Source organism: Theropithecus gelada, chromosome 8 (genome assembly GCF_003255815.1).
Source record: "Theropithecus gelada isolate Dixy chromosome 8, Tgel_1.0, whole genome shotgun sequence".
NCBI lineage: Eukaryota > Metazoa > Chordata > Mammalia > Primates > Cercopithecidae > Theropithecus > Theropithecus gelada.
The window spans coordinates 69,097,080-69,218,975 of NC_037676.1; the positions used below are offsets into that span (position 1 = coordinate 69,097,080).

Below are 121,896 nucleotides of genomic sequence, written 5' to 3' on the forward strand. Positions count from 1 at the left end.
GTAGTCATTAAGTCCAACCCCCATTCAGGAGAGAAGAATTAGTTCTACCTGTTTATTGGAGGGAAATAAAAGAATTTATAGACATTATGAGAGAGTGATTTCATAGCTTTACTATTTTTTTTAAAGACATTACCATTTAGAAATACTGATTTATTCCCCCCTCCACCAAAACAAAACAAAACAAAAAACTGCCTGAGAATTGCTTTAAAATACTCCAGAAAAAAAATAAAAAGTGAGGAATGAGGATAAATGAATGAAATTGGAATAGCAGAATGTTGATAAATTTTAAAGTAGGCGAATAAGGTTCTCATCTTTTGTGTACTTGTGAAATTTTTCATAATAAAAAGTTAAAAATAAAGTTGGCTGGGCACAGTGGCTCACACCTGTAATCCCAGCACTTTGGGAGGCCGAGGTGGGTGGATCACCTGAGGTCAGGAGTTCTAGACCAGCCTGGCCAACATGGTGAAACCTCATCTCTACTGAAAATACAAAAATTAGCCGGGCGTGGTGGCACGCGCCTGTAATCCCAGCTACTCTGGAGGCTGAGTCAGGAGAATTGCTTGAACCTGGGAGGCGGAGGTTGCCGTAAGCCGGAATCACGCCATTGCACTCTAGCCTGGGCAACAAGAGCAAAACTCCGTTTCAACAACAAAAATAAATAAATAAATAAAATAATACCTAAGAAAAACATTCTGAAATTCCCTTTTTAACTTATCTCATGGTTGGTAGCCATTTTATGGGATTTTTGCTTATCTTTTTGAGTTCTTATCCTGCAGCTTAAGCCTATGTCTTCTTTTTCTTTTTTCTACTTCTTTATTCTAGTGTTTGTCAACCTCTATAAGATACATCTTACATATTTGAAGGCTGATTTTAAGAATGATCTCTGCCTGTACTTTTTGTTAACATTTTATTATGAATTTAAAGATTTTTTAATAGGATACACCCAGAGGAAACCATATAAGATATATTGAAGAAACCAATATATCTTCAGTAAGCATCCACAGAACAATTTAAAGCTGCTTCCATATAGTTATTAGGTTTTCTCTGAATATCCTATATGTAGTCATTCATTTTAGTTCTTCATGTGTTACTAAGTTCAGTTCTCAAGAAATATCTGTGTTTCAATTATAGTTTTTAATGTAAACCTCACATATGCTTTGCTACCTGGTAACATTATGAATGTCCTTGAAAGAGTTTAATAAGATACCTACCTGAAATTCTTCAAGGAATTCTTAGACGAATAAGAAAAAAGTACCAAGAACATGCATCTGGCTCCCAAAGACCAGACCTGATTTTATATTTGTTTATATTTGTATGAAGCCATACCTTCCATTTAAGAAATGGAAATAAACCTGAAAATGACCCATCATTTTGGTGACAAACACTATATATTATACCTTTATTCAGTAGAAATCAGTTTACTAAACCAAAACTCATTATCAAGTGGAATATTTTTTATGGGTTTTTATCCAGAGATTCACCATTTAGGAGACAGTTTCTCAAATGACATGTGTTTAATTTTTAGAGCATATTTCTTCAGAATTGGCTGGGTGCTGTGGCTCATGCCTATAATCCCAGCACTTTGGGAGGCCGAGGCAGACGGATCACGAGGTCAGGAGTTCGAGACCAGCCTGGCCAACATGGTGAAACCCCGTCTCTACTAAAAATACAAAAATTAGCCAGGTGTGGTGGTGCGGACCTGTAATCCCAGCTACTTTGGAGGCTGAGGCAGGAGAATCGCTTGAACTCAGGAGGTGAAGATTGCAGTGAGCCAAGATCACGCCACCGCACTCCAGCCTGGGTGACAGAGCAAGACTTTGTCTTGAATAAAAAAAAGTTTAGGATAATGGCTTTTAGACCCCACAACCACTAATAATAATAACAACAAAAGTAACAGTATCTAATAATTATTAGCTATAAGTAATGCTCTTACCATCTGCCAGACATCCTACTATAAACTTATATGCATTATCTCATTTAATCCTATAACAGCATTATGAGTTATAAATATTGTTACTATCCACATTTTACAAGTAAAAATTTAAATCTTGGAAAAGTTCAAGGTTAGGAAATGGGAGAGACAAAGATATTTGAATAAAGTTTTCTAATTCCAAGAAAAGTGTAAGTGTGTATTTCAAAGTAAAGAAAGGTTTGTGCTTAATATTTATTCCTAAACTGCTATTGCATGAGCTTCAATTATCAACAAACAAAACACTTCAAAAATACTGGACAGGCTGGGCACAATGGCTCATGCCTGTAATCCCAGCACTTTGGGAGGCTGAGGACGGTGGATTGCTTGAGCCCAGGAGTTCAAGATCAGCCTGGGCAACATAGTGAGACCCTGTCTCCACAAAAAATACAAAAATTAGCCAGGCATGGTGGTGTATGCTTATAGTCCCAGCTACTCAGCAGGCTGAGACGGGACGGTTGCTTGAGCCCAGGATGCAGCGGTTGCAGTGAGCCTAGATCACACTACTGCACTTCAGCCTGGGCAACAGAACAAGACCCTGTCTCAACCAAAAAAGAAAAATTTAAAAAAAGAAAATACTGGACAATTACTTGTTGGGAAAGTATGCCTGTGCATTTTTTTTTTTTTTTTTTTTTTTTGAGACGGAGTCTCGCTGTGTCTCCCAGGCTGGAGTGCAGTGGCCTGATCTCCTCACTGCAAGCTCCGCCTCCCGGGTTCACGCCATTCTCCCGCCTCAGCCTCCCAAGTAGCTGAGACTACAGGCGCCCGCCACCACGCCCGGCTAGTTTTTTGTATTTTTAGTAGAGACGGGGTTTCACCATGTTAGCCAGGATAGTCTCGATCTCCTGACCTCGTGATCCACCCGCCTCGGCCTCCCAAAGTGCTGGGATTACAGGCTTGAGCCACCGCGCCCGGCCATGCCTGTGCATTTTTTTAAGTTTTTTGTTTGTTTGTTTTTCACAGTGGAAGTTAAACTAGAGTTTTGGTGATATTCAGTTAACCAATTAATCATTATTTCCCAGTTGCAAAGGATTTCCAGAAATCTTTATTTTTTTTAATTTGTGTGATTTTCAGTCATCAGTGTCATAGTGTTAGTTTTTATTCCTTGTCTGGTAGTACATGAGGAGTTGGACAAATCTATGTGCTTCTCCAATTTTTGTAATTAGTCTATTTAGAGTCCATAATAGGCAGTTTTTGAGAACTTTCTTTTTGGAGATAAATTGTCCGCTTAGTTTTAATTTTAGTATATAATTACATATATGTAATATGTAATATATAATTATATATTATATAAATACAATGATTCATATAATATATAATTTCTAAGTATGTATTCTTTGTGTGACAAGTAGCATGTATTTAAAAATAGCTTCTTAATCAAAATTTACTATCTTGTGCTTGTCTGTTATATAACTGTTGATGATAATTGCATAGTCTGATACAAATAATCCTAATAGTTTATATTTCTCTTCCAGATTTTATTAAACAAAGAAGAGCAGGACTAAATGAATTCATTCAGAACCTTGTTAGGCATCCAGAACTTTATAACCAGTAAGTAATTTTTGTTGTGTTCTAAAGGGACACTCACACCAAACCTAAGAATACCGAATAATCCTTACATAAATTTTGTTTGTTCTATGAAACATTACTGTGCTATATATGTTTGTAAAATCTTCCTTGAGCATTTTCTCCCTGATACTCTTTCTCCCCTTTTCTCTTCATCTTATTTTCTTTTTTCCTTTTGCACTTGCATTAGTTTTATAGATTAAACTTGAAATGAATTAGCATAATAAAGCATCTTGCTAATTATTTGGTATTATATTTTATCTATACCTTCAAAAAGCATTTAAGTACCTGCTACTTGCATTGGGAATATAAAGCTAAGTGTCATCCCTACCTTCCAGAGGCACAGGCTCCCAGTGTAGTGGGAGAGACAGGCATATATTAATAAACAAGAAATTGAAGCTGGATAATTTTTATGATACAGGTGCTAGAAGATAGCAGAGAAAGGTGTAGGCGTCTCTTCTTGAGGAGGTCAAGGAAGGCTTCTTGCAACTTAAAGGATGTGTAATCATTCGAGAAAGAAAGAGAATGCATTCCAGGCGTAAAAGGATACAGAAAGCCTGAACCGTCAGGACACTTAACATTTCATGGTGACTGGAGCTGAGTAGATTTTGGGAAAGAAGACGAAGTTGAAGGAGTTGTCTGGGGTTGGGCACACGTGCCACCATTTCTGTTCCACTTGGGGCAGTGTTCTGTTGACCCACATGAGGCCTCCATTCTTTCTCAACACAGTATTCCAGCAGCCATTAAGATAAAGGCGCTTTTCCAGCCCTGAGGGTGTCTCATGCTGACAGGTTTAAACTTCTTTCTGTAGGCCAGTAGCTGCCAGCTGGGAAGGTGGAGGGTTGTATCAGAAATACCTACAAAAACACTGGTAGATCTGTGGTTTGGCTTGTGTTTTCATTTTTGAGTCTGGTAGTTGTTTTATGAGTATTCATTACATTTATTGTGTTTTGTAATTTATGTTATAATACTTGTGTGTATAAAGTTCTCTAAGAGGAAATGAAGAGGATAAATATTTGGAGAGCTTTTCTGCAGCTCACCTATCTGTAAACTAAATGTTGCCTATGGGCAATGGTGTAAATATGACACACTTTAACAGTCTTTTCAGAACCACAACACTGAAGAACTGTATTTTTGAATAATTGTTCTAAAAATGATTATCATTTATATGGTTCTTTATAGCTCACAGAGGCCTTATACTATTCTGAACAGGCCCTCTGACCTGCTTTTTAAATTTACTTAATTGAATTTACTAAATTACTAAAATGCTAAAACTGGATTTCCTCTGACAAGGTCTTCTGGTCAGGGATTTCCCCTGATGCTCCCAGGTAGGGCAAGGGTCAAGCAGGTCTCACAGCTGTGGTCACACCAGCATTAGGCAGTGCAGTAAGAACAGGTATCCTCTGGCAGGTGGCAGAAGGGCATGAAATTTGGTAGGATACCTGAACTCACAGTTCCCTTGTCTAGTCTGTTCCTCAGTAAAAAGTCTTTTTATTTGGCTCTTTGTTTAATTATTTTCTTAAACGTTACGCCTTTTCCTGGGGATATGCGCTATGCTACCTTCACCTTAGACCCACCCTTCTAATCTCTAATTATTGCTATATACACTGGAGATTACTTTGAATTGGCATATTACTGGCTTGTGTGAAATGTAAGTCATGCATTCAAAGCTTGAATTTGTCTCTTCCTTTGACAGAGCTGGCATGGAATAAGTATGCAATAAATGGTAGTGGTTATTACTTCTCCTAGTATTTTAAGTTATTCAGAACCCCTAAGACTATATAATAAATACTAAGTATTCATTCTGAATCTTGACGTGCAGTATTATAAGTATGTTATATTTTGCATTAAAATTCAACTAAAAGCAATTGGATTATTTTAAATTGCCAGTTTCCAAAACCTTATACTGTGAAATACACAATTCTTAAGTATACAATTCAATGGAGTTTGAAATATATATACACCCTGTAACCATCACCATTCCATTCATGATAAAAGATATTTCCAGCACCCCAAAAATAGCCAAAAGTCTTTTAAACTGTTTTTTTTTTTTTTTTTTTTAAAGGAGTCTCACTCCGTCACCCAGGCTGGAATGCAGTGGTGTGATCTCAGCTCACTGCAAGCTCCGCCTCCTGGGTTCACACCATTCTTCTGCCTCAGCCTCCCCAGTAGCTGGGACTACAGGGTGTGCTACCATGCCCGGCTAATTTTGTTTTGTTTTGTTTTTTTAGTAGAAACGGGGTTTCACAGTGTTAGGATGGTCTCAATCTCCTGACCTCGTGATCTGCCCACCTCAGCCTCCCAAAGTGGTGGGATTACAGGTGTGATAAGCTTAATTTTTTAACTGACATTATCTNTTTTTTTTTTTTTTGTTTTTTTTTTTTTTTGAGACAGAGTCTTGCTCTGTCACCCAGGCTGCAGTGCAGTGGCAGAATCTCAGCTCACTGCAATCTCTGCCTCCCAGGTTCAAGCGATTCTCCTGCCTCACCCTCCCAAGTAGCTGGGATTACAGGTGTGTGCCACCACACCCAGCTAATTTTTGTATTTTTAATAGAGACGGTATTTCACCATGTTGGTCAGGTTGGTCTCAATCTCCTGACTTCGTGATCTGCCTGCCTCAGCCTCCCAATGTGCTGGGATTACAGGCGTGAGCCACTGCACCTGGCCCACATTTCCTGTTTTCTAGATCTTTTCTGTTGTTAACAGAACTTTTAATTTTCATGCTCTTCATTTGAACATCAAGCTGTTCTTTTTTTTTTTTTTTTTGAGGCGGAGTCTCGCTCTGTCACCCAGGTTGGAGTGCAGTGGCCAGATCTCAGCTCACTGCAAGCTCCGCCTCCCGGATTTACGCCATTCTCCTGCCTCAGCCTCCCGAGTAGCTGGGACTACAGGCGCCCGCCACCTCGCCCGGCTAGTTTTTGTATTTTTTAGTAGAGACGGGGTTTCACTGTGTTAGCCAGGATGGTCTCGATCTCCTGACCTCGTGATCCGCCCGTCTCGGCCTCCCAAAGTGCTGGGATTACAGGCTTGAGCCACCGCGCCCGGCCAAGCTGTTCTTAAAATAGTAGAAATTTAAGAGAGCAAGAAGAGAAGCCAGTCAGCAAGTGTATCTTGAGCCCCTCCTGTGTACCTGTTATTACTGTTAAGGAAATGTACTTTATTTTTTATTTTTATTTTTTACGTTTTTGAGAGAGCGTCTTGCTCTGTCACCAAGGCTGGAGTGCAGTGGTGTGATCTCAGCTCACTGCAACCTCCACTCCCCGGGCTGAAGCAATTCTCTCACCTCAGCCTCCTGAGTAGCTGGAATTACAGGTGTGCGCCCCCACACCCAGCTAATTTTTGTATTTTTGGTAGAGATGGGGTTTCATCAACAGGCCAGGCTGGGTTGGAACTCCTAACCTCAGATGATCTGCCTCCCAAAGTGCTGGGATTACAGGCATGAGCCACTGTGCCCAGCAGGAAATACACTTTAAAAATAGCTTTTCTTCTGGCCAGGCACAGTGGCTCATGCCTGTAACCTCAACACTTTGGGAGGCCAAGGCAGGTGGATCATGAGTTTAAGAGATTGAGACCATCCTGGCTAATGTGGTGAAACCCCATCTCTACTAAAAGTACAAAAATTAGCCGGGTGTGGTGGCGCGTGCCTGTGGTCCCAGCTACTTGGGAGGCTGAGGCTGGAGAATCGCCTGAACCTGGGAGGCAGAGGTTGCAGTGAGCCGAGATCATGCCACTGTACTCTAGCCTGGCGACAGAGCAAGACTCATCTCAAAAAAAAAAAAAAAAAAAAACTTTTGTTCAGTAGAGAGAAAAGCTTTTTTTTTTTTTTTTTTAAATGGAATTTCACTCTGTCGCCCAGGCTGGTGTAGAGTGGCATGATCTCTGCTTACTACAGCCTCTGCCTCCCAGGTTCAGGCAGTTCTCCTGCCTCAGCCTCCAAAGTAGCTAGGACCACAGTGTGTGCCAGCACACCCGCTAATTTTTGTATTTTTAATGGAGACGGGGTTTCCCCATGTTAGCCAGGCTGGTTTCGACCTCCTGACCTCAAGTTATCTCCCGTCTCGGCCTCCTGAAGTGCTGGGATTGTAGGTGTGAGCCACCACGCCCGGCCTGAAAAGCTGATTTTTAAGATGACTTTATTAAAAACATTTTAAAATCATTTTCAAACTAGAATAAAATGTTAGTATTTCTCTCATCTCTGGATGAAAAAGGGTTTTCTGAGCATATTGTCAGTGCATGACATTATCACCGAGTAAAACAATGAAAAATTTGACTAATAAAAACTTTGCGCACGGTGGCTCATGCCTATACTCCCAGCACTTTGGGAGGCCAAGGCAGGCAGATCACTTGAGTCCAGGAGTTCAAGACCAACCCATGCAGCATGCCAAACCCTCTCTACAGAAAAGATGCAAAAAATCAGCCTGTCATGGTGGCATGTGCTGGTAGTCTCAACTGCTCAGGAGGCTGAGGTAGTAAGGTAGGAGGATCACCCGCGCCCAGGAGATCCAGGCTGCAGTGAGCCGTGATTATCCCACTGCAGTCCAACCTGGGTGGCAGAGTGAGACCCATCTCTAAAACAGCAAAAGCAAAAAAACAAAGCAAAACTTTTGAACCTGCAAATCATAAGTAAGTAAAATTGAAAACCAAAAATACAGAAAAAGCTTTCCATGATAAAGGACGATAGATAAATACATTTAACATAGAAAGAGCCCATGCAAACACTTAAGACACCAAAAAAAAAAAAAAAAGAAACCAGGACAAAGCACATTGAATGGTTCACAAAGAAGGACACAGAAATGGCTTATTGTCAGAGAAACTAAACATTTCCTTATGTATTTAAGAAATGAAATGGAAGCAGAAATACCTTATTTTAATTTTATTGAGTATAACAAAGAGAAAAGTGCCCAGATCAGGACTGTATAGCTCAATAAATTATGAGAAATAAACATAACTGAATTATATCATCCCCCCAAGGCCAAAAAAGAAAATATTATGAACACCCCTGAGATCTCTTACACATCCTCTTTCAGTCTCTCTTTCTTTCTTCCTTCCCAAAGGTAACTATCAGCCTAACTTTTAACAAAATAGATTAGTGTGTTCCCTGTTTTTGAACTTTATATAAATGGAATCATACGATATGTGTTCTCTGTCTGGCTTATTTCCCAGCAATGTGAGAGTCATCCATGTTGTTGCATGTAGCTATAGTTTGTTCATTTCCATTGTTGTATAATGTTCCATTGTATGAGTATACCACAGTTGATTCATTCTACTGTTGATGGGCATTTAAGATACTAATATTCCTATTTTCTGACTATTATAAATAATACTGCCATTAACATACCTTTTGGTGCACATGTGCCAACATTTCTGATGTATCTTGGAGTAGAACTTGTGGGTTGTAGAGTATGTATATGTTTAACTTTAGTGGATAATGCAAAATAGTTTTGCAAAGTGATTTACCCGTTGTACATTTTCCATGAGCATATGAAATCATGTTGCTTACCTCATTAACACTCAGTATTGTTAGTCTTCCATTTTAGCCATTCTGGTGAATGGGTAATGGTATCTTACTGTTGCTTTAATTTTGCATTTCACTTTTTACTGAAAGTGATACTGAGTAGTTCCTCTTTAAAATACAGTTTTGCACATCAAATTATCCAAGATGTTAATATAAAATGTAACATTTAATGCAAATCAAGCCTGAGAGTCTTCAGGATGTTCATATACTGCTAGAAGAGTATAAATTGGTACAACTGCTCTGGAAATCAGTCTTACAAACTGTATTTGTTTAATACTGTAAAATGGTTTATAATTCAGATGAGTAATTTTATTTTTAAAAATCTATTCTGAAAGTCGTAGAGTTCTGATACTATGCACAAAGATTGTCAACTGCAGCATTGTTTATGGTAATGAAAAGTTGGAAGTCATACGCTCAAGTGGAAGAATCATTGAGTAATTTTTAGTACATTCATGTTATATATCACGCATCTATCAAAAGTGATTGTTTATAAAGTTTTTAACAAAACAGGGAAATGTTTATGATGTAATTTTAAAGTGAAATTTTAAATATATTGTGATCTTAAATGTGCAGAGAAAAAGACTGAAATAAAATATGCCAAAATGTTAACAGTGGTTGCTTCTATGTGGTAAGACTGAAAATCCCCACCCCTACATTTTATAAACCTTTTTTATTAAGTTAAAAATTCACCATTTAAATTATTCTAAAGTGTATAATTCATTAGTTTTTTGTTTTTTGAGACAGAGTTTTGCTCTGTCACCCAGGCTGGAGTGCAATGGTGCCATCTCGGCTCACTGCAACCTCCACCTCCCGGGTTCAAGAGATTCTCCTGCCTCAGCCTCCTGAGTAGCTGGGACTACAGGTGCATGCCACCACACCCGGCAATTTTTTGTATTTTCAGTAGACACAGGATTTCCCTATGTTGGCCAGGCTGGTCTTGAACTCGTTACCTCTTGATCCACCCGCCTCGGCCTCCCAAAGTGCTGGAATTACAGGTGTGAGCCACTGCACCCGGCCCAGTAGTTTTTAGTATATTCACGATGCTTTACAACCGTCATCACTAATTCTATCACCTCAAAGCTAATCTAACATTTTCATCCCCCTTAAAAAGAAACTTTACCTCCAAATTCTCTCCTCCCCCAACCCTTGGCAACCACTATTCTACTTTCTGTCTGTACAGATTTGCCTATTAAAATGAAAGTATATAGTAGGTGACTTTTTTTTTCCTTTGTTCATTTAGCATAATATTTGTGAGATTCATTCATGTTACAGCATATGTTAGTGCTCTCCATTCCTTTTTATGGCTGTATAATATCCCATTGTATGGATAACACCACATTTTGTTTATTCGTTCATCTATTGGTGGACATTTGGGATATTTCCACTTTTTGGCTATTATGAATAATGCTGCTGTGAGAAATCATGTATGAGTTTTTATGTGAACATATGTTTTTATTTCTCTTGGGTCTTTGCCTAGGTTTGAAATTGCTGAGTCATAAGGTAACTCTGTGTTTAACTTTTCAAGCAACTGCCAAACTGTTTTCCACAGTGGCTGTACCATTTTACATTTACACCAGCCCAATTCTTTTTCTTTCTATTTTTTTCCTATTTTGTTTATTTATTTTTAGAGCCAAGTTCTTGCTTTGTCACCCATGCTGGAATGGGGTGGTGCAATCTTGGTTCACTGCAGCCTCAGCCTCCAGGGCTCGAGTAATCCTCCTGCCTTAGCCTTCTGAGTAGCTAGGATGACAAGTGCACACCATCATGCCTGGGTTTTTTTGTTTTTATTTTTTGTGGAGACAGAGTCTTGCCATGTTGCCCAGGCTGGTATCCAACTCCTGGCCTCAAATTATCCTTCTGCTTCAGCCTCACAGAGCATTGGGATTACACGCATGAGCCACCACTCCTGGCTAAGGCCTCCTCTTTTTAAAAATAATTTTTCAAATTTCGAGTTTCCTACAAATAATATGTATTACTTGATTAAATAATTAAGGACAGACTGGGGAGAAGGTGCCAGGTATGGAGATTTAATTATTCCCCACAGTCGTCATGAGTCCATCTGTGGGCCATCTCTAATTTTAGTCCATTTTTTTCTCTTCATCCTTCATCTTCATAGCCATTTCCTCATCCCCCCGTTGACACCCACTTTAATGTGTTTGATATTTGTCCTTATATATCTGTGTATCTTCAGTAAACAGATTGATGTTTTGTGTCTGTGAGTATTTAAAATATATATATATATATATAAATGGTACTGTGCTATAGTTTCTTGCTTCTGACTGTTGACTGTTACTCCCTGTAGGCAGTTACCATAGTTGACTTACTCATTTGCCTGGTGATAAATGCCTATTTTGCTTCTAACTTCCTGTTACAGAAAATGCTGCAATGAACATTATAATTACATGCCTTTCACTGGACCTGCACATAATTTTTTCTATGGTTTACCACAAAAATTAGAATTTCTGGGGCCCAGGGAAAATGCATATACAGTTTTACCAAGTGTTGCCAGATTGCTTTTTCAGAAAAGTTGCTTCATTCTGCATTGTCACCAACAATATTTGAGCATTTCTCTTAACCCTATTTTTTTTTTTTTTTTACCAACTTTTGGTATTATCTGTCTTTCTAACCTTTGCCAGATAATGGACATAACATGATATCTCATTATCATTTTAACTTATATTTCTCTGATTACTAGTGAAGTTAGCCATCTTCACAAATTTGCTTGTCATTTGGGTTTTCTTTTCCATATACTTCCTGTTTATATATTTGCCCATTTGTCTGTTTCTCTATTTTTAAAAAATTAATTTGCTTATTATATTTATAATAATGAATATTAATGGATTCTGTTTGACTTTCTTACTGTAAATGCTAATGTAGTTATTTCTATTTTGATTTTCCTTTTAAAAGGGAGAAACGCTGTAGAAATGCTTTTGAAGTTATAATAAAGTTAATTTTTGTTTTTAGTCCAGATGTCAGAGCATTCCTTCAAATGGACAGTCCAAAACACCAGTCAGATCCATCTGAAGATGAGGATGAAAGAAGTTCTCAGAAGGTATTAAGAGGAATTTTCTTTCTTAATAGAAAAAGTACCATTCCCCAAAGATGAAATTAGTGGCTTTAGGACACTTACTTCAAATGAAGTAATTTCATCCATAGTAGAGTTTCTACTATGTAGAACGCATAAAAACAAATGCACATATCTCTTACAGATGAGTATTTCTTTTTTCTTTTGAGATGGAGTCTCACTCTGTCACCCAGGCTGTAGTGCCGTGGCGCAATCTCAGCTCACTGCAACCTCCACCTCCCGGGTTCAAGTGATTCTCCTGCCTCAGATTCCCCAGTAGCTGGGATTACAGGTGCCTGCCACCATGCCTAGCTAATTTTTGCATTTAGTAGAGATGGGATTTCACCATATTGGTCAGGCTGGTTTCGAACTCCTGACCTCAAATGATCCACCTGCCTCGGCCTCTCAAAATGCTGGGATTATAGGCATGAGCCACTGCACCCAGGCCACAGATCACTATTTCTTACAAAACATATAGAATGAGTACTTTTTATACTAAAAAGTAATATAGGTTAATCAGACAAATTTGAAAATAGTAGGTAAAAAGAAAAGTATTACCCATATTATTGCACCCACACCTAGAAATTTTTAACATTCTGGTAATTTTCTTTCCAATCTTCTCTAATGTATAGGGTTTTAAAATTACCTGATTTTAATTATGCAGTGTATACAATTTTATATTCTACTTTCTTCACTTTATGTCTTATTTTATCGTTATTGCCACACTTGAAACTATTTTGAATTTTGGCCAACAGAAAAGGCCTTCTCAACCACATTACATCCGACTTCCTCTGCATTGTCAGGATTTTCTATACAGAACAGTCAGTACACACATACCAGTTGGCATCAACTAACTTTTATTTCTGTGATGTATGTACATAATCAATATGTGTTCCTAACAGAATAGGGTAGCTTTGTTTTGTTTTTTGTTTGTTTGTTTGTTTGAGATGGGGTCTCGCACTGTTGCCCAGGCCAGAGTCATTGGCACGATCTTGTCTCACTGCAACTTCCGCCTCCCAGGTTCAAGCGATTCTCCTGCCTCAGCCTCCCTAGTAGCTGGGACTACAGGTGCCTGCCACCACACCCGGCTAATTTTTGTATTTTTAGTAGAGACGGGGTTTCACCATATTGGCCAGGCTGCTCGAACTCCTGACCTCCTGATCCCCCTGCCTTGGCCTCTCAAAGTGCTGGGATTGCAGGCATGAGCCACCACGCCTGACCAGTGTTGTTTTTAAAACTAAATCATGATGGTAATAAGTAAAATAGGCTTGTGCCTTATTACGAAGATGTTTTCAACATTTACCTTAGTTGTGTGGGAGAGGTAAATTGTAATAATTTAACTCAAAGTATTACTCTGTAGCAATTAAATTATTATAAATGTTATATAAATATATCTACATAATTCAAACTTTTAAACAACTATTATTAAATATGTACATGAAAATCAGAGATGATGGGTTGAAACACAGTTTTTCTTTATAATGCCTGTTAATTCTGTTATGGCTCTGTTTTTGTGATTTAAAAGATAACATGGTGCATTGGAATATTAGTGTCCTAGGGCTGAAATCTTCATTTTGAAAAAAGACATACTCCTTTTTTGTGACTGCTGGAAAGTAGTAATTTTCCTTCTCAGATACCCCAAGATTTTCAGTTAAGAGAACAAATCTAACTTTTACATCTGTGACATGGTTGTTCCTAGGACAATGTAAAAAACTTAAAAAAAAAAAATCTCTGTAGCTGGTCAAAAGAGAAACAACAAACCGGGAAAACATTCGTAATAAATAAGGCATAACAAGAAATAACGTCTGTATGAAAAGCTCATACAAATGGGTTTTTTAAAAGAATGATACTTAACACTATAGTAGATAAAAGGAAATGGGGCGTGAAGGAATACTCTTAGTAAAAAAACATAGAGGAAAATGTTCAACATTGATGCTATTAGCAAATGAAAATCTTAGAGAGATTTTTATTGCTCTCTCAAATCAATAAAAATGTAAATAAAATATTGCAGAACTGATAACAGTAAGGTAAAACGAGCACCCTTGGTCATCATTGCTGTCATAATTTTCTGCAACTCCTTTGGAAAACAATTCACATCAGGAATTGATGCAAATGAAATAATCCACACAGAAAAAAGCAAAAGATGTTCATTTCTGTATGATCTACTAAAAACAGTATTAGAATCAACCTAAATATTTACCAGTCACTTAGTGTTTGTCCATATATGTTATGCATTTTATTTTTGAAGATCAGATTTTAAGCTTCGATATATTAAGCGAAATCAGTATTTAAAATGTATATGCATATTCACACAGTATCATTTATAGTCAGTTTTTTAAAAATATGCAAATACTATATGAAAGTAGTGTAAATATTTGCAAAATTATATATTGATAATATATGGATTTTTATGGATTTTTAAAAATGCTTTTCCTAATATTTTTGACACTTTCCAGCTATTAGTATTTTTAATTGAAAAATGAATGTATTCAAGTAATGTTTTAAAGATTAAAATCTATGTAATCATGATTTTTCGTGTTTTGCTTGCTACTCATGTGAGACTGGGTAGGTTTAGGTTATTTGAAGACTATCTTGCCTTGCAGTGGAAGACAACTGCAGACAACTTGAAGACAGAACCAAGCTGAGAGATTTCTGGGTTCTGCCACTGTTGGCTTTAAATCTGAGTTTTGTTCCTTTTTTTCTTTTTCCATCCATAATGTCTGAAACTTCCACTAGAATCCCTTGAGATTTTAAAATACTGATAAAAAGAATCTCTTTTAAAAAAAGGAAAAAGCCATACTTTGTCATATAATTGTAACTATTTATTAAGGATTTTTTTTTTTTTTTTTTTTTTTTTTTTTTTGAGACGGAGTCTCGCCCTGTCGCCCAGGCTGGAGGGCAGTGGCAGGATCTCGGCTCACTGCAAGCTCCGCCTCCCGGGTTCACGCCATTCTCCTGCCTCAGCCTCTCGAGTAGCTGGGATTACAGGCGCCCACCTCCACGCCCAGCTAATTTTTTGTATTTTTAGTAGAGACAGGGTTTCACCGTGTTAGCCAGGATGATCTCAATCTCCTGACCTTGTGATCTGCCGGCCTTGGCCTCCCAAAGTGCTGGGATTACAGGCGTGAGCCACCGTGCCTGGCCTATTAAGGACTTTTAAGTGAATAATTAAGTGAAGCTCCTAGCTGGAATATTTTAGAGGGCATCTGGACCTACCCCCTTATTGATACAGAGAAAAATAGAGGCCAAGGGAAGTCAAGAAACTTAAATGATCTCAATTAGTATTCATTCTGTTAAGAAATTATACCTCACCCTCAATTTAGTGACTGGATATTGTCTTCAGAAATAGTAAGTACAGTTGTCTAATTATATATTCTAATAATTTTCATCATTTCAGAAATGTGCTCCATTAGGGAAATCCTTGCCTAAATAATAAAATCTAATTACATATTAACATATTAACATACTTCAGGGGACAAGTTGTTCATGTTGTTTAATCTGCACTATATTTAATCCTCTTCCTTCTTTTTTTTTTTGAGATGGAGTCTCTCTGTTGCCCATGCTGAGTACAGTGGTGCAATCTTGGCTCACTGCAACCTCCTCCTCCTGGGTTCAAGCGATTCTCCTGCCTCAGCCTCCCAAGTAGCTGGGTCTACAGGTGTGCACCACCATGCCCAGCTAATTTTTGTATTTTTAGTAGAGATGGGGTTTCACCGTGTTAGCCAGGCTGGTCTTGAACTCCTGACCTTGTGATCTGCCTGCCTCGGCCTCCCAAATTGCTGGGATTACAGGCGTGAGCCACTGCACCCAGCCTTCCTTCATCTTTATGAGAAAAATGTATTGAATGGAAAATTAAACCAGTTATCTGCACATTCATTAAAAGAATAAGTGTATTAAAGTTACAACTCAGTTTGAATTACATTGTAAGAGTCAAAGGAACACTGAAGTATTTATTTTTTTCTTCCGTTTTTAGTATTTATTTGTTTGATTATTTTATAGCAGTTTCTTAGTAGAAAGGAACACTGTAATATTTAAACATTAAAGACTACTCTTATGTTAAAACTATGCCACAACAGGACTAATCTCATTTAATGAATTTTTTATGTATAGGTGTAGCAATAGGAAATAAATTTGAATTGTAACTACAATGCTGGTGCCAATGTTGTTTTTTCATAAGAAACTTATTTATTTTATTTATTTATTTTTTTGAGACAGAATCTCACTCTGTCGCCCACGGTGGAGTGCAGTGCTGCTATCTCAGCTCACTGCAACCTCCACCTCATGGGTTCAAGGGATTCTCCTGCCTCAGCCTTCCTAGTAGCTGGGATTCCAGGTGCTCATCACCACGCCCAGCTAATTTTTGTATTTTTGGTAGAGACAGGGTTTCACCATGTTGGCCAGGCTGATCTCGAACTCCTGACCTCAGATGATCCACTTGCCTCGGCTTCCCAAAGTGCTGGGATTACAGGCATGAGCCACCGCTCCCACTCAGAAACTTAAGAACTTTTGAAGGATGAGATTATTTGCCCTTTATTTGAAAAAATAGTTTATATTCTAGAGATTATAAATTTGGAATGAATTGAAGTACAAATATATATTACATGTGTCTAAAATAAGAGGTTTGATAAGATAAAATTTTCTTGGCCGGGTGCAGTGGCTCATGCCTGTAATCCCAGTACTTTGGGAAGCTGAGGTGGGTGAATCACCTGAGGTCAGGAGTTCGAGACCAGCCTGGTCAACATGGCGAAACCCTATATGTACTAAAAATACAAAAATTAGCCAGGCGTGGTGGCGTGTGCCTATAATCCCAGCTACTTGGGAGGCTGAGGCAGGAGAATCGTTTGAACCCACGAGGTGGAGGTTGCAGTGAGTGAAGATGGGGCCGCTACACTCCGGCCTGGGCAACAAGAGTGAAACTCCGTCTCAAAAAAAAAAAAAAAAAAAAAGAGTGGTTCTGATTAGAGAAGTTTTTAAAAGCTTTTTTATATTTATAGCTTATATGAAGTATAATTACATAGAACACTCATAAACGTATACATTTTTGAAACATTTATAACTGATTTAATTATCTGAATGTATAAAGAGTTTTAAAGTTTATTTATGTGAAGCAGAATTTACTTACACTTGGCTTTTATAAAAAATGCTCACTCTGATGAGATCACTAGATTAATCTTCTGGGATTTTTGAGTTAAAATTTTAGCTAATTATTAGTGAACTAGAATCTTTTATTACTTACATTTCTTTATAGCATACTAGGTAAATAAAGATTTGCTTCTAAATTAATACCAGGGCTTAAGCTTACTGTGTTAACTGTTGCAAAGAGAAAAGCCTATATAAAATGTTGGCGCTACCACAGTGCTAGAATTAGAAAGAAAAGGCCGGGTGCGGTGGCTCACGCCTGTAATCCCAGCACTTTAGGAGGCTGAGGTGGGCGGATCACAAGGTTAGGAGATGGAGACCATCCTGGCTAACACAGTAAAACACTATCTCTACTAAAAATACAAAAAAATTAGCTGGGCATGGTTACCTGCAGTCCCAGCTATTCGGGAGGCTGAGGCAGGAGAATGGCATGAACCCGGGAGGCAGAGCTTGCAGTGAGCCGAGATTGCACCACTGCACTCCAGCCTGGGCGACAGAGTGAGACTCTGTCTCAAAAAAAGAAAAGAAAAGCACTGCTTTCTATGTTTGTTTTGTCTGTATTTACCTGCCATCAAATTAAAACTGAAAACGCGGCATTTGCGATCATCATTGTCATCATCCTGTCATTTCTTTGACAAACTATTTGAAAACTTGAAAAACAAGCCATTTTTAACCAGTTTTTAAAAAAGTGATCCCTCTTAAATTGCGGTTTCAATACCCACCTCCTCCAAGGAGCTTTCCTCAGTTTATTTCTTTCATTTGCCAACTTAGAGCTTGATTTCTGGCTTACGTTTTTTCTTACAACAGTTCTTGAAAATTACCGTGAGCAAAATGATTATGTTTTTGTCAATTATGTGTATTTCCAAGTTAAGTCTATACCCTTACTGAGAATGAGGACCTTGGGTTTCTTTAACATGGCAACAAACCAAATATTTGTGGTACAGTTATAAATATTTTATTTCAAAACATTAATTAATTTTTGATGCTCCAATAAGAATGTTGTTTTTTTCCCCCCATCTTAACAGCTACACTCTACCTCACAGAACATCAACCTGGGACCATCTGGAAATCCTCAGTATGTTTAATTTGTTCCAAACAATTTTTTAACTGAATTTTAGGAAGATCTTTTTTGAGAGTATGCAGATATGTATAATTACACTAATTTAACTGGAGGCCTTTGAAATATAACCATAGTTACAGTGAATACAGTGCTATCATATGCTTGACTGATTTACTGCTCCAGCTTTTCATTGCTTTAGGAGAGCCCTAAGGAACTTTTAATCCACAGATTGTTAATTGGGTTCTGCTGTTTTATCATCAGTTTTCTGGGTGTGTGTGTGTGTGTGTGTGTGTGTAAAATCAGTAGACCATATTTCCCAAGGGACCATAAGGACCATAAGTCCTATGAGGTCCCCTGAGAAAAAGCACCCTTGCAGGCCTAATTGACATTCTGCTGGTGTTTGGTGTAATTGGTGCACTCCTGTTGTTAGCCAGCTTGTTCCAGAGGAGTCATAATGGACATTAGAATATTAAAGGCTATTAAACTTTGTTTACCCAATTTCTCCCCATATTCCCAGACTTAATTGATTAGTAGTGTCTGCCATGGGTTGGAAGAGGAATGTGGTCTTGCCGCCCTTACTTACTTAATTATCCTTACAGGCATATTACATTTATTCTGAAGTGTTTTTTCATTGTAGGCTTTTCCTACCCTTTCTCTACCCTTTTGCTCTACTTGGAGAATGATTATAGGCAGATGGGAGAAGTGGTCCAAGGACTGTGTCCTGGGACACTTCAACATTATGAGGTCAGGAAAGTACTGCTTACAGAGACTGAGAAAGAGCAGTCAGTAAGATGAGAGAAAAACCAGGAATATGGTTGCCTGAGGTCAGGGGAAGAGTGCCTGAAAGAGGAGGGAGTAATTAACTCTGTTAATGTTGCTGATAGGGCAAGTAATACGAAGATTGAAAATTGACCACTGGATTTCATAAAGTCATTGGTGACTTTTAATGAGCAGTTTCAGTGATATGGTAGTTGGTATAAGACTGTGATCAGAAAGGGTTCACTAGAGAACTAGAGGAGAGGACAGCAGGTAGAGACAAGGAGTTTTCAAAACTTAGCTTGAAGAGTTTTTGCTTCAAAGGAAAGCAGATAAATAGGATGCTAACTGGAAGTTTGGTTTTAAGCATTCTTTTCTGTTGTTCATAGCATTGAACAAAAATGGCAGCACAAAAAGTGGAAATTTTTTTTTTCTTTTTTTTTTTGAGACGGAGTCTTGCTCTGTCGCCTAGACTGGAGTGCAATGGTGCGATCTCCGCTCACTGCAGCCTCTGCCTCCCAGGTTCTCCTGCCTCAGCCTCCTGAATACCTGGGATTACAGGCACCCACTGTCATGCCTGGCTAATTTTTGTATTTTTGTAGAGACAGGGTTTCACCATGTTGGGCAGGCTGGTCTTGAACTCCTGATCTCAGGTGATCCGCTCACCTCAACCCCCCGAAGTGCTGGGATTACAGGCGTGAGCCACTGTGCCTGGCCAAAAATGGAAATTGGCTTTCAGTTAAGGTTAATCCCTAGCAGTTAACAGCGGGGCTTGGAGTATGGACTCAGCTCACCTATTTATTATGTTTGAGGGATCTGCATGTTTTTCACTGTTAGATTTGTTTACAAAGTTATTTCGGTACCTCTGCATATCTTTAAAGAAGAAAATAGTCCAGAGAGCAGGTTTTTGAAGAAGAAAAACATCTAAATATAGTTAAGTGTTTATCTCACTAATCTTTACCTGTCATTATTTAACCTAGTTCTGGTTTTACTCTCATATTTGAATTAACTATTTTTCTTTTTTTGATAATTAAGCAAATTTCAAATCCAAATGGATTTATTCCCCTCTTCCCATACAACTTACGAATTCAGACCGGGTTGGAGGAAACGGCTCTTTTGGCTGCTTAAGCTCCCCTTTCTGCTTCCGTGTGTTTTTGTCTAACAGCCAATGCTATTTTTACTTGATAGGTTAAGTTAACATAAATAAAAGGGCAGTCTTAGTATTCCCTCTTGCTTTTCTGTTCCTGGCTTTCCTGTATTGCCATCCATGAGAATAAGCTAAGAAGTCTTTTATCTTTAATGTACAATACGTGGTTTATATGTGAAACACTGTAATGACTTTTTTCTCCATCAGAAATTATTCTTAGCGTCTTTAGGTGTTCCAACTAACAGCTTCATTTTCAGAAGAATTACCACATGCTATATAGTCCTTAGAATGTATCACTAATTTATATAGTTACTCAGTTTCCTCAACAACATTGGGCCATGGTTAATAAAATAGGTTTAGATAGAAGCTATTTCGAGTTCAAAACTCTACATATAGGATATGCATATATCCTTTTCTCTCAAAGAGAGTATTATTGAAGTTCCTCTTAAGCAGAACTTAATGAGGCTTAAAGTTATGAAATGCCTTATCTAATCAGAGAGTAGATATTATTACTATTCATATTACCTACTATATATGAAAGATGAAATGCTCAGCAGGAAAGCTGGAGTTACTAGGCTGAAGTGTTTTGTGCCTAACATTTATTTTATTAAAGAGGGAAGTGCTAAGAAATGTTTAAAAGTTAATCTTTCCAATTTCTAGGAGGCTAATTCTTATTGTTAATTTATTTCAGTGCCAAACCAACTGACTTTGATTTCTTAAAAGTTATTGGAAAAGGCAGCTTTGGCAAGGTAAGAGTGTTTTGTGAGGTTTTTATTTGGTTTTTGTTTTTGTTTTTTTTCTAGAGACAGCGTCTCACTCTGCTGTCCAGGCTGGACTGTAGTGGTGCAATCATAGCACACATGAACTCTTGGGCTCAAGCCATCCTCACTCCTCAGCCTCCCGAGTGGCTGGGACTATACTCATACACCACCACGCCCAGCTAATTTTTTCACTCTTTTGTAGACAGGGCCTTGTTCTCTTGCCCAGGCTGGTCTCAAATTTCTTTCCTTAAGTGATCCTCCCATCCTTGACCTCCCAAAGTACTGGGATTACAGATGTGAGCTACCATCCCCAGCCTAAAGTGTTTTTATTTTCTCATTCAGTAAGTAAGTACTTAAGGAATTCATGCTTTATGGGTGGGAGCCACAGGACTTTTTGGCTTGCAGGAAATGGAATTAAGATACTTTCCTCACCCTCAAAATACTAACAATAATTAGGGAGAAAAGGCATCTACTCAAATTCTATAATAAAATTCACTTATTCAGAAGGTATTTACCCTTCTGGACCCTGGTTAGAAAATTACAGAATTTCTAACCAGGTAGTGACATGGTTACTACCTTTGTGGTGCTTACAATCTAGGGTTGGGAGAATAGTCAATTAAAAATATTCAGTCAAGTAAATAAGTACAAATAATAATAGCAGTGCAGGAAATGAAGAATAGGGTGAAATGACAAAGGACAATAGGCAGCTGAGGGAAGATTCCCACTTACATAGCTTTTCAGAAGATATGCTATTTAAGCCAAAGTTGGAAAGACCAAAATGAGCAGCTGTGTAAATAACAGTTTGAGAAGGAAATGAATGTGTAAAGACCCTGCTTATTTTCTTATGGTGTCAGATGAATCATGTAATTTGGCAGTATAGCCATACCAAGGAAGGATAATCACTTAAGGCCAGGGTTAACAGGAAAGCATCATAGATGAAGTTATCAGAATCATCAAATATATTTAAGTGCTTTTTTGCACTGTACTTCAGTCTTTAGTAAAAATGGAATATGTAAGTATTTAATCATATTTTGCTGTATTTTTTGTAGCTTTTGGTAACTCCAGTTTGTTTTCTGAGTTTCCTTAAGACTAGCAACTGTGGCTATGCAATTAAACCCATGTATGTTTATTCACTCAGTAAATACATATTATCTGCTACATGCTGAGTATTGTGCTAGTATAAGCAATAGAAAGTTAGAAATGAATCCTGCTCTCTTTTTTTTTTTTTTTTTTTTTGAGACGGAGTCTCACTGTGTCTCCCAGGCTGGAGTGCAGTGGCGCAATCTCGGCTCACTGCAAGCTCCGCCCCCCGGGTTCACGCCATTCTCCCGCCTCAGCCTCCCAAGTAGCTGGGACTACAGGCGCCCGCTACCGCGCCCGGCTAGTTTTTTGGATTTTTAGTAGAGACGGGGTTTCACCATGTTAGCCAGGATAGTCTCGATCTCCTGACCTTGTGATCCACCCGCCTCGGCCTCCCAAAGTGCTGGGATTACAGGCTTGAGCCACCGCGCCCGGCCGAATCCTGCTCTCTAAATCCCCAAAATTCTGTTGGAATGCTAGAGATAGTTCTCATTAAGAAAAAAAATTATCTGTCTTTAAAAACAGAATTCTGTCATTAAAAACAAAAGCATTGTGGCATATACCTGTAATCCCAGCTACTCAGGAGCCTGAGGCAGGAAGATCACTTGAGTTCGGGAGTCCAAGACCAGCCTGGGCAACATAGAAAGACCCCATCTCAAAAAAAAAAAAAGAGGCATTATCTTTTGGAAACTTAATGTTTAGATCTAGAGTCTTACCAGGATTTGGTTCTTGCATATAATGGGAGGCATAGCATCACAGTTCATTTTTGTCCATGTGGATAACCAGCTGATCCTATAAAGTTTATAAAAACTTTTTTCGCCGTTTGATGGGCCACCTGATCTCCAGGGCCACCTTATATATCCACTATTTATACCTTCACAGACCTGTTTTTAGAATTTTTTTTTTTTTTTTTTTTTTTTTTGGAGACAGAGTATCACTTCGTCGCCCAGCCTGGAGTGCAGAGTGCAATGGTGCTATCTCCACTCACTGCAGCCTCTGCCTCCCAGCTTCACGCGATTCTCCTGCCTCAGCCTTCCGAGTAGCTGGGATTTCAGGCACACACCACCATGTCTGGCTAATTTTTGTAGTTTTAGTGGGGACGGGGTTTTACCACATTGGCCAAGCTGGTCTTGAACTTCTGACCTCAAGTGATCTGCCTGACTCAGTCTTCCAAAGTGCTGGGATTAGAGGCATGAGCCACTGAGCCCACCCTCTTTTTAGATTTTAAGTTTTGTATTTCTGTTTCTAGATTGCATTTCTTTTTATTTTCTGTTCATTGGCCTATCTGTTTATCCTGACACCAGTACCACATTGTTGTGACACCTGTAGCTTGATATGCAACAGAATTAAGTCCTCCCTTCTTGTTCTTCAAGAGACTATCCTTAGCCCTTTGCATATCAATATAAATTTCAGAATCAGCATATCAATTTCTGCAAAAATTCTATTTGAATTTTATTGGGATGGCAATGACTCTGTAGATCAATTTGGGAAGAATTATCATCTTTACAATATGGTGGTGTCAAATCCGTGACCGTGCTATATTACTTTGTTAATGTAACTCATCTTTAATTTTTCCCAATAATATTTTATGGCATTCTGTTTAGAATTTTTGCATATCTCTAATTAGATTTATTCCTAGGTGGGGTTTTTTTTTTTTTTTTTTTGGAGACAGAGTTCTGCTCTTGTTGCGCAGGCTGGAGTGCAGTAGCACAGTCTCGGCTCACTGGAACCTCCACCTCCTGGGTTCAAGTCATTCTACTGCTCCCGAGTAGCTGGGATTACAGGCACGTGCCACCACGCCCTGCTAATTTTGTATTTTTAGTAGAGACAGGGTTTTCTCCATATTGGTCAGGCTGGTCTGGAACTCCCAACCTCAGGTGATCTGCCCACCTCGGCCTCCCGAAGTGCTGGGATTACAGGCATGAGCCACCATGCCTGGTCAGGTGTTTTGTTTTTTTTTGCTGTTGAAAATTGGTGTTAAGGCTGGGTGCGGTGGCTCAAGCCATGGTGCGGTGGCTCAAGCCTGTAATCCCAGCAGTTTGGGAGGCCGAGACGGGCGGATCACAAGGTCAGGAGATCGAGACCATCCTGTCTAACCTGGTGAAACCCCGTCTCTACTAAAAAATACAAAAAACTAGCCAGGCAAGGTGGCGGGCGCCTGTAGTCCCAGCTACTGGGGAGGCTGAGGCAGGAGAATGGCGTGAACCCGAAAGGCAGAGCTTGCAGTGAGCTGAGATCCGGCCACTGTACTCCAGCCTGGGCAACAGAGCGAGACTCCGTCTCAAAAAAAAAAAAAAGAAAAAGAAAATTGGTGTTAATTCTTGAAGCTGAGTATATGCGTTACCTAAGACACATTGGTTCTACTCCCTAGTTACATATCCAACCGAAATGAATATCCACTAGGAAAGGTATATACAGGAATGCTTATAGCATCATTATTCATAAATAATCTATCAGCAAGAGAGTAGATACATTGTAGTGTGTCATTTAATGGAATATTCTGCATAACACAGAAAATATGAGAACTATGCTATATGCCACGATGTTAATGAGTATTTCATATAATTTAGAGTAAAAGAATTAAGACAGACAACTTTCCATATGATTCTAATTACATGAAATTCAAAAAAGGGCAAAAGTTATCTGTGTTATTTCAAGTTGACATGGTAGTAGTTAGTTACCTTTGAGAAGGAGAAGGGTGAGTCGTGACTGGGATTTAGCAAAAGAGAGGCTTTAGGCTACTGGCAGGGGTTTTTTTTTCTTTGAACTGCATACTGGTTACATAGCTGTATTCACTTTGTAACAATTTATTGAGCTGTAGTGATGAGTTTTTCTATATGTATGCTATGTTTAATAAAAAAATTAAAATCTTGCAAAATGATTAGAAACCAACAAAGTGCAATAAAACAAAAGAAGGCCAGGTGCGGTGGCTCACGTCTGTTATCCCAGCACTTTGTAAGGCTGAGGCAGGTGGATCGCTTGAGCCCAGGAGTTTGAGACCAGCCTGGATAACATGACAAAACCCCATCTCTACAAAAAATTGAAAAATTAGCCAGGTATGGTGGCACACGCCTGTAGTCCCAACTATTTGGGAGGCTGAGACGGGATGATCACCTGAGCCTTGGGAAGGTCGAGGCTGCAGTGAGTCAAAATTGTACCACTTCAAGATACTCTAGATTTCTTCAGATTCTTTAAAGCCTTCAGATTCTTTATAGTGGCTGCGACCCAGCCCACTATAGAAATCCATGGCACTTTTTCCTCTGAACTCTTCTGAATTTAAAACCTGTTAAGAAAAATCTCAGTATGAAAGAGTACATTTTGATTACCTAAAAAACATTTCCTTATCCTTGTTAATATAGCCATGAAGTTTATAATAGTATTTTCTACGGTCAGTATTCTCTCCTCAAAGTACAGGAGACTTCAGGATTCAGGGCTGGAGCACATGCGTGCACACACACACAAAGTTCTCAAGCAGTGTAGATTTGGGCACTTAAATTTAGTTTAAAAATCTCAAATATCAACACATTAAGTGACTAAGAAATGGTGCCTGACTACTTGATTTTTAAAACAAAAACATGATCTAGGTCCCTTATGGACTTCTTCTTTTTACAAAATTTAAGAAGTATTGATGTATTGACAAGTGAATTATTTCTATCAAAATTTGAAATTTCTAATAGTGTACACTAATGTTTAACTATAACAGGTTCTTCTTGCAAAACGGAAACTGGATGGAAAATTTTATGCTGTCAAAGTGTTACAGAAAAAAATAGTTCTCAACAGAAAAGAGGTAAAATAAAATAGCTGTTGCTTCTCCCAAGCCCATTTTCTCAATTAAGAGAGTTGTTTTCTAGTGTATAATACAATTGATCTTTTGCCTTTTTTCCAGCAAAAACATATTATGGCTGAACGTAATGTGCTCTTGAAAAATGTGAAACATCCATTTTTGGTTGGATTGCATTATTCCTTCCAAACAACTGAAAAGCTTTATTTTGTTCTGGATTTTGTTAATGGAGGGGAGGTGAGTTTTATAATGAGTTTTCTAATATTAATAGTTTAGAAAAATAGCATAAAGTCAAAGTTTTTCTTGTAAGTGTTAGAAGGACAGTATAAAATCAGTAGCTTTTTATAGCAATAATATTCAAGGTACTGGCTGAATACAATGCAGGATGTGGAGAATAGTAACACAGAGCTTTTAAGCATATGGTATAGTTGAAAAGGTTCATAAAAGAACCTTGATATGAAGCTGCTGGCTTCATGGACAGGTTTGTCACTAAACTATACAGCAAGAATAACATATTGAAATATTAGAATAAAACGTGATTTGTAATTTAGGCAATTATCTCAACAGTTGCATACAAATATTACTCCAGGTTCTCATTTTCCAAGATATGCAAATTATCAATCAGATGCTATAGTCCTCTAATAAGGGGCTCTGTGGTGGTAGCTTGGCTCAGTGGTTTGCACCTTTAGTCTCAGCTGCTCAGGAGACTGAGGCAGGAGGATCACTTGAGCCCAGGAGTTTGAGGCTACAGTAAGCTATGATTGCACTGCAGCCTGGGTAACAGAATGAGACCCCGTATCTTTAAAAACACACACACACACAAACAAAACAAGCTTTATGATAAAGTCTGTTTTGGAAATGTTTCATGTTATATCATTTCTTGGTGTTTCACAGTATGCCTCAGCGTGTTAAAGACTTTGAGAAATTCTGTCTTATACAAAGTCAGGATATCTTTTTTTTTTTTTTTTTTTTTTTTTTTGAGACAGTCTCGCTCTGTCACCAGGCTGGAGTGCGGTGGTGTGATCACAGCTCACTGCAGCCTCAACCTCCTCAAATCCAAGAGAATTTTTTAAAACCATGCAGTCAGCCGGGTGCGGTGGCTCACGCCTGTAATCCCAGCACTTTGGGAGGCTGAGGCGGGTGGATAATGAGGTCAGGAGATTGAGACCATCCTGGCTAACATGGTGAAAACCTGTCTCTACTAAAAATACAAAAAGTTAGCAGGGCGTGGTGGCGGGCGCCTGTAGTCCCAGCTACTCGGGAGGCTGAGGCAGGAGAAAGGCGTGAACCCCGGGAGGTGGAACTTGCAGTGAGCCGAGATCGCACCAGTGCCCTCCAGCCTGGGCGACAGAGCGAGGCTCCGCCTCAAAAACAAACAAAAAAACCATGCAGTCCCCTTTTTTGTTTCAACCAATCTCTTAAGTATTATGCAAAACTCTGATTCAGATGGATATTGAAATACACTTTGGGAAATGCTGCTATTATAATAATTACAATAATAACTTCCATTGAGTATTACTTAGTATCCATCACTCTGGCTCTTTGTACATATAATTTTACCTTCACAACAACTATAATAAGACTGACTGAGGCACAGAGAAACTAGGTAGCTTGTAGAAGTAATGTGGTAACTATCAGAGGCAGGGATTGAACTCAGGCAGCCTGATTCCAGGATCTAGGCAGCTGACTTCTCAACCCTCACACCTTTCTAATTTGTTTGGTCTTTGACCTGTGAATGTCTTAAAAATCATTGTAACTAATAGGTATTGTCATATCTTTACAAAGGGATCTTTCATCCCCCAATCTCAGAGCAGAAAATCACTGTTTCAAGATTACTGTAGTACATTTAACTGTAGAATAAAGGGAACTATAAGGAAAATGAGTTAATATTCTGCAAAACCAAAAGATGGTCAGACACACCTAGATCATTTTAGGGGAAGATTGTATAAAGAATGATTATTCACCTTTATACATCTATGACAAAAGTCCCTTAAGGCCAGGTGTGGTGGCTCAACACCTATAATCTCAGCACTCTAGGAGGCCAAGATGGGTGGATCGCTGGAGCCCAGGAGTTCAAGACCAGCCTGGGCAACATGGCGAAACCCTGTCTCTACAAAAAAATAACAAACATTAGCCGAGCATGGTGGCATGCCTCTGTAGTCCTCAGGAGGCTGAGGTGGGAGGATTGTTTGAGCCCAGGATGTCACAGCTGCAGTGAGTCATGATCACACGACTGCACTCCAGCCTGGGTGACAGAACAAGACACTCTGTCAAAAAAAAAAAAAAATCCCTTAAGACTCTTCAGTGTGGAGGCAAGATTATGCATCTCTCAAGCATCCTGATTCGCTGATGCAGGTGACCCCGTATTGTTTTCATCTTGAAGGTTTTCATTTAATTTTGTGTGTGCCCAAGTGCTGACAGGTAAAGAGAATTTATTGAGGCTTGGCACTTTGCAATTATTTTACATGCATTATGTCAGCAAATCACAACTCCTTCAGAAAACACTATTATGCCCATTTAATGAAATTTTCTTTCTTATTTATTTATTTATTGAGATGGAGTCTCTCTGTCACCAGGCTGGAGTGCAGTGGTGCAATCTCAGCTCACTGCAAGCTCCGACATCCTGGTTCAAGCGATTCTCCTGCCTCAGCCTCCTGAGTAGCTGGGATTACAGGCATGTGCCATGACGCCGAGCTAATTTTTGTATTTTTAGTAGAGACAGGGTTTCGCCATGTTGGCCAGGATGGTGTCGAACTCCTGACCTCATGATCCGCCCGCCTTGGCCTCCCAAAGTGCAGGGATTACAGGCGTGAGAGACCATACCTGGCCAAAATTTTCTTATTTATAAATAAGAAAGGTTAAATAACAGTCTCAATGTTACAGTGTTCTAGTAAGTGTCAGGCCCTGGATTTAACCTAGATATCTCAACTGCAGAGCCCATTCTTTTTTTTTTTTTTTCTTCTGTGGTTTTTTGTTTGTTTGTTTGTTTTTTTAATTATACTTTAAGTTCTCGGGTACATGTGCATAACGTGCAGGTTTGTTACATATGTATACTTGTGCCATGTTGGTGTGCTGCACCCATCAACTCGTCAGCACCCATCAACTCGTCATTTACATCAGGTATATCTCCCAATGCAATCCTTCCCCCTCCCCCCTTCCCCCTCCCCAAACAGAGCCCATTCTTCAGTGCCACCTTGTGTCTTTGAAATGTTCATGAGAAGCATCTAGTGCAGGTGAGATCCCACTGCAAGCTCCCTGCTTTATGTGTGGTTTCTTCGTGCTCTTTTAGGGCTCTGCTTCTGAGACCTTTTTGTACAGTGACCGCTCACTGGCAAAGATTGAAAGAGGTAGCCTTGTCATCTGAAAGATGCAAGATAATGAAAAAAGGAGAATAAAATACAATAGAATGCCAGGGTGGGTGGAGGAGAAATTGAGTGGGTAATAGGTAAACAAGGGTTAAAGATGAAGAGAAAAGTTAGAGGCAGGAGGAGTGTGGTTTCCATACATTAATACTCTTATTTTCTCCCAGTGTTCATACTTAGAAATTTTAACCTTGACATATGAATACTTAGCTTTGTATACTACCTCGTATCTTTTTCAGAGCAAAGTAGAATAAAAACAAGTAGGTGGTATGATACTTGGCAGATAAGCAAGCCTCTCTGAGCCTCAGCTTCCTCATTGATTTTCTGCATCAAAGTCATTGGGTAAAGTCCACATAGGAGACATCAACATTGAGGTGGTGGTTAAAATCAACAGAATGGATCAAGTTACCTGGGAAGGGTATTTGGAGAAAAAATAACAGTGGACCGAGGGCAGAAACGCTGTCGTCCCTGCATTTTCCGAGGCCAGGAAGGAGCAGAGATGGAATTCACCAAGACTTAAGGAGAGATTTTTGTCTTAGTAGCCAAGGGACCCAGTGGAAACTTCCCCCAGGCAGTAACCTTAGTTAAAGGCCAGGTTATAAGAAATAAATTAAAAATTAGGAAGTATAAGAAATGAACTAGAGAGTCCGACTGCAGTTTAGCTGCAGCCAGTTGCTGCTGCTGTGAAGAGTAGGCCTAATGGTCCAGAGCTTACCTTTTTTTAAAAAAGAAACTAAAACCGTGAATTTTTACCCCTAAATTCCCAGTTTTTAATGTTACCAACTAATTCAGAGTTTCTGAAAAACAGTATTTGGCTCAAGTAAATTATATCTATGGAGATATATATTCATATGGTTATATTTGTTCTGCTGGGCACTAGTTTTTAATCTCTGAATAGTGTTTGTATTTTCAAATGGAAAACAGTCCAGAAAGGCCCTGTAAGATAATTACATGGCAATATCAAGATCATTGATCTTTATTGATAATCTTTTCCAGAGCAGTTGCCTGGTAGGGTGAGGACATTATTGCGTTGAGTAGTAAATGGGAGATGAGTGACATTAGCAAGGGTAAACAAAGACACATGGTTAAAGAGAGAGAATGATTGTTAGGTGGGGACATGGATGAAGGGGAGTCACAGTTCTGTGCCTTGTTATATTTTTAGCTCACGTTCAAAGTAACAAAGAACAATTTCTACCTTGTATTTACCAAATATATTTGTCTAATGCTATGTGTGAATGATCCTAACATTCTCTCTCTCCCACCCCTCAACCAATTTTACAGCTTTTTTTCCACTTACAAAGAGAACGGTCCTTTCCTGAGCACAGAGCTAGGTTTTATGCTGCTGAAATTGCTAGTGCATTGGGTTACTTACACTCCATCAAAATAGTATACAGGTACAATTTTTAAATATACTTGTAAAAATTATATATAACAGTATTTTATTTCGGTTTGTATTCAGTTTTGCTTTTCCTTCCTTTTAATTTGGTAGAGACTTGAAACCAGAAAATATTCTTTTGGATTCAGTAGTAAGTATTCTCTTTTAAAAATCTACTAGTTCTCAATTTTTGTTGTTGCTTTTATGCTTAGTGCAAAAAAAAGTCTCAGAGATTCTGTACTGTGTTATTTTATTTATATAACATTCTCAAAATGACAAAACTGTAGAGATGGAGAACAAATTAGTGGTTGACAGGGTCCAAGGGGATAGAGAGTGCAAAGATAAACGAGTAGCATTAGGGAAGTTCCTTTGCAATGGAACAATTGTGTCTTGATTGTGGTGGTGGTTACGTGAATCTATACATCTGTGTTGCGTAGAGCTAAGCACACACACAAAGCATGCATGTAAAAAGTGAAAACTGAATAAGGTTGACAGTCTGGTTAATAGTATTGTACCGATGACAATTTCCTCTGTATACTATTTTGCAATTTCATGTGGATCTATAATTATGTGAAAATAAAAGGATTTTTAAAACTGTTAATTTATTGGCTGGGTGTGGTGGCTCACACCTGTAATCTCAGAACTTTGAGAAGCCGAGGTGGGCGGATCACTTGAGGTCAGGAGTTCAAAATCAGCCTGGGCAACGTGGCGAAATTAGCCAGGTGGCATGCACCTGTGGTCCCAGCGTCTCGGGAGACTGAGGCATGAGAATTGCTTGAACTCAGGTGGCAGAGGTTGCAGTGAGCCAAGATCACACCGCTGCACTCCAGCCTGGGCGACAGAGTAAGACTCTGTTTCAAAAAAAAAGAAAAACTTGCTGAAAAATTGTCAGTTCCTATTTATGCACTGTTTTATCTTACCGCCCCTGTATTTGTCAGGGACATGTTGTCTTAACAGATTTTGGGCTTTGTAAAGAAGGAATTGCTATTTCTGACACCACTACCACATTTTGTGGGACACCAGAGGTAAGAAATATATCTCATTGTCATTCATATAATCATGTATAAAATGCAAATATGAATTACAGATTGCATATATAAATTTAAAATAAGAAAAGTAGAATAAAAACTGTCATTTCAGCTTCCAGCCAGCTGGAAATATCTGATAATCATGCCTTGATAGTTGGGTATTTTTAACTGTGATTGTTAGATACCACAAGACCCTTTTGAATAATCCAACAAATATAAATTATGTTTATTTGTTTTTAATGTCAGAAGTTTACCTTAAACTTCTTTACACATTTAATTATATTTCCTTTTTTGTTTTTGTTCTAAAATAAATATTGTAAAAAATTATATTTCTAATCCTTTAAAAATCACAAATTAGTGATGAAAGTGTTCTTTTTGTGAATATGTTAACAACATTGAATCACACACTTTAAATGGGTGAATTGTGTGGTATGCGACTATTTTAATAAAGCTGTTTTTCTTTTACAAAATGAGCTAAAGCAAATATGGCAAAATATTAACACTTGACTATATCTCAGTTGCAGTTTATTGTTTTTTCTCATTTTTTTGTATGCTTGAAATCTTTTGTAATAAAATTAAGTGTTTACTTACCAGAAGAAAATAAAGCAGTGGATATGGAAAAAAAAAATCACAAATCAGAATTTATTTACCAGACCATCCCATTTTCTAATCATGTTAGCTAGCAAAAAAAGTATCTATTTGTGGCAATAATAATAATCCTTACAAATCATGTAAAACCTTTATTATTCATACTTCACACACAGAAACAAGTTTGATTTATTTTAAACTGTCCAAATTCCAAGGTATTTATAATGATTGTAGGTACCATGTAATATTTCATCTTTTTCGTGGAGTACTTGCAAATACAATGTTGAAAATGTGTGAGAAAATGGCTTCTAATTGAGTTCAGAAACTTAACTAAAAGTATCTCTAAGTAACAAGTATTTACCTTGAAATGAGTTTTTCCTTCTTTTTTCTGTCTAACCCTGGTGCTTGTATATATTTATAACCATTCTGTTTTGGTTTATATATGAAGAAACATTTTTTGTTATTGTATATTAATTTCATAGTTAAAATATTTTGCCATTTCTTTAGATCACATAAAAAAGCTTAAGAGGAAATTACTTTCTTACATGTATTTCATATGGGAAGAGGTAATATATTTTGGAATGTAAAATTCAAGTTCACTGTCTTAGATGTGTTAAGTTGTGATGAGTCTAAATTTCCTGCAAATTAAAATGTAAATAGATATCTACAACTTACACAAGTTTTCTAAATAATATGTTAGAGAATTGCTGTTATAATTCTCAAATGATAATACAGTTCATTGTTTTTTTACTGAAAAAGAAAAAAAAAAGGATTATAATTGCTACATTAACAATTCTTGCCAGGTGCTGTGGCTCATGCCTGTAATCCCAGCACTTTGGGAGACCAAAGTGGGCAGATTGTTTGAGCCCAGAAGTTCCAGACCAGCCTGGGCAACATGGCTAAACCCCCATCTCTATGAAAAATACAAAAAACTAACCAGTTGTGGTGGTGCATGCCTGTAGTCCCAGCTCCTCGGGAGGCTAAGGTGGGAGTATCACCTGAGCCCAGGAGGTCGAGGCTGCAGTGAGCTGTGATTGTGCCACTGCATTCCAGCTTGGGCGACAGAGTAAGATCCTGTCTCAAAAAAAAAAAAAAAAAAAGTATTTAAGAGGAAAACATGAGTAATGACCAAATGAACTTCTAAAATAACCTTTGAAAGACTTTTCCCACAAATACCTACTTCACCTATTGAGAATTATAGATTCTACCTTCACTATACTCTTTTATTTATTTTAACTGTTTCACAGTTTCCGAGGAGAAATGCAGAATACATGTATTTTGAAGTGTCCTATGTGACGTTACCTAAGAACCACTGGTGTAGACTGAGAATACCCAACCCACTGGAAATACAGATAATTTGGTTTTAGTATGATAGCAACAGCTAAAATTTGTTAAATTTCTCAATTATTTATAAATTTTGTCTTGATTTGTTTACCAAGTTGCTCTAATATTTTATTCTTTTCTATAGTATCTTGCACCTGAAGTAATTAGAAAACAGCCCTATGACAATACTGTGGATTGGTGGTGCCTTGGGGCTGTTCTGTATGAAATGCTGTATGGATTGGTATGTATTTCTATATCTCTTTATTCCAATGTATTCTCATTGATTTGATTGTCTGTCTGTCTCTCTCTCCCGCCTTTAGAATCTCATGGACACTTAGATAACACTAACAGAGCAGTAATAGCCGGTTTAATGAACTCAAAACCACATTAGGAAAAAGTACAAAAAGAGGCTGGGCATGGTGCCTCACCCTGTAATCTGAGCACTGTGGGAGGCTGAGGCGGGCAGATCACTTGAGGCCAGGAGTTTGAGACCAGCCTGGGGAATATGGCGAAATCCCATCTCTACTAAAAATACAAAAAATTATCTGGCTATGGTGGTGCATCCTGTAGTCTCAGCTGCTTGGGAGGCGGAGGCCCAAGAATCGCTTGAATCCAGGAGGTAGAGTTTGCAGTGAGCTAAGATTGTACCAGTACACTCCAGCCTAGGTGACAGAGGGAGATTCTGTCTCAAAAAAGAAAAAAAAAAGGACAAAAAAACCCTTTTTATTTTGTTACCAGTTTTTTAAAATTAATATAATTGTTTCTCTGTTATGCTAATAACTATTTCAGATGTTCTCACCCCCCTGGCATTTTTAGAAATAGACACCTGGTTGTAATATTAAAATTATCTGCTTCCATTCAGTTTACTCAAATATCACTCTAATTTTAAGATAATGAACAGAAAATGATTTTTGCATTTATCAATAAATTACTGTATTTCAGAAGATAAGGTCTTTTGGTTTTTGCCTTTTATTTTGTTTAATAGATTTAATTAATACACAGGTGCTCAGCTTTTCCCATCATTGAAGATCACTCTATTCCCATCCCTGAAAACACCATGTCTTAAAATTTTTCTTGAAAAAAAGTGATGTTTATGCAGTCAGTTTGCCCAGTTCTTATTTAGTTAAAGACACGTAGGCTGGCCAGAACTTCTGATTAACAAGAATAAAGTTTTTTCACTACATTGAGTTAATATTATTCCAACCCAAAGCAAACAGTGTAGGCATTTTAGTTAGCTCAAATAGCTTTATAAGAGTACATGTATGTTTTTCTGTAGGCTTTATGCCATGTTTAGAACAGTTTCTAGACTCCCTTTGTGGTCCCCTAAGTGTCCAGCAGCCTTGTGCTGGGAATGATGTGCAAATCCTTGAAGCTGCTGCTACGTGTAGCACTAATGTTAAATGCTGCTGTCAGCCAAGACCTGAGCTGAGTGTCTATTTGCTTTTCATTGAAAACTGTGGAGCTTACAGTGAAATTCAGAACATGAAGTACATTTCAGAGCATTTGTTTTATCTTGCTAGTTTCGAATGATAGATTCCTGTGAAAGCCAACATCATCTCTTCTTTGCCCTTGACTGTGACCTGCATGTCAAAAGATCTAGTTGTCTGGTTATGCTGCTGACTTAGAACATTGGAAAACCACTTTATACCTGATTTCCCTTTAAGCACTGTTTATTTGCCATCTTCATATTTCAGAATCCTTCTAATTTATTTAGAGGACTTTGAAAACATATCATTGCACATAAAATGCAGTTGATTCAAAAGAGGACATTTGAAACACATTTTATTAATCAAACTTTTACTGATTGCTTTAAAATGAAGTTTTATTTTGGCCAGCCGCAGTGGCTCATGCCTGAAATCCCAGCACTTTGGGAGGCCAAGGCAGGTGGATCACCTTAGGTCAGGAGTTCAAGACCACCCTGGCCAACATGGCAAAACCTCATCTCTACTAAAAATACAAAAATTAAGCTGGCACAGTGGTGTGCCCCTGTAATCCCAGATACTTGGGAGGCTGAGTCAGGGGAATCACTTGAACCCGGGAGGTGGAGGTTGCAGTGAGTGGTGATCATGCCACTGCATTCCAGCGTGGGCAACAAAGCGAGACTCCATCTCAAAAGAGACCAAAAAACAAAACAAAAAAAAGTTATATTTTAAAAGATAAGCTTTTTCTTTCTTACACAAAGGAAAAATGACAAGCCTATAAAACTACCTTAACTTTAAAAACTGTGTATACTTTATTATTTTTACTTTTTTTTGAGACAGAGTCTCACTGTGTTGCTCAGGTTGGAATGCAGCGGAACGATCATGACTCACTGCAACCTTGACTTCCCAGGCTCTGATGCTTCTCCCACCTCAGCCTGCTGAGTAGCTAGGACTACAGGTGTGCACCACCCCGCCTAGCTAATTTATTTATTTATTTATTTGCATTTTTAGTAGAGACAGGGTGTTGCCATGTTGCCCAGGCTGGTCTCAAACTCCTGAGCTCTGGTGATCTGCCCACCTCAGCCTCCCAAAGTGCTGGGATTTCCAGTGTGAGCCACTGTGCCTGGCCTCACTTTTTATTTTGTAAACTTCTGTATTGTCTAGATTTGTTACAACAAGCATATATTACCTTTCTAATTTTCACAAAAGGAGACTAAAAAGAAAAAAATGTCATTTTAATGTTTTAGGTCATATTCATCTTATTTTATAAAAATACTAGTAACTAATATTTAAGAGGTTAAAAACAAACCCACAAGGGTAAAATATTAGAGGCCAGTCCTCTGGTGAATAAATTGGGAGTTTTTTTGGGAAAAAAAAAATAAACAGTAACATTTTACATGGTAATTCCCCCTTTGGAAAAATGTTTCTGGTGCTCTGGATACATTAATTCAAAAGGAAGTAGTTTTGTAGGTTACATATCATGCTACTCAGGTTACCTTGCAGATAGAACCTGAGTAGCATGATAATCTTCCTTCCTCTTATTCCCAGAGTACAGAAACCTGTACAGCTCTTTTTTTTTCCTCAAAAGTTGTTTGTTTATTTATTTATTTATTTTATTTGAGATGGGGTCTCGCTCTGTGACCCAGGCTGGAGTGCAGTGGCACAATCTCAGCTCACTGCATCCTCCGCCTCCCAGGTTCAACCGATTCTCGTGCCTCAGTCTCCTGAGTAGATGGGACTACGGGCGTACACCACCATGCCTGGCTGGTTTTTTATATTTTCGGTAGAGACAGGGTTTCACCATGTTGCCCAGGCTGGTCTTGAACTCCTGGCCTCAAGTGATCTGCCCACCTCAGCCTCCCAAAGTGCTGGGATTACAGGTGTGAGCCACCATGCCTGGCCTTTATTTTTACTTTAAATCTTTATAATTAGATGATTAGCTAATGCTTGTGTTGAAGCCATACCCCAAGTCTTTTGGCTGTCACGGTGGCATTTTTAATTCTGCAAAGTATAGTCATAATATTATCTCTGTCGTAAGTACCTAAGGAACATTATCTACAGGCCTCCATCTCTACTAGAAATTCCTTTGTTTTAGTGAGTTTATTCCCAAGTCTGAAATTAATGTTTGATCTGTCTTGAACTTCCATTTCCAATGATTCTGTCATTATACGTACGATAAGGTTGGTCATTTTCTCTAAAACAGATACTACTACAAGTTGTATATAATTTAACAGCTGTCTACAAGGTGGTATTGAACAAACTGGCCCTAATTCATTCAGTAAACACTTATTAAGCTCTGTGATGTGCTGGATTTTAGAATCTCTTTGCTTCAAGAAGCCACGCTGCAGGTAGCTACACGACCTAAGAGGTCCGTACATTTTTTCAACTGACTGCTCCCTCAAGATCAAAGCCATTTTAACCCCATTTTCGCATAATTTGTTTACCACTAAGTTTTATTTTGCTTTTTTTTTTCCCCAGCCTCCTTTTTATTGCCGAGATGTTGCTGAAATGTATGACAATATCCTTCACAAACCCCTAAGTTTGAGGCCAGGAGTGAGCCTTACAGCCTGGTCCATTCTGGAAGAACTCCTAGAAAAAGACAGGCAAAATCGACTTGGTGCCAAGGAAGACTTTGTATGTAACAGCTTTCCCAGCTCCAGCTTTATTTAAGCTTATTTAAAATTTGGAAATAAAGCTTTATTTTATATGGTGTTTAATTGAATGAATACAACACGAGGAGAATAGCAACATGGGAAAAAAGCATACTCGTCCCCATAGTTTTCACCTGTATTTATATAAAACTATATAGTATTTAAAGCATTTTCTCTTGCATGCACTTTCGCCCTGTCCACCACATACACTTTCGCACCCTGTTATTTACTTGATTTTCATTTATTACAAATTCCCCTCCCCTTCTTTTTAAAAAGTGTTGTGTGGCATATTTTCACTACCTAAACTTACTTTTGCTGTTTTTATTGCTAAATAATACTGACATTTTCATGAACTAATAACACAGAGACTAACCAACTAGTAAGCTTTTTGTTGAGGGTTTGGGACTATCTAAACATCTAAATCATTTCCTTTGGCAGGAATTTGTTAAGTGCCTCTTGTCTGCATGAGGTAATGTCTTTTGCCTTGAACGCTGAATCACTTTTTTTTTTTTTTTTTTTGAATTTGGTGAGACCTCCTTGATATAATTAGGGAATCTGCATGTTTGTTTCAAATCAGAGTAATTAAATTTGTAGTGTAGTTACTGGCATTATGTTAGTGTGTCAGTAAATGCACAAAATATTAAGGAATATGAACTTCTAAATTGCTTTCTCAGATATTCTTGGAGGCTGCTTATCGGTCTTGAACCTGAGCTGTGAATAAAAGACTTTGCTGCTACTGCTCTACCCCCCGCTCCCCAGTTCAGCTGGTAGCTCTGCCAACAACTTCCTTTCCGTTGTTCCAGACAGTCTTGCTAATGTTTCACACCTCCTTGTCCCTTGGTCCATTTATTGAATTCATTGACGGAGATTGCAGCTCTAGATGAATCCAACTATCATCTCGTGGGCTGCTGAACAGTGCTAAAGAAAGTAACAAACTGGGCATATTGGAAGCACTGTGAACCTCGTCTGTGCTTCCCCACTGTCTGGTAATACTCTTTGTTTCTCTGTGTAGCTTACTCTCCTCCTCTCTGTATTAACTATTTCACACCTTCTCTCCAGACTTCCCAGATTCCCTTTCTTCTTCTTCACTTTTAACAGATGATCTTGCCTTCTGTTTTGTAAGGAAAATAGAATCATCAGAGTGGAGCTAACTTAGCTTCCTGTTATCAAATCCACAGGCCTATATAAACCTGCAGGATCCTGTCATTTCCTTCCTCCTGTTGTAGTGGAAAAGGTCTGTTTGCACCTGTGCACTAGATCCTGTCCATTTGTAAGGAACCCTGTTCTTGCTTGTTTGTTTGTTTTGCACAAATAATTGCTCCCTTTTTTCTGGTTCCTTCCAGTCAGTAATTAAATGTTATCAAATCTGTTGCTTCTTAAGCCAAAAAAACCCCTCAGTCTTACAAATCTCCTGAGAGGTACTACTCTATCTTCTTCCCTTCTTAGCCAAACTTGTTGAAAGTTTCCTTTGTTCAGTCTCCCTTTCCCAAGCTCTTTCATTTCTCAGTCTACCACAAAATAGCCAGGAGAATTGCTGGATACTTTTCCTCAACTTACGCCGCCCTCAGCAGCTTTTAAACTTGGCAACACTCTCCTGTTCCCTAGGCTTCTGCAAGAGCACACATACGTCTCATCTCAGGCTTTTCTTTCTGTATTTCTGGACCATTCTCCATTACCTCCTGTGTAAGCTCCTTTTCAACCTTCAAGTGTTGCGGTCCCCTGTTGTCCTAAACCCTCTTTTCTTCTGTGCTGTCTTCCTGGGCAATCTCAATTGATCCCATGGCTTTAGTTATCTATGTATTTTCATCTCACACATTTATGTCTTTTCTTTACTCTTCAGCCCTCTCTTCTAAACTCTAGACTTACATAGTATCTGCCTGCTCACCACCACCACTTGGAGTTCTTGAGAGTACCTCAAATGCCGCTATTGTCCCCCTGTGCTCCCTTTCGTATTAAAGGACATCACTGTCCATGTGGCTGTTCAGGCCAGAAATCTGAGAGGCATTCTTGAGTCTTCTCTCTTCCTTACTTCCATATTCAGCAAACAGCCAGGTCCTGTTCCGTTTGCTGCCTGAATCTTTCCCATATCCAGACATTTCTTTCTAGCCCCACTGCTGCTACTCTTTTCCTACTATTTGTCTTCTTTAGTCTGGTTACAGTGGTAGCTGCTTTTCCTTTATCTGGTCCTGACTCTTCAATCTAATTCTCCCTGTAGCCAGGGTGGTGTTTTGAGGGATTTTTTTTTTTTTTTTTTTTTTTGAGGCAGGGTTTTGCTTTGTCGCCGACGCTAGAGTGTAGTGGTGTTATCGCGGCTCACTGCAGCCTCAACTTCCCAGGTTCAAATGATCCTCCCACCTCAGCCCCCAAATAGCTGGATTACAGGTGCGTGCCACCACACTATTTTGTAGAGATGGGGGAGTCTCATTGTATTGCCCAGGTTGGGTTTGAACTCCTGGGTTCAAGTGATCCTCCCACTTCGGCCTTCCGCAGTACTGGGATTATAGGTGTGAGCCACTGCACCTGGCCCAGGGTGGTGGTTTAAAAAACATTTCTCACCAACCTGATGCTTTAAAAAACAAACAAAAAAAAACAGTTATGACATTCTCATGACTAAATCCCCTTGATGGCTTCTTGCGACCTTAGAGCAAAATCCAAAATGTTTAACATAGACCTGATATGATACAGCTGGTTTAGCTCTTGAGCTTCACCTTATGTGACAGTCCCATCCTTCCCTACACTGCAGCCATATTGGACTCTCATTTTCTTGACCATACTAACCTTTTTGCCACCTCAGAGCCTTTCTGGAACATGCTCTCCCCATTCTTTTGTCTGGCTGAATTCTTACTCATTTTTCAGACCTCTCATGAGATACCATTTTCTCCAAGAAGTCTTTTTTAGCCCACCAAATTACATTGGATCCTGCTTTATACACTCCCGTGGCACCTTGAAGGAAAAAAAGCTAGAGTCAATACTGTGCTGTTGTTTGGTAATACCAACCCTGAGTGGGATATTTTTTTATTAGTAGAACTCATGACAGATTTTATTTCTACTCTACTGTATAAAGCTCTCTGCCCAACTTCTTTACCCCATCTACTCCAGTAATAACACTAATTCTTTGTACCTCTGTAGTGCTTTATTCTTTTCATAGCACTTTACATCCATACTTTACACTGATCCTTAAAACCTACTTCCCCTGAAGTATTTAGGGCAGAAATGTTATCCCCATTTTACCAGTGAGGAAACTGACTGTGAAGAGAAGACAACTTAAGTTTAAGTAGATCATTCTAAGTAACTTTTTTCAGTCTTTCTATTGCTTACATGAATAACATCATTTTGCCACACAAATAACATACACATGTTCCTAAAAAGAGTCATTGAGGGGCAAAATAGTAATAGTGTGGCTTCATAAAATTATGCAGTTAGTACTTAATATATTCTTCAGCATTAGTCAAACATTTTTTTAATATTCCAGCTTGAAATTCAGAATCATCCTTTTTTTGAATCACTCAGCTGGGCTGACCTTGTACAAAAGAAGATTCCACCACCATTTAATCCTAATGTGGTAAGTATATATCCAAATCTTCCTTTCTAAAATCATGAAACATAATAGCAGTTCATTATAATTTTGAGACTAGATCTCAGAATCACCTGAATTAAATGGAGTCATTACCTAAATATTTGCGAAATATGTCACTCAGGGTTGTCTAGTATAACTGATAACTTTGGGGAGACCAGTAAGATTATAGTTAGATTAGCTTGATAAAAATATCTTCCAGGACAGTAATTGTAAAGTGTTTCTTTGGAATATGTGTAAGAAAAGAATGAACTCAATAAGTCAGCCAGGCATGGTGGCTCACACCTGTAATCCCAGCACTTTGGGAGGCTGAGGCGGGCAGATCACTCCCAGCACTTTGGGAGGCCGAGGTGAGTGGATCACTTGAGGCCAGGAGTTCAAGATCAACCTGGCCAACATGGCGAAACCCTGTCTCTACTAAAAATACAAAAAAAAAAATATTATCTGGGTGTGGTGATGCATGCCTTTACACTCCCAAACTACTAGGGAGTATGAGGCATGAGAATCACTTGAACTCAGGAGGTGGAGATTGCAGTGAGTCAAAATTGCGCCACTGCACTCCAGCCTGGGTGATAGAGCAAGACCCTGTCTCAAAATAAAATTGGAAAAAAAAAAAAACAGGTATAGACAAACATTAATAAAATAATATTAATGTAAATTGTTACTTTTTTGGGAAAACAATAGGATAGTATTATAAAAATGTTAGTGTTAGCTAGACTTGTTCAATCTATTTGATGGAAACATTTCACCTAAAGATAATTTGTTTAAAGTAAAAAGCCACATTATAGATGAGCTTTATACTATTAACAGTGGTGGAAAATTTTGGAAAATACAGTAAATATATAACAACAGGGAAATTGTTAATAATCATCAATAGGCCAGTAATGATGTTAGTAACTAATGATAGCTTCCTTTGTATAGGGATATACACTTTGTATGTGTTATAATATATAATTTACTCTTCAAGCTACCAGCTTATTAATAAGTATTACTTAGTAATACTTACTGTTTTTTCTTATTACACATTTTATAAATGAGGAAATAGAAGCTCAGAGATGTCTCATAGCTGGATGAAAAGTAGTAGAGCCAGGATTCTAATATATGCATGATTCCAGAGTCATTATTCTATGTTTCCTTATGTGCTATTGTCTTTTCTTGTTAAATTATATAAAAATGAGCAAACACTTAGAAAATCCTTATAAAGTTACATGAAAACGTGGTAATTACAATTTTTGTGACTTATAATTATAGCAGTAAAAATAAGGATAAGGACTAGAATAGAATATAAACGAAGATTGGTTTGGAGTTTTGTTTTTTTTTTTTTGAGACGGAGTCTCGCTTTGTCGCCCAGGCTGGAGTGCAGTGGCCGGATCTCAGCTCACTGCAAGCTCCGCCTCCCGGGTTTACGCCATTCTCCTGCCTCAGTCTCCCAAGTAGCTGGGACTACAGACGCCCACCACCTCGCCCGGCTAGTTTTTTGTATTTTTTAGTAGAGATGGGGTTTCACCATGTTAGCCAGGATGGTCTCGATCTCCCGACCTCGTGATCCGCCCGTCTCGGCCTCCCAAAGTGCTGGGATTACAGTCTTGAGCCACCACGCCCGGCCTTTTTTTTTTTGGAGACAGTCTTGCTCTGTCGCCAGGCTGGAGTGCAGTGGTGCAATGTTGGCTCACTACAACCTCTGCCTCCCTGGTTCAGGAGATTCTCCTGCCTCAGCCTCCTGAGTAGCTGGGGCTACAGGGGTGCGCCACCACGCCCAGCTAATTTTTGTATTTTTAGTGGAGATGGGGTTTCACCATGTTGGCCAGATGGTCTCGATCTGTTGACCTCATGATCTACCCGCCTCAGCCTCCCAAAGTGCTGGGATTACACCCATGAGCCACCGTACCTGGCCAGGAATACTTTTTTAATAAATTAGAGCAGATAAGGAGATCAGGAAAGTATTACTTAATAGTCTATCAGGCTTTGTTCAAGGTTAATTTCTATACATAGCTCCTAGCTGGTATTAATAGGTGTAATATTTTACACCTACATACATAATATTTGTAGACTGACTTATTTCATGTAGTGCATCCAGGAATGACACCATTAAGAATAATTTTGGTCCCAAATTTGTAGAGTTTGTGGTAGGAAACTAAGACTCTTAAGAATTATTTTTCTCTTTAGACTAAGTATCTTAGCAGAATTTAATTACATTCAAATAAATATATCATCAGGCATGTTGAATTAGGGACTCCTAAGCGACTTTGGAAATGGATAGCTCCAGCATTGGATCCCTGCTCTTCTCTGATTAACTAGAAGTTAAGCTTCTCTATACTTATTTTTTCTTTCACAACATGAGCTGTGAGGTTTAATTCAGGTAACATTTGTAAAGCACCAGAGTGCATTGCACACAGTAGATATTTAATTAGTAATATCTTTTTTTTTTTTTTTTTTTTTTTTTTGAGACAGAGTCTCGCTGTGTCGCCCAGGCTGGAGTGCAGTGGCGCGATCTCGGCTCACTGCAAGCTCCGCCTCCCGGGTTCACGCCATTCTCCCGCCTCAGCCTCCCTAGTAGCTGGGACTACAGGCGCCCGCCACCACGCCCGGCTAGTTTTTTGTATTTTTAGTAGAGACGGGGTTTCACCATGTTAGCCAGGATGGTCTCGATCTCCTGACCTCGTGATCCACCCGTCTCGGCCTCCCAAAGTGCTGGGATTACAGGCTTGAGCCACCACGCCCGGCTGTAATATCTTTTTTTTAAATCATTTTCCCTCTGGGAATTTTCCCATTAAATATTTATTGGTAACTTGGTTAGAAAACACAAATAAGTAGAACATAGGCTCTGTCTTCAAGAAAATTACAGTTAAGGGGATAAAATATATATAAAGAGAAGAGTTTAATAATTATATATTTAGTGTATATCAGGCATTCAGTGTTGTGGAATTAAAATATGTAATGTGAGACAAAAAAACAGATGCCTCATAATAACTTACGGTTGCATCTGTGGGGGGAAAACAGTCGACAGAAATAGTCTTTGATGCTTATTCTTTCAGTGAATAAAATAAATCAGTTGATTTTCCAGTCTGCTTAGTGTTTTATATTTTAACAGGGTAGTTACTAGGAAAAGAGAGAGTGGGGTTATTGACCATGCTAAGCTTCAGTATTTCTATGATGAATGTTGCTAGCAGTTAGTGAGAATTATTTCAAAATCTAACAGGTTGCATAAAATATTTACTTCAATTATACATGTCCAACTGGTCTACATTAAAAAAGGACTCGAAGCAGTTTATTTCTCTGTTTACAATAGGTAAAAATGCATTCTGGATTATCTTTTTTAGCCCACAAACTTGAGGTTATACTGCTAAATGTTTAATTTATCCTAATAAGATTTGGTTGCTTAATTTTATTCTCTCAGCAGCTGATAGAGAAAGGATAAGAGCAGTGACCTAAAATGGGTTAATACAATGAATGGGTACATTATTATATTTTAATCTTTTTTTTGCTATAAAATTCATCAACAAGTAGTTTTTGACACTTTGAAAGATTTCTCATTATACCATTTGAGAACAACTAACACAAAACAAGTACCTCCAAAATAAGCCATATTCATATAGGATTTCACTGAAGCTGCATCTGAAATCCTCTAAGTTACTATGAAGCATATCCTAACATTCCATTCTATGTTGGATACATCCAGGTTTTGATCCTTGCCTCCACTTTAATCCTCAGAAAAACTCACTTTGTTGCTGGTTTCATTTTGGCATCTCTTGGAATACAAATTGCTCAGGTTTTTCACTCCATTTTTGAAATACCGACTATTCTGCATAGCTAATAGTTTACAATTCTGTGGCCTCAGTCCCTGCTTTAGGAATTTCTGTTTATTATGTATAAAATTTTGGAAAAGTATGAAAACAAAATTGACTGCTTGGTGGGAGAGGGCTCACCAACATTTCAAATTAGAGGTTCCCCCCAAAAAGTCCTTAAAGTAAAAGTATAGCATAGAAAATAATCCCTAAATTTAAAAGTATGGCATAGTCCTGCCCTGAGGGGGTAGATGTGATATGCAGCTGTGATAGGAGTGGCTTGGCCATGCTCCAAGTGGGTCATTCAGAACCCACATCTGAGGGGTGGGTCTGGACCTGGGGAGAGGCTGGCATCATTCTAACAATTCTGTAAGCTGAAAGAAAATATTCATTGCTGGGTCAATGAATCACTCTTTTTAATGGTTGTTAACACTAGCTAAGTGTTAAGGGATTGGATGTGGTAGGAAGGGAAATACTATGAAAATACAGGGGTTTGGAAAGGACAGATTGGAGTGAGGGTGTGTATTAGTACCAGGACATAGTTATGCTGTACATTTCCAAGTAGAGGGGAGAAAAAAGGAATTAACTTCTAGTGTGTGCCCCCTGTGTACCCAGCATTGTGTTAGGTCCGTGATACGCATTCCCAAACCCTCTGAAGAATTAAAACCTAGGTATGGGCTGAACACAGTGGCTCATACCTGTAATCCCAGTACTTTGTGAGGCTCAGGTGGGTGGATTTTTTGAGCCCAGGAGTTCCAGACCAGCCTTGGCAACATGGCAAGACCCTGTCTCTTAACAACAACAACAACAGAAAGTAAAAAAATAGCTGGGTTTGCTGGCACGCACCTGTAGTCACACCTATTCCAGGCACCTAAAAGTAACCCTTGCAAGACCTAAGATAATATTTTTGTGTATAATCTTTAAGAATGCTTTTTAAAGCACGACCCAGAAGCCGTAAGAGAAAAAAGTTGGTAGATTTAACTACATAAAATTTCATTTATTGATTGATTGATTGAGACAGAGTCTTGCTCTGTTGCCCAGGCTGGAGTGTAGTGGCGTTATCTCGGTTCACTGAAACCTCCGCCTCCCAGGTTTAAGCTATTCTCCTGCCTCAGCCTCCCAAGTAACTGGGACTACAGGTGTGCACCACCACACCCGGCTGCTTTTTGTATTTTTAGTAGAGATGGGCAGAGCCCTCACTCTTTTTTTTAATTGTTTTTATTTATTTATTTATTTATTTTTGAGATGGAGTCTTGCTCTGTCACTTTTTAAAGCATGACCCAGAAGCCATAAGAGAAAAAAGTTGGTAGATTTGACTACATAAAATTTCATTTCATTTATTGATTGATTGATTGAGACAGAGTCTTGCTCTGTCACCCAGGCTGGAGTGCAGTGGCACGATCTTGGCTCACTGCAACCTCCACTTACCGGGTTCAAGTGATTCTCTTGCCTCAGCCTCCCAAGTAGCTGGGACTACAGGTGCCTGCCACCATGCCTGGCTAATTTTTTGTATTTTTAGTAAAGATGGGGTTTCATCGTATTAACCAGGATGGTCTCGATCTCCTGACCTCGTGATCCGCCTGCCTCGTCCTCCCAAAGTGCTGGGATTACAGGCATGAGCCACCGTGCCTGGCCCGCCCTCACTCTTAATAAAGCACATGGTACAGGTTGAGTATCCTTTATCTGAAATGTTTGGGACCAGAAGTGTTTTAGATTTGGAATTGTTTTTTGGATTTTGGGATTTACTTAGTGATTGAGCATCCCAAATCTGAAAATCTGAAATTCAAAATGCTCCAGTGACTGTCATGTAGATGCTCAAAATTTTGGGATTTTGGAGCATTTTGGATTTGGGATGCTCAGCCTGTATTATTCCTGTCAGTATCAGCCATGAGCCATGAGGGCATTATAAAGGCAAGTCAGAGAACATTTCCATCATTTGAGTACCTTCTACATGTTACATTCAGGAAATTTTATTTATTAACACATCAGATGCTTGCAACAACCTGAGGAGGTAGGTGATAGTATTATTACTTTATGGAAGAAGAAACAAGCTCATAGAGATAGAGTAGTTTATAAAACGAATTACACAACTGTAATCCCAGCACTTTGAGAGGCCAAGACGGGCATATCACTTGAGGTCAGAAGTTCGAGACCAGCCTGGCCAACATGGCGAAACCCTGTCTCTACTAGAAATACAAAAATTAGCTGGGCATGGTGGCACATACCTGTAGTCCCAGCTACTCAGAAGTCTGAGGCATGATAATTGCTTGAACCTGGAAAGTGGAGGTTTCAGTGAGCCAAGATCACGCCACTGCACTCCAGCCTGGGCAACAGAATGAGATTCTGTCTCAAAAAAAAGACAGCTAGCAAATTTTGTAGCCAGAATTCAAGAGCCCATGCTTGAAGGATTGTGTATAAGAATTTGATGAGGAAAAATACATACATGCATACATACATATAAAATTTCTAGCATTCTTTGTCTCTATGGGGGATTTTCTCATATGGGAGGATCTAGCATTCTGGGTTTTTGTGGTCTCTGCTCAGTCTGTATATGTACGAGGCTATTATCCTTTGCTTGTAATATCTGCTCTGAATTTCTATGAGTGCACCCTCAGTTAGACTTAATGACTTGAACATTTTAAGGGTTCCCTTCCCTGTAGAGCAGAAATAACCTAGAAATTCAGGGATGGACTTTTTTTTTTTTTTTTTGAGACAGAGTCTTGCTCTGTCGCCCAGGCTGTAGTGCAATGGCGCGATCTCGGCTCACTGCAAGCTCCGCCTCCCAGGTTCACGCCATTCTCCTGCCTCAGCCTCCTGAGCAGCTGGGAATACAGGCACCCGCCACCAGGCCCGGCTAATTTTTTGTATTTTTTTAGTAGAGACGGGGTTTCACCTTGTTAGCCAGGATGGTCGCGATCTCCTAACCTCGTGAACCGCTCGCCTAGGCCTCCCAAAGTGCTGGGATTACAGTCGTGAGCCACCGTGCCCGACCAGGGATGGACTTTAAGAGTGAATCACCTGAATTTGTATCCTAGTTTTTGTCTATAAATATATTGGGGCTGGGCATGGCGGCTCATGGCTGTAATCTCAGCACTTTGGGAGGCTGAGGTGGGAGGATTGCTTGAGCCCAGGAGTTCAAGACCAGCCTGGACAACATGGTGAGACCTCGACTCCACTAAAAATAAAAAATAAGCCAGGTATAGTGACATATGCCTGTGGTCCCAGCTACTTGGGTAAGGCTTAGGCAGGATGATCCCTTGAGCCCAGGAGGTGGAAGCTGCAGTGAGCTGTGATTGTGCCACTGCATTCCATCCTGGGCTACAGGATGACACCGTGTCTCAAAATTGTGTGTGTGTGTGTGTGTGTGTGTGTGTGTGTGTGTGTGTGTAGGAAAGGTAGAGTCTATTAGCTTGCATCAGATTTGTAAAGGAAAATTAAGAATGACTGTCTATGAGCTTAAGCAGCCATCATGCTTAATTTTCATATCAGGACTTCGTAGCCCTCCAGAGCTAAGATGCCCTAGTCAAATGCTTTATGACATTCTCTGTAGCACAGTAAGAGTCATCTTTCACAATTTTGCTTATAACCAATAACCTAATTAAATAACTGATAACAAAATTATAATTTTACTTATAACTGCTTCATTTCTTCATCAGAAGGCTTTACCTACCCATAATTGAGAAACCAGATGGATAGGCATTTTATGGAAATGCAAATACAAAATGCTATCCTGAAAACCTACCTGAGACCTTTTTCTAAACTTGGGTGTAGTGAGGCAGTGATGGGTAGAGAGAAAGGGGATCAGTGACAAGCCTTGAGATGTAAATTAACAATCTCTGTTTGTGAGCCTTCCTTACCTTTCTCTCTCCTCCCCCAACTCAAAAAGAACCTTAACTGTTAGAACAAGCTTGTTCAACCCACGGTCTGTGGGCTGCATGCGGCACAGGGTGGTTTTGAATGCGGCCCAACACAAATTCTTAAACTTTCTATAAAACATTGAGAGTTTTTTTGCATTTTTTTGTTTGCTTTTTAGCTCATCAGCTATTGTTAGTGTTAGTGAGGGTGGTCCAAGACCATTCTTCTTTTAGTGTGGCCCAGGGAACCCAAAAGATTGGACACCCCTGTTTCAGAAGGACAGATAACTTCACCTAAATAATAAAGGTCAGGAAAGGAAAAACAGAAAAGTGTTTCAAGGGAATGAATTAGGAAGACATCTAAACTTGCCAGCAATAAACACACAAATTCATAAAAGAGTTGTAATAAAAGACTAAATTGGGTCAGGCGCAGTGGCTCACACCTGTAATCCCAGCACTTTGGGAGGCTGAGGCAGGTGAATCACGAGGTCACCATGTCAGCCTGACCAACATGGTGAAACCCTGTCTCTACTAAAAATACAAAAAGTTAGCTGGGCGCAGTGGGTGGGTGCCTATAATCCCAGGTACTCAGGAGGCTGAGGCAGGAGAACTGCTTGAACCCAGGAGGCGGAGGTTGCAGTGAGCCAAGATCGCTCCACTGGCACTCCAGCACAGGTGGCAGTGCAAGACCCTGTCTCAAAAAAAGAAATAAAGGATTAAATTAATGAAAGAAAAGCTAAGATGAATAATACTGTGCTTTTGATGTTTTAGGCTGGACCAGATGATATCAGAAACTTTGACACAGCATTTACAGAAGAAACAGTTCCATATTCTGTGTGTGTATCTTCTGACTATTCTATAGTGAATGCCAGTGTATTGGAGGCAGATGATGCATTCGTTGGTTTCTCTTATGCGCCTCCTTCAGAAGACTTATTTTTGTGAACAGTTTGCCATTCAGAAACCATGGAGCAAAATAAGTCTATAGATGGGACTGAAACTTCTATTCATGTGAATATATTCAAATATGTATAACTAGTGCCTCATTTTTACATGTAATGATGAAAACTGAAAAAATGTATTTTCTGCTATATGCAAGAAAAATAGGGCATTTCAAAGAGCTGTTTTGATTAAAATTTATATTCTTGTTTAATAAGCTTATTTTTAAACAAAATTTAAAAGCTCTTATTCTTAGCATTAACCTATTTTTAAAGAAACCTTTTTTGCTATTGACTGTTTTTTCCTTCTAAGTTTACACTAACATCTACCCAAGATAGACTGTTTTTTAACAGTCAATTTCAGTTCAGCTAACATATATTAATACCTTTGTAACTCTTTACTATGGCTTTTGTTATCACATCAAAACTATGCAATTGGTACATGGTTGTTTAAGAAGAAACCGTATTTTTCCATGATAAATCACTGTTTGAAATATTTGGTTCATGGTATGATCAAAGTGTAAAAGCATAATGAATACATTGGCTGCTAGTTAACAATTGGAATAACTTTATTCTGCAGATCATTTAAGAAGTAACAGGCCGGGCGCGGTGGCTCACGCCTATAATCCCAGCACTTTGGGAGGCTGAGGTGGGTGGATCACCTGAGGTCAGGAGTTCGAGACCAGCCTGACCAACATGGAGAAACCCCGTCTCCACTAAAAATACAAAATTGGCGGGGCATGGTGGCGCATGCCTATAATCCCAGCGACTCGGGAGGCTAAGGAAGGAGAATCGCTTGAACCCAGGAGGCGGAGGTTGCTGTGAGCCGAGATCGCGCCATTGCACTCCAGCCTGGGCAACAAGAAGGAAACTCCATCTCAAAAAAAAAATAAGTAACAAAAAGAAATTATTTGTTTTTGAAATGCCAATTCAACTTTGTGGATTATTTTTCCTCTGAAGGAAAAGAAAAAGTTTAATGGTTAGGATTTTTAAGTATTCCCAAAGATCTGAAGGGTAATAAAATGTACTGCTGGATTTTTTAAGGTGGTACCAAAAATGAATGTCTCTCTGTCATATATTTATATTACAAATACATTGTGTTTATGTTCTGTTCATCTTTTGAATGTTTAGTATGCTATTAAGTCATTCTAAATCTTTGTATTTGCTTTTGCAAATAGGTATTTCAAAGCTCTTTTCCTAATTGGTTAAGTAAAATAAAAAATTGAGCTTTCTAGAGTATTTGCCTAATTGGGAATTAAAAAGTAAAATAACGGCCAGGCATGGTGGCTCATGCCTATAATCCCAGCATCCTGGGAGGCCGAGGCAGGCAGATTATTTGAGCTCAGGAGTTTGAGAACATCCTGGTCAACGTGGCGAAACCCTATCTCTACAAAAAATACAAAAACTAGCCAGACATGGTGGCACATATCTTTAGTCCCAGCTACTCTGGAGGCTGAAGTTGGAGGATGACTTGAGCCCAGGAGATGGAAGTTGCAGTGAACTGAAATCGTGCCACTGCACTTTTCAGCCTGGGTACCAGAGCGAGACCCTAGTTAAGAAAAAAAAAAAAGAAAAAAACAAATTGTGGGTCAATGTAAATGTATATAGTTTTATTGCAATGTAACAAAAGCTGAAAATCAGGCAGATGTGTATTCAGTATCCAATTCAATATATCTTAGAAAAAGTGCAGGAAACAGACCTTAAAATTGTAACCTACCAACTAACTTACATGCTTATAAAAGTAAAGGAGAATAACTGGCTGGGCATGGTGGCTCATGCCTATAAAATCCCAGCACTTTGGGAGGCCAAGGCAGGAGGATCAGTTGAGCCCACGAGTTCAAGACCAGCCTGGGCAATGTAGTGACACCTCATTTCTATTTATTTAAAAAAAAAAAAAGAGGATACAGAAGAACTTTAAAAAATTAAAAATAAGCTTACCTTGGATTCTTGGCTTAGAGTAGAGGTTTTTTTAAGTTATGTAGGAAACATTTTTGTAAAAGTTTAATGACCCACGTTAGATGCTCCAAGAGCAAGCATCCCTTCCATGTATGTCTTGAGAAAGAAATCACGAAAGCATTTCTCACCAATATTCTTTGGCTTAAAAGTGTTTAGCAGAATTGGGCAGTGGGGGTGGCAGTGTGCTTTTCTTATATTAATAATATTTACATCCAATACACTGAATCTTCCTTTAGAGGTAAGACTTTAATATCTACACTGTAAATATTTGGTTTATTTGGCACTACTGTAAGTTTTGTTTTTACACAAAGCTCTTATAAAGCAAAATAAAAATTGTAGTTTCTTGTATGATTTTTTTGTACTCATTCATTCCTGTTAAGCTGCCAAAAATTAAAGTGCAATATTGTATATTTTTAAGAACAAATTTAAAATAGAATTTTGATGTTTCTCAGATCACAAGAAATACAAATCTATATAGTATAATAAAATCAGAAAAAAAATCAACTAATGTCTGTCATTATTTGAAATTGAAATTGGTAATGGTTACAATAGTCATTATAAAATAAATTATTTATATGTGTGAGGGAAAATAAAATTTGAACAAATTATTTGGACACATGAATTACTAGATTATCATAGGCTTATGTGTATAATATCCAGAGAACAAAATGTTTTCTAAGTTTCAAGTTTATCTTTTCTCTCATAGCATAAGCCTTTTAGGAAAATGTATACCCTTCGAATAACCATTTCATGGTTATTATCAAAATATACCAGAAGATCTAAATGAAGACTCTAACATTTTTCATGTTACCCATACCTCCCATTTTATTGCATATGGTATAAAATAGGGCTTCCCAGCCATTGTTGCCTCATGATACACACTGAAAATTACCAAATTTGTCACACTTGGGGAATAGGTGCCCAACGATGCAGGCAGTGGTAGTAGATCCTCTGTGTGAAGTTTTCATACACAGCTTACAAAGAAAGCCAGCAAACACTGTTTAGATATGATTTAAGAAGAGTTAGCATTTGAATGGAGGTTTAAATATTCTGAACTTTTACCATTGAAAAATTTATCATTACCAATATCTTTAGCATGTTTGTAACAAATAATAGTGATTTGCCACAGTCAAATGATACTACAGTACACAAACATAAGTCATTCTTTTGTATATAATGTACTCTATTAAAAGTAGGAATAGATATGCAGGAGCATTTTTGGTAATGCTGTAATGACCTTTTCAATACAGTGTTAAAACTGATAACCTCATCCCTCATACAAGCAGTTTGGAAATTAAGTCTGTTTTTGAAGTGGGATTTCCCATTCATTCATTTATCGAGACTGTCTCACCCTGTTGCCCAGGCTGGAGGGCAGTGGTGCAATTTCAGCTCACTGCAACCGCCATCTCCCAGGTTCAAGTGATTCTCGTTCTTCAGCCTCCTGAGTAGCTGGGACTACAGGCATGCACCACCACACCCAGCTAATTTTTGTATTTTTTAGTAGAGACAGGGTTTGGCCAGGCTGGTTTGGAACTCCTGGCCTCAAGTGATATGCCTGCCTCAGCCTCCCAGAGTGCTGGGATTACAGGCATGAGCCACCATGCTAGGCCTGGAGGAGGATATAACAATTCTAAATATATATATGTGCACCCAACACTGGAGCACCCAGATTAATAACAAAGCAAATATTACTAGGTCTAAAGAGAGAGAGAGACAGTAATACAATAATGGGGAATTTCAATATCCCCCTCTCAGTATTAGATCACCTAGACAGAAAATCAAGAAACATTGAATTTAAACTGGACTTTAGACAAATAGACCTGTGAGATATTTACATAACGTTGTATCTAACAACTGCAGAATATATATTCATTTCATCAGCACATAGAACATTCTCCAGAATAGACCATATGTTAAGCTACAAAACAAGCCTCAACAAATTTTTTTAAATCAATGTATCATGTATCTTCTCAGACCACAATGGAATAAAACCAGGAATCCATACCAAGAGTAACTTTGGAGAGTGTAAATATGTGGAAATTAAACAACATGCTCCTGGATGACTGACCATTGGGTCAACAAAGAAATTAGGACAGAAGTGGAGAAAAAATTTTTGAAACAGATGAAAATGGAAACATGACATACCAAAACCTGTGGGATGCAGCAAAAGTAACACTAAGAGAAGCTTATGGTAATAAATGCCTACATCCAAAAAGTAGCAAGGTTACAAATTAACAATCTAACAATGTACTTCAAGGAACCAGGAAAAGCAAGAACAAACAAAACCCAAGATGAGCAGAAGAAACAATAAAGATCAGGGCAGAACTAAATGAAATAGACTAAACGATATAAAGGATCAATGAATTAAATTGGTTCTCGGAAAAGATAAAATTGATAAACTGCTAGCGAGATTAGCCAAGAAAATAAGAGAAGACCACCCAAATAATCAGAAATGAAAAAGGAGACATCACAACTGATACCACACAAATAGAAAAGATTATCAAATTATTATGAACAACTCTACATAGGAAAACCTAGGGCCGGGCGCGGTGGCTCACGCCTGTAATCCTAGCACTTTGGGAGGCCAAGGCGGGTGGATCATGAGGTCAGGAGATCGAGACCATCCTGGCTAACATGGTGAAACCCCGTCTCTACTAAAAATACAAAAAATTAGCTGGGTGTGGTGGCGGGCGCCCGTAGTCTCAGCTACTGGAGAGGCTGAGGCAGGAGAATGGTGTGAACCCGGGAGGCAGAGCTTGCAGTGAGCCAAGATGGCGCCACTGCACTCCAGTCTGGGTGACACAGCGAGACTCTGTCTCAAAAAAAAAAAAAAAAGAAAACTGAGAAGTGGATAAATTCCTGGAAACATAAAACCTACCAAGATTGAATCAGGAAGAAATGGAATACCTGAATGGACCAGTAATAAGTAGCAAGATTGAATCAGTAACAAAAAGTCTCCCAACAAAAAAAAGCTTATGACTAAATGGAATCACAGCCAAATCAAAATGATAATACACCACAATCAACTAGGATTTATACTTGATCCTATGTCAAGTATATGTAACAGACGCAAGGATGGTTCAACATATGCAAATCAATACACATGATACATCACATTAACAGAATGGAGAAAACACATGATCATCTCAATAGTTGGAGAAAAAGCATTCATAAAATTCAACATCCCTTTGTCATAAAAACCCTCAACAAAACAAGGCATAGAAGGAATATACCTAAAAATAATAAAGGCCATATATGATAAACCCAGAGGTACTATAATAAATGGAAAAAGTTGAAAGCCTTTTATCTAAGAACTGGAACAATACAAGGACACCCATTTTCACTACTTCTATTTGACATAGTTCTGGAAGTCATAGCCAGAGCCATCAGGCAAGAGAAAGAAAAAGCATGCAAGTTGGAAAAGAGTAAGTTAAGCTGGGCACAGTGGCTCACACCTGTAATCCCAGCACTTTGGGAGGCTGAGGCAGGTGGATTACTTGAGGTCAGGAATTTGAAACCAGCCTGGCCAACATGGGGAAACCCCATGTCTACTAAAATACAAAAATTAGCTAGTCGTAGTGGCGGGTGCTTGTAATACCAGCTATTAGGGAGGCGGAGGCAGGATAATCGCTTGAACCCAGGAGGGAGGCAGAGGTTGCAGTGAGCTGAGATGGCGCCACTACACTGCAGCCCGGGTGACAGCGAGACTGTCTCAAAAAAAAAAAAAAAAAAAAAAAGAAGTTAAATTGACCCTCTTCACTGATGATTTTTTTTTTTCTTTTGAGACATAGTCTTGCCCTCATGCCCAGGCTGAAGTGCAGTAGTGCAATCACGGTTTGCTATAGCTCAATCTCCCAGGCTCAAGTGATGCTCCCACCTCAGCCTCTCAAGTAGCTGGGACTACAGGCACACACCTGTAGTTTATCATATAGCCAGTCATGCCTGGCTAACTTCATTTTTAGTAGAGATGAGGTATTCCTATGTTGCCCAGTCTGGTCTAGAACTCCTGACCTCAAGCAGTCCTCCCTCCTCAGCCTCCCAAAATGTTGGGATTACAGGCATGAACCACCACACCTGGCCTGATCCTGTATCTAGGAAAACCTGGCCACGCACAGTGGCTCATGTCTGTAATCCCAGCACTTTAGGAGGCCAAGGCAGGCAGGTCACTTGAGTCCAGGAGTTAAAGACCAGCCTGGCTAACATGGTAAAACCCTGTCTCTACAAAAAAATAAAAAATTATCCAGACATGTTGGTACACATCTGTAGTCCCAGCTACTTGGGAAGCAGAGGTGAGAGGATTGCTTGAGCCCAGAAGGTCGAGGTTGCAGTGAGCTGTGATTGCACCACCAATGCGCTCCAACCTGGGCTGCAGAGTGAGACCCTGTCTCAAAAAAAAAAAAAAAAGAAAAAGAAAAAGAGAAAGTAAAAGACTCCACCCCAAAACTCTTAGGTTTGATAAATGAATTCCATAAAATTGCAGGATACAAAATCAACATACTAAAATCAGTAGCTTTTTTTTTTTTTAAGCCAGAGCCCCACTCTGTTGCCCAGGCTGAAGTGCAGTGGCGCAATCTCAGCTCACTACAACCTCCACCTCCTGGGTTTAAGTGATTCTCCTGCCTGAGCCTCCCAAGTAGCTGGGATTACAGGTGACCGCCACCACGCCCGGCTAATTTTTGTATTTTTAGTAGAGACAGGGTTTCACCATGTTGGCCAGGCTTGTCTTGAACTCCTGACTTCAGGTGATCCATCTGCCTTGGCCTCCCAAACTGTTGGGATTACAGGCATGAGCCACCACACCCGGCCAGTAGCATTTTTATACACCAATAATGATCTAGCTGAGAAAGCAAGTAAGAAGGCAGTTCCATTTACAATAGCAACAAAGCAGCAGCAACAACCAAAAAACACCTAGGAATAAATTTAAATAAGGGGGTGAAAGATCTCTACAAGGAAAACTGGAAAACACTGATGAAAGAAACTGAATATGACACAAATGGAAAAACATCTCATGGATCATGGATCAGAAGAATTAATATCATTAAAATGACCATGATGCCCAAAGCAACCTATAGATTGAATGCAATTCTTACCAGAATTAGAAAAGCTATCCTAAAATTCATATGGAACCAAAAAAGAGCCTGAATTGCCAAAGAAAGCCTGAGCAAAAAGAGCAAAGCTTGGCTGGGTGGCTCACACCTGTTAACCCCAGCACTTTGCGAGCCCAAGGCAGGAAGAAGACTTGAGCCCATGGCAATGAAGAGAGACTCCATCTCTACAAAAAATTTTAAAAACTAGCCAGGCATGGTGGCATGTGCCAGTAATCCCAGCTTCTTGGGAGGCTGAGGCGGGAGGATCGCTTGAACCTGGGAGTCCAAGGCTGCAGTAAGTTGTGATCACTCCACTGCACTCCAGCCTGGGTGACGGTGCAAGATCCCATCTCCAAAAAACAAACAAAAAGAAAAAAAAAAAAAAAAAAAACAAAGCTGGAGGCATCATTACCTGATTTTAACATATATTACAAGGCTGGCTGGGTGTGATGGCTCACACCTGCAATCCTAGCACTTTGGGAGGCTGAGATGGGCAGGTTGCTTGAGCCCAGGAGTTCAAGACCAGCAGGGCAACATGGTGAGATCCTGTCTACAAAAAATACAAAAAAAATTAGCTGGGTGTGGTGGTGCACACCTGTAGTCCCAGCTACTCGGGAGGCTGAGGCAGAAGGATCTTCTAATAGATTTTTCTGTATTTAATACATCCTTTAAAATACCTGGTAAGTCAGGTGTGGTTAGTCCCAGCTATTGCAGAGGCTGAAGTGGGAGGATCCCTTGAGCCCAGGAGACGAAGGTTGCAGTGAGCTGAGATGGCACCACTGCATTCCAGGCTGGGTGACAGAATGAGACTGTGTCTAAAAATATTTTTTTAAATTATCAGATGAAAACATGTCATGGCAAAAATAAAATTTAAAAATTAAAATGAAAAGAAAGCTTTGAAAAAAAATTTAAAAATAAAAAATTGGCCCGGTGTGGTGGCTCATGCCTGTAACCCCAACACTTTGGGAGGCCAAGGCGGGTGGATCACCTGAGGTCAGGAGTTCGAGACCAGTCAGGCCAACATGGGGACACTCCGTCTCTACTAAAAATACAAAAATCAGCCGGGTATGGTGGCAGGCGCCTATAATCCCAGCTACTCAGGAGGGTGAGGCAGGAGAATCGCTTGAACCTGGGAGGCGGAGGTTGCAGTGAGACGAGGTCACACCATCGCACTCTAACCTGGGAGACAAGAGCAAAACTCCGTCTCAAAATAATAATAATAATAATAAAATAAAAACAAAAAATACAAAATAAAAGAAAGGTTTGTATTTCTCAAAACTCAAAAACTCATAAGACAATATGTAAGAGCCGTTCATTTTGCTGCATATTAATTATACCTCAATGAAAAATACTAAAAGGCAAAAAAAACTATATTAAAGGCAAAAGTAAAAATAATTCATAATTCTACCACCTTAATATTTGAGCCATTTTACCAGATTGCATGTAACTTGTTTCTGCTGTTTAGTGATGTTTTGTAAGAATAAAGTACTGTAAGTATGTAGCAATAAGCAACAATGGCATTTTGACTCTAGATATCACTATCATTTTCAGAGAGTTTGCAATGTATAAAAATGTGCTGAATTCTTAAGGTTTTAAATTCCGATTTTAGGTCTAACAGATTTTTTTTCTAAGAGTCTCACTTTGTTACCTAGGCCAGAGTCCAGTGGTGCAATCATAATGCACTGCAACTTCCCAGTCAGTCTCCCTAGTAGCTGGGACTACAGGTGCATGCATGCCATCACGCCTGACTGTGCAGATATTTTATAGGATGTATTAAATACATAAAAATCTATTAGAAGATTTTGCTGGACTTGGTTGATATAAAACTATTACTCTGGTGCAGAAATGAACAATGTTATGCTATGAACTGATTAAAATTAAAACTTTAAAATATCCGGATGCAGTGGCTCATACCTGTAATCCCACCACTTTGGGAGGCTGAGGCAGGCAGTTCACCTGAGGTCAGGAGTTCAAGACCAGCCTGGCCAACATAGTGAAACCCCAACTTTACTAGAAATTCAAAAATTAGCCAGGCGTGGTGGCATGTGCCTGTAATCCCAGCTACCTGGGAGGATGAGGCACGAAAATTGCTTGGACCCAGGAGGCAGAGATCATGCCACTGCACTCCAACCTGGGCAACACAGCGTGACTCCATCTCAAAAAAACTTTAAAATATATAGATACCCTCTAGAAGAATTTATTCTACTTTAAAATGCAATGGCCATCACCAGACCATAGCCTATTCCCATATAAAATTGTAGTTATTATCACAGAATTGTAGTGCAAGACAATTTGAACATCCTCCTTGTTGTTGTAAATGGATTTCTACTCCTAAAACATATTTTATCTCCCAACTAAAATAGATTATATTCTCCCAGACAAACTCTGAGATGTTTTGCCACCCCTATTATATATGAAAAGGGATGACCGCAATTACTTTTTCGTGGGAAATGATCCAACCCAATGCAATGGAACAGAGTTGATAACTGTATCAAGGACACTAAAGGTCGAGGCTGGGCACAGTGGCTCATGCCTGTAATCCCAGCACTTCGGGAGACTGAGGTGGATGATTGCTTGAGCCCAGGAGTTTGAGACTAGCATGGGAAACAAAATGAGACCCCTGTCTCTACAAAAAAAAAAAATTTTAAAGTTTGCCAGGCACAGTTGTAGTCTCAGCTACTTGGGAGGCTGAGGTGAGAGGATCACTTGAGCCAGGAGATTGAGACTGCAGTGAGCCCTGATTGGGCCCCTGCACCCCAGTCCTGTGACAGAGGTAGACCTTGTCTCAAAAAAAAAAAAGTGGGGGGACCGGGCGCGGTGGCTCACGCCTGTAATCCCAGCACTTTGGGAGGCCGAGACGGGCGGATTACGAGGTCAGGAGATCGAGATCAACCTGGCTAACGGTGAAACCCCGTCTCTACTAAAAATGCAAAAAATTAGCAGGGCGTGGTGGCGGGCGCCTGTAGTCCCAGTTACTCCGGAGGCTGAGGCAGGAGAATGGCGTGAACCCGGGAGGCGGAGCTTGGAGTGAGCCGAGATCGCACCACCGCGGTGCACTCCAGCCTGGGGGACTGAGCAAAAATTGTTTCAAAAAAAAAAAAAAAAAAAAAAAAGGAATACTAATGGTGGATAAGCAGGCACAATTTAAGGGTTTGGGGTTTTTTGGTAACAGTTGCATTAAGTTGTTGTTTTTTTTTTGTTTTTTGTTTTTTTTTTTGAGACTAGGTCTGGCTCTATCGCCCACGTTGGAGTGCAGTGGTGTGATATCTGCTCACTGCAATTTCTGCCTCCCGGGTTCAAGTAATTCTCCTGCCTGCTAATAGTATTAATCCCGAGTAGCTGGGATTACAGGTGCGCACCACCACACCAGGTTAATTTTTGTATTTTTAGTAGAGATGGGGTTTCACCACGTTGTCCAGGCTGGTGTCTAACTCCCGACTTCAAGTGATCCACCCACCTTGGCCTCCCAAAGTGCTGGGATTATAGGCGTGAGCCACCGCACCTGGCCAACTTCAGTAATATTTAATTTAAGTACTGTACAATTCATCGATTTAAAATATACAGTTAACTGGCTTTCAGTAGATTCAGAGTTGTGCAACTATCACCACAATCAATTTTAGATCATTTCCATCACTTCTAAAAAAAAAAACCCATGTGAATTCATGAATAACAAAAAAATATGGCGCACACACAATGGAATATTATTCAGCCTTAAAAAGGAAGAAACTAACATGCTACAACATGGATGAAACTGTAAGAAGTTCGGCAAAGTGAAATAAGCCCGTCACAAATGGACAAATACTGTATGATTCTATTTACATGAGGTACCTGGAGTAGCCGAATTCAAGGAGGCAAAAAATGATGGTTGCCAGGGGATGAGGAAGAGAAGAATGGGGAGTTATTTAATGTATATGGAGTTTCAGTTTGGGACAATGAAAACGGTTCTACAGATAGTGGTGATGAGTGCACAGTGTGAACGTAGGTAGTGTAACTGTACACTTTAGGATGGTTAAAATTGTATATTTTATGTATATTTTACCACAATTTAAAAAGAACAAGAAATCCCATAAGCATTAGCAATCATTCTGCATTCTCAACCAATCTCTGGGAAACCACAAATTTGCTTTCTCTCTTTATAGATTCGCCTATTCTGGACATCTCATATAAAGGAAATTACACAACATATGGCCTTTTGTATCTGACTTCTTCCACTTTACATAGTGTTTGCCAGGTTCATCCATGTTGCAGCATGTATTAGTGTCTCATCTCGTTTTATGGCCAAAACCATTCCATTGTATGGCTGGCTACACCACAGTTATCCATTGATCGGTGATGGGCATTCATATTTCCACTTTGGGGCTACTGTGAATAATACTATGAACATTCGTGTAGAAGTTTCTGTGTGAACATATGTTTTCAATTATCTTGGGTGTATTTATAAATACCTAGGACTTGAACTGCTGGATCATAGGGTAACTTTATGTTGAGTCGTTTGAGGGAATACTGGAATGTCTCCCAAAGTGACTAGACATTTTGCATTCCCTGAAGCTGGGTTTTGAATTTTTTAAACATCAACACCTTTGGCCTGAGATAACAAAAACCAAACGTAGCCCTATCTTTTCTTTGCTTCGCTGGGAGGGAGTAAGAGTGAAGAAGTTAAAACGTAGGGAAAAAAGCCCGGCTAGTTCCCCTGCTGACTGGAGGGCGCGGGAGGTCCCGGCAAGCCCCGCGCAAGCCGCCCACAGCGGGTACATGCGCGCATGCGCGCTAGGGCTCCGCTCCGCCCACGCTGCAGGCGGCGAGTAACCGCTGCCGCGCTCGGTGGGAGTCAAGGTGGGTGAAAAGCACTACAGCGCTGGGGTCCCCCTAACTCGAGGTCGCCGCTGTCACTGGGAGGGGACCTCATGAGTCTGGACTCGCTTTCATCCGCTTTGGTGTGAAGCGTTTTCCTGCCATCTTCCCCTCACCAGTTCATCCTGGTGCTGACAGGGCACGGAGAGAAGACAGAATCCGCGTGCAGCAACACTCGGTGTTCGTTAGACTAAGGGAAGACAGGGAATTAGAATTTTATCCCTGTTCCCTCACTTAACGGTTTTCCACAGGCTTCTATGTCTTTTCCCGACTTAATCTGCTTCCGTGAAAACGCGTCCACTCCCCAGGGCCTCCGCTTTACGCACTGACACCCAGACTTAGCTGTAACTCTTTTGATGCTACCGAAAGCCAGGCCCTGATTTGTGGCCCGTTCCTGCTTACACCTATCAGGGAATCCCAAGGGTCCTCAAAGTCAGAATATCTCAAGGGAACTTTTCCTCATGTCCTTACGCTTCTCCTTGGGCTCCGTATTTCTATTAGAGCAGCAGCATCCACCCATACACATATTAAAACCCCACAGCTTTCGATTACTCTTCTCCGTATTGTAGACTGATCACCAGGTTCAGTGTGCAATATTTAAAATTCTGGAATCGATCTCCCCCATTCTATTTCGTTCCTAATGCCCTGGATCAGGTCATCCACCTTGTAGGAATATATCCCAATAGGTAGAAACTGATTATCAGCTCTCCCGCTATTCCAACCTACTTTCTACATTGGCAGCAGGCACAGGTTTCCAAAATAAAAATCTGACTATGGGCTAGGCCTAGTGGCTCATACCTGTAATCCCAGCACTTTAGGAGGACGAGACAGCTACCCACGAGTTGGAGACCAGCCTGGGCAACATAGTAAGACCCCATCTCTATAACAAAATTAAAAATTATCTGGATGTGGTGGCGCATGCCTGTAGTCCCAGGCAGAGAAGGGAGGATAGCTTGAGCCCGGTAGATAAAGGCTGCGGCAAGCTGAGATCACACCACTGCACTCCAACCTGGGCAACATAGTGAGACCCTGTCACACACACAAAAAGTCTGACTATAATACTCCCCACCCTTAAAAAAAACTTTGATGGCTTCTCTTTGCCTGTATAATCTTCAAAAGCGTGCATAATCTGGCCTCACCCAACCATTTAATTACCAATAGTCTCCCTTCATTTCACCCCAGAAACCTAATGTTCTAGTGCAGCAAAGATGTGATGTTCTGAACACAACACACATTTTGAGATCATTGTACTTATGGCCACAGAGAAATAAACGCTAAAGTTTCACTTCTATGTTGTAGTGAAAAAGACAGTCTCAATTAGTTTTCTTTGGAAAGTAGCCGAACTCCACGTAATGGGTGTGTGGATCCAGTAGTGTAAAACTGATAGTGGGGGTGGGAGGTGACCTCTATCTCTGAAACTCTTTCTCTTCACCTCTCCTCCAATTAGTGAAATAGTCATCTATCAAATGTCACCTTAAAGTAGAATTCATAGCTTCTTCTCTATGACCCCACCGTCTTCAATGAAAATGTCTTTTTTTTTTTTTTTTTTTTTTTTTTGAGACGGAGTCTCGCTCTGTCGCCTGGGCTGGAGTGCAGTGGCCGGATCTCAGCTCACTGCAAGCTCCGCCTCCCGGGTTTACGCCATTCTCCTGCCTCAGCCTCCCAAATAACTGGGACTACAGGCGCCCGCCATCTCGCCCGGCTAGTTTTTTGTATTTTTTAGTAGAGACGGGGTTTCACCGTGTTCGCCAGGATGGTCTCGATCTTCTGACCTCGTGATCCACCCGTCTCGGCCTCCCAAAGTGCTGGGATTACAGGCTTGAGCCACCGCGCCCGGCCGAAAATGTCTTAATAGAAAATGTTATGACACATATACAAGGATGACCCCAAATTTTGTGAAATATTTCGTATATGTTGTTCCTTTCATGCTACCTGGTATATTCATATTTCTATTACAACACTTAAATTGCCATGTAACTGTTTACATATATGTCTTCTCTCACTGAACTCTTTCTGAAGGATAGGGACCACGTTTTACTCATCTTAGTATCCTTAGTGCCTAGGACAATCTAGTATCCAACCTATAGTAGTAGCCAAATGAATATTTGGTAATGAGGCCGGGTGCGGTGGCTCACACCTGTAATCCCAGCACTTTGGGAGGCCAAGGCGGGCAGATCACTTGAGGTCAGGAGTTCGAGACCAACCTGGCCAACATGGTGAAACCCGTCTCACTAAAAATACAAAAATTAGCTGGGCCAGGTGACACGTGGCTGTAATCCCAGCTACTTGTGAGACTGAAGCAAGAGAATCGTTTGAACCCAAGGGGTGGAGATTGGAGTGAGCCAACATAGTACCTGCCACTGCACTCCAGCCCAGGCGACAGAGTGAGACTCCATCTCACAAAAACAGACAAACAAACAAAAAAAAACAGGTAATGAGTGAATAATGTATTAGTCATTATTTCTGACTTCTCTATCTCTGCCTAGCAACTTCTTGAAAGGCAGGATCCAATCTTAATCATTTTATTTTTAGCACCTATTAATCATTTTATTTCTAGCACCTGTTACAACTACTGACATATATTGTTTCCGGTTAGTATTTGCTGTCTTTCAATGAATTTCACATATTCCATTCTTTACTCATTACTGTGGTTTAATGTTTTATGTTGGTCACTAGCATAAGATTTAAAATTGGAGGGGACTTTAATCATCTGATACAACACTTTCGTTTCCTGCGGATAAAGATACTGAGCCAAGAGAGGTCAGATGATTTCCCCATAGCAATCAGGAAATGCTGGATCTAGAACCAAGTTCTCAGGTTTCCCAGGTTAATACTCATTCTACTATATTTTGTTACTTAGATTGAATTTATAAAACAACTTTTACCAGTTTCATTTTTTAAACAACACCTGCAAAGGACCCTCATCATCAGATATTGTTTATCTCAAACATTTTTGGGAGCACCTCTGTTAAGAGACATTTGAGGTTCCTGTTTTTAAGTTTTCAGTCTTGTGAAGGATCTCATAACAATCTGGATAAAAATGTTATTTGGGCTGGGTGCAGTGGCTCACACCTGTAATCCCAGCACTTTGGGAGGCTGAGGCCGGCGGATCATGAGGTCAGGAGATAGAGACCATCCTGGCTAACACAATGAAACCCCGTCTCTACTAAAAATACAAAAAATTAGCCAGGTGTAGTGGCACACACCTGTAGTCCCAGCCACTTGGGAGGCTAAGGCAGGAGAATCGCTTGAACCTGGGAGGCAGAGGTTGCAGTGAACTGAGATAACGCCACTGCACTACAGCCTGGGCGACAGAGCGAGACTCCATCTCAAAAAAAAAAAAAAAAAAAAAGAAAGAAAAAAAAGTTATTTGGCAAAAGAAAGCAACGTTTTGTTTTTCTTTGGGTAGGAATGTTTTTAAGTTGGAAGTTTTGCCTAGTTTTAGTTCACTGTCAACTTTAATAATTTGTGAAGTCTTATTAGAGATTTTCAAAAATAAAATTAATTTTATTTCTAGGTTTTCACATCCCTTCTATGAGTTTCGCCATCTGTAGCTTTTACCAACAATTGTGGTTTAATCAATTAGAAATAGAGACGAGTCATTAACCAGGAGAAAATGTCAAATCTAAAAATGAAAGAGGCGGCCCTCATCTATCTTGACAGAAGTGGAGGCCTCCAAAAGTTTATAGATGATTGCAAGTACTACAATGGTACGTTCAGCAAAAGTGAGTAATTTTTAAAACTTTCAAATAAACTCCTACACATAGCTATCCTGACTTTTACATTTGTGTATTTTCACAGATTCAAAACAAAGCTATGCTGTCTATCGATTCAAAATTTTAATAAATCCCTCTGATGTTGTTGAATTAGATGCTGAGCTTGGAAATCACATTTTACACCAACCTTTAAAAGCAGCTGAAGTTTTTCAATCAGTAAGTCAAAAAAAGAAATAATTTTGTGCCACACGGAATTTTTGGTAACTTTTTTTGTTTGTTTGAAATCACAGGTCTGTTTTATTGCTGTTAAGACTCTCTCATTAATTGGACAATTGCAGACTGAAACACAAGTAAGTTTTAGTTAAATTGAAGCAATCTCAGGTACAAATTCACATGATGACTGTAAAAAGGTATTTTTATATTCATAGACTTTTTTTTAAAAAGGATAGTACATTTTTTTCAAAGTTCAATAGAATATCTTACATATGCATCTTTATTTCTCATATTATCCCTTATAACATTAAACACTTTTTTTTTTTTTGAGATGGAGTCTCGCTCTGTCGCCAGGCTGGAGTGCAGTGGTGCAATCTCGGCTCACTGCAGCCTCTGCCTCCTGGGTTCAAACAATTCTTCTGCCTCAGCCTCCCGAGTAGCTGGGATTACAGGTGCCCGCCACCACGCTCAGCTAATATTTTTATTTTTAGTGAAGACGGGGTTTCACCATGTTGGCCAGGCTGGTCTCAAACTCCTGACCCCATGATCCGCCCACATTGGCCTCCTGAAGTGCTGGGATTACGGGTGTGAGCAACCACGCCTGGCCAACATTAAACACTTGTATAATAAAACTTTTCAAACATACCCAAAAGTAAAGGGAATAATACAGTGAACCTTCATATATCTACCACTCAACTCAGATTCAATATTATAATACTTTTTCATACCTGCATCATGAATTTTTTTTCTGAAATATTTTAAAGCAAATCCCAGGCATTCTATTATTTTATCTCTACATACTTTAGTATCAACCTGTAAAAATTATGGACATTTTTCTTTTTTCTTTTTTTGAGAAGGAGTTTCACTCTTGTTGCCCAGCCTGGAGTGCAATGGCGCTATCTCGACTAACTACAACCTGCACCTCCCGGGTTCAAGCAATTCTCCTGCCTCAGCCTCCCAAGTAGCTGGGATTACAGGCATATGCCACCACGCCTGACTAATTTTGTATTTTTAGTGGAGACGGGGTTTCTCCATGTTGGTCAGACTGGTCTCGAACTCCCAACCTCAGTTGATCCACCCACCTCGGCCTCCCAAAGTGCTGGCATTACAGGCATGAGCCACCATGCCCGGCTGTGGACATTTTTGTTATGTAACCAGAATGTTATCACCCCTACACAAGCAACAATAATTCCTTGATATTATCTAAAGTCCAGTTTACATTTAAATTTGCCCAATTGTTTTAAGAATATCTTACAGTAGGTTTGTTCCAAATCAGGACCAAAACAAAGTTCACACATTATAATTTGTTCTTACATCTCACTAAGTCTCTTTCAGTCTAGAGCCATTTCCTCTCCCTCCCTTTTTAGACCATTAACTTTTTGAAGAAACTAATTGTCCTATGTTATATAATCTTGATTTGTCTAATTGCTTCCTTGTAGGGCTATTTATCTTATTTCCCTAACCTCATATTTCTAAAATAGAAGTTGACTGTAAAAGGTTTTTAGATTCAGATTCAAATCACTTGACAAGAATACATAATAGTTAGTGTAATGTATTACATATTGTGCTATATCAGGAGGATATAGTATCTATTGTTGCACTTTTAACAGTGTCACAATTGATTAATGGGTTCCTGTGATGTCATTCCCTTCTCTCCATTATACAGTTTCTCGTCAACTTTCACCTAATGGTTTTAGCAGCCATTGATGTTCATTGCCTAGAATTCGTTATTTCATTAGGAGTTGCAAAATTGCAATTTTTCTAGTTTTAGCATTCTTTCTGAATTAGCTGAAATTCTTCTGTAAGACTAATTTTCTCTCATCAGCTAGTTAGTTACTCTGAAATATAATTTGTGCAGGAAAGGCAGGGTAAATGATTCTTTGCCTTTATAAAGAGTAATGAGTTGAAATCTAGCAGCCTCCAATAATGACCAATTTTTTTGGGGGGGTTCCTTTTTTAAATATGAGGAACTCATGAACTTTTAAATATATACAATATGTTTCAGTGAGTCTCTGTCATTCCTTTTGATGCTCATATTATCCTACCTTTTGTCATTGGGGGTCCCTTCAAGGTTGCTCCTATGTCTTTTTGACACAGGCCATTTGTTAGAAGATACCCCAAGTTCATCTGTTATATTTTCTATCCTAGGCCTGAAATCAGCCATTTCCCCCAAGGAATCCTGATTCCTTTTAGTGAGAAAAGATACTTAACAAGAGATCACAATCTGGGCACTAGGCATGCTTCTTTGCTACTTGGCTGACTTTTTTTTTTTTTTTTTTTTTGAGACGGAGTCTCGCTCTGTCGCCCAGGCTGGAGTGCAGTGGCACAGTCTCGGCTCACTGCAAGCTCCACCTCCCGGGTTCACACCATTCTCCTGCCTCAGCCTCCCAAGTAGCTGGGATTACAGGGGCCCGCCACCATGCCCGGCTAATTTTTTGTATTTTTAGTAGAGACAGGGTTTCACCGTGTTAGCCAGGATGGTCTCTATCTCCTGACCTCATGATCTACCAGCCTTGGCCTCCCAAAGTGCTGGGATTACAGGCGTGAGCTACCGCACCTGGCCCTGGTTGACATTGCTTTTTAAGTCTTTTCAGTGGATATGGTCAGAAATTGTGTATATTTAAGGAAAAATTTAAAGTTCATAATGCTATTTTCAATTAAAATATTAGATTACAGGATTTTTACTTCTTTAACTTTATACTTGAATATCATTTCTCTAAGGCTTAAAATTTTGATTCCTAAGAACATTAACATATCATTACTTGACTTACTCTATAATATACTTACTATATTGTAATACAAGTCAAATTGGATTTTCAATTTTCATTAATACCATTTTTATGTTCTTATTAGATTAATATAGTGCTGAAATTAACACATTTACCTTCCCTGCCAAGTTATGGTCTTGATCTGTGTGAATTTCCACTTGATTATACATCTCAGAGATTTTATATGATGCAAGGAATTGTGATTGCAATGACAACTGTAACCAAGTATACACAAGGTGCAAGATTTCTTTGTTCAGATGAAGCATGCCCTCTTTCAAAAGGTAAATATTAAAAAGGCAAATCAAAGCATTAAGCAATTGGCTAGGCATAGTGGCTCACACCTGTAATCCCTTCACTTTGGGAAGCCGAGGAGGGAGGATCACCTGATCTCAGCAGTTTGAGACCAGCGCAACATGGAGAAACCTCATCTCTACAAAAAATACAAAAATTAGCCCAGCATAGTGGCACATGCCTGTAGTCCCAGCTATTCAAGAGACTGAGTTGGGAGGATTGCTTGGGCCAGGGAGGTCGAGGCTTCAGTGAGCTGTGTTCATGCCACTGTACTCCAGCCTGGATGACAAAGAGAGACCCTGTCTAAAATAAATAAATAAATAAATAAATTGAACAATTTATTGTTTAATCCTAAATCATATTTACAATTAGTTATAAAACACTCACAAAATAGAAAAAATTTAAATAAAAATTTTATATCTCCTAATGTTTATATATTTACTTTGCATAATCTTGAAATGCATTTTTTCTCCTTTTCTCTGCCACCCCCATCTTAACAAGTGCACCTATATTGCTGAAGTACTTGCTCTTCTCACACATTATTTCATGACGTTGTGAATGAAACATTTAATGTCCTCTCTCAACCCTTTGGCTTAACCTCAGTTTAGTCCTTCTCCAGGACTTCAAAATTATCCCCGCCACCTCTCATTGGGGTTGATTGACCCTCCTGTCTTCTCTCTGAACACTCTGCAAATGAATACCACAGGTGGAAATTACCTGTTTCTCACTGCCACATATAGAAATTGTGTGCTTAAGCATCCATATTGCCAGTGCCTTAGCACAATGCCTTGCAAAAACAGCTGTTAACTGTTAATTGAACTACCCTGAACTCAAGTGCAAAACTGAATTAATTTCATTTTGAATTAGACTAATTTTAAAGGACTGAAATAGCTACAATCTGTTAGTGTCAGTAATAAAAGAAAAAAGAAAATGTAAAATTAAAAAATTAAAAAATAACAACAATAACAAAAGAAACAAAATAGATAGCTAAATCTGAAAGCAAATGTATCTTACCACTGTTTTCTTTCAGGATTCCAGTATATAAGAGTGCATGTGCCTGGTGCTACAGAATCTGCAACGATAAGAAATGACTTTTTGTGTAATCTATGTGCATCTTCACTTCAAGAAGACAGAAAATTTAGAGTACTTGGTGGTAATATGCATTTACATTTTGTAATTACGATTTTTAAAGTAGTGTCTGATATTTCAATATGGAAATTAAATTAAATATATATTCTAATATCTAATTCCTTTTTGCTCTTTGCTTTAAGATAAACAAATAGTTGAAATAATTGCCACAAAGGGACTTCATGCTTTTCAAGGACATTCTAACAACCAGCCATTTAGGTTTCAATCTGTTACAATTTTCCTAAGAGGTAAGTGAATTCTGTTTGAACTCAAAATAAATTGCTATAAGTATGTAACTGGCTGGGCACAGGGGCTGGCTCATGCCTGTAATCCCAACACTTTGGGAGGCTGAGGTGGGAGGATCACTTGAGGCCAGGAGTTTGAGACCAGCTTAAGCAATATAGTGAGACCCCATCTCTATAAAAAATTTAAAAATAAAAAATTAGCTAGATGTGGTGGCATATGTCTGTAGTCCTAGGTACCTGGAAAGCTAAGGTGGGAGGGTGGGAGGATCGCCTAAGCCCACGAGTTGGAGGCTGCAGTGAGCCATGATGGTGCCACAGCACTCCAGTCTGGGCAACCGAGACCGTGTCTCTAAAAAAATAAAAAACCGCTGGCCAGTGCAGGCGCGGTGGCTCAAGCCTGTAATCCCAGCACTTTGAGAGGCTTAGGATGGTTGATCACCTGAGGTCAGGAGTTCAAGACCAGCCTGGCCAACGTGGTGAAACCCCATCTCTACTAAAAATACAAAAATTAGCCAGGCTTGGTGACGGACACCTGTAATCTCAGCTACTCAGGGTGCTGAGGCAGGAGAATCGCTTGAACCCGGGAAGCAGAGGCTGCAGTGAGCCAATATCGTGCCACTGCACACCAGCCTGGGCGACAGAGTGGGACTGCATCTCAGAAAAAAAGCCATTGACTTGTTTATGCTTATAAATTATAAATGGTACTTCTATATCTTAAGAATCACAAGTCTTCTAATTCTTGAGTGTTTTAAAAGAGTCATATTTAGTTAATATATCAATTATTCATTCAGTCATACAACACTCACTTAAAATGATATTAGGACCGACTGTGTCCCAAGCACTGAGCTAAGTCCCAGGGCCACAGTTGTTTTAAGACAATGGGATCTCCTATTATTCTATGTGTGTGTCTTACATAAATATTGGAGTTATTGTTCAGCTCTCTGGGGCTAGAGAGAAAAGAAAAAAAAAGGAGGACCACTCTGATCACAGAGATAAGTTAACCCTTGCTCCTTCCTGTAAACCTTTCTTTCACAGCTTTACAACCAACCAACTTCTAACTGTGGCATGGAGGATCAAAATTTTTCGTGTGTTTTTAAAAATAAATTTTGAACTCATGCAAAGTGTTGCCCAAACTCTAGGTATGAGAGAGGAACCTAGTATAATACAAGAGGGTAGACTTTGTAGGTAGGCAAACCTAAATGTGAATTTCAGTTCTGCTTCTTACTAGTTATTTAGCTTTGTGCAAGCCATGTAACCTCTCGGTTTTTTCATATATAAAACACAGATAAGAATATCTTACAGGCTGAGCATGGTGGTTTACACCTGTAATCCCAACACTTTAGGATGCTGAGGCAGGAGGATTGCTTGAACCCTAGAATTTGAGGTTACAGTGAGCTGATTGTGCCACTGCACTACAGCCTGGGCAACAGAGCGAGACTTTGTCTCAAAAACAAACAAAAAAACACATATTTTATAAGTTAAATAATGTTTTTACAAGTACTTACATGTATTGTAGACAGTAAAATTATTTTCCTCTCAAATAAAATTATCACTTACAAGGTCATTTTTATTAACATTCCTTTTCATTGAATGGAAAAATGTTTCATCTTATATGGAATAATTTTATTTTCTTTCGACCATGTTATAGAAGAGTGTCTAGTTGCTATATCACATGCTTCTTGAAGTTAAATTCATCATTGCAAATAAGAATCAAAATTTATCAGCAATAAAAGTGCATCAGTTTATATTATTAGTATCACTTTATGTGGATATTATGCTAAACAAAAATACTCCTAACTCAACTACTGAATTGTTACTAGTTCTGGATCTTTGAACCATATGTTCATGTACAAAGTTCATTTAGTGAATATGCATTTTCTTCTGTTTTTAATAATTTTAGATGAATCAGTGAATAAAATGAATATAGGAAATGAATATAAAATTATTGGAATTCCAACCTGTGTAAAAGCTTCACAAACTGCTGTCTGTATAGAAGCAAATAGCATAACTTTTTGTAATTCAAAAGGTAAGGAAAATTTTAGTATTATATAACAAATATTTAAATTTAAATCTATTTGTTCCGCAGATAAGTATTGTTTGCCTATGTGCTAGGCATTCTTTTAAGCACTAAGAATACAGTTGTAAACAGGACAGTCAAGGTTTCTGCTCTTAAATCATATGGCAGACAGTCAATAAACATGTAAAGTAAGCAAAAGACAATTTCAGATAATAAGTACATGAAGGAAATAAAACAGGATAATGTTGTGGAAACTTTCTAGCATGCAGGACTCCTTTCTTTGGGCTAAGCCTTATTTTAATTTTTAAAATAATTAATAATGAGAAAAATGTTTCAGGATTAGAGATTAGTCAAAGGATTTTTCTATACCACTAGCCAAGGCAATTCTGGGTTAACTGTTGTGGTCTGAGAAGGAGAGCTCAATAAAGTAGCATCCTTGGCTGGGCGCTGTGGCTCACACCTGTAATCCCAGCACTTTGGGAGGCCAAGGTGGGTGGCTCACGAGGTCAGGAGTTCAAGACCAGCCTGGCCAAGGTGGTGAGACCCCATCTCTACTAAAAATACAAAAGTAGCCGGGCACAGTGGCAGGTGCCTGTAATTCCAGCTACTTGGGAGGCTGAGGCAGGAGAAACGGTTGAACCTGGGTGACAGAGGTTGCAGTAAGGCAATATTGCACTGCTGCACTCCAGCCTGGGTGATAGAATGAGATTCCGTCTAAAAAAAAAAAAAAAAAAAAAAAAAAAAGCATCCTTTTCTTCAACTGAATTCTGAACCAAATCAAGAAATAAGATAAAGCCAGATGAGGACCAAAATATCACCTTTATTACTGATAATTTCCTTTAACAACTCCAACATGCGTTAGCATTATGTAAACAAAAGTGGAGAGCAGACCTATTCTTTCAACTTGGCTCACAAGTATCTAAATATAGAAAAGGCTGGTTAAATCTTGAATAGAGTTGGATTTTTTTGTAATCTGTATGTTCCCTGAATGGGCTATATATATTCAAAGTGATCCCTAAATGCAGAAGGACCTGAGGAACCAAAGCAGGCAGACAAGTCCAGCTTGTCATTATAGGATGGTTTTACTGGGGAACTTAAGGACAGAAGCATGATCTTGGGCAGCCGCAAGACAGGTGGATCTCCATGCTATTACCCCCAGACCCAGGAATTATATAGGGAAGGAGTACACACGCTTCCGAGGGATTGGATAGGAATTGATCTAAGGACAGGATTTACAGTAAGTATTAATTATCAAGGTTGATTGATCTAAGGGCAGGATTTATGGTAAGTATGTGCTCTTGCTTGAGGAACAATAGATCAACTGGCAATTTCCCAGCATTCACAGATCTGGGGTTTACCAGAAGTCAACATGGTAGATTAGCTACCAAGATGAAGTTTCTTTTCTTTCCCTTTTTCTTTCTTTTTTTTTTTTTTTTGAGACGGAGTCTTGCTCTGTCGCCCAGGCTGGGGTACAGTGACGCTATCTTGGCTCACTGCAACCTCCACCTCCCGGGTTCAAGGGATTCTCCTGCCTCAGCCTCCTGAGTGGCTGAGATTACAGGTGCTCACCACCACGCCCAGCTAATTTTTGTATTTTTAGTAGAAACGGGGTTTCACCATGTTGACGAGGCTGGTCTTGAACTCCTGACCTGATCTGCCCACCTCGGCCTCCCAAAGTGCTGCAATTACAGGCATGAGCCACCACGCCCAGCCCAGGATGAAGTTTCTTTAGCTTCCATACTGTGGGTAATCATCAGTAGTAATAGACACCCAAGTTGAATTTAAATGCAAGTAGATTCTAAATACTTCTACTTTCTTGAAGAGAAAAGCTTCTTAAAAGAACAAAAATGTTAAAGAAAGAAAGCACTGATGGATTATAGAGGGTTTAGTGATCTTTTAAATATTTTCTGCTAAGTGTTTTAAAATTTATTGATTTGGTAGCAGAACATGACTTTTCTGTAGATGGAGAGTGTGCTTTCTTATGCTGAACTCCAGAATGAGACATATTTAACTACCCAAATGTGGCAAGAGCTGAACTAAAGTAGGCCTCTCTTAGTCCATGGGCATGTATGAGTTAGAGGAAATCATTGCTTTTTGATGGCAGCCCAGAAAGAAGGAGAATGGGACTAGGTTATACATGCACAGCTGTTCCACCCACATTACCAATTGGATAAATCACTCATTCCTTTCAGGAGGTGGAGAGTGAGAGGATGGAGAAGATCTAGAATTTTACAGTATACTACAGTACAGTGCTTTCAAAGTAGTGGAATGTAAATCTTTCTGTTTAACAGCAACATTCAAATATTTCCCATTCTGCTTATTATTCCTCTTTGAAGGTGATACATAGAAATATAGGAGCAAACACAGCAATGCAGGCACTCCATGAACTGGTTTGCTCTCATAGATCTTAAAAGGAGAAGAATGAGGGATTTGCCTGCAACCCACAGCCAATCTATGTGGACACAAAGGGTGACTTCTTCCTTGTATTACATTCCCTGAGGTAGAAATGGTAAACTAGCATGACCTCGAATCATAATTTAATATCATTCTAAGAATTTAAAGGCCAAGCATGGTGGCTCAGGCCTGTAATCATAGCCCTTTGGGAGGCCAAAGCAGGGGAATCAGTTGAGGCCAGGGGTTCAAGAGCAGCCTGGGAAACATAACAAGATCCTGTCTCTAAAAAAAAAGAATATGGTATTATTAGAACTATAATTTGATAACATTTTATATAAAAGGAGTCAAATATCTATAATGTTGTCTTGTTTTAAAACCCTTTCTAATATATATGTTAATATTTACTTTCAGTTCCTTCAGGAATTAGTGACAATTTCAGGTGTCTCCTCTCCCTAACTTCCAGCTCATGCTGGAAGTTTACAGCAATTCTTGCCAATATCTTTGCATCACAAATTACCCCTCCTGGGACTTACAATTTGCTCAAGCTCTGTTTGTTGATGAGTCTAGTACAGACAACTGACCGTAACAAGGAACTAGAAGATTGCCTGGATATTTTAATTATAACAAGTGATACTCTACTCATAGACAGGTAAATACATGACATGAATTTTTACAAATATTAATTGGTCACAGATTTGCATACATCCTTTCCATGAGCATTATTACAAGAAGAATATTTAGAATTTTTCTGAGCCAGTATAAGTAGTTAAATCAATCTTTATCAATAAAATTCAAAACCTTTGAAAGATAAATTGATAAGTGCTAAGTCGAATTACTCCAATTTTCAAACTATTTCCTCACTCAGACCTTTGTAAATAATTGCATCCTTCCCAGCCTTCCTTTCCCCTTATCCCTAGCTCTGTATGCTGTTTCTGTACTTTGTTTTGAATAATCTTCCCCCTAAGGAACAAACTAACCATTTTCTTATTTTTCTTCAATATTCCATCAATAATATTGACTCACTGCATCCAAATAAGCCTGTCAGAAGTGCCATAATTACTGTTTGGGGGGAATATCATCCTAACTTTGGAGTAAGCCTCTACTTAGCATTTTGTGGCTCCCCACTAGCAAGTACCCTTTCCTTAAAAAGTTGCTTAAATATTCACAAAGCTAGGAATAAACTCCTTATTTAGTATCTTGTATGCAGTTTCAAAGCAAAAAATAAATTTACAAAATGAATTTAAAATAGAAAAAAATAAAATTCAAATTAACAGTAATTTAATTGAACAGATTATGTTTTGCTAAAATTAAATTGCCACTGGTGATGTAAATATGGTACCAAATGCCCAGATTGTACCACTTTATTCTTCTACTGACAGAATATGAGAGTATTTGTTTCCTCACAGCCTCACCAACTCTGGGTATTATCAAACTTATATTTTTGTTATCATTATTTTTTGAGACAGGGTCTCACTCTGTCACCCAGGCTGGAATGCAGTAGCATGATCATAACTCACAACAGTGTCAACCTCCTGGGCTCAAGTGAACCTCCATCCTCAGCCTCCTGAGTAGCTATGACTACAGGTGCACACCACTACACTGGGCTAATTTTTTAATTTTTTATATAAGCAAAGTCTCCCTATGTTGCTAAGGCTGAACTCCTGGGCTCAAGCATTCCTCTCACCTCATTATAAACTTTAAAATTTTGCAATCTGGGCTTGGCGTGGTGGCTCAGGCCTGTAATCCCAGCACTTTGGGAGGCCGAGGCAGGTGGATCATGAGGTCAGGAGATCGAGACCATCCTGGCTAACATGGTGAAACCCCATCTCTACTAAAAATACAAAAAACTAGCCAGGCGTGGTGGCGCGCACCTGTAGTCCCAGCTACTCAGGAGGCTGAGGCAGGAGAATTGCTAGAACCCAGGAGGCGGAGGTTGCAATGAGCTGAGGTCACACCACTGCACTCCAGCCTGGGCGGCAGAGACTCTGTCTCAAAAAAAAAAAAAAAAAAAAAAAATTGCCATCTGATAGGTGGAAAATTGTATTTTATTTTAATTTGCATTTATTTAATTGGAAATAATTTTGGCATCATATAAAACTTACTAAACATGTATTATTTTTCTATGAACCGCCCATTCTTGATCGTTGTTTTTATTATGTTGTTTTTATTATTGATTTGTAATGCATGTAAATTAAGGTCTTTCTCTCTTTTTCTGTTTGCCATTAATCTTTTGACATTTTTAAATGATATTTGGGGCTCTGTGAGAGATTGGTTTGTTTTTTCTTTTTAGGTAAAATTTACACACAGTGAAATAATCAGATCTTATTATAGAACATTTCTATCACCCCAGAAATTTCCCTCCTTCCTTCTTCCAATCAGTTCCTATCTTCACTGGTGATTTCTGTCACCATAGATTAATTTTCCTGTTCTTGAACTTCAGATAATGAAATCATACAGTGCATCCTCTTTTGGGTCTACTCTCTCTTACTCAACAAAATATTTTTGAATTGATCCAATTGTGTACATTAGTAGTTCATTGTTTCTGTTGATGAGTAGCATTTCATTATATGAATGTACCAAAATTTGTTTATCTGTTCTCATAGTGGAAGTCATTTGGTTTTGCATGTTTTGACTATTACTAATAAAGCTGCTGTAAACATTCTTGCACAAGCCTTTTTGTGGACATGTATTTTCATTATCTTGGGTAAATACCTAGGAGTGGAATTGCTGGGTCATAAGGTAGATGTATAACTTTTTTTTTTGAGATGGAGTTTCACTCTTGTTGCCCAGGCTGGAGTGCAACGGCACAATGTCGGCTCACTGCAACCTCCTTCTCCCAGGTTCAAGCAATTTCCCTGTCTCAGCCTCCCTAGTAGCTGGGATTACAGGCACGTGCCATCACACCTGGCTAATTTTTGTATTTTCAGTAAAGATGGGTTTCACCACATTGGCCCGGCTGGTCTCGAACTCCTGACCTCAGGTAATCCACCCACCTCAGCCTCCCAAAGTGCTGGGATTACAGGCATGAGCCACTGTGCCTGGCCTATAATTTTATAAGAAACTGCCAGTTGGCTGGGCGCAGTGGCTCATGCCTGTAATCCCTGCACTTTGGGAGGCTGAGGCAGGCAGATCACCTGAGGTCAGGAATTTGAAACCAACCTCGCCAATGTGGGGAAACCCCATCTCTACTAAAAATACAAAAATTATTTGGGTATGGTGGCATGTACCTGTAGAACCGGCTACCCTTGGGAAGTTGAGACATGAAAACTGTTTGAACCCAGGAGGTGGAGGTTGCAGTGAGTCGAGACAGTGCCACTGCACTCCAGCTTGGGCAACAGAGCAAGACTCAGAAAGAAAGAAAGAGAGAAAGAGAGAGAGAAAGAAAAGAGAGAGAGAAAGAGAGAGAGAGAACGAGAGAACGAGAGAAAGAAAAGAAAGAGAGAAAGAAAAAGAAAGGAAGGAAGGGAGGGAGGAAGGAAGGAAGGACGGAAGGAAGGAAGGAAGGAAGGAAGGAAGGAAGGAAGGAAGGAAGGAAGGAAGGAAGGAAGGAAGGAAGGAAGGAAGGAAAAGAAAAGAAATTGCCAGTTTTCCAAAGTGGTTGTACCATTTTACATTCCTGCCAACAATGTAAAGAGTTCCTCTTGTTTCCATCTTCACCAACATTTGGTGTTGTGAGCCCTTTTCATTTTAGCCATACTAGTGGAAATGAAATGATATGTCATTGTTCTAATTTGCGTTTCCAAGATGACTATTGATTTGAACTCTTTTTCATGTGCTTATTGGCCAATCGTATATCTCTTTTTATGAAGTGTCTGTTTTTATAAAGTGTTTGTTCATTTTTTAGTTTAGTTGTTCTGGATGCATGTCCTTTGCCAAATATATGTATTATAAAATTTTTCTCCAGGTATAAAGCTTTTTAAAAATTGTCTAAAGGTATCTTTGATGAGCAGACTTTCTAGTTTTGATGAAATTCAATTTATTATTTACTTTTATGCTTAGCGTTTTCTGACTTCTGTTTAAGAAATCCTTGTCTGGCTGGGCGCGGTGGCTCATGTTTATAATCCCAGCACTTTGGGAGGCTGAGGTGGGCGGATCACCTGAGGTCAGGAGTTCGAGGCCAGCTGGCCAACATGGTGAAACCCTGTCTCCACTAAAAAAAAAAAAAAAAAAAAAAAAATTAGTGGGGCGTAGTGGTGCGCACCTGTAATCTCATCTACTGGGGAGGCTGAGGCAGGAGAATCATTTGAACCCAGGAGGCAGAGGTTACAGTGAGCAGAGATTGTGCCACTGCACTCCAGCCTGGGTAACACAGCGAGACCCTGTCTCAAAAAAAAAAAAAAGAAGAAATCTTTGTCTATCCCAAGATCATGAAGTTTTTAAATGTTTTCTTCTAGAAGCATTATAGTTTTAGTTTACTATTTATTTATGTAGAGATAAGTCTTGCTAGGCTGGTCTCAAACTTTCAGGCTCAAGCAATCCTCCTGCCTTAATCTCCCAGAGATTGGTAGGAGGTATGAGTTAAAGTTAATGTCTGTCCTATGCATTTATCCAATTTTTCCACACTAATTGTTGAAAAGATTTTCCTTTCCCCATTAAATTGTTTTGATACCATTGTTCAAATTCAATTGAACTAGGCAGAATCTGGGTATAAAATTGAACTGGATGTAAATCTTTTTGAACTCTCTTTTGTAATACTTTGATCTGTTGTTCTATACTTATACCAATACTACACTCTCTTGATTGTTGTAGCTTTATGTTCAGTCTTGAAATCAGGTAATGCAACTTTATCCTTCATTTTAAATATTAAAACAATTTTAGATCCTTTGCATTTTAAAATAAATTTTAGAATCAGTTTATTTTTAGTTTTTGAGACAGGGTCACAGTCTGTTGCCCAAGTTTGAGTGCAGTGGCACAGTCATGACTCATTGCAGCCTCAAACTCTTGGGTTCAAGTGATCCTCCCACCTCAGCCTGCTGAGTAGCTGGGAACAGAGGCATGCACCACCACATCTGGTTAACTTTTTAGTTTTTTGTAGAGATGAGCTCTTGCCATATTGCCTAGACTGGTCTTGCACTCTCAGGCTCAAGCAATCCTCCTGCCTTGGCCTCCCAAAGTGCTGGGATTGCAGATGTGGGTCACTGTGCCCAGCCAAATCAGTATGTTAATACCAACCAAAAAGAAGCTTTTGAGTATTTTGATTGGAACTGTATTAAACTTATAGATCAATTTCAGGGAGAATTAACATCTTAATAATATTGAGTCTTCCAATCCATGAATGTGGCATATCTCTCTATTTATTTAGATCTTCTTTAATTTCTCTCGGTGATGTTTTTATAAAGGTCATGCAAATATTTTGTTAAATTGGTTCTAAAAATATTTGATATTTTTGATGCTACTAAAATGGTAGTGTTTTCTTAACTTCATTTTCAATTGTTTACTATGAATATATAGAAATACAATTGATTTTTGTATTTTGACTTTGTATTCTGTGACTTTCTGTGTATCAATAGTTTTAGAAGTTCCTTAGCCAGTTCCAATGTGTAGCCAAATTTGAGGCTCATTGTTCCATATCACTAAGTGCTCAGCCTAGCTGCCTATTAGAATCACCTGAGAGAATTTTTAAAAAATATTTATCACTGTGTCTCACCCCCAGAGTTTCTAATTTAAGTGGTTTGGGGTGGCACTTGGCATTGGAATTTGTTAAATCTCTCCAGGTAAGGTTAGTGCAGGCTGTGGTTGAGAACCACTCCTTATAGGCTTGCAAAGGTTTCTTTCTAAATATCACTATCTCATTTTATATATCTTCAAACATCCAAATTCCTTAAAATGGTACATGCGCTAGACATACTTTATACCATCTACCTATCCACATCTCACCCTCTTTTGCGTTGCATGTCTATGCCTACGTTTGTATCACCCCCTTTTGTGTCGCACGTCTATGTCTACTCATCATAGTTGATTGCACTAGGAAGCTATAATTTCTGTGGCAAGGATTTGAAAGCTAGGCTGAGGTAATCATATTCCTTTTCAGAATTTAAATTTGGAATATGAAGAGACTGAGGCAATTAGCAAAGAAGTTAGAAACCAAAATGACATATCAAGAATTGCCATGAGACAGACAGGCGCCTCATGCCTGTAGTTCCAGCTACTTGGGAGACTGAGCAGGCAGGCTTACATGAGTCCAGGAGTTTGAGGCTGTGTGTGCTATGACTGTATCATTGCATTCCAGCTTGTATGACAGAGTGAGACTCTGTCTCTTAAAAGAAAAAAAAAAAATTTGGCTGGACACAGTGGCTCTGTCTGTAATCCCAGCGCTTTTTGGGAGGCCAAGGCAGGAGGATCATTTGAGCTCAGGAGTTCAAGGCCAGCCTGGGCAACATGGTGAAACCCATCTCTACAAAAAAAAAAAAAATTTGAGCTGGCACGGTGACTTGTGCCTGTGGTCCCAGCTACTTGGGAGGCTGAGGAAGGAGAATCGTTTAAGCCTGGGAGGTGGAGGTTGGAAGCTAAGATTGTTCCATTGCACTCCAGCCTAGTGACAGGCAGAGGTTGCGGTGAGCTGAAATCATGCCACTGCACTCCAGCCTTGGTGCCTCAGAGAGACTCAAAACAAAACAAAACAAAAACAAACAAACAAAAAACCCCACAATTGCCATGATACAGAAACAGCAGAGTGATAGTTTTGATGGGACGCTAGAAAGCCTAATGCAAAAATTCTGAATAGGCAAAAGAAAGCAATCCATAAAAAGAAGGCCTAATTCAAATGTCATCTCTCTATAACTTTCTCTGATTCCCTTCCAAGAAGAAATAATACTCCCATGGATGTTCTTTTGTTGTTGTTGTTTTTGAGACAGTCTTGCTCCGTCTCCCAGGCCAGAGTGCAGTGAAGTGATCTCGGCTCATTGAAATGTCCACCTCCCAGGTTGAAGCAATTCTCCTGCCTCAGCCTCCCAGTAGCTGGGATTACAGGTATGTAATTACAGGCCCAGCTAATTTTTGTGTTTTTAGTAGAGACGGGATTTTGCCATGTTGGCCAGGCTGGTCTCGAACTCCTGACCTCAAGTGATCCGCCTGCCTCAGCCTCCAAAGTATTGGGATTACAGTTGTAAGCCACTACACCTGGCCACCATGGATGTTCTAAATACTTTTTTTTTCTTTTTTTTTAGATGGAGTCTTGCTCTGTCACCAGGATGAAGACCTTTTTTTAGTACTTATCACATTGTGTTTTAGTTTTTTATATCTCTCTTTTTAGACTGTGAGCTTTCCAAGTTAAGGTCCAAGTCTTGTATATAATTTTGTTTTGTTTTTTGAGACAGAATCTCACTGTGTCACCCAGGCTGGAGTGCACGATCTTGGCTCATTGCAAGCTCTGCCTTCCGGATTCAAATGATTCTTGTGTCTCAGCCTCCTGAGTAGCTCATCCTCCTGTAGTAGGACTACAGGCATGCACTAGCACGTCTGGCTAATTTTTGTATTTTCAGTACAGATGGGATTTCACCATGTTAGTCATATATATTTTTATCCCTAGCACAATAGCTGGTGTATCACAGGTGCTCAGTAAACATAGAATAAAATTAAATTTAATGTAACACATTGTGACTTTTGAAAATTAAGTAATAGTAATGAAAAGTTTATTTTTTTTCCCCTAGGCTTCTGAATTTTAGCATAAACCTTGTTCCCCGTGGCATACGTCATCTAGTCTCTACTGAAATTTTTCCCACTCTATCCAGGAATAAGTATGGAACTGGAGCAGTTAGCATTCAGGCTGGCAGTGCTTTGCTAGCTAAAGGTGGTATCTGCTTTATAGGAGACTTGGCCTCACACAAAAAAGATAAACTTGAACAGCTTCAATCAGGTAAACAATATTTGTAAAATTAATTTTCACCTGTTTAACTTATACTCTCATCCATGTTGAGATACTTAACAGTTAAGATAGTATTGCAGATGTTTGAGGGTTTGAGAAATTATGTTAGATGCCATTTCTCATTTTGGTTTTATAAGCAAAAACAGAAATTTAATGTGCAAATGCACAGTTTTAGCCTTTGCTCTCAGTGTGCTAACACATGAGCTTGTAATGGACCAGATTTATTTCCTCTTCTTGTCTTATAGCATTAGCTACCACTTCCAGTATAAAGTTGAAAAGTGGTGTTAAGAGAAAGGACATCCTCGCCTTGTTCCTGATCTGAGTGGGAAAGCTTCAAGTTTCTCACCATGAAGTATGATGTTAGCTGTACATTTTTTGTAGACATTCTTTATCAGTGGAAGTTCTTCTCTATTCCTAATTTTCTGAGGGTTTTTTTTTTAAATCATAAATGGATATTGGATTTTGTCAAATGCTTTGCTGCATCTGTTAATATGATCATGTCACAGGATCCTTCGGGTGCTGCTTCTCAAGCCAGAAACCTCTATGTCCAGCAGCACCTCTGCTTGAGTTTCACTCCTGCCTGCTGGGCATGTTCTGCTCACTCGGCCCAGCAGGCTGCACTTGGCTTACACTACCAGTCCAGATCCCATGCCTGCTGAGGGCAAGCCAGGAGTGGAACAGCAAGGGGGTGTGTGAGTGAGCAAGCACAGGGTCCAGCCACTGCACATAGCCAGGCATGCCGGCTGCTGTGGCAGGGCAGGCAGCTCCAGGTGCTGGCACAGGTGCTGGCTTCATGCGTGGCTGTAGCTGGAATAGGCATACTGCAAGTGGCTTCTACTGAGGGCCCTGGTGTCTGGATGAGGGGAACAGGGTGGCACCCAAAAACTTGGAGACACCAGCAACAGTGGAGCCCCAAGGGGTTGCAGGGAAGCATGCTACAGGTCTCTCGTTCCTGTTGCCCACAGCTCAGTGGATGGGGGGCACATGTTAACAGCTCTTTCAGTCCACTGCCTCACTCCAGCCCATGGCTCCTGGGCTGGCCCAGCACATTGCCACTTTCTGTCATGGGACAGCTGCCCAAGGCCGACAGAAGGCAGGAGGATTATAGTGTTACAGCTCTGACTCAGGAAATCCTGAGGTCTGGGCCTCCAGAAGGGTCATTGATCTTCAGTCCCGCAGTCCAACAAACAAGAATGTGTCACCACTCATAGCTCAGCAAGCTGACTAGGAAAGTGTTACAGCCCTTTTTGTTCCTGCCTGCCACTCAACAAGCCTGCCAGGAGAGTGTCATAGCCCTTTTTGCACCTGCCATTCAACAGGTCCCAAGTTCTTGTCCCATGTCCAGGAAGAATTAGCTTATGTGGACAACTGGAGAGTGAGCAAGGTGGAGAAGAGTTTTATTGCATGGCAGAACAGCTTTCAGTGGACAGGAGACCCGAAGTGGGTAGCTCCTACCCACAGGCAGGTAGTCCCAACCTGTGTCTGAGTCTGGCTGACTCTGGGGTTTTTATGGGCTAAGAATGGAGGAAGTACATGCTGATTGGTCCATGGGTGGGCCCAGAAAAACATCATCTGATTGGCTGAAAGGCATTAAGGACATTCTCACTCCAGGTGGTGGACTCCACCCAGAACTGGCAGCCTGGTTTTCAGGCTTCAAGCTGTCTCTTGCCTGAAGATTGGGTTCCACCAGGGACCTGCCCCTCTCTGCCCAGGAACCTGTCTGCCTCCTGCCATCATCAATCATATGATTTTTCTCATTTAGCCTGTTGATATGATGGATTACATTAATTGATTTTTGAATATCGAACCGGCCTTGCATACCTGGGATAAAGCTTACTTGGTCATGCTGTATAATTCTTTTTCTACATTGTTGGATTTGATATGCTACTATTTTTGTTGAGGATTTTTTAAATCTATGTTCATGAGAGATATTGATCTGTAGAGTTTTTTCCTTATAATGTTGTTGTTTGGTTCTGTATTAGAGTAATGCTGGTTGGGCCAGATTTATAACTAGCAAGGATATGGACAGCCATGGACTGGGCAAAGAGCAGTCAGAGCCTTGCCTTCTTGGCATACCAGCATGAATGTACAAGTGTGCTCAGGGCACACAGCATATTGCTTCACTTTATAAGAGAATACAGAAATTAGCTGTGCTCAGTGGCTCACACCTGGAATCCCAGCACTTTGGGAGGCTGAGGCAAGAGGATTGCTGGAGGCCAGGAGTTCCAGACCATCCTGGGCAACACACTGAGACCCCATCTCTACAAAAAAAACACAAAAAACAATAAAAAAAAACAATAAAAACAAAATGAGGGTGTATTAGTCTGTTTTCATGTTGCTTATAAAGATATACCTGAGATTGGACAATTTACAAAATAAAGAGGTTTATTGGACTTACAGTTCCACATGGCTGAGGAGGCCTCACAATCATGGTGGAGGGTGAAAGGCACGTCTCACATGGTGGCAGACAAGAGAAGAGAGATTGTGCAGGGAAACTCCCCTTTTTAAAACTATCAGATCTTGTGAGACTTATTCACTATCACGAGAACAGTGCAGGAAAGACCTGCCCCCATGATTCAGTTACCTCCCACCAGGCCCCTCCCACAATACATGGGCATTCATGGTGAGATTTGGGTGGGGACACAGCCAAACCATATCAGAGACTATAGAAATAGACCCACATTTTATAGTCAATTGATTTTTGACTACAGCACCAAAGTTAGTCAGTGGGAAAAGGAGTTTTTCTCATCAAAGGATGGTGGAACATCTGGCTGGTACAGAGGAGGGCCTCAGTACAACTGCACTTGTTCCGCACTCATGAAGCTGGCCCTGCTAGTATGTCCTCTCCCCACAAGAGCTTGGAATATGGTTTAAAACTCTGCTGTCATCATCTTCAAATTTTTAATAATTTTATCTTTGTATTATAAGGAAGTCCAATGAGATAATGGCACTTGACTGTGAGTAGAGGAGACACATGGATGCCTGTTTTTACTGTGCCTTCCTGCCCCATTTCATACAGCATTTGTGATCACTATGCAGCTTTCATAACACACTCAATTTGTACTTTCTTTGATTGTTGCTGGACTCCCATGTGTCATAGGTGCACTATAAGCCAGTGCCTATAGTTCCATATCAACACATTTTCAACTGAGTAAGAGGGAGTGCTAATAACCCCAAGTGGCCATGCTTTTCATTTGAACTAGTGTGCTTCTAATGCAGAAAGAAGGCAATGGCCTTTCAAGAAACACACATTACCAAGTAGCCCTATCATCCTCTTTCTTACTTGGTTGGTTCCCTGTATTTGCCAACCACTTACACTGAAAATGATGACACAGGAGGAAAGGGAAAGAGGGCAAATCCATAGCTTTGTCTTTTCAGTCACTCCTCACTTATCAGTAAGCTGAAGGTAGAGAGTGTTGGTGAAATGTACGCATATCAAGAAGTAAAATAAAAATTGTTTTGTGCAGTATTTCCACTGTTCTGGTAAAAACAAAATACATATGCATGTGCAAAGTACTATCGGTTCCACTTATAAGATAAATGCCCATATATTTGCATTATACAATATAAAGATAAAAGTATTGTACAATATAAAGATAAAAGGTAAAATTTATGGCAATATAAAATTTTAATTTTTCTTTATTTAGAATGGCAATACTACTATTACATTTTTTGTAACAGTTTTATTGAGATTCACACATCATACAATTCACCACTGAAAGTATACAATAAAGTGCTTTTTACTATATTCACAGAGTTGTGCTACTATTACCACTAACTTCAGAATATTTTCATCACCCCAAAAGGAAGCCCCATACCCATTAGCAGTCAACCCCCAGTCCCTGCCTCCCGTCACCTACTCCCACACAGTCCCTGGCAACCACTATTTGCTTTCTGTTTCTGTGTATTTGCCTATTCTGAACATTGCATAGGCAGTCTTCCCTCAGTATTCTCCAGGGATTGGTTCCAGGGCCTCTGCAGATACCAAAATCCACAGATGCTCAGGTCCCTTATATAAAATGGCAGAGTATTTGCATATAATCTATGCACATCCTCCCATATACTTTAAATCATCTCTAGATTACTTATAATAGTCAATACAATGTAAATGCTTTTCAAATTATTATACTGTGTTGTTTTTTATTGTTGTTATTGTTTTATTTATTTATTGAATATTTTTCATCAGCCGTTGGTTGAATCTACAGATGCAGACAGACCTTTATATATAGATGGCTGACTATAAATGGAATCAAATGATACGTGGTCCTCTGTGATGGCCCTGGCCTCTTTCTTCTTATTCTCCTTCTTCCTTCTTCTTTCTTTCTTTCTTTTTTTTTTTTTTTGAAACAGGGTCTTACTCTGTTGCCCTGGGTGGAGTGCAGTGGTGTCATCATACCTCACTGCACCCTTGAAGTCCTGGGCTCAAGCAGTTTTCTCACCTCAGCCTCCCAAGTAGCTGGGACCACAGTAACATGCCACAATGCTTGGCTAATTTTTTGTAGTAACGGAGTCTTGCCACGTTGCCCAGGCTGGTTTCAAACTCCTGGGCTCAAGCAATACCCCCATGTCAGCCTCCCAAAATGCTCCATATTTTTTGTTTGGGTTTTAAGTGGGAGGTGGAGGGACAATGAATTTGGTTTTGAACATGTTGAATTTGAGATGTATTTTCCCCCAGTCATTGTAGTTCATATTATCTCTGTCTTTTCCTCTTTCACTCCCACATGGATGGCCTGCTTTCTATCATTTTCCCCACATAAAAGAACATGATTTAATTTTAGCCTCTCTTGTAAATCTGTATTATATGACCAATCTCTTAGCCCCCTGCCTAGTCCACTCAGGTGCCCCGCCACAATTCCAGCTATGTGCTTTGGACTCCTGGTTCTCATCAAGTCATGGGACACATAAGGCTTCAAATATGTATTTTTTATGGCAGAACTTAGAGCATTGTCTTGCAAAACAATCAAATTTACTTTCTTTCACTATCCAAAGTCTGCACAGTATAATTCTATATAATAATATGTTATTAATTTGTAGACATTTAGACCAAAATTAACTTACATAACAAATGGATAATATCTTCTGACTTAGTTCTGGAGAGCAGAAACATCACAGTGTACATCCCAGGAAAGAAGTTTGGGGAGGATACTGATCAACAGATGACTTTTCCAGTTCAGTGCAGTTTTTGGTCTTTTGTTGATATGGATTCATCTTCAAGGAGAAATGCACAGAAAATCAACACTCTAATTGGTCAGATGGTAAGGTATATGTATATTTTATTGTTAGAATGTTGTTCAAGGAATTAAGTCACAAATTTAATACATCTCAATATTTTTGTTATTAACCTGTTTCTATACTTTATTGAGTACCAGAACTACCTGATGACTCAGTTGTTTACAAATTGTAATGTTTTTTAGCCATGTAGTGAGCCAGATATCTGCTCACTGGAAATTACTATTTGAATAGGTAGCTGGAGAGGCTTTAATGAATAATGTATACAAAAATACTCAGTAAAGAGGCTTTAAAAAATCAATCACCAAAAAGTTCCCAGATTATTAAAAAATTACCTTAAATTGTAATTAATATGATAAATAACTAATAATAACAACATATAACAATTACTTTGTAATTAATTCTTTCCAAATTGTGAAAATTACAAAGTTTAATGTTTGCCTGTTACTTTTTGGTTTGATGTAGGATTGCAGTTTGATTCCAGCTAACCTTGTGGAGGCATTTGGTTTATTGATTAACTGCAATGAGTCATCTCCCTGCCACCCATTTCTTTCTACTGTGCAACATACTTTGAAGAAAGCCATTAATCCTGAAGGGCTGCTTTATGCGGCTTCTAGACAGTTCACAACTGAAGATTTTGAAAAGGTAAAGATAGATAAAACGGTTACCCAGAATGCCTGTGCTAATGTTTCTCAAATTATATAGAAGTCCTTTTGAGTGCTGGATTTTCTTTATTTAGAATTATTTTATTCCAACTTGGTTCCAGCTTTTAAACATTTTAAGGACATTGCATAGAAGTTACTTAGAGTTAGGCTGGTGTGGTGGCTCATGCCTATAATCCCAGCATTTTGAGAGGCCAAGGCGGGCAGATCGCTTGAGGCCAGGAGTTCGAGACCAGCCTGGCCAACACAGTGAAAACCCTATCTCTACCAAAAAATACAGAAATTAGCTGGGCGTGATGGTGGCTCCTGTAACCCCAGCTACTCGGGAGGCTGAGGTAGAATTGGTTGAACCCAGGAGGTGGAGGTTCCAGTGAGCCGAGATCGCACCACTGCACTCCTGCCTGGGTGATAGAGTAAGACCCTGTCTCAAAAAAAAAAAAAAAGGCCGGGCGCGGTGGCTCAAGCCTGTAATCCCAGCACTTTGGGAGGCCGAGGCGGGCGGATCACGAGGTCAGGAGATCGAGACCATCTGGCTAACACGGTGAAACCCCGTCTCTACTAAAAAATACAAAAAACTAGCCGGGCAAGGTGGCGGGCGCCTGTAGTCCCAGCTACTCGGGAGGCTGAGGCAGGAGAATGGCATAAACCCGGGAGGCGGAGCTTGCAGTGAGCTGAGATCCGGCCACTGCACTCCAGCCCGGGTGACAGAGCGAGACTCTGTCTCAAAAAAAAAAAAAAAGAAAAAAAGAAAAAATAGAGAAATTATTTAGAATTATTTAGGGCTATAATTAAAGAAACAACTGTGTTAGGTAATGAATATTAAAATTTTCAGTTTATTTTTGTACCATTGTCCAAATCAGCACAGCTGACAGAGTCTCAATGAAAGAAAACCAACATAGAATTTTTCTATGGAAAATTATAATAGGCTATATAGATATACAGTTATTTACATTTTACTGTCTATTCAAAGGGATTGTCCTCAGATGACTACCTTCGAGTCCTGACTTTAGGGGATATATAGCATGATTCACTAACCCATTTTAATTAATTACCCTGACATTATCAAAACATATGTGACATATTCAGAGAACCTGAAAGTAGGTGATGTAAATTTAGTAATAATTCTCATAGCTATTAAAGGTGCTCACATATTTACAACTGAAACCTTTTTAACTACTCAAAAATCTGTCCAAGTAGAGTTCACTTGTCTGGGTATGATAGATAAAAAGCAGGGGATATCAGAAAGTGGAGGTCTATGAGTCATTAAAAATTTTTTTCGTATCTATCTTCCTTGTAAGCATACTGCATGAGTAAAAGGTTGAAAGGCAAAATCGACTTAAGCATGAATTATGAACATTGTTTATTCACATAGATTAGAATAGAAAAAAGAATAATATTTATAATATAATAAGGTTTTGGTTTTGGTTTTATTATATAGGAAAAAAGTAGTCTGTAGGAATTAGGGTACTAAATATGGACAGGCTAATGACCCTGAAAAATGTTGCCCATTTTTTTACCTGAGAAACAAGCCAAAACAATCTAGATTTATTAATTATTCAGGTATTAACTGGACACTTCACAAATATGAGCCTATTTCCATTCTTTTATATTCTCACAGATATATAAATTTTCCCTTTAGTTTATCATTTAATTAAAATTAAAAACAAGATACAGGCCAGGCAAGGTGGCTCAAGCCTGTAATCCCAGCACTTTGGGAGGTCGAGGAGGAGGGCAGAAACCTGAGGTAGGGAGTTCGAGACCAGCCTGACCAACAGGGAGAAACCCCATCTCTACTAAAAGTACAAAATTAGCCAGGCATGGTGGCACATGCCTGTAATCCCAGCTACTCCGGAGGATGAGACAGGAGAACAGCTTGAACCCGGAAGGCAGAGGTTGAGGTGAGCCGAGATTGCGCCACTGCTCTGCACTTCAGCCTGGGCGACAAGAGCAAAACTCCGTCTCAAAAAAAAAAGATACATAAAATAGTTAAGGAACAACTTAAGTGCTAAGTTAAGTGGTGCTGACTCTGAGGTATTTTAGGAATTCAGAAAGGAAGATATCAGTATAGAATGCAGAAGCTGGGAAAACTTCATGGAGGAGGCTGGACATCAGCTGGCTGTAAGAAAGGGTAAAATTTAGATGCACAAAGGATGGGTGTTCTAAGTAGAATTAACAGTAGGAGTAAAGACATAAAAGTAGAAATTAGTATACATGGAAAACGATAAGACCAGCTTGACTGGAGCAAAAATTGTATTTTGGAGTCATAGGATTTTGGCATATTTACAGTAAGTCTTGCACAGGCAAAAGATTTTATAGTTGGTTTGTCAGACTATAGAGAACAGTTGTAGAGTGAACTGTAAAATAGTAAAAAGTAAAATAGTAAAAATGATTTCTCTGGAAGATAAATCTATTACACAAATCAAAGTGGATGGAATTTGTTGCAGTCTGAGCTCTCCAGAACAGACTGAGATGGAGTTTAGTGTGCCAATGTGTATTTGAGAGGGCTTTTCTGTCAATACCTGAGGACTTTATAAAGTCCTCCCCAACTTCTACCTCAATCATTCATGTGATGTGGACTGTCCTGAGGCAATCCCCGAAGGGGCTGACAGAATCTCAGTAGCTGGGCAACAAGTCCTTTCATGAAGGAGGATATTGGTGGCTCATGATCGTGCCATCTTAGAGAGAACTTAGAGAGGGTTATTGATACTATTAATAGTATATCCAGTTCTGAAAGCCTGGAGAGAGTTGTGGAGAATAAAGAAAATAAAGAAGCCAGGATATATATCCAATCCAGGACATGTCCAGTCTAGGAACATGTCTCTATGCTTTGCTTTTCTTTTTTCTTTTCTTGCTCTGTCACCAGGCTGGAGTGCAGTGGCGCAATCTTGGCTCACTGCAACTGCACCTGCTGGGTTCAAGTGATTCTCCTGCCTCAGCCTCATGAGTAGCTGGGACTACAGGCGCCTGCCACCACACCTGGCTAATTTTTTTGTATTTTTAGTAGAGACGGGGTTTCACCACGTTGGCCAGGATTGTCTCGATCTCCTGACCTCGTGATCCACCCACCTCGGCCTCCCAAAGTGCTGGAATTACAGGTGTGAGCCACCACGCCCAGCCATCTCTATGCTTTTCTAAAGGTTAAATTTAAAATATAAATTTTAGGCCGGGCACGATGGCTCACGCCTGTAATCCCAGCAATCTGGGAGGCCGAGGCGGGCAGATCACCTGAGCTCAGGAGTTCGAGACCAGCCTGGCCAATATGGTGAAACTCTGTCTCTACTAAAAATACAAAAAAAAAAAAAACAAAAAAAAAAAACCAATTAGCTGGGCATGGTGNGAGGCCGAGGCGGGCAGATCACCTGAGCTCAGGAGTTCGAGACCAGCCTGGCCAATATGGTGAAACTCTGTCTCTACTAAAAATACAAAAAAAAAAAACAAAAAAAAAAAAACCAATTAGCTGGGCATGGTGGCGCACACCTGTAGTCTCAGCTACTCAAGAGGCTGAGGCAGGAGAATCACTTGAACCAGGAGGCAGAGGTTGTAGTGAGCTGAGATCATGCCACTGCACTCCAGCCTTGGCGACAGAACAAGCCTCCATCTCAAAAATAAATAAACAAAATAGGCCAGACGTGGTGGCTCACGCCTGTAATCCCAGCACTTTGGGAGGCCCAGGTGGGTAGATCACCTGAGGTCAGGAGTTTGAGACCAGCCTGGTGAACATGGTGAAACCCCATCTCTACTAAAAATACAAAAAATTAGCTGGGTGTGGTGGTGCGTGCCTATAATCCCAGCTACTTGGGAGGCTGAGACTGGAGAATCGCTTGAACCCAGGAGGCTGAGGTTGCAGTGAGCCGAGATCGTGCCATTGCACTCCAGTTTGGGCAACGAGAGTGAAACTCCGTCTCAAAATAAATAAATAAATAAAATAATAAAATATAAATTTTATAGTTAATAGCAACCTTTCTCCAGGTGTAGATAGTGTCAGAAAAAAACAGCAACCTTATTATAGTTAATTTTTCCTGTAGTTATCTGAATTGAAAAAGTAGAAAATAACTAGGATAGTAAAAAATTTGGAAATTATGTCACAGAGAAGGACTTTGGGAACTAGGAATCACTGACTCTGAAATAAAAAAAAAAAGCTCAAAACTCAGAAAAAACAGTGATAATCATTGTGTTGCAGAATTATTCTCTACCCAAATCTTATTCAATCACCAAAGCCCACCTTCAAAGCAGTTAACATAATGTTTCCCCTCATACCAAATGTTAAGTGCTCTTTAAAAGGAAGGAAGGGAAGTAAGGAGGGCAAGTAGCTCTAGGCCAATGAGAGAAAGTTATGAGGAAAAAACTATCAGGTGATTAAAGCTATTCAAAGGAAAATTAGCTTCTGAGGGAGGTGAGCCTTTCACTGGGAGCAAAGACATTGTACAGTCATTCAAATATATTGCAGAGAACATTTTTGCACTGAGAGGGAGGAGATTATTCTGGGTAAACTTTAATATCCTTTACAAGTATAACACTGTGATATTTAAAGTGTTCAGTGACTTCAGAATAGCCCCAGACATTTACTTTTTTTTATGTAATAAAATATGCAAACATGTAAAAATAAAGTGCCAGTATACTTTTGATTTCTGTTATATTGATTCCATAATAAAGCTTGATTATCTTGGATTTTTCACACTTTTTAGCTACTGGCTTTTGCAAAGAATTTGAATGTAGAATTCAGCTTGGAAGCAGAAAGAATGACTCATGGCTATTATCTAGCAAGTCGCAGAATCAGAACAGACTCTATATGTGGATCAAAACTGTCGGCATCTGCATTAAAATATCTGTAGGTATTCAATTCAAGATTTTAGAATCAGCATTGAGTTACAAATGATGTGTTTAATTAAATTGCTAATTTACCTATTTCAATTGTTTCTCTGCTTGACTGCTAGTTGGTTGGTTTGTAAATGGCCTTGTTCCAAAAGGACTAAAGGCTTCACAATTCCTTTTGTTATATCATGTTACATCATTTTAATCTCTAATAATTTTTTTACTAAACTAATTTTTATTGGATGCCACATATGAGATATGTCTGAGGAAAGTGCACTGATTTCAAATGCAAATCCTTGTTTTTAAAAATGTGACTGTTGGCTGGGCATGGTGGCTTACACCTATAATCCCAGCACTTTGGGAGGCCGAGAGGGCAGATTGCCTGAGGTCAGGAGTTCAAGACCAGCCTGGGCAACACAGTAAAACCCCGTCTCTACTAAAATACAGAAAATTAGCCAGGCGTGGTGGAGCGCGTATGTAGTCCCAGCTACTCGGGAGGCTAGACAGGAGAATTGCTTGAACCTGGGAGGCAGAGGTTGCAGTGAGCTGAGATCACACCACTGCACTCCAGCCTGGGCAACAGAGCGAGATGCCATCTCAAAAAAAAAAAAAAAAAAAAAATGTGGGTGTTGGCCAGGCACAGTGGCTCATGCCTATAATCCCAGCACTTTAGGAGGCTGAGGCAGGCAGGTGGCTTGAGCTCAGTTCAAGACCAGCCTTGGGGCTGGGTGCAGCGGGCCACACCTGTAATCCTAGCACTTTGGGAGGCTGAGGTGGGAGGATCATTTGAGCTCAAGAATTCGAGACCAGCCTGGGCAACATAGTGAGACCTCATCTCTATTTAAAAAAAACAAAAACAAAAACAAAAACAAAAAACAGAGCAGCCTGGGCAACATGGTGAAATCCTGTCTCTACCCAAAATACAAAAAACTAGCTAGGCCTGGTGACAGGTGCCTGTAGTCCCAGCTACTCAGGAAGCTGAGGTGGGAGGATTGCTTGAGCCCATGAAGCGGAAGTTGCAGAGTGCCTAGATGTGCCACTTTACTCCAGCCTGGGTGACAGAGTGAGACCCCTTCTCAATTAAAAAACAAAAAACAAAAAAAGACAAAACCTTGCCTAGTGGCTCACGCCTGTAATCCCAGCACTTTGGGATGCCAAGGCAGGCGGATCACCTGAGGTCAGGATTTTGAGCCTAGCCTGGCCAACACTGTGAAACCCCGTCTCTACCAAAAAAATACAAAAAAAATTAGCTTGGGGTTGTGGCGCATGCCTATAGTCCCAGCTACTCGTGAGGCTGAGGCAGGAGAATCACTTGAACCCGGGAGGCCGAGGTTGCTGTGGGCCAAGATTGCATCACTGCACTCCAGCCTGGCGACAGAACAAGACACTGTCTCAAAAAATATATATATTTTTTCATATGTAAACGGAGACTATGTGAGTTCAAATACAAAACATATTTTTACTATAGAGAAAAGAACATTATGAGAAAATAGAACTTTTAAAGCCGGGCGCGGTGGTGCACGCCTATTATCCCAGTACTTTGAGAGGCCAAAGGGGGTGGATCACCTGAGGTCAGGAGTTCACGACCAGCCTGACTAACATGATGAAACCCCATCTCTACTAAATACAAAATAATGAGCCAGGTGTGGTGGCACATGCCTGTAATCTGAGCTACTTGGGAGGCTGAGACAGGAGAATCGCTTGTACCTGGGAGACAGAGGTTGCAGTGAGACATGGTTGCGCCATTGCACCTGGGCAACAAGAGTGACACACTGTCTCAAAAAAAAAAAAAAAAAGCAAACAGTATAATTTGATCTGAGTATTTTAAATTTTAATTCAGGAAATAGCATTATGTAATGCAATTCTGTTTTCCATTTTGAAACATTTATCAAAGAGTTGACTTCTACTTGGCTTATCTTTAGCATTTTTTCAGCTCTATGAAGATAAATATACAGTTGGGGAAATTAACTAAATATATCTAAATCTTACAGATTTATACTTGACATTTTCTGCCAGTTCTTCATCTGTCTTATTTTATGTTGCAGTTTTAACAATATATTTATTTATTTATTTAATGAATTATTTTACTCCTGGTTCTACTTCACAATTATTTTGAGATTACACTTTAATACTATATCAAATAAAGAAATGGTCTCTCAATAGGGGACTGTTTAAACTATGGTACAGCCACATTACAACACAGTGAAGCTGTGATGCAGCTATTTATTCAAAAATAAAGTAGTTAATTTTAATGTAATTCTACTTTTTCACATTGTAGAAATAAATACTAAGGGTGGTTTGTGAAACAGCAGAGTAAATGAACCCTAGCTAGAAGAGTCATAAACCTTGAGTTTTTCTCCCATTTCTATAGACAGGTACCTAATTACAAGCATCTTTGCTTTTCTAGAGAAGTGGAGCTGAACAATACTTTCTAAAGGCTCTATACATATTCTGTCCCGGTCAACATTTTTAGAAGGATCTTGGATGAGGACATCAGAGACATGATAATTACATTTATAAATGAGCAATATTGGAGAGAACTTCACAAACTTGAATTGTGATCTTAATCTAACAAGAAGAAAGTTAATAGGATAAATGTAAAGCCCTCTGTTAGATGCCCAGACTCTGTAGTATAAGTGTGAATTGATGAGAAAATGGTAATATGGCTTAATATGAAAAGGATTTGATATTTCATTATTTTTATGTTTAATAAGAGTAAATAATGTAATATGGCTATTAATAATACTGAGAGTTGGGGTCATATTAATAGAATATATATCAAGAGCAACAAAATGCTAGTTACGCCTCATCCCTACTGTGATGGTCAAAACTGCTGTTGTACTGTACTGAAAAGGAGTATTAACCAAATCAGGTCATGAGGAGAGTAGCCATCATGGTGAGGAGCTGAAAGTTATGTCTCATAGCATAGTAAAGGAACTAGAAATATTTAACTTGAAGGAGAGAAAACACGGAGCAATCGAAAAGTTATCTTTGCATATCTGAAGAGCATCATATTAAGAGGTCTCAGCAGACAGAACAAGAGACCTGTGGGTAGAAATTGCAGTGAAACTAATTTTAGCTTAGATTGATAGAATCTTGGTTATAGTTAGTTATGGTTATAGTTAGTTGCAAAACTTTCAAATGCCTTTACTTATCTCCCTTTTATAGCTGAGTTTCAAAAAATCTCATACATTAAATGATTTATACAAAGTCATACAGCTAGTAAATTCTAGAGACTCAGCCTAGGTTTTCTGATTCCCAAGTTCAGCAATCATTCAGATACATCACATTTGCTTAAAAGAGATCTTTCAGTAATGGAAGTTGGTTAAAAAATTAAAAATAAAGGAACGGATTGCCTCATGAAGCCATGAATGCTAGGAGAGGTCCAAAAGATACTGGTAAACCAATAGCCCAGGATGTTGTAGAGGAAATTTAGTTTTCTGATGAAAGTTTGAACTTTGAATTCGAAGATCCCTTCCAATGCTGAAATTGCCAACAAAAATCTTGGAAATCTATGAGGATTTTAGATAAATGAAGGATTAAAAGAAAAAGTCAAGGATTTGTCTGTAAAAGATATTTAGTTAGATTAATTTTCCCAACTGTGTATTTATCTGAACAAAACTTCAGGAGGGGAGTGTGGAATGATAAATAAAAGCCAGGATGGAAACCAATAGGATACTGGCTTGTTCTGGAACAGTCTATTTAAGTTGGTAGGAAAAAAAAATTAAAGAAAAGAAACTAAAAAGAAACTAAAAAATTTTTTAAAGTAAGAATATGCTTTAGGTGTGGCTAAGGTTCACATATGTCTTGGTTTGTTCCTGCCAAAATATATATTATTTTTATAATATCAACATATTTTGATTGGCAACTATTTTCTTTTTTAGCGTTTTCCTATCTGAAGCCCATGCACGACTGAACTTAAGGAATAAAGTGCTTAAAGAAGATGTGCTGATTGCAGCCTTACTATTTGAAACATCCCTCACATTGAAATATGGTAATGGATTCAATTATTGATGATTACTACAAATAACTATATTTAACCTTAAATATTCTTAACTGGTTAAATTAAAATGTTACATATATTTTTAAAATATTATTTTAAAGAATAACAAATCACTACCAGGTAAGGCCTGTTTTAATTTGGGCATTTATTAACTGTTTCCGGGTAGTATCATCATCTAATATTAAATTCCTTATTATGCATGATTGTTTTCATATTTGAACTTTTGCATTGCTTAAAGAATTCTGGGGGAAAAAGTACTTAATACAACACATAAAATGATTTTAATTTATCTTCCTTTTAAAATAACTTGCAACATTTAGATTTCAAACAATCCCCCACAGCAGAGTTAGGCAAGATAGCAAAAGAAAATCTGATCATCAGCTGGGTGCAGTGGCTCACACCTGTAATCCCAGCACCTTGGGAGGCCGAGACAGGTGGATCACAAGGTCAGGAGATGGAGACCAGCCTGCCTAATATGGTGAAAACCCATCTCTACTAATAAAGCACAAAAATTAGCCGGGTGTGGTGGCAGGTGCCTATAGTCCCAGCTACTTGGGAGGCTGAGGCAGGAGAATCGTTTGAACCTGGGAGGTGGAGGTTGCAGTAAGCTGAGATTGTGCCACTGCACTCCAGTCTGGGCGACAGAGCGAGACCCCATGTCAAAAAAAAAAAAAAGAAAAGAAAATCTGATTATCTTGTATCAACACCTTCACCGAATTTCTAGTTTTAATACTATGTCTATAGCATTTAATTTTTTGAAATGAATGGCGCTTATTATGCTTTTGCTAATAAACACGCAAAAGAGGTTTTTAAGGTAAGGGTAAGGAGAGTTATTCTCCCAAAGTTCTTGGTTGAATTAGATGAGACATTAATTTTGATTAGCGATACCATTCTTCAAACCAAACCTTGGTTCCAGCCCTGGGACTTAAAGAATGTATTAACACTAGCTTTTCTGTGTGTACGTGTTGGTGATTACATTTGCTTTAAATTACATTTATATTGTAATACCCGTTTGCAGAGATTCATTCGAATATTAGAACTTTGTTCTATATTATCTAAAGTTCTATAAATTGTTCTATAATTGTCTTTGTTCTATAAATGTCAAGCATTCTTAACCTAGGATCCATAGATGCTTGGTATAGGGACTTGTAAATCCCTAAATCATATACAAATGTACATATGTGTGTGCCTTATACATTGTTTCCTAGGACCATACAGCACTAATTTTTATGAAATAGAGATTTATGGCCCCTAAAAGAGGTTAATTATCATCCTGAATTAGTTTTATTTACCAAAAGAGAATAACACTGTTTCCCAACCAATACTAAATAGTATTTAGGAAGGATATATACATTTTTTCATTTCAATTTGCTTTATCTTTTTTCACTAGCATTTCTTTTTAAAATTATTATTATCATTTATTATTATTATTTTTTGAGATGGAGTTTCACTCTTGTTGCCCAGGCTGGAGTGCAATCGCATGATCTCGGCTCACCACAACCTCTGCCTCCCGGGTTCAAGCAAGTCTCCTGCCTCAGCCTCTCGAGTAGCTAGGATTACAGGCATGCGCCACCACACCCAGCTAATTTTGTATTTTTAATAGAGACGGGGTTTCTCCATGTTGGCCAGGCTGGTCTCGAATTCCTGATCTCAGGTGATCTGCCTGCCTTGGCCTCCCAAAGTGCTGAGATTACAGGCATGAACCACCGCGCCCCACCTATTTTTTTTCTCTTTAAGTTCTGGGTTACATGTGCAGAACATGCAGGTTTGTTACATAGGTATACATGTGTCATAGTGGTTTGCTGCACCTATCAACCCATCATTTAGGTTTTAAGCCCCACATGGTATTTATCCTAATGCTTTCCTTCCCCTTTCCCCCCAGACCTCCAACAGGCCTCAGTGTGTGATGTTCCCCTCCCTGTGTCCATGTGTTGTCATTGTTCAACTCCCACTTATGAATGAGAACATGTCGTGTTTGGTTTTATGTTCCTGTGTTAGTTGGCTGAGAATGATGGTTTCCAGCTTCATCCATGTCCCTGCAAAGGACATGCACTCATTTTTTATGGCTACATAGTATTCCATGGTGTATATGTGCCACATTTTCTTAATCCAGTCTATCATTGATGGGCATTTGGGTTGTTTCCAAGTCTTTGCTATTGTAAATATTTAGTGCTGCAATAAACATACGTGTGCATGTGTCTTTATAGTAGAATGATTTAAAATCCTTTGGGTATATACCCAGTAATGGGATTGCTGGGTCAAATGGTATTTCTGGTTCTAGATCCTTGAGGAATTGCCACACTTTCACAATGGTTGAACTAATTTACACCCCCACCAACAGTGTAAAAGCATTCCTATTTCTCCACAGCCTCACCAGCATCTGTTGTTCCCTGGATTTTTAATGATCACCATTCTAACTTTTGTGAGATGGTATCTCACTGTGGTTTTGATTTGCATTTCTCTAATGACTAGTGATGATGAGCTTTTTTCATATGTTTGTTGGCTGCATAAATGTCTTCTTTTGAGAAGGGTCTGTTCATATCTTTTGCCCACTTCTTGATGGTTTTTTTTTTCTTGTAAATTTGTTTAAGTTCCTTGTAGATTCTGGATATTAGACCTTTGTCAGATGGATAGATTGCAAAAATTTTCTCCCATTCTGTAGGTTGCCTGTTCACTCTGACGGTAGTTTCTTTTGCTGTGCAGAAGCTCTTTAGCTTAATTAGATCCCATTTGTCAATTTTGGTTTTTGTTGCAATCGCTTTTGGTGTTTTAGTCATGAAGTCTTTGCCCATGCCTATGTTCTAAATGGTATTGCCTAGGTTTTCTTCTAGGGTTTTTATGGTTTTAGGTTTTACATTTAAGCCTTTAATCCATTTTGAGTTAATTTTTGTATAAGATGTAAGGAAGGTGTTTTAGACATGCAGTCCTTGCCCATGTCTATGTCCTGAATGGTATTGCCTAGGTTTTCTTCTAGGGTTTTTATGGTTTTAGGTCTAACATTTAAGTTTCTAATCCACCCTGAATTAATTTTTGTATAAGGTGTAAGGAAGGGATCCAGTTTCAGCTTTCTACATATGGCTAGCCAGTTTTCCCAGCACCATTTATTAAATAGGAAATCCTTTCCCTATCTCTTGTTTTTGTCAGGTTTGTCAAAGATCAGATGATGGCTGGGTGCAGTGCCTCACACCTGTAATCCCAGCACTTTGGGAGGCTGAGGTGGGTGGATCACGAAGTCAGGAGATCGAGACCATCCTGGTTAACACGGTGAAACCCCGTCTCTACTAAAAGTACAAAAAATTAGCCAGGCGTGGTGGCAGGCGCCTGTAGTTCCAGCTACCCAGGAGGCTGAGGCAGGAGAATGGCATGAGCCTGGGAGGCAGAGCTTGCAGTGAGCCAAGATCACGCCATTGCACTCCAGGCTGGGTGACAGAGCGAGACTCCATCTCAAAAAAAAAGAGAAAAGATCAGATGGTTGTAGATGTGTGGTATTACTTCTGAGGGCTCCATTCTGTTCCATTGGTCTATATCTCTGTTTTGGTACCAGTACCATGCTGTTTTGGTTACTGTAGCCTTGTAGTATAGTTTGAAGTCAGGTCGCGTGATGCCTCCAGCTTTGTTCTTTTGACTTACAAAAGCCAAAATTGACGAATGGGATCTAATTAAACTAAAGAGCTTCTGCACATCAAAAGAAACTACCGTCAGAGTGAACAGGCAACCTACAGAATGGGAGAAAATTTTTACAATCTACTCATCTGACAAAAGGCTAATATCCAGAACCTACAAAGAACTCAAACAAATTTACGAGAAAAAAACAAACAACCCCATCAAAAAGTGGGCAAAGAATAGGAACAGACACATGTTCATATTCTTTTCTTCTCAAAAGAAGACATTTATGCAGCCAACAGACACATGAAAAAATGCTCATCATCACTCGCCATCAGAGAAATGCCAAGCAAAACCACAGTGAGATACCATCTCACACCAGTTAGAATGGCGATCATAAAAAAGTCAGTAAACAACAGGTCCTGGAGAGGATGTGGAGAAATAGGAATACTTTTACACTGTTGGTGGGACTGTAAACTAGTTCAACCATTGTGGAAGACAGTGTGGCGATTCCTTAAGGATCTAGAACTAGAAATACCATTTGACCCAGCCATCCCATTACTGGGTATATACCCAAAGGATTATAAATCATGCTGCTATAAAGACACATGCACGCGTATGTTTATGGCAGCACTATTCACAATAGCAAAGACTTGGAACCAACCCAGATGTCCATCAACGACAGACTGGATTAAGCAAATGTGGCATATACACACCATGGAATACTATGCAGCCATAAAAAAGGATTAGTTCATGTCCTTTGTAGGGACATGGATGCAGCTGGAAACCATCATTCTCAGCAAACTATCGTAAGAACAGAAAAGCAAACACTGCATGTTCTCACTCACAGGTGGGAATTGAACAATGAGAACACTTTGACACAGGAAGGGGAACATCACATGCTAGGGCCTGTTGTGGGGTGGGGGGAGCGGGGAGAGATAGCATTAGGAGATATACCTAATGTAAATGATGAGTTAATGTGTGCAGCACACCAACATGGCTTATGTATACATATGTAACAAACCTGCACATTGTGCACATGTACCCTAGAACTTAAAGTATATAAAAAAAATTAATACATTGAACTTTATCCAAAAAAAAAAAAAAAGATATAAGGAAGGGATCTTGTTTCTGTTTTCTGCATATGGCTAGCCAGTTTTCCCAGTACCATTTGCTAAATAGGGAATCCTTTCCCCCTTTCTTGTTTTTTGTCAGGTTTGTTGAAGATTATCAATTTGCTTTATCTTTACATGCTTTTCCTATTCTATGTTTAAGACCACATTTCATTAAATCTAAGACACATTATTCTATGTGAAGTAAAGAAAAAATTCTGCCAATTTTACCATGCCATGCCATCAATTGTTAAGATACAACTGGAGTACAGTAATAAGATGAAAGTATATGTCTTTGAATTGAAGAATTATAGTATTATTATATTGACTCCTATGATAGAATATGACTGAGTATCTATGTATGTATGTATGTATGTATATATGTATTTATTTATTTCTTTATTTATTTTTGAGACAGTCCCACTCCATCACCCAGGCTGGAGTGCAGTGGCACAATCTTGGCTCACTGCAACCACCATCTCCTGGGTTCAAGTGATTATCCTGCCTCAGCCTCCTGAGTAGCTGAAATTACAAGCATGCACCACCAGGCCCAGCTAATTTTTGTATTTTTAGTATAGATGGGGTTTTGCCATGTTAGCCAGGCTGGTCTCAAACTGTCAAGACCTCAAGTGATCCGCCTTCCTTGGCCTCCCAAAGTGCTGAGATTACAGGTGTGAGCTACCACGCCCAGCCATATGGCTGAATATTTTAACTTCATGACTGATACAGTTAGGCTTTGCATCCCCATCCAAATCTCATCTTGAATTGAAATCCCCATAATCCCCAAATGTCAAAGGAGAGACCAGGTGAAGGTAACTGAATCAGGGGGGTGGTTTCCCCTATGCTGTTCTCATGATAGTGAGTGAGTTCTCACAAATCTGATGGTTTTATAAGGGCTCTTCCCCCTTCACTTGGCAGTTCTCCTTCCTGCTGCCTTGAAAGAAGGTGCCTTGCTTCCCTGTCACCTTCTGCCATGATTGCAAGTTTCTTGAGGCCTGCCCAGCCATGCTGAACTGTGAGCTAATTAAACCTCTTTCCTTTATAAATTACACAGTCTTAGACAGTTCTTTATAGCAGTATGAAAATAGACTAATACAGTAAATTGGTACTGCAGAGTGGGGTACCGCTATAAAGATACCCAAAAATGTGATGTGACTTTGGAACTGGACAACAGGCAGAGGTTGGAACAGTTTGGAGGACTCAGAAGCAGATAGGAGGATGTGGGAAAGTTGGAACTTCCTAGAGACTTGTTGAATGTCTTTGACCAAAATGCTGATAGTGATATGGACAATGAAGTCCAGGCTGAGGTGGTCTCAGGTGGAGATTAGGAACTTGCTCAGAACTGGAATAAAGGTGACCCTTGCTGTGCTCTACAAAGAGAGAGACTGGTGCCATTTTGCTTCTGCCCTAGAGATCTGTGGAACTTTGAACTTGAGAGACATAATCAGAAATTGGAACTTATGGGAAGCAGAACATTGAAGTCTGGAAAATTTGCAGCCTGATTATGCAGTAAAAAGGCAAAAACTCATTTTCTGTAGATAAATTCAAGCAGGCTGCAGAAATTTGCATAAGTAACGGGAAGTCAAATGTTAATTACCAAGACAATGGGGAAAATGTCTCCCGGGCATATCAGAGGTCTTTGCAGCAGCCCCTCCCCTCACAGGCCCAGAGGCCTAGGAGGAAAAATGGTTTTGTGGGCCAGGCACAGGGCCTTGCTGCTTTGTGAATATTGGGACTTGGTGCCCTGCATCCCAGCCTTGGCTCAAAGGGGCTAACATATAGCTCAGGCTGTTGCTTCAGAGGGTGCAAGCCCCAAACCTTGGTGGCTTACATGTGGTGTTGGGCCGGCAGTTGCACAGAAGTCAAGAATTGAGATTTGGGAACCTCTGCCTAGATTTCAGACAATGTATAGAAATGTATGGATGTCCCTGCAGAAGTTTGCTGTAGGGGTGTAGCCCTCATGGAGAACCTCTGCTAGGGCAGTGAGGAAGGGAAATGTGGGGTTGGACCCCCAACACACAGAGTCCCCACTGGGCACTCCCTAGTGTAGCCGTGAGAAGAGGGCCACTGTCCTCCAGACCCCAGAATGGTGGATTCACTAACAGCTTGTACCGTTACCTAGGAAAGCTGCAGACACTCAGCACCAGCCTGTGAAAGCAGCGGGAGCCCCTCTCTTACATCAGCATGTCCTGGATGTGACACATGGAGTCAAAGGAGATCATTTTGCAACTTTAAGTTAGCCAGGCACAGTGGCTAACACCTGCAGTCCCAGTACTCTGGGAGGCCAAGGCATGTGGATCACCTGAGGTCAGGAGTTGGAGACCAGTCTGGCCAACATGGTGAAACCCTGTCTCTACTAAAAATACAAAATTAGCTGGGCATGGTGGCAGGCACCTATAATCCCAGCTACTTGGTAGGCTGAGGCTGGAGAATCGCTTGAACCCGGGAGATGGAGGTTGCAGTGAGATGAGATCATGCCATTGCACACCAGCTTGGCCAACAAGAGCAAAACTCCATCTCAAAAAAAAAAAATAAAAATAAAAAAAAAATGACTGCCTCACTGGATTTTGGACTTGCATGGGGCTTGTAGCCCCTTCATTTTGGCCTATTTCTTCTATTTAGAACAGGTGTATTTAGGTGTACAGCCTGTACTCCTATGGTATTTAGGAAGTAACTAACTTGCTTTGGATTTTAGAAGCTCATAGGTGAAAAGGACTTGCCTTGTCTCAGATGAGACTTTGGACTTGGACTTTTGGGTTAATGCTAGAATGAATTAAAACTCTGGGGGACTGATTGAATTTGAAATGTGAAAGGAACATGAGATTTGGGAGGGGTCAGGGTGGACTGATATGGTTAGGCTTTGTGTCCTCACCCAGACTTCATCTTGAATTGTAATCCCCATAATCCCCACATGTCAAGGGAGAGACCAAATGAAGGTAACTGAATCATGGGGGTGGTGTTCTTGTGATAGTGAGTGAGTTCTCATGAGGTCTGATGGTTTCATAAGGGGCTCTCTCCCCTTTGCTTGGCACTTCTCCTTCCTGCCACCCTGTGAAGAAGATGTCTTGCTTCCCCTTCACCTTCCACCATGATTGTAAGTTTCCTGAGGCCTCCTCAGCCATGCTGAACTGTGAGTCAATTAAACCTCTTTCCTTTATAAATTATCCAGTTTTGGGCAGTTCTTTATAGCAGTATGAAAATGGACTAATACAGTGACTATTTTGTCAAGACTTTCTTGAAGTATTTACTGAGGGAGGCTGAGCGTGGTGGTTCACGTCTGTAATCCTACAACTTTGGGGGTCCGAGGCAGGTAGATCACCTGAGATCAGGAGTTCAAGACAAGCCTGGCCAACATGGTGAAACTCCCATCTCTACTAAAAATACAAAAATTAGCTGGGCCTGTTGCCAGCTGCCTATAATCCCAGCTACTCAGGAGGCTGAGGCAGGAAAATCACTTGAACCCAGGAAGCAGAGGTTTCAGTGAGCTGAAATGGTGCCACTGCACTCCAGCCTGGGAAACAGAGTAAGACTGTTTCAATAAATAAATAAATAAACAGCATTTATTATTTTGGGAGGGAGGGAGGGAGAAAAACCCATGTGAAGATTTTTTTCACCTTTAGTTACTTTTCCTTTCATAATGAATTTTGGGTAGGTATATTGAATTTTTTTTTCAATTTTTTTTAGACAGAGTCTCGCTAGGAGGCAGAGGTTGCAGTGAGCCAAGATCATGCCACTGCACTGCAACCTGGGTGACAGAGGGAGACCCCATCTCAAAACAAACAAACAAACAAACAAAAAACTTCTTGAAATTTAAAGTGCTACTCCAGTGAACACACAAACGATAAGAAAGCAAAACAGCCTTACTGCTGATATGGAGAAAGCTTTAGTGGTCTGAATAGATCAAACCAACCACAACGTTCCCTTAAGCCAAACCCTAATCCAGAGCAAGGCCCTAAGTCTCTTCAATTCTATGAAGGCTCAGAGAGGTAAGGCAGCTGCAGAAGAAAAGTCAAAAGCTACCAGAGGTTGGTTCATGAGGCTGAGGGAAAGCTACCATCTCTATAACATAAAAGTACAACATGAAGCAGCAAGTGTTGATGGAGAAGCTGCAGCAAGTTACCCAGGAAATCTAGCTAAGATGATGATGAAGGTGGCTACACTAAACAACAGATTTTCCATATAGACAAAATAGCCTTCTATTAGAAGAAGATGCCATCTAGGACCTTCATAGCTAGAAAGGAGACTTCAATGCCTGGCTTCAACGGTTCAAAGGACAGGCTAACTCCCTTGTTAGGAGCTAATGCAGCTGCTGACTTTAAGTCAAAGCCAATGTCCATATACTAGTCTGAAAATTTTAAGGCCATTAAAGAATGCTAATCATGCTCTGCCTGTACTCTGGAAGGCAACAACAAGGCCAGGATGACAGCACTTCTGTTTACTGCATGGTTTATTGGATATTTGAAACCTACTGTGAAGATCTACTGCTCAGAAAAAAAGGATTCCCAGGGCCGGATGCAGTGGCTCATGCCTGTAGTCCCAGCACTTTGGGAGGCCGAGGCAGGTGGATCACAAGGTCAGGAGTTCAAGACCAGCCTGGCCAAGATGGTGAAACCCTGTCTCTACTAAAAATACAAAAATCAGCTGGGTGTGCTAGCAGGCACCTGTAATCCCAGCTACTCGGGAGGCTGAGGCAGAGAATTGCTGGAACCCGGGAGGCAGGGGTTGCAGTGAGCCAAGATCGTACCATTGCACTCCAGCCTGGGTGACTGGGCGAGACTCTATCTCAAGAAAAAAAAAAAAAAAAAGGATTCCCTTCAAAAGATTCCTGCTCATTGACAATGCACCTGGTCTCCCAAGAGCTCTAATGGAGATGTACACGGACATGAATGTTGTTATTATGCCTGATAACATGTATTCTGCAGCCCCTGGATAAAGAAGTAATTTCAACGTTCAAGCCTTGTTATGTCCATCACTGCCATGATTCCTCTGATGGAGCTGGGCAAAGTCATTGAAAACCTTCTGGAAAAGATTTGCCATTCTAGATGTGATTAAGAACATTCGTGATTTATGGGAGGAGGTTAAAGTATCTACATTAACAGGAGTTTGGAAGAAGTTGATTCCAGCCCTCCTGGCTGACTTTAAGGGGTTCAAGATTTCAGCAGAGGAAGTAACTGCAAATGTGGCGGAAACAGCAAGAGAACTAGAATTAGAAGTGGAGCCTGAAGATGTGACTTAATTGCTGTAGACTGATGATCAAACATGAACGGATGAAAAGTTGCTTCTTATGGATGTAAAGAAAGTGGTTTCTTGAGATGGAATCTATTCCTGGGGAAGATTCTGTGAACACTGTTGAAATGACAACAAAGGATTTAGAATAGTCCATAAACTTAGTTGATAAAGCAGTGGCAGTGTTTGAGAGGATTGCCTGCAATTTTGAAAGAAGTTCCACTGTGGGTAAATATGCTAGCAAACAGCATCACCCTAAAGGCCATCAATGATAGACTGGATAAGAAAAATGTGGCACATATACATCATGGAATACTATGCAGCCATAAAAAAGAATGAGTACATCTACTTTGCAGGGACATAGATGAAGCTGGAAATGATCATTCTCAGCAAACTAACACAAGAACAGAAAACCAAACACCGCGTGCTCTCACTCATAAGTGGGAGTTGAATAATGAGAACACATGGACACAGGGAGGGAAAACATCACGCACCGAGGCCTGTTGGTGGGGGGAGCCAGAGGAGGGATAGCATTAAGAGGAATACCTAATATAGGTGATGGGTTGATGGGTGCAGCAAACCACCATGGCACGTGTATACCTATGTTACAAACTTGCACGTTCTGCACATGTACCCCAGAACTTAAAGTGTAATAAAAAACATAAATGACCAAAAAAAAAAAAAAATCATCACATGCTACAAAGAAATCTTTCATGAAAGAGTCAATCAATGCAGCAAACTTCATTATTGTCTCATTTTAAGACATTGTCACAGCCATCCCAACCTCCAACAAACACTGTGCTGATGTTGATCAATTAGCAGTCATCTACATGGAGACAAGACCTTCCACCAGCAAAAAGATTATGACTCCTGAAGGCAGAGGATGATTTTTGGCATTTTTTTTTTTTAGCAATAAAGCATTTTTAAATTAAAGTATGTTTGGATCTTGTTTTTAGACATAATGCTATTGCACACTTAGTAGACTACAATATAGTGTAAATATAACTTTTATGTACATTGGGAAAACAAATAATTGACGTGGCTTGCTTTATTGTGATATTCACTTTTTTGTGGAACTGAACCACTTTTTTGATCTGGAATTGAACTTGCAATATCTCTGAGGTATGGCTGTATATATTAAAGTAAAACTGTAAAGGTAATTTGAGGTTAATTATAATTTGAGGATTGATGTATTAAAATTATAGTGTGTTATATGTTCTCATAATATGCCTCATAATTATCACTATTTGAACTAAATATTCATGATCTTTTTTCCAATCTGTGAGTCAATAAATATTTATTGAATGATCACTAGGTGCTAGGCACTAGTTACATAGTAGTGAAAAAAAGTTACAGTCTCTACCCTAGTAGAACTTACAGCCTAGTGAGAGAACAGATATTAAAAAGTGAACACATGAGCCAGGCACAGTGGTTCACACCTATAATCCCAACACTGGGAGGCTGGGGCAGCGGATCACTTGAGGTCAGGAGTTCGAGACCAGCCTGGCCAACATGATGAAACCCTGTCTCTACTAAAAATACAAAAATTAGCCGGGTGTGGTGGTGTGTGCCTACAGTCCCAACTACTTGGGAGGCTGAGGAAGGAGAATTGCTTGAACCTGGTAGGCGGAGGTTGCAGTGAGCCTGGGCGACAGAGCAAGAGACTGTCTCAAAAAAGAAAAAAGAAAAAAAAGAGTAAACACATGGCGGGGCATCATGGCTCATGCCTGTAATCCCAGCACTTTGAGAGGCCAAGGCAAGAGAATCACTTGATCCCAGGAGTTCGAGACCAGCTTGGGCAACATAATGAGACCTCCCATCTGTACAAAAAAAATTTTTTTAAATAGCTGAGTGTGATGGTGTATACCTGTAGTCCTAGCTACTCGGTAAGCTGAGGTGGGAGGATGGCTTGAGCCCAGGAGGTCAAGGCTGCAATGAGCCATGATCATGCCACTGCACTTTAGCCTGGGCAACAGGGTGAGACCCTGTCTCAAAAAAAAAAAAAAAAAAAAAAAAAGTAAAGCCATTAATGAATATATAATACAAATTGAGATAGATGCTATGAAGAAAATCAACAGGATGTTATGAGAAAGAACAATGGAAGGGACTTACTTTGGATTTTAGGGAGACCTCTCTAAGGAAGTGATATTTATTTAAGCAAATAGCTGAAGAATGAGAAGTCAAGTTAGAGGGGAACCACATATGCAGGTGTTTTCAAAATACTGAAAGAGGTCCAGGGTGGCTAAAACATAGTAAGCAGAGTAAGCATCGTAGTTGAGGTTAGAGAGGAAAGTAAGACCAGACAGACCATGGTAGAAAATTGGGATTGTAATCCAAGTGCAATGAGGAACAGAGAACTAATGTGATCAATTATATTTTTGAAATACCATGTTTGGAGTTGGTATGGAGAATGGGTTGGAGGTATGGAGAATGGTATGGAGAATGGTTAAGAGCAGAAAGTGGGAGACTAGTTGTTGTAGTCCAGTTAGTTGATAATGAGAGATTCGACTAGGTAGAGTCAGTAGAAATGGAAAGAAATTAGTGAATTAGAGATACACATTAGATGCAAAAACCAATAGGTCGTGCTCATGAACTAGATTTAAGAGTTGGGGGTAGGGGAAAGGAGGAGAGGGAGTAATTAAGGAAAACTCCCATGTTTCTGCCTTGAGCAGCTGGGTGGATAATCATGCCAATTACCAAATCTGGGGAGAAAAAGAAAAAGAGCTGGGAGAAAAATCAAATTATAGATATAACTTTGAGATATTCTATAGTCTGAGCACAGTGGCTCATATCTGTAATCCCAGCACTTTGGGAGGCCAAAGCGAAAGGATTGCTTGAGCCCAAGAGTTTGAAACCAGCCTGGGCAACATAACAAGACCCTAATTAAAAAAAAATAATAAATGGCCAGGAGCGGTGGCTCACGCCAGCACTTTGGGAGGCCGAGGGGGGCGGATCACAAGGTCAGGAGTTCAAGACCAGCCTGGCCAACATGGTGAAACCCTGTCTCTACTAAAAAGACAAGTAGCTGGGCGTGGTGGCATGTGTCTGTAATCCCAACTACTCGGGAGCCTGAGGCAGGAGAATTGCTTGAACCCGGGAGGCAGAGGTTGCAGTGAGCCAAGATCATGCCACTGCACTCCAGCCTAGGTGACAAAGCAAGACTCCATCTCAAAAAAAAAAAAAAAAAAAGTTATATATATGAATTTTTGTTCATTCCTACTTAAGCAGTGGAGGAAAAGAGTATATATATAGCTTTTTTTGTTTTTTTTTTAAAGGAGATATCCTACAGATATATCAATAGAGAGATAAAAGAATCTGGAGCTTAGAGAAAAGTTCTAACCTAGGAATATAATTTAGGAATCACCAGCATAGAGATGGTACTCAGAGCCAAGGAATGGATGAAATCGCCTAAATAGAGACTAGTGGGAACCCCAGGACTGCCCTTGAAGATTTATACGGGGTTGTGGAGGAGGAACTAACAAAGGAGGCTTAGGAGCAGTAGCTAGAATATAGAAAGAAAATCAAGTGTTGTGTGATTTTCTAAGAAATGAGAGTTTTTCCAGAAAGCGGCAGAGTGGTCAACTGAATCACATGCTACTGAGAGTTTGAGTGAGATTCAGTTTGGTAACCTAAAGGTTGTAGGTAGCCATGATCAGAGCTATTTCAGTGGCATGGGAATGGAGATGAGGCTACAGAGACAGCACACATAGACAAACTATGAAGATGAGGAAAAAAATGAGGGAATCACTGGAGAAGGATGTGTTGTTCAGGAAGGAACTTTTTTTTTAAGATAGAAGGTATAAAATCGTAGGATGTGCAGTAGAGAGTAAACTAATAACACTACAGAAAGACAGGAAGATCAACGAGTGAACTACAAAAAGGGTGAGAGGGGATAGGATCCAGGGTACATGTATTGGCCTCTGATAAATGGGTCACTTATTCATTTTACAGATGGGAAGAAAACAGATACAGAACCAGGTAGGTTTGTAAGTTTGGCCATATACTTTACTTGATGTTATCAGCTGAAAATGAAAGGTTTGAGGAGCAAAGAATGGAATATAATAGTCATTGTTGGGGCTACAAGAGAAGTGTCCGAGGGAAACTCAGCAGGCTTGCCAGGCAGGTGATCGTTTAGAGTTACTGTGATTCACTTAAAGAGAAAAGAAGAAATGCCAGTTGTGTGATTTTCTGCCTAGCAGCCTTCGTGCCAGCACAAGGTGAATGGTTGGGTTCGTGCAGAGTTGAGGTTTTGATAAGTGAGTGTGGCAGAGTGGTGCTGAGGGGCAAAGGAGTGGGGGGACTTTTAAAGGGAGGGACTTTTAAGCTGGTTAACGAAGAAAGTGAATTAGAGGAAGCAGATTGGAGGTCTCTGAAGTAGACCTGAAACATTTGAGCAAGTGAACTGGAAGCATAGGAGGTAGAGTAGGGGAGTGGGTTGTGGTTTTGAAGTGAGTGGGAACTCAAGGTTTTGAAGTAAGTTTCTGGTGATATTAGTTTCCTGTGACTGTGGGATGTATGGCTGAGGCGGAAGGGAAAGGTGGGACATCGCAAGGGAGTTAAATGGGTCATCTACATGAAAATCACTGAATGTCAGGTATTAGGGAAGAAAGAAAGATTTTGAGCAAAGTGCTGAGAGCTGCTGGTTGACTATAGAAGGAGAAGGACAGTAAAACCAGGTGGCACTGAACATCAAAGAAGAAAGGATTTTTACCAAAAGGGAAGCATGGGCAAGAATGGTCTGGAGGCAGCAGAGGGGCAGCAAGCTAGGTTCTGACTGTGTCTTGTGACACTGTGTATATGGGATGTTTGGGAAAAAATAGCTTCATTTTGGAGAGGCACAAGGAAAGCAGTGTTCTTAAGGGATAGTAAGCTTTCAGAGAAGGTCAGGTAGGAAAGGAAGCAGTCAGAAGTCTGAGGCTGTTCTTATGAGGCTCTAGGAAGGTGGGCACTGCCTGGCACAGTTGCTAGACTGTACTCTTGGCCTGTCACATTAAGTACTTGTTCAATGAATTAATGAATAAAGGAGAAGAGCTTATCTCCTCATGGTCAATTTTTAAATTGAAGTAAAATATACATAAAATCTACTTATTTTAACTATTTTAAAATGTTCAGTTCAGTGTGTTAAGTACATTCACATTCACACTGTTGTACAACCATCACCACTGTTCGTCTCCAGAGCTTTTTCATCTTCCCAAACTGAAACTGCGTACCCATTAAACAATAACTCCTCATTTCCTCCTCTACTCCTCCTGGGAACCATCACTCTACTGCCTCTATGAATTTGACTATTCTAGGTACCTCATATAAGTGGAATCATACATTTGTCCTTTCATGACCGGCTTATTTCACTTAGCATAATGTTCTCAAGGTTCATCCATATTGTACATGTATTAGAATTTCCTTCCTTTTTAAGGCTGAATAATATCCTATTGTATGTAAATACAATGTTTTGTTTATCCATTCACCTGTCAATGGACATTTCTGTTGCTTCCACCTTTGGCTATTGTGAATTACACTGCTATGAACATGGGTGTGCTAATATCTCTTTAAGACCCTGCTTTCAATTCTTTTGGGTATATACCCAGAAGTGAAATTGCTGTATCATACAGTAATTGTTTATTCTTTCTGATGCCGCCATCCTGTTTTCCACAGTGGGTGCACCATTTTCCATTCCCAACAGTGCACAAAGCTTCTAATTTCCCCACATCCTCTCCAACACCTGTCATTTTCTGTTTTTTATTTTTATAATAAATCCTTATGGGTGTGAGGTGGTAGCTCATCGTAGTTTTGATTTGTATTTTCCTAATGATTAGTGATGTTGAACATCTTTCTCGTGTGCTTATTGGTCGTTTTTCTTTAGAGAAATGACTAGTTCTCTGCCTATTTTTTAATGATTATTTTCTTACTGTGGATTTATAGACCCCTTTATCAGAGATATGATTTGCAAGTATTTTCTCCCATTCCATGGGTTGTCTTTTCACTGTTGGTTGTATTGTTTTATGCAGTTTTAAATTTTGATGTGGTCCCATTTATGTATATTTTCTTTTGGTGCCTGTACTTTTGATGTCACATTCAGGAAATCATTGCCAAATCCAAAGTGAGTCTGTCCTTTCCCGTAGAATGGTCTTGAAACCCTTCCATAGATTTATGTGTCTGCCTTTATGTAAATGGGTTAAACAACTGAGAAATGTACTACAATGTCTTTATCTTTGATCATCCACTTAATCAAATAAATTAGTGTTTCCCTGCTTTCCAGTACCTTTTCTCCCTACTCCTGTCACGTCCTCACATCAGTAGTCAGCTTCAAAACTATAATGACTATTTCAGTAGAAGACAAATTTCTAGTTCTAAACTTTATAAACATCAACATACTTCTTCCATTGGCCCTGGTACCAATGTTTGTGCATTTACTGAACCGGCTTTCTGGGTTTCAGAAAACAAGAGTCAGATTTCAATAATGGTTATTGAAATACTCTTCTGAATAGGTCAAAACTTAATTTTTTAACTTTTATTTCTCACAGAACCACATGGGCTTGGGCTTAATTTTTAAGATTCCAATAAAATATTTTGGTTGAAAATGTGATTTCATATTTGTCATCTTAAGCAGTATTTGTCATTTACACTCTATTATCTTCTTCATTTAGGGGCCACTGCATTTTGTGTTGCTCCGAATGCAGTATTTCCATTTGAACTGTATAATGAAGAATACTTAGAGCAAAGGGATCTCTATCTAACTCAGTGCCAACAACAGCTGGAACAATTTATTGCCACATATGGACCTGGGACAACTATTTTCTCTAGTGATGAATAAACAATTTGAGGAATTTTTGTTCATTCCTACTTAAGCAGTGGAGAAAAAGTGTGAGTATTTTGAGAGTGACTTTGAAGTAATGCTTTGATAATACTTTGTACAGGAATATATTACAATACTATTTTTAAAAATATAAAATATAGTCCCCTCAAAACTAATTGCTAATGTGATAAATACTAATCCAAACCTCTAAAACCAACAGAATTTTAAAACTTAGAACAATGTGGACAATAGTGATAAAGTTGTCAAGAATACTATAAAGAAAAACTGGTTAGCCCAGAATACCAGTGGTGAACAGATAAAAATATAAAGAATGTTGCAATTTAAGCAGTGTGTAAAATGTCAACCTTTATGTAGTTCACTCTACTGTCACAAGATGGCAATAACTCTTTACCTACAAATTAAAACATTTTTCTTCACTAGTGAACTTGCTAAACTCATGACTAAATATTTTATATAACCCCAAGTTTCAAATGTAAGGCGTTTTCATGCTTTATTACTGGCATGTCCATTACATACTACTGTTTTAGAAGCCCTAAATATGGAATCAGGAAAAGCCTTGGAAGTTTTCATGTATATGCCAGGTTAAATGAAAAAATACTTTACACGGAATCAAGGAGCCAATAACTTATAAAGTGGCTCTCTAACCCTAACTGGTTACAAGAAAGGTTCCAAAAGGCAAAGAAACCAACTTGCAAATCTAGTCCTCATTTTTGGAGGGAAGATATCTGCTGTGAAGATAGGGGCATCATGAGAAAACAAATCTACCTTGTAAAATTTATAAATCCTTTTTAGTTCAGTTTCCATAACTTTAATAAAAGATCAGTTCTATTCACAGAAAAGCAAAATGTCATTACCAAATTGTCACTTTATCAACCAAGATGCTACCATGCATCAATTCTTTCAAAATTGGTCCCTTAACAGAGATGCTTAACTATACAGCTGGACCTCTCATTCTCCACAGGACCCAGAGGAAGTTGTTCAGTATTATTGAATACCTACTAGTAGCAGGGAGAAAACAGTATTGGTTTTCAGAAGCCAAAGGTAGTATTTTTGTTGAGACGGGGTCTTGCTCTGTCACCCAGGCTGGAGTGCAGTGGCACGATCTTGGCTCACTGCAACCTCCACCTCCCAGGTTCGAGAGATTCTCCTGCCTCAGTCTCCCAAGTAGCTGGGATTACAGGTGCACTCCACCATGACCGGCTAATTTTTGTATTTTTAGTAGAGACAGGGTTTCACCATGTTGGCCAGGCTGGTCTCGAACTCCTGACCTCAGGTGATCTGCCTGCCTTGGCCTCCCAAAGTGCTGGGATTACAGGTATGAGCCAACACACCTGGTGACAAAGGTAGTCTTCAGCAAAATATTTACATATTACAGTTCTAGAATGTTAAGACGTTTATTTTGTGCTTCTCAAATACTACATTTCAAACATGTCTGGCTCTCTATGGGGTGAAGGCAAAACACATTCCTATTTTATAAAACTAGGATCCTTTTACAATTGGAAAGTTTAAAAACAGTTTTTTTTTAAATTTTTTTTTGAGACAGGGGCTCTCACCCAGTTTGGAGGGCAGTGGCGCCATCTCAGCTCCCTGCAGCCTTGACCTTGCAAGCAATTCTCCCACCTTAGCCCTCCGAGTAGCTGGGACTACAGGGACATGCTACCACCCTGGGCTAACTTTTGTGTTTTTTTGTAGAGATGGGATTTCGCCATGTTTCTCAGGCTGGTCTCAAGTTATCCTCCCATCTCAGTACCTCAGCTTCCCAAAGTGTTGGGATTACAGGAGTGAGCCACATGCATGGCACAAAGATGGCTTTTATTTACTTACCTATATTTATATATACATATTTATATGTAGCTGTCACCCAAACTGTAGCGTACTGATGCAATCATAACTCACTGCCACCTTAATCTCTCCAGCTCAAAAAACCCAACCTGTCTCAAAGATAGTTACTTCACCACAAAAAAATTTAAATGTTTAAGTTTCTCATTACAAAGGCTGCATTTACTAGTCTTTTATTTCAGTGCCTAAAGAGTAGAAGTGTACATTCAGAAACAAACAATTATGGGAGGTAATTCATTAATATTAAATATGATGCCAATGGTATTTTAAAGGTTATTGGAGAATTAGAAGGGGGTAGGGTGCGGGATGAAAAATTAATGGGTGAAATGTACACCATTCAGGTAATGGCTGCACAAAAAGCTCAGACTCCAAACTACTTCATATACCTATGCAACAGAACTGCACTCGTACCCCCCAAGTCTATACTGAGGGAAGTGACTAAGATGTTGCTATACAGGTTTTATACTATTTATCATATAAAAACTATAACCTTGGTGAAAGGAATTTATAAGCTAGTACTCAACAGGAGAAAAGATTTAGCTCTAAGCCTTCCCCCAGATATAAATTCAGCTTTAGAATTCTTGCCAATTTAGTCCTAGACAGATTGGCCTGCCCAGTCATTTCTCTTAACATAGCATATTGCTTAGTTATTACATGTACTAGTATTAGGATGACTTTTTTGTTCACAAAGATGAAAGCAAACTGAATAAAAAAGGTGAAACCTTTATCTGTAAGGGGGAATTTGACTGCTATTTGGCATTAAAGAGCTTTAAGATTCCAACCATCTGGTACAACAGCAAACTCTGAAGGGGGAGCCAGACAGGGAACCTAGAGGTACATGTCTCCCCAGCTGTTGGCCTCAATGAGAATCACCACCCATAAATAATCTAATTATTCACAAGATTATATAATCTTTCGAATATGTTCAAAACAGGTCTGACTAGTGACTATGAGAATGGAGCTATTTAGAATTGATTTAAAAGAAAACACTTTATTGTTCAGCAATTAAAACAGTTAGCCAAATATGTATTTTTCTCCATAATTTATTGTGATGTTATCAACATCAAGTAAAATGATCATTTTCATCATTTGCTTCTGTTCGTGTTTTCTTGAACAAGTCTTCAATTTTCCTTCCAAAATGTTGCATGCCACACCTCCAAAAAAGTCAGAAACCAACAGTGAAAATCATTCCATACTCAAAGTTCTCATATAACCTCAATATTCACAAGTCGTTCCTCAAAAACTTAAATGTTGAGAATACCCCACATGCAAAAGCAACTTCAACAAGAATTGGCCCCCACCCTTTGAAGTTTATCAGATACTTTCTGAACTATCAGCAGATAGAGTTGCTTGACAAATCACTTACTTGAGGCAATGAAGCAGAAGTATTTTTAAACATGACAGCAAAGAACATTCATCTACAGCAACCTATATGCTAAAAAGAAAGAATATTCACCCTTAATTAAATTATTGCCTTACATACATGTCAGTAATTAATCAATGTACATTACTGGCATCTCAGTCTTAAAATTATTTCTTCAAAGACACCCTCAGCTGGGTAAACGGCAAAAAGTAATTTAAGTCATCACTGTGCCAGCTATTAAACCTATCTGTCAAGAATACATCACATAACTAACATTAATTAAATTTAGGTACCTCAATACATGACGTGTGATCCTAGTAGTTTTTTCACAGCCTTCTACAAGTTTTTGGAAAACATCTGTCATGATGACCTTCATACACTTTCACCGCAAAGGCTTTCTTGCACCTGGAAATTAAATATTACATTTCGAATTCCCATTTTTATTTGCATTTTGTTTGGCATCTTATATGTAGGAATGGTCCAAGAAGAGAATCTCATTCCTTTAGGAACTGTACTTGCAATCTACCTTTCAGACTCCCAACCCACTTTTTAATAAAAAAGTACTATTATTCTAGTACCTGTTTCTGCTTTTTTGATAGTCAATACTGACAAACCCAAACCTCTGTAACTGAGTATGTTTGTCTGATTACCACCTAATAATTCCACAAATTAGCTTATTCCAAACTGGAAACAGGAGCCATTAGCACTGGCAGGAAAATGGCAGAAACATTTTATGATATCCTTCACTGTGACAGTTTTGACTTTAAGACACAATGGTCATAGTGAGTACACAGCCATTGCTTTTCTGTCTCACAGCTCGACGAGGATGAGCTATGAGCCAGGTTAGATGTATAAAAACTGGCGTGAAGACCTTCACCTAAAAACATTAAAACAGCAAACCTAGCAGTTTTGGAGCAGGGATACCTACGTTGGCATTTTTACTGGACACATGCCTGCCTGTAAAATTAAGTCCCAAGTTAACAAAACACTGCAAAGAACATGGACTGGGGTAAAAAATCATGTCATACAGCACTGCAGGAGAATACATCATTGAGCCAGGCAGCAACAGGAAATGATTTATTAAGACATACAAGGTTGGACCTTGCAAAACAATCATTTTCATGTGCTGAAATGCTGAAAATATTTCACACAATCAATATTAGGAATATAAATTACTGGTTTTGAGTAATTAAAAAAATTAACTGAAACAAAAATGTTTCATTTTAATATTATGATTCACAGGAACTGCAGACAACATGCATAATCCTGTCTTTACAAAGCCTAAAAAATGGGCCAGACACGGTTTCTCACGCCTGTAATCCTAGCACTTTGTGGGGGCTGGGGTGGGTGGATCACCTGAGGTCAGGAGTTCTAGACAGCAAAACCCCGTCTCCACTAAAAATACAAAAATAAACCGGGCGTGAGGGTGGGTGCCTGTAATCCCAGCTACTCGGGAGGCTGAGGAAGGAGAATCGTGCCACTGCACTCCAGCCTGCACGGACGGGAGCGAGACTCCATCTCAAAAAAGCAACAAAAAAACCCAAAGCTATCCACACCACCCCCTCCCCCACAAAAACCAAAAGACTGATGGGCACAAAATTCCAAATGGTGGGTACCTATGAATAGGAAGCAGGGGAATGTAAACAACAGATACTCTAGTGTTGGTAATATCATAGTTCTCAAATGTATCGGTGGATTCTTTTGTATTATGCTTCAGAACTTTCCTAGACTACCAATTTTATCAATTATTTCGTTTGGAAATTTTTAGAAGTCCCAGCACTTACCAGTGAAAACTGAATTCAAGCTACTGAAGCCTCAAAAATAAGAATAACTGGCCGGGCGCGGTGGCTCACGCCTGTAATCCCAGCACTTTGGGAGGCCGAGGCGGGTGGATCACAAGGTCAGGAGATCGAGACCATGGTGAAACCCCGTCTCTACTAAAAATAGAAAAAATTAGCCGGGCGCAGCGGCGGGCGCCTGTAGTCCCAGCTACTCGGGAGGCTGAGGCAGGAGAATGGCGTGAACCTGGGAGGCGGAGCTTGCAGTGAGCCGAGATTGCGCCACTGCACTCCAGCCTGGGCAACAGAGCAAGACTCCGTCTCAAAAAAAAAAAAAAAAATAAGAATACCAAAAATATTTCAAGTATAAGCCATGACATTCGTCCTCTTGACAATTAACGATTATTTCGCACGAAGCAATGCATTTCAAATTTGAAGAAAAAAAAAACTACCTATACCAAGTCTCACTGACGAAATTTTAAAATTTGTTTCTATGGCCGGGCGCGGTGGTTCATGCCTGTAATCCCAGCACTTTGGGAGGCTTAGCCGGGTGGATCACGAGGTCAGGAGTTCAAGACCAGCCTGGCCAAGATGGTGAAACCCCGTCTCTACTAGAAATATAAAAATTAGCCGGGCGTGGTGGCAGGCACCTGTAATCCCAGCTACTCGGGAGGCTGAGGCAGAAAACTGCTTGAACCCTGAAGGTGGAGGATTCAGGGAGCCAAGATCCAGCCACTGCACTCCAGCCTGGGCGACAGAACAGACTCTGGCTCAACAACAACAACAAAAAAAAAGTGTCTGAATAGCTAACAGGTTTCTCCAGCCTCCCAGCTGCTGACCGGTTTCTTCTGTATTATGTCCAGAAATACACATCTCTATGTAAATACAAGCATCTCCGTGTGTAGCAGGCATTTAGCCTAAGGGACTTCCATACTTGCACGTGTTGTTCTCCGACCTCCATGTCTTGACTTTAGAGCGTATTACGAAGGAAGGTCCAGGAACAAATACCGACTAGTTCTACGAATGGGTCCAGACTAGTTATGACTCAGTAAACTGCGCTTATTACAATTTCAAAGCCACTCACAAAGTACGGTCCAGTAAGGGTCATCCTGACAACTAACGGATAATCACCTTCCTATTTATAAAATGTTCCCTTTTAAGGAAAACAAGTTGCCTACTAAGAGCCTGAAACCGCCAAGGCCGCACGCACAACTTAGATGGGGACACAAGAGAGATCTGGCCAAGGCCGGGTGGAGCACGAAGCCCCGCGGCGGTCCCTTGCAGGCACCTCCTTAAGTCAGAAGGCCCTTCACCAGTTTCAGAGCAGAGGACAGTGAACCGGTGTTGACGGATAAAGGTCAGCTAAGCCACCCAGGTGGTTACTGACAAAACGCGACTGCGCAGATGGCTTGTGGGGAAAGCTCGTGGGCCTTGGGGGTGCCGGGAGCGTAGCCTTTTGGCCTACGCAGCAGCCGCCCGCTCCGCTGCGCCAGGGAAAGGGACAGGGGCCGCGCTCGGCACCCACATGGCGGAGGAACCCGGCACATAGAGGAGGAGGACCTAAGACCGCGATCACTCTCACCTCGCAGAGCACAGCTACGGGCCCGCAGGCTCCGCCGCCGCCACCACACCAGCATGACAGACGGTTCTTCGCGCTTCTTCCTCCCTCGCCGGTCGCACGGGAAAGGAAGAGCGACATCGGAGGGCAGCTCTTAGGCACGCCGATGGCCCCGCCTCTTCCGGTACGCGGCCCCGCCCCTCCCCGGGTGAAAAGAGTGGGTAAGTGCCGGGGCTCTGGGAAGGGGGCGGAGGGGAGATGAGACCTGCACCTTAGCCCTCTTCCCTAGTTGCGCGGTGCGGCGACGCTGTGTGCCACACAGCAAGTTTATGTGGGGGCTTTGTGACTTCCCGCAGGGGCTTTCCAGGCTCAGGAGTACCTCTGCTAGAGCTTGTCAATGATTAATGCAGTTTGCAGTGGATGCAAACGAGCAAAAGGCCGGGCGCGGCGGCTCAAGCCTGTAATCCCAGCCCTTTGGGAGGCCTAGGCGGGAGGATCACCCGAGGTCGGGAGTTCGAGACCAGCCTGTCCAACATGGCGAAACCCCCATCTCTACAAAAAAATTGGCCGAGTGTGGTGACGCGTGCCTGTAGTCCCAGCTACCCGGGAGGCTGAGGCACGAGAAATCGCTTGAACCCAGGCAGCGGAGGTTGCAGTGAGCCAGGATCGCGCCACTGCACTCTAGCCTGGGTGAGACTCCGTCTCAAAACAAACAAAAAAAACACATATATATAGCATTCGTAAAGCAGTTACCTACCTTGTTTATGAACATGTTATAATTTGCTATTGATTTCCATGTCTTATTACTCCTGTTTTTCTCAATCATTGTATTATAGAATCCTGGCTGCAAAGCACTGGGTTTAATGCTGGAGGAGAAAGATTTATGATCTTGTTGCCAGAAAGAATACACGTGAAAGCATATGATTAAACAATTGAATTATTTAAATATAGGTCATCTCTCCTTAATTTTTTTGGCTTTTGTTTTGTTTTGTTTTGAGACGGAGTCTCGCTTTGTCACCCAGGCTGGAGTGCAGTGGCACAATATCGGCTCACTACAAGCTCCGCCTCCCGGGTTCACGCCATTCTCCTGCCTCAGCCTCCGGAGTTGCTGGGACTACAGGTGCCCTCCACCACGCCCGGCTAGTTTTGTTGTATTTTTAGTAGAGACGGGGTTTCACCGTGTTAGCCAGGATGGTCTCGATCTCCTGACCTCGTGATCTGCCTGCCTCGGCCTCCCAAAATGCTGGGATTACAGGCGTGAGCCACCGCGCCCGGCCATTTTTTTTGTTTTTTGGTTGGTTGGTTTTTTTTTTGAGACAGGGTCTCCCTCTATTGCTCAGCCTGGAGTGTAGTAGTGCAGTCATGGCTCACAGCAGCTTCCATCTTCTAGAATCCTCAAGAGATTCTCCCACCTCAGTCTTGAGTAGCTAAGTGCTCACCACCATGCCCTAATTTTTAAAATGTTTTGTAGAGATGCGGGTCTCACTATGTTGGTCTCCAACTCCTGGCCTCAAGCAATCCTCTCGCCTTGGCTTCTCAAAGTGCTGGGATTACAGGCATGAGCCACAGCGCCTGGCCAATCTCTCCTTTAGAAACTGGAAATCTAAGAAACGAATACAAAATCCAGTACACA

The 121,896-nt window shown here is 39.8% G+C and overlaps 2 protein-coding genes and 1 non-coding gene across 7 annotated transcripts in view; 2 read left to right on the top strand and 1 right to left on the bottom strand.

The window, feature by feature from the left end:
- The window catches only part of LOC112630067 (serine/threonine-protein kinase Sgk3), a 191,998-nt gene extending 139,804 nt beyond the window's left edge, over positions 1–52,194 (top strand). For 3 of the 4 annotated variants that reach the window (XM_025394128.1, XM_025394126.1, XM_025394127.1), the window contains 13 exons: positions 3,445–3,520; positions 12,015–12,102; positions 18,279–18,328; positions 20,908–20,965; positions 25,761–25,844; positions 25,944–26,075; positions 30,482–30,594; positions 30,690–30,726; positions 31,514–31,600; positions 33,660–33,755; positions 37,414–37,569; positions 41,059–41,148; positions 49,571–52,194. In XM_025394128.1, coding sequence (XP_025249913.1) covers positions 3,445–3,520; positions 12,015–12,102; positions 18,279–18,328; positions 20,908–20,965; positions 25,761–25,844; positions 25,944–26,075; positions 30,482–30,594; positions 30,690–30,726; positions 31,514–31,600; positions 33,660–33,755; positions 37,414–37,569; positions 41,059–41,148; positions 49,571–49,741 — 1,238 coding nt within the window. In that variant the 3' untranslated portion in view covers positions 49,742–52,194. The remainder of the gene's footprint in view (positions 1–3,444; positions 3,521–12,014; positions 12,103–18,278; positions 18,329–20,907; positions 20,966–25,760; positions 25,845–25,943; positions 26,076–30,481; positions 30,595–30,689; positions 30,727–31,513; positions 31,601–33,659; positions 33,756–37,413; positions 37,570–41,058; positions 41,149–49,570) is intronic. The other variant, XM_025394129.1, reaches the window with a different exon arrangement.
- A 9,329-nt stretch (positions 52,195–61,523) lies between these two features.
- Positions 61,524–113,978, top strand: MCMDC2 (minichromosome maintenance domain containing 2). 2 transcript variants are annotated; one of them, XM_025394570.1, is made up of 15 exons: positions 61,524–61,610; positions 65,146–65,338; positions 65,430–65,560; positions 65,635–65,694; positions 68,411–68,606; positions 69,647–69,769; positions 69,888–69,992; positions 71,890–72,015; positions 74,812–75,049; positions 82,050–82,255; positions 87,353–87,519; positions 87,959–88,138; positions 92,841–92,983; positions 96,852–96,961; positions 113,556–113,978. In XM_025394570.1, the coding sequence occupies exons 2-15, from the start codon at positions 65,245–65,247 to the stop codon at positions 113,720–113,722; spliced, it is 2,046 nt and encodes a 681-aa protein (XP_025250355.1). In that variant the 5' UTR covers positions 61,524–61,610; positions 65,146–65,244; the 3' UTR covers positions 113,723–113,978. The 2 variants fall into 2 exon arrangements, with proteins under 2 accessions (XP_025250355.1, XP_025250356.1); XM_025394571.1 differs by lacking the exons at positions 61,524–61,610; positions 113,556–113,978 and adding an exon at positions 62,265–62,314 and having other exon boundaries at positions 96,852–96,985.
- Positions 113,979–117,073: 3,095 nt separating this feature from the next.
- LOC112630874 lies at positions 117,074–117,162 on the bottom strand. The gene has a single exon (XR_003121002.1). It is a non-coding gene; the product is annotated as a small nucleolar RNA SNORD87 (small nucleolar RNA).
- Between the last annotated feature and the right edge of the window lie 4,734 nt (positions 117,163–121,896).

Coding starts and splice junctions, on each gene's coding strand:
- MCMDC2 (XM_025394570.1), top strand. CDS start 65,245: ATGTCAAATCTAAAAATGAAAGAGGCGGCCCTCATCTATCTTGACAGA. Junction 75,050..82,049: donor GATACTCTACTCATAGACAG/GTAAATACATGA, acceptor TTTTTCCCCTAG/GCTTCTGAATTTTAGCATAA. Junction 92,984..96,851: donor GCATCTGCATTAAAATATCT/GTAGGTATTCAA, acceptor TTTCTTTTTTAG/CGTTTTCCTATCTGAAGCCC.